The sequence below is a fragment of the Notamacropus eugenii genome, chromosome 5 (genome assembly GCF_028372415.1).
Source record: "Notamacropus eugenii isolate mMacEug1 chromosome 5, mMacEug1.pri_v2, whole genome shotgun sequence".
Classification (NCBI taxonomy): Eukaryota; Metazoa; Chordata; class Mammalia; order Diprotodontia; family Macropodidae; genus Notamacropus; species Notamacropus eugenii.
Genome location: NC_092876.1, coordinates 247,659,912 through 247,804,090, shown reverse-complemented (window position 1 = coordinate 247,804,090; position 144,179 = coordinate 247,659,912). Strand labels below are relative to the sequence as shown.

At 37.0% G+C, this 144,179-nt stretch overlaps 2 protein-coding genes across 4 annotated transcripts; both read right to left on the bottom strand.

Annotated features, from left to right (window-relative positions):
• Positions 1-53,590: 53,590 nt before the first annotated feature.
• NUP35 (nucleoporin 35) lies at positions 53,591-120,809 on the bottom strand. Of its 3 annotated transcripts, none has more exons than XM_072612582.1 (9): positions 95,427-95,561; positions 82,169-82,339; positions 80,689-80,816; positions 76,942-77,002; positions 60,933-61,074; positions 58,555-58,624; positions 57,162-57,290; positions 55,605-55,769; positions 53,591-54,788 (listed from the first exon to the last, which is right to left on the bottom strand). In XM_072612582.1, the coding sequence occupies exons 1-9, from the start codon at positions 95,464-95,466 to the stop codon at positions 54,711-54,713; spliced, it is 984 nt and encodes a 327-aa protein (XP_072468683.1). In that variant the 5' UTR covers positions 95,467-95,561; the 3' UTR covers positions 53,591-54,710. The 3 variants fall into 3 exon arrangements, with proteins under 3 accessions (XP_072468683.1, XP_072468685.1, XP_072468684.1); XM_072612584.1 differs by lacking the exon at positions 95,427-95,561 and adding an exon at positions 120,739-120,809 and having other exon boundaries at positions 54,128-54,788; XM_072612583.1 differs by lacking the exon at positions 95,427-95,561 and adding an exon at positions 86,017-86,159 and having other exon boundaries at positions 54,128-54,788.
• Positions 111,608-134,759, bottom strand: DUSP19 (dual specificity phosphatase 19). The gene is made up of 4 exons (XM_072612586.1): positions 134,149-134,759; positions 123,795-123,841; positions 120,739-120,891; positions 111,608-113,169 (listed from the first exon to the last, which is right to left on the bottom strand). The coding sequence occupies exons 1-4, from the start codon at positions 134,372-134,374 to the stop codon at positions 112,987-112,989; spliced, it is 609 nt and encodes a 202-aa protein (XP_072468687.1). The 5' UTR covers positions 134,375-134,759; the 3' UTR covers positions 111,608-112,986.
• Between the last annotated feature and the right edge of the window lie 9,420 nt (positions 134,760-144,179).

The window sequence follows — 144,179 nt, the reverse complement described above, 5'->3', positions numbered from 1 at the left end:
GAAGGAGGAGAAGAAGGAGGAGGAGAAGGAGGAGGAGGAGAAGAAGGAGGAGGAGAAGGAGAAGGAGGGGAAGGAAGAGGAGAAGAAGGAGAAGAAGGAGGAGGAGGAGGAGAAGGAAAAGAAGGAGGAAAAGAAGGAAAGAAGGAGGAGGAGAAGAAAGAGAAGAAGAAATTCAATCCAAGCATTAATAAAGCACTTACTACATTCCAAATATTGCGCTAAGTATTAGGTATACAATGTAAAAACAATGACAGACCCTGATATTTAGGAGCTTACAATCTAAAAGGGGAGTGATCACCAGAGAAAAGTTTCAGGGAGGGTGAGTGGAAAGCAGATTGACAAAAATGAAATAGTCTCCTTTCTCAACAAGTTTTTTGTTTTGCATTTGTTTTTAAAATTTTTGTCTTAATGAATAATACTGCCAATACTATTGAGCTTTGCATTTACTGAGTATGGAAAAAATACCACTTCTAAAGAAAAAGGGAGGACATCATTTAATCTAAACCACTGGCTCTGGGCAGAGCTGTACATAAGCCAACTCAAAATTACAATGTTTAGCATTTTTTTTTTATAACCTCCAGGGTAGATGCTATATGCTTTGGGAATTTCTGGGGGGAGGGAGGAAGGTAAAGGAGGATGCTCTATATAAATATATTAACAGCCTTATCATTTCTAGTTCCTCAATTTTCATTGTCAAGAAGTTTTCCCTTACCTAATATCTCTCTCTCTCTCTGTTTTAAAATCATTCTCCCTAATCCTATACTGAGTATAAACAAAGAACCCTCTCCCTCAAATTCCCACCCTCTCCCTATTGAGTCTTCTAAACTCTGGGTGTAACAATTCCAGTGTCTTCACGTTCTGCTAACTGAGGTAAATTTTCCTCATTTTCATTCTTCTAAGTACAAAATTGGTAGGTGTGGTTGCTAAAGAGCTAGCTCATTACTAGTGATTGCAAATTTCATCCTGATGCCTAGAGACTAAAAAAGGAGAGTAATTGCCAGACCCAGAGCCCTGAGCTTGCACTTCTGCTCAAATTCTACATTCAAGTTCTTTAGGGACCACCACAGGACCTCTGCTGCATGATAAATACCAAGCTTTAGAGAATGGGAGGAATCTGTGACAGTGGATGCCTCTCTAGCATGCCATAGAAAGTAGAATCATGAGCATCATAGTACAAAGCAAAGAAAGTTCTCAGATCGTGGTTACCAGATGAGAGACAAGTCAAATGACTGACAAACTCCTATCCATCCTACCAAGGCATCTACCCAGAGCTATTGTTCTCATTGATTCATCAAACAGGAACCCATTTTGAGTTGTGTAGAAAGATTATTCTAAAATTACAAGTCTGCTGTTTAAGGTGCTACTGATATAGATTTCATTTAATTCAAGAAGCACTTATCAAGTCCCTAATGTGTGCTAGTACTGCGCTAGATATTAGGGATACACAGACCCAAAAAAATGAAACTACACCTAAAGAATTTAAATTCTAGTGAGAAGAGGAGGGTGAATGAGGAAGGATGTGAAGAGAGAGGTACATACAGTTAAATATATACATACATACATAGACATACATGCATATACATAAAAACACACATAGAAAATACAAAGTCACTTCAGGGGCAGAAACAGTACCAACAACTATATGAATGTACTTTCTATTTCCTAAAAAATGGAATAATTCAACAACATCAGATATCAGGACTTTGGCTCCTTACTCTTCCTAACACTTGACTCAGGACTATATTATTCCATGACTTGGTTTATTTAGGAATAAGGAAATAATTCTCCATGTTGTTTCATTTACAATGGTGCCAGTTCTACAGGTACATTTATGGACAAAGAATCAATTCCCTTTTGTTATTTTAGATGAAAAGTAATATCTTTACCCCAAAGCAGTATTTTTTTCATTTGCTCTAGAGATCTTATCCTTTTCCTTTTGTTCTCTAGCCAAGAAAATTTCTATAGGAACATAAGCTAGCAGAAATAGAAAGCACAATCTCCCGGAGCGGAGAAAAAAACCCTTGCCCCCAACTATTTCTGAGTACCTCTGTTCCTCACTCCAAATCACCTCCAGCTTGATCCCTCACTATTTCTTAGCAGACCATTTCCCCTCCACTTACTTTGAAATACTGTATGCTCAAGGCATCAAAGACTGTGTCTGACTATGCTGATAAATTACTATATAGAGCTCAAAGTTCCTACAGCAGCCTATAAATACACTAGCATAGTCTTCTAAGGTACGCCAGAATTAAGTCAGTGGGTAGACAGTGTAGGGAACTTCTTTTAAAAAAAGAAACTTAAATGTATTTAAATAGAGCATTTTCCCATTATTTTAATCACCCATTATATCTTTACCTACTTCCTACCACCAAACTCAGGTATACATAACATGCACAACTTGACTTATTTATTAACAAATAGTAATAATAATGGTTCCTTGAAACCGGGGTGTTCCAGGCAATCTATAGTTAATATTGGGTTGTCCTTTATTCTCTAAGAGGACAAAAAGTGACATCACTGTTAGAATCAAGTTACAGTGCATTCCACTGTAGCTGATCAGACCAATACAGGCGTGGGATACTCTACCATAGCTTGGGCACATATAGTTCATGTGAACATTTGGGGTGGATTCTCTAAATTTGCACATCTTGTGTTTCTTTTGAGCTACTTCAATTCTGCTTTTCTCATACAGCACAGCACCTTCTTCATTGTGGACACACCATGCTGGGTGGTCCTGTACCAGTGTCTTCCATGTCAGTCAATTCCAAAGTTCTTAAGATAGACCTTGACAGTGCCTTTGTATTGCTTCTTCAAACCACCGTGTGAGTTCTTGCCCTGTGTGAATTCTCCATAAAATAAACTTTTTGGCAAGGATACTTTTAGTCATTGCTGGCAAGATTCCTGCCAGAGTCCTCCTTAATAGGCTGATCCTTCACCTAAAAGATGGTCATCTACATAAGAGCTAGTATGGCTTCAGAAAGGGCCAAGGAAAGGTTGATAAGGTGTTTGCTGCTGGACAACTCCAGAAGAAATGCCAAGAGCAGAACAAAGGTCTATATATGATGTCTGTAGATCTGACCAAAACCTTTGATACCATCAGTTGTGAGGGCTTATAGAAAATTATGTCAAAATTTGGTTGCCAGGATAAGTTCATAGGTATTGTACATCAATTTCACGATGGCATGTTTGCCTGGGTTCTGGATAGTGGACAATACTCTCATACCTTCCCAGTCACCAAAGGAGTGAAAAAGGGCTGTGTGCTTGCTCCCATGCTTTTTAGTATGGTGTTTTCAGCCATGTTGTGAAAAACTTTCAATGAGGACAAAGATGGCATCAAGGTCAGCTACTGCACTGAGGGTAAATTCTTCAACTTGAAAAGGCTACAAGTCAAGACTAAAATGGAGGGAGTGTTGGTGCATGATTTTTTGTTTGTAGATGATTGCATTCAATGCAGCCTCTGAAGCTGAGATCCAACAAAGTATGGATTGATGCTCTGCTGCTTGTACTAATTTTGGCCTAAAAATCAATACCAAGAAAACACAAGTTCTCCACCAGCCAGCACTGCATGATCCATATGTGGAACCAGCAGTTACAGTAAATGGAGTTTTGAATGCTGTGGATAAGTTCACTTACCTTGGCAGTGTACTTTCTAGGGATGTACACATTGATAATGAGGTTGACACACATTGCCAGAGCTAGCTAAGTGTTTGGGAGGCTTCAAAGGAAAGGATGGGAGAGAAAAGGCATTAGATTGACTACCAAACTGAAGATCTACAGAACCATTGTGTTGACCTCATTGTTGTATGTCTATGAAACATGGACAGTCTACCAGTGCCATGCTAGGAAACTGAATCACTTCCATTTGAACTGTCTTGGGAAGATTCTGAAGATCATTTGGCAGGATAAGGTACCAGGCACTGAGGTCCTTTCTCTAACTAAACTGCCAAGCATTCAAACTATGCTTTGGAGAGTGCAACTCCAATGGGTTGGTCATGTTGTTTGAAGTTAATATTTAAATTCTTGAGAATGCATTAGATGTAAGGTATTCTTACTGTGGCTTATATCATTTAGGCATCCAATAAATCCTTCCATGATAGGTGAGAGTTGTCATGAGTTGTGACAGAAAAATTTCTCACTCTGTGGACCAGTTGATGATAAACTCACAACACTCAGATTGACAGATATCCAGTCCATTGTTGAATGTTGAATTGTTGTAGTCTTTTCAGCTTGATGGGATTTTTTTAAGAGCTTAGGATCATAGGATTATAACATTAAAGCTAAGAAGGATCTTAGACCCCACTGAGTAGAACCTCCTCCATTCACAAATGGGGAAAAAGGCTCAGAAAGGCTACATGAGTTGCTCAGGGTCACACAAATAGCAAGTATCTGAGACAAGATACAAACTCCGGTCTTCATGTCTCCAAGCACACTACTAGAGTCACTGTATCTTGATGACAGAGTCTTTGAGAATCCAGAGTCATTCCCATGCCATGCTGAGGCTTAGATGTAGGATGTGGGTGAAGGATTTATATAAGTAAACACTTAATAAAGAGTTGATGAATGAAAAGTCTTATTTTCACTTGTAACCACTGTATCCTACATGTGCTGCTCAGAACACCTAACATGGAGGCCTTTGGTTTCTTTGTGTTACCCTCCCACATGGGTGAGATCAGACTCCTTTCAATGGATATGTAGCCAGAACATGTTGGGGCTTTAAAACTGCTGGACTAGAATAGTCCCAGCCTCTTCTCATACAATCTTTCTTACTGTGTCCAGAGACTAGAGATCAGTTTACCAACCATATGGGCTCCATAAACTGAACCAGTGAAATGGGGTTTCCTCTCCTTGCTCTCCCTTTTACCACTTAACTCAGAGAAAGGGATCTGGTGTTTCTATCTGTATTCTGTGTTATTTATGCTCAGTTTCAGATTCTGGTAGCAATCTCACCAGACTTGAGAGGTTGAAGCATGGTGCCTTGGAGCCAGGATGCCAGGATGTTGCAGGGAAGTCCTTAAAAGACAGAGTCTGAAACACAAGCCTGAAGGAGCATGGGGGTGATTGGAATTGGAATTTTGGACTGTGCTATAAAGAAACTGAGCTAAACTATGAACCTAATCCCTTTCCTTCACCCAAAAGATTAAGGTGATATGGGAAAAGAGTAAAGATATATCTTATATGTATTGCGGAGTATGCTTATATATTTGTCAATATACTTTTGAAGTAAACGTGCCTTCATAAAAGCTTATCTGACTGCTAAATGTTTAAATGGAAATGGGACACAAGGAACCCCCCCTCTACCCCCACCCAGAACTGAGGTAACACCAACAGTGGGGGCTGGAACCATTAGCAGAGAGCCTAGATACTCCCACTCTCTATTAAGACTACTGGAGAACCCTAGAGGAGGGGTGAAATGTAATATACCTGGCCTTCAGGCAGTGAGGGACAGGGTAGTCAACGTTACACAAGCAAAAGAGATATTTTCATTAAGAAACATATTGCCTACACAATCTATTATTTGAGAACACTATTAATGAAAAGTCTAGGCAATTTTGTCATTAAGCCTTGCCTTGAAATCATGTGTTATCATTTGGATACCACAACCTTATTATTTATTATATAAATATTCCAGGCAATCAATCAATAAGTATTGAAGTGCCTACTCTGTGACAAGCACTATGTTAGGTTCTGGGGGTATAAGTACAAAGAATCAAACAACTCAACTTGCAAATACTTTCACTCTAATTAGGGAGACAAGTAAATGTAAAAATGTGTACACGTAAATATAAAGTTAGTAAATATAATATATGCAAGGTAGTTTAAACACAAAGTAGGAAAGAGAGTTCTCGAAGTTGGCTGGATCAGGAAAGGTTTCATGTAGAAGATAGTAACTGAACTGCATTTTAAGGGGACTCATTAAAGCACATCCCTTTCCCCTGCTGGCCTTGTTCCTGACTTTGGTACTTAAAAACCACGTCTCTGCAGTTGTTTCATGCTGAAATTTAACTCAACTCCTAGGGCCTCCTTGCCTGGGAACAGTCAACTATCCCTGAAACCTACTCAATCAATGTAAATCTCACTCCCTTCTCCCTTCTTCGAGGGACCTCCATTTTTTGACTAGCCCAAGTCAGCCTTTATTACCTTCCTGGGCCTGTTCCAGACTTCCAGACTTCCAGACTTCAAAACCACGTCACTGGACAAGTACCTGCATCTCCCTTATCACCTGCGCTTTTTGACTCCCTTTTGTGTATTGTCTTCCAGCACTAAAATGTAAGAGCCTTGAGGACAGGGACTGTCTTTGATTTCAGTGTATTTGTATCCCCAGCTCTTTTCACAAAGACTGGTACCTAGTAAATCCTAAATAAATGCTTGTTTCTTTCCTTCCTTCCTTTTTCTTTCTTTCCTCCCTTTCTTCCTTCCTCCCTTCTTTCCTTTCTTCCTTTGCATTTCCTGCATAAAAGTCAATGTGTCTTGTTCTCTTTTTCATCCCTAGTCAGCTTCATTACAAGCTATAGCAAAGAGAAGTAAAATTGTATGAATAGCTTGAAATCTATTTTACAAGTGAAAAAATCCTTTTAAATTTCTAGTTAGATCTCCCCTACCCATGCTAAGGTCTGCCTGAGACAGAATGAAAGTAAATGCAATCCACAAGGGTTTTTTGAGTCCTTGGGTACAATAGAAAAATCCACATGCATTTTGAAATACCCTTAAGAAAGGTCAATGAGAAAAGCAGAATCAATTTCAAGAATTATCTGTGACTTCCATTTAGATGACTAAAAATACTTATTCCAATAAGTAAAATAATTTCTTCATTCCATTTATTGTTCCACTACATGGCAAACACCTGGGCCTTCAAAGGAGTAGCACAGACAACTCACTTGATGTGGAAAAAATAGGTGATTTTTTGGTTTCTCTTTGTGGCTTCACTAGAGACATCCAAGGCTGAGATCTGGGAGGCATAGAAAGGGCAACAACAGAGAAAGGTCACTAGGGTAGCCACTGATACCTATGAGATGATAGAATCATGGAATACCAGATGAGATGGGGAAGAACAAAAGATGTACAGGAAAGCTACCAGAACCTCAGGTGCACTGATCTTCAGGCCACAGTAAAAGGAGGAAAAGGATGCCTATGTAAGTTCTGAAAAACACCACCCCTTGGCCTTGGCACACCATTATGCCAAATTCTCAACATTCTTCCTAATTTCAATGGATGGGACTCCTGGGTAAGAGTACTGCAGGCATGCTGAAGGATAGGTGTTTATACTATAGAGAGAGTCAGGGTCTCCCTCAAGTAATTATGATTGCTTTCCTATCTCTGGCATCACAAGCAGGGAAGCAGTGAGGTCATAGGAGAGATACAAGTTTGTGACATGTTGTAGGCATAGAAGATTCTGGCAAAAGAAAAGGATGCCAGGAAGTACAAGGAGGCATGTTTCAGAGCCCATTGCAACAAAGAGTAAGGCCTCAAAATCAGAACTTTTTTCACACTAAAAGAATATTCAATATCTAGTTGCAAATAAAACAGTTGTTTACAGACACAAGTACATAGAGTTTATAACCAACAGATCACAACAAGTAGCATCCAAGACCTGGTAGGTAATAACATTAAAATTGTTTTCTTACTTCCCTGAAAATATAGAGAATGTAAAAAACTCTGTAACTGAACAGGGCTAAGTCTCAAATCTCATTCAGACCTAGAATTGGCTCCTATCAGCATGTTAAAGCATTAACAGTTTGAGCCTTATTTGTATTATTTTTACATAAAAGCCCTTTTTTATTTTTCCTTTCAAAAAAAAAATAGTAACCAGAACCATTTAAATACTTTAAGACGTCTTACTAGGTGCTGAAACCATGTACCAGTCCAAAAGGTAAAATTAAATGACTCATTTCATTTATAATCAAAACTGTGAACCCCTTTATTTTTATTACATTGTGAATTCCAGTGAAAAACCTCACAACAGTTATTGAATTTTTCCCCTTAGAGCATTTACATTCAAAGCTATTATACAGTTAGTGAACTGCTAACTTTTTTTTTTCAATATGCTTCAAAAATTCATTTTTAAATGCCCTGCAGAGAAGACCATACTAGCGATTACATAGTAGGGAAGGAACTAACCTAGCCTTTCTAAAGAGTGGCCTTTAAAGAAAGTTCAAGAACACTATGAAAAACACTGTAGGCTAAGACTCTTAAGGTAACATCCAGCAAAGAACAATATGTTTACTTAATAACTCAGAATAATTGTCCTATTTGAAAGGAAAGAATCTGCCTCCTTTTTTCCAAACTGAAAGAGCTGGGTTTGGCATCAGTGGACAAAGGTTCAAATCCTAATTCTTCCACTCACTCCCTATGTGACCGTAAGTAAGTAAATCACTTAACTATTTTGGGTCACAGAATCCTTATCTATGAAAAAAGGGGGTTGGAGGAGATAACCTCTAAGGTCCTTTCCAGCTCCAAATCTATGATGCTTTCTGAAACACTGTAAGATTTAATTCCATAAGTCTACAAAGCATCTTTATTTTAATTACTTCTATAAATTTGTCAGATCTTACGATCTGCTTACTTAGTCTCCACTCCCACTTAAAAAAAAATACATTAAAGGGAATTCTGAGCCACAGCATTTCAATCTGCACTGGATGCCCAACAAGTGAAAGAAAAAATAAACGATTTGTCTGATCACTGAAAAGTAAAAATTCCATGATGCCTTCTTAGAAATTAGTGTCTTGTGACTAATGTAGACATATGATTAATATGATAATACATATATAATCAAAATCTATTTGCTTGTTGTCTTGGGGAGGGGATGAGGGAGGGAGGGAGGGGAAAATCTTATAAAAGTAAATGTTGCAAACTAGCTTTACATGAAACTGAAAAAAATAGAAGACTATTAAGTGAGGGGAAATGAATTAGTGTCTTTACTAATAATACACTTTAATAATTCACTTTAAATTTACCATTCATTTTATTTAAAGTGATGGTCAGGAATAATGCCATTATAGAAGGAGAAATAGTACAGAATTAGCAGTCTAGATCTTACCTTATATACCTCACTCTAAAATATAATTTCCTTTAAATATCTGGCAACTTACATTTCTGATTCTATTCCTAAAAATGCATGCCTGATAAAGAAAGTTCTCTAATATATCTCTTGATATCTTAATCCATATGTAATCCATATGAAAGAAATGAAGCACTATTTTGTCTATTTAACTAGCCTACAATATAATTTATTTTTGTTTTTGCATAACCTAAATTTCTCCATTTTACCTTCTCAAAGAGCCAAAGAGAAGAAAATCAGTGTAGCAAAACTAAACACAAGGAAAAAGTCTGACATTATATGTAGTGCTCCATACTCATACTCCACTCCCTCCCCTGCACCTCCACTAAGAAGATAAGAAGTTGTATTTCTTCTTGAGATTCCAGCTTGGTCATTAACTATTATTTCACGGCAGTTTCAATTTTCATGTTGTTTTGGCTGTTGCTTTTTCCATTTAAATTTTTGTGGTCATTATGAAAATTGTTTTCCCATTCCTGATTATTTCACTTCGTATCAACTTATACATCTTCCTATCTTTCCCTGTATTGATTATATTCATTGCTTCTTACAGTGAAATAATATTCCATTACATTCATCTAGCACGATTTGTTTAAATATTCCCTAATCTATGGTCATCTATTTTATTTCCAGTTCTTTGCTACCATAAGAAGTGCTAATATAAATATTTTATAGTATTTGGGGCCTTTATTTTTATCTTTTATAAAACTGAGATATCTCTTGAATCAAAGTATATGGACATATTAGTCATTTTCTTAGCACAATTCCCAGTTGTTTTCTAGACTAGTTGCACCAATTTGCAGTTCCAGCAATAGTACATTAGTGGACCTCTCTATAGTCCCTCCAAATTTGACTATTTCCATTTTGTCATCTTTGACAGTTTGCTAAATATGAGGTAAAACCTTAGAATTGTTTTGAGTTTTTTTCTCTTATTATTATTTTAGAGTAATAAGTTAGATAAAAAATAAAATCTTAGAGACAGATAGTAGTTAATAGTTTATAATTTACAGTATAACTATAATAGATAATTTTGACTGCCTCTCATCTCCTACATTCAATTTGCTATCAAATCATACCACTTCCTCCTTTCAAACATGATGGAAAGATTATTCAATTTGGAGTCAAAGGAAACTAGACTTCCCCTTTACTATCTGTGTGATCTTTGGTAAGACATCATTGGTCTCTACTTTCTCATCTGTAAAATGAGAGAGTTGGCTGCTAAGATCCCTTCCAACTACATTGTGGTCCTATGACCATATTTGCCTTCTTAATCTCTATCCCAGCTACCATGATGTTATTTACGGTACTACACTGGCTCAAAGCTAGATTCCTACAATAGCTTTCAAGGTGGTCTCCATGACTACAGTACGTTCCACTCCAATCCACCCTTTATATTACAGCTACATCACTTCTTTAAATGTCATTTTTGTCACATTATTCTTCTGCTCAAGAATCTACAATGGCTGTCTATTACCTACAACATTAAGTTCAAAGTCTTCTCCCTTGTTTTCAAGAGACTCCAGAATCAGCCCAATTTACCTATGCAAATTTTCCTCCTACTTCTCCCAAAAACACAATGCTCTCTTTGAAACAAGTTTATCACATGCATGATATGGTTATTCCAACTTTCATAATTGTGTTCCTGCTATTGCCACTAATTTAAAATCTATCTTTTATCCATCGAAATCTTAGTTCAAGCCCCATCCCTTCCATTACGTCTTTTCCATTATTTTAAGCCTACTATGATCTCTCCCAATTCCTATGGAACTTACAGACAAGTCCACACAATTTAGCATTTGTTCCATGAATGTTTGCTCTGTTTCTCCAATTAGACTGCACTATGCTTGGAGGTTAGGGACCAGGTGTTATATTTTTTTGTATTTTCCACAGGACTATCCAGACTCCATGGTAGATGTTTCATTGACATTTATCAATTACCTTAGAACCAGTCCCTGGCATACAGTTTGAACTTAATAAAAGCTGTTAATTGATTGATTAGAACATAAGGAAGTGCAGATCACAAAAAATATATGATTATTCCAAATAGATAAACTTTATCTTCTGATTCAACTTTGGGAACAATTAAGTTCCATTTGATGGGTTATAGGGACAAATTCAGGAAATCTTCCTCATATGGGCTTTTCCTTTATGATGTACTTCAGTTAAAGCTTTATAAGTTTACCCAAACCTACTAAAACAACATACAGAAAATACCTCCTCTTCCTTTTGGAGAAGATAATCTGTGACAAGAACTTTATTGGGTATAATGATAAAGTGTAAAAAATAAAGTCAGATTTTTGGACCAAAATCTAAACAAGTTCTTTTCATTTATAAAAATCTTCAAGTACCCAAAGGATGAAGCTTGTTTCCTGTAAAAAATGAAGCTTGGTAAATAGGGTAGAGAGCTGTATATTCATGGATACTCAAAGATAAACCAGGTCTCCCCCTGCTTATTGAGAAACCTTCACTTATACCTGTCATCTCAATCTATTCTTCTATCTCTTCTCCCATTCACAGCCAAATTCTAGGATATGTTATCTACTCTCATTGTCTACATTTTTCCATCTCCCACTCACTTCTTGCAATATGGTCCCATCTTCACTAGTCAACTGAAACTGCTCTCACCAAGGTTAATAAAGATGTTTTCATTTTTAATCTGGAGGGATTTTTTTCTTAGTCCTTATTCACTTGACACTGATTTTCACCTTGTCCTCTTGGATAGTCTCTGTTTCCTTGGTTTTAATGACAGTGATCTCCTGAATCTTCCTCTCCCTATCTAAATGTTCTTTCTCAATATCTTTCACTGGATCATCATATCTCCCACCCTCCAAACCAGAACTAACCCCAAAAGTTAACCTGGCTCCCCTTCTTTCCTCTCTCTATAATCTCTCTACTCTTATGAATTCAGTTGTCATCTCTAAGCAAATGAGTTCCCAGTTTTCCAGCCCTCATCCCTCTCATGAACTCCAAACCTGCATCATTAAGCATCTGCCAGGTATTTCCATGTAAATGTCCTTTAAATATCTCAAATTCAACAAGACCTAATCAGAACATATCATCTTCCCCCTAAACTCAAACCTATCTTCTCACTACTTCGCCAAATGTTCCTCTTTCTGTTGAAGATATCACCACTTTTCCAGTCACCCAGATCCACAAACTCAGTCATCCATGACTTTTCTCTTTCCCTCTCCCAATTCTATCTCCATGACATTTTTCACATCTATCATCTTCTCTTTACTCACATGGCCATTACCTTCTCTCAAGCCCTCATTGCTTCTTGGCTGGGCTATTGCAAGAAAGGTGGAGAGAAGAAAGAAGCAAATACCTTTATCCAGGCTATCCCCTATACTCTCCCCTCCCCTTAACCTGTTAAATCTGCAAGCTTCCTCCAAAGGTCAGCTTGTGCATATCCTCTCTTTGATGCCTCTCTTAATGGTTGCCCACTGCTAGTGCACACTATCATCTATCTTCTTATATTGTTATCTAGATATATATTACACTCCCTGGTAGACTATAAGCTCCTAAAGGGAGGAGTTTATTTTTTTATTTATTTATTTTTATCTTCATGTCCCCTCTGTCTTGAAGAGTACCTTGCACATAATATGCACTTAATAAATATCTGTTGAATTCAATTAAGCCATGAATGTACAAGCACAACTGCAGTTCAGACTAAAAATCTAATAAGTACGGTTCAGAGGATGATTAGACCTCCCCATTTCTACTCATTTTTCTCTTCACCAAAATATTCATAATAATTCACAACACTTAAAGTTTTATAAGTCATTTTCCTCACAATACCTCTGAGAGGGAAGTAGTACAAATATTGGTATAGCCAATTTGCAGATGAGGGAATAAATCTCAAAGAGGCTAGATGATTTGGCCAGGGTCACAGATCTAGAAAGACTCAGGATATAAGATGTAGGTGTTGGCATAGTCATATACTAGAAGTTACTTCCATGGTTAAACAAAAAGACAGCATACCTTTGTCAATAAATGTTGACAAAGAAAAAAGACAATATGGACCTACATGTAGATGAAATAAAGTACTTTCATAAATAAATATTCATTTTTCTTATGTGCTTAGTGCCATTTCCCTCCTCTAGTAACAACTTCATCATATACATAGAAAGAGACAAAGTTATAGGAATATATCTATGTGACATGTACATATATCTATGACATGTAAATATAAGCATACATGCATACACATATTCTCTCCCAAGTAAAATGTAAGCTTCTTGAGGGCAGGGACAGTTTTTTGTCTTTGCATTCCATATCTAGATAGATAGATATACCTATATATACATACCCATATATATGTATATATAAATATAAATTTATTATATATATATATACATATATATATATATATATATCACAGTGCCTCAAGTCTAGCAGATCCTTAACATTTTAATTGAATTGAAATGAATAAAGGCAAAGATTTACAAACTATACCATCTTACTTTTCTCATGTTACTTACAAACTTAAGTAGGGAAATAAGTCCCAGGTCTAAGGAGAACAACCTTAAAGACACTCCCTCATATTCTGCATTCGTGAATGCATATATCTGTGGCTACATATAAGTTAGAAATATGATACGAACAAGAATACAGAAAGTGACAAAATTACAGAGAGGAAAGTTACTGAAGTAGATAGGAAAAAGAAAACCCTAACACAAAATACTCTCTTCATCTAAAGCAAATAATACATGCACTCTTCTTTACTGATACAAGACATCCTCCATGCTTGTGTAATGGGGATAAATAAGTAAATTCTCTTAATCTGAAGGACTTAGTAGCTCTGACCTCTAGATCTCACAAGGTTGCCTCCAAGTCTAGAAACATCCTTCTGTGAGAAAGGAATTTCATTGTTCTGCTTCCACAACAAATAGCAAAGAAACCAGTCCCCCTCCCTATGTGGGAGCTAACCCACCACTGCTTAATATCTGTTTAATAATCAGCTCTCCAGTGAGGGAGTTGGGACTACATACTTTAGCAATGGACTCTTACCCAAAGGAAGGGGGCTTCAGAAACCAGGGGTTAATAAAAGGACATTTAAAGCAAAAGCCACCAGGATCAAGGTGTACTTGCTTAATGAGCCTTATTAATATTTACTTACACACCCCACATAAAATTATCCCTCCATTTTCTGAACACGGATCTCATGATCTAGGAAGGGAAACATGCATGTAATGGAAGTGTCAGAAAGGTTGTAACCTTGAGGAATCTGGACCAATCCTGACTCTGAGGGGAGGTCTGACCACTCTGATACTAGAGGAGTTTTTACTTCTGTACTAGGTGAATGTTCTTTGAGAACAGCATCCATATCTCCAGATATGTTAAATAAATCACCTTCCTCCGCCCACTCTGTTTTTGAGTTCTTTTCATGAGAATGACATGTTTCTCACACATCTCAGGATTGTTGTTTGGTAACATACGCTCTGAGAAAGAAACAGGTGGAAGTAGCCAGGAATTTAAACTAGCCTAAGCAACAAATTTGCATGAAGCCATATTCAACAAGCCAGAAGTTGAGAAAGTGGAAGGCGGATCCAAGATAGTGGAGTAGAAAGACACACATACTCTAGTTCTTCCCCCACAGCCCATAAAATACCTGTAAGAATGACTCTAAACAAATGCTAGAGCAGCAGAAGCCACAAAACAACAGAGTGAAAGAGATTTCCAGCCCAAGTTGACAGGAAAGGCCTATTGCACAGGGCACAGAGCAGAGCGGAGCCCATGGAGACCAGCCCAGCCCTGGCCTCTCAACACCAGCAGGAACAGGACCAGAACAGGCCTCAGGGGCGGAATCCCCAGCAGCAACATTTGTTCTCAGATCCCTTTACCCACAAATGCCAAAGATACTTCAAAGGTCAGAGAAAAAGCTCTTTCATCTGGGTGAGAAGGGACTGTGGTCTGGCCCCACTGACAGCAGCCACTGCCATGGCAGCATCCATTTTTGGAGCCCTCTGCCGAAAGTCCCTGGGGAAATTGAGCAGCTCATCTGAATCTTAGCCCTGAGTGGTGGCCCCAGAGTGAGGAGGAGGAGTGCTAGCAGAGGGAATTCTACTGCTCCCAGATTTTGGACAGAAAAGTTTTTGGTTGCTCCTAGAGCAGTACACAGGCCAGGAGAGGAGCAAACTCCTCTCCCTTGATTGTGCCATTTTGGAGGAACTGAGAACTTACAGGTCCCCAGAGTATACCCTCCTCTTGACAAAGGACTCAATAGTCAAGTAACTGGCTGGGAAAATGCCCCCAAAAGGGAAAAAGAATAAGACAATAGAAGGTTACTTTCTTGGTGTGCAGGTATTTTCCTCCATCCTTCAGATAAGGAGGAGCAATGCATGCCATCAGAGGAAGACCTAGGGGTAAGGGCCTCTTCATCCAAAACCTCCAAAGTGGATGTGCAGTGGTCTCAGGCCATAGAAGAGCTCTAAAAGGATTTTGGAAGTCAAGTAAGAGAGATGGAAGAAAAATTGGGAAGAGAAATGAGAGTAATGCAAGAAAATCATGAAAAGAGAGTCAACAGCTTGCTAAAGGAGACCCAAAAAAATACTGAAGAAAATAACACCTTTAAAAATAGGCTAACTCAATTGGCAAAAGAGGTTCAAAAAGCCAATGAGGAGAAGAATGCTTTCAAAAGCAGAATTAGTCAAATGGAAAAGGAGGTCCAAAAGCTCACTGAAGAAAATAATTCTTTAAAAATTAGAATGGAACAGATGGAGGCTAATAACTTTATGAGAAACCAGAAGTTGAGAAAGGTGGAAATGGGGTATCCTTCCCTCATCTCAGGATAGGTCCCAGGAAATAATTCCATGCCACATGATCCAAAGAAATAAATAAAAGCAAGAACTAAACTTATATTTCTTTATAAAGTCTATTCGGTAAATAGGTAGCTCTTTGTGCTTCAGTGACCAATAAGGGGTTTGCTTCCCATTGAACTGAATTCAGTAAGTAAACATACTCAATAGGTCCCTACAAAGGGGAGCTAAAAGATAAAAGAATTCATACATTAAATTTCTTATGCCTTCTACCTAATTTTGTACATTGCCAACATAATTTCTTTTACATTTTAGGCATGTGTTAATTTACATGCTTGCAGTTCCCCTCAAGTCTGAGGGCTTTTAGAGGGAGAATACATGTGATTTTATTTGTGTAGGGAACCCCTGATGTGGAAACACCCTCCTCTGTCATTTCTAATCTTAGAAGGTTGCCTATATATACATAAATATATATAGGCAACCTTCTAAGATTACATTTTACTTGAGAGTAAATATATGTCCACTTAAGTGACAAGTTTGTTACTGGAGAAGGGAAGCAGCATTAAGCACATAAAAATTAATCAACTCCAAATATCTTATTTTTTGAAAGTGCTTTACTGCATCTACATATGTATATATGCTTGTATATAGAGTATATAGTAGGCAAATCCATAAGACTGTGAATTCTATGAATATTGCCCAAGTCAATGATTCACAATGTATAATTTTGCAAAAAATGAAAGAAAAACAATATTCCATTCAATGTGACCATAAATCCCATTTTAAATGCTGTCATTTAGATGACAAGCCTATATTTAATATTTCATAGGATGAAATCCTCCATTGCACACATAATAAAACTGACCCTTGGCACTGGTTTCATATTACTAAACTCAACCTGAAAGTGAACATACTCTTTCGTTCCTGAACACAATTCAATTATAAAGAAACAGAAAACATCGTATAAGATCAATAGCCTATTATACTGCTAGGATGCTGGGTAATTTCAACCCAGTTTAATCTATTGAAAACTATAGTGCTACAACCTCTATATGCTTCAGAATTCCTACATGAGAAGTGACATGTATTTAGTTTAATTTTATTGCAAGACAAAGGCTATATGTAAAACTGAGAAGAGTTCAAACGTGTAGCAGAAAATATAAAATCAACAGCTAACAACCTGATAGAACATAAAAAGAATTCTAAGAATATGTGTGTGGGTGTATTTTTTTTTAACTAGATCTGTGAATTCCACTACTGTAGGAAGCGCCGAGTGGAGAACTGCCTCTTCTAATACCTGTCAATGCCATTTGACACCTGTTCTGAAAATTATACCATTAGAAAGATAACTGAGCTGCTGAGAGGTTAAAGAACCTGCCTAAGATCACACAGCCACTAAACACATGTCAGAGATATGACTTGAATTCAGATGTTACTAAAGTTTTGCTGAAAAATGCAACTGGAACTTGAATAGTTAATTAAACTAATTGCCATGTCCTCATTTTAATGGATTTTTCAGGAATGAAAGTATGTAAATGCATGAAAGTTACAAACCATAATTTAACTAATAATAAGTATACATTTCAGATTTATTGTTGCTGTTGTCATTTTAAATTGGAAGGATATTTAGTTTCACCTTTTCATTTTACAGACAAGGAAACCAAAGCCCAGAAGGGTTCTTACCCAAAGTCACACATCAGGAGAACTAAAATTCAAATCTCCTAACTCCTGCTATAAGGCTTTTCCACTAGACCAGGACCAGTCTTCGTGATTTAACATCAACCAAGCATGACACTAGATAGTTTTAGAAACAATTTATATTTTGGGGGGTTGGCCTAGCAAGTCATTCAGAACACACACACACATACATGGATGAAGAACACATATTGCTGGGATTATATCATGTTGATGGATCACTAGACTTTTGAGTTGATCCAGCAAGTATATATGTCTTTGCCAAACATTGTAGATGAACAACAAGCTGGGACCAGAATTGAACAATTCTGCAGGACTTTGTATTCTCAAGGAGCTGCTTCACTCAAAAAATCTGTATTTTTAACATTAATGTTTTCTTCATGATGCTAAGATCCTTGAAAGTAGAGACTGTTTCATTTATTCTCTTTGTATCCCTGATGTCTCATAAATCATCTCATACTTAAAAGTAAGTGCTTAATAAGTACTTGTTGATTGATATGAGGGTACAAATTATGAAAAGCTGACATCTCAGAAGAATGAAAAATACAAGTAACCCAAAGGACAATGCCAAGAAAAGGAGTGGGTAAAAGTAGGCAGCAGTGTATTATTTAGGATGGCTGTTTAGCAAAAAGTGATGCAAAAGGCCTTATAGAAATCTATTAGAGTGGAAAATGGTCTGGTCATATAGTAAGAGCAAGACACAATAGCCAACCAAAATGCTGCAGTGGTACTCCAAAAATATGAAAAGACCTGGAAAAGACCTGGTGCATTAGAGAGTTCTTCAGTAGAGGATTTATGGGAGGATAAGGATAAGAGTCACGCAGAATACAGATTCTAAAATGGGTTGCAATTTGCATCAGTAGAAGGAGTAACCACATTGATGAGAGCCTGAATCCAATCAAGTATGAAAATATATAAAATATATCAATATGAAAATTATTTATATGAGACATAAAAATATTTAAAATATACTTAAAGTTTACAAAAGAAAAATAAATTAACCAAGGATAAGATGATATGAAATGATCAAGATTTCATGCATACTGATTGAGAGCTCATGCAACTAAGTCTGAACTCATGGACTGACATCCTTGAAAATAATAAATTTGGGAGTAAAATAGTGAGAAGGGAGTACTAAACTAAAAATATTTAAGTTATAGAAGAAAAACCCATAGTTTTATACAGGTACACTCACAACCAATACAACTGATTGGGTAGATAAATTCTATTCAACCTAGACAAATTGCCCTAGGTCCCACAACTAGTAACTATCTGAAGTACAGTTTGAATCTAAGTCTTTCTAATTCCAAGTCTAGCATTCTATCCTCTGTACCATATCTCCTCTCAATATAATTTCATTGGATTAAATATTAAATACAATGTTCTTCTACTTTGACTTTTCTACATAATAGTCACCCATCTAAGTGTCTCATAAGTACTTCATTTACTTGCCTTAAAAGACAGTAGGTTCTTCCTCATTGAAAGACTTTAAGGAATGGCTAGATGGCCTCATACGGCAGGGATGTTGAAAGGATTGTCTCTCCTACCCAGTGAGGTTACCTTCAAAATCAGAAATTCTGGGATCCTGTGAAAGTAAGCTATCTGGAGTAAGGTTGAAAGTATTCACTTATTTTTTAAAAATCATTTTCTAATGGATGTAGAATACCAATTTCTTCAAAATCTACTTTTCCCAAGAGGGTAGTTTTAAAAGGCTAACTGAAAAAAATTATTCTTTTCTATAATTGTTTTCCACATTTGTACTTTATTGTAATCCATATATTAATGTTGTACTTCATTACTATGGTGCTTTTGCAAAGGGCACAATTTCCAAAATCAAATCAATCAATAAATATGCTTTCCTTGTGTCTTAGCTATAAAAACCAAACCATTATAGCATGTGATTATGCTGAGATAATTACTTATGCATTCATTCTTAAAGGTCACTTCTTTCAATTGTAGACTTTTCTATCAAGCTTGCATTGACAATATTTTTCTCATCATTGCTTAACCAATAACAATTTGCTTTCCTCTTAGGAAAAGAACATCTCATTCATACACAGCACTCTGACAGCCAACACTGTTAGAACTTCACTGCTTATTAACAGGTATGTGAGACAACCTAAGGAAGAACCTTGGTCAAATCACACACTAAAGCCATTACATGAAAATGATTTGGTTTTGGTTGTTGTCCTTTGTTCCTGAAGGAGACCAAAATGACATCACTATCAGAGTTTGGGAGACATCTCACATTTCTTTTGAGGTACTTCAATTCTGCTTTGTTCATAGAACACAAGCACCTTCTCTGATGTGAGCATGCTGTGCTGGGCAGTCTTGGGCCAATGTCTCCCATGTTACACAATCACTTCCAAAGTTCTTAAGGGAAACCTTGACAGTGTCCTTATATAGTTTTTTCTTACCACCATGTGAGCACCTGCCCTGTGTGAGTTCTCCATAAAAGTCTTTTTGGCAAGCATACATACCTCTAGTGTGAGGGTGCCAATATCCAAAAAAAAAAAAACTTTACCAAAGAGGTAGAAACTTGGTTGAGAGTTAACATCTGTACCTAATGGATCAAAAATGTTTATTTACGGGGCGGAGCCAAGATGGCGGAGTAGAAAGACGCACATACACATAGCTCCAAACCCACAACCCACAGAACGGCTAGAGGGGAGTAACTCACAGCGAATTCTGCACCCAGAGGCCATGGAATATTGGAGCGAGGGAGATTTCTGTTCAAGAGAGACCTGCAAACCTCTCGCAGGGGGTCCTTCGCGCTGTGGACTGGGCGCCGGGACTGGGAGCAGAGGGCAGCCCTGCAGCGGCCGCAACACCGTGAGGAAAAGATCCGAGCGGGCTACGGGGACGGGATCTCCAGTGGCCACGTGGGTCCCTCCACCCACAGAGGGACCTGCAAACCTCTCGCAAAAGGTCCGTCGTGCTGCAGACGCGGAGCCTAGCCCAGACCTGCGGCGGCCATGGCTCCAAGAGGTACAGATCCGAGCAGGCTTCAGGGACAGGATATCCAGCGGCAGCACAAGCCCCCCCACCCACAGGTGACGAGGGTCAGTGAGAGAGTCTCTTTGGCGGGTCGAGAGGGGAGTGGGGTGCCCCCATGGCTCGGGTCCCTCCTGGGAGATAGAAGCTGAGAGGCGGCTGCAGACAGAGGCTCCCCAAGCGGGCGGGAGCCTGGATCCATTGTGGAAGGTCTGTGCATAAACCCCGCGAGGGAACGGTGCCTGAGAGGCAGCCCTGCCCCGACCTGACCATCTGAACTTAATTCTCACACTGAATAGCAGCCCTGCCCCCGCCAAAAGCCCTAAGGCGGGAAGCAGCATTTGAATCTCAGTCCCCAAACGCTGGCTGGGAGGATCAGGAGGTGAGGTGGGTGTGAGGAGAATATTCAGAGGTCAAGCCACTGGCTGGGGAGAATGCCAAGAAAAGGGAAAAGAAATAAAACTATTGAAGGGTACTTTCTCAGAGAAAAGACACTTCCTCCCTTCCTTTCTGATGAGGAAGAACAATGCTTACCATCAGGCAAAGACACAGAAATCAAGGATTCTGTGCCCCAGCCCACCCAATGGGCTCAGGCCATGGAAGAGCTCAAAAAGAATTTTGAAAATCAAGTTAGAGAGGTGGAGGAAAAACTGGGAAGAGAAATGAGAGGGATGAAAGAGAAGCATGAAAAGCAGATCAGCTCCCTGCTAAAGGAGAACCAAAAAAATGTTGAAGAAATTAACACCTTGAAAACTAGCCTAACTCAATTGGCAAAAGAGGTTCAAAAAGCCAATGAGGAGAAGAATGCTTTCAAAAGCAGAATTAGCCAAATGGAAAAGGAGATTCAAAAGCTTACTGAAGAAAATAGATCTTTCAAAACTGGAATGGTACAGATGGACGCTAAGGACTTTATGAGAAAGACAGATATCACAGAACACAGCGAGAAGATTCGAAAAATGGAAGATAATGTGAAATATCTTATTGGAAAAACAACTGACCTGGAAAATAGAATCAGGAGAGACAATGTAGAAATTCTGGGACTACCTGAAAACCATGATCAAAAGAAGAGCCTAGACATCATCTTCCATGAAATTATCAAGGAAAACTGCCCTGAGATTCTAGAACCAGAAGGCAAAATAAATATTCAAGCAATCCGCAGAACACCGCATGAAAAAGATCCAAAAAGAGAAACTCCTAGGAACATTGTGGCCAAATTCCAGAATTTCTAGGTGAAAGAGAAAATACTGCAAGCAGCTAGAAAGAAACAATTCAAGTATTGTGGAAATACAATCAGGATAACACAAGATCTAGCACCCTCTACATTAAGGGATCGAAGGGAATGGAATAGGATATTCCAGAAGTCAAAGGAACTAGGACTAAAACCAAGAATCACCTACCCAGCAAAACTGAGTATAATACTTCAGGAGAAAAAATGGTCTTTCAATGAAATAGAGGATTTTCAGATTTTCTTGATGAAAAGACCAGAGCTGGAAAGAAAATTTGACTTTCTAACACAAGAATGAAGAGAACCATGAAAAGGCGAACAGCAAAGAGAAGTCATAAGGGACTTACTAAAGTTGAACTGTTTACATTCCTACATGGAAAGACAATATTTGTAACTCTTGAAACATTTCAGTATCTGGGTACTGGGTGGGAGTACATACACACACATGCACACATGCACACATACATAGAGACAGAGTGCACAGAGGATGGGATCATATCTTTAAAAAAAAAATGAAATCAAGCAGTGAGAGAGAAATATTGGGAGGAGAAAGGGAGAAGTTGAATGGGGCAAACTATCTCTCATAAAAGAGGCAAGCAAAAGACTTATTAGTGGAGGGATAAAGAGGGGAGGCAAGAGAAAAACATGAGGTCTACTCTCATCACATTCCACGAAAGGAAAGAATAAAATGCACACTCATTTTGATAGGAAAACCTATCTCATAATACAGGACAGTGGGGGACAGGGGCACAAGCAGAGTTGGGGGGAGGATGGAGGGGAGGGCATGGGGAGGAGAATGCAATCCGAGGTCGACACTCATGGGGAGGGAAAGGATCATAAGAGAATAGAAGTAATGGGGGACAGGAGAGGATGGAGGGAAATATAGTTAGTCCCATACAACACAACTAGTATGGAAATCATTTGCAAAACTACACAGATTTGGCCTATATTGAATTGCTTGTCTTCCAAGGGGAAGGGGTGGAGAGGGAGGGAGCTAAAGAAGTTGGAACTCAAAGTGTTAGGATCAAATGTAATGTTCTTACCACTGGGTAATAAGAAATACAGGTTAAGGGGTTAAGAAAGCTATCTGGCCCTACAGAACAAAAGAGAAGACGGAGACAAGGGCAGGGAGGGAGGATAGAGGAGAGAGTAGATTGGTCACAGGGGCAACTAGAATGCTTGGGTTTGGGGGGGGAGGGGATAAAAGGGGAGAAAATTTGTAACCCAAAATTTTGTGACAATAAATGTTAAAAGTGAAATAAAAAAAAAATGTTTATTTACCTCATTGATTGTTTCTTTTCAATTCAAGGTTTAATAGACTGATTCATTAATCATGTAGAGTTGTTTATGAAGAAGTAGGCCAATTTATTTGAGTTTAATACTTATCATGAATTGAAAGATCATGGAATTTTCCAGGCTAAACGATATATTTGGTGGTTAGGTGGACCATTAGGTAGCAATATTAATCTCTTTTATAAAGGGATATCTGGGTTTAAATTATGAAGCAGGAGAAACAAAACTATGTTTAAGATTATATTCTCTATAACTAACAACAATTTACATTATTTATTATAGGGGTTTTTTTAGCTATATTTATTTTGAGGACCAAATTCTTTTAAAAATGTTTAGTAGGCATTTGGGAGAAAGTGTCCCCTGTTCACTAGACACTATTCAGCTATGGAAATAAAGGAAGCTAAAACATGGATTGTATTTTAGTATGGTGTGCCCTTTATTTCCAACCAGCTATACTTCTTGGACTAGACTCCACCATCATCATGCTTTCAGGAAACCTCTTCACCAGGAAACTCATCATCTTGCAAGATTACTTCATGTCTAATCAGTACTTTCAGTACTCTCTGACCCTCAGGTTGGAAGACCAGAGTATAGATCAGAAAATTTCTCCCAAAGCTTCTACTTAAAGAGGGCTTACAGAGCAACCAGCCCTTCATTTCCCACCAGTTAATACTCCTTGAACCCAACTCCAACATGCCCCTGCCAGGTACTTTCTCCCCCCATAACTTTTCAGCTTTCTTTCATGTATTGTCTTCTCCCATTAGATTGTAATCTCCTTGAATGGAGGAACTTTTTCTTATTTGTATTCCTAACACTTAGCCTGGTATCTGGCACATAGTAGGAGCTTAATTAACATTTAATAACTTTGATTAAAATAATTTAGTCAAAATTAGATACTTACCTATCATATGTAAGAGGCTATAAGGAATGTAGAAAAGAACTACTTTTTTCTTGCCCTCCAAATACTTATGTTTTCTAATTTACTGCTCAGTGAAGGCAGACTGGTTCAAATTAAAATCAATAAGTTTTAATGAGTTCCCACTAACCTCTAAGCACTGATAAGGATGCCAAAACAAAGTCTCCAAAAAAGTTTTGAGGACCTTGGTCTCAAGGATTGCCTGCAACCTTGTTAAGAAAACAAGACAAAAACACATGAAAAAAATAATTTTAAATGCATAACATAGAATTAAATGCCAAAGTGAATAGTATAAATAATAAATCCTATAAGAGATGAATATAGATTTGCATAAAGGACCAATGTAATAGAGGGAAGAATCAGAAAAGATGGAAGATTTGAGCTAAGATTTGGTCAGGCAGAAAAGAGGAATAGTAACCTCTAAGGGTGAGGAATAACATGAAGAAAAAAGCAGGGGCAGGAACAATTAGTATGACTGCTTTAGATGTCAAGTAAGGAGAAGGGTTCCTTTACATAGTAGGCATAATATTAAGAATAAAACTAGATTGTGGAGAGTTAAATTCTAGATTGAAGTATTTGGACTCTGACAATGGGGAATATCTAAAGGCTAAGTTAATATCCTGGGAGGGACATAAAAAGATCAGGTTTTAGAAAAATTGACCAAGCAATATTATCAAAAATAGACTGTGGGAGATCAGTGGAGAAAGGGGAAAGGTGATATTGAAGAAAAGGGGAGAAAGGCATAGTCAGAAACAGAAAACTACTTGGAAGGCCTGAAGCAATCAAGGCCTGGATGAAAATGATGGTCGCAGAAATAAAAAGATTACAGAGATGACAGACCAACAGACAAAGACACAGGCAGATGACAACTTCATATAAAGCTTTGGGGTGAGTATAAGGCAGTGCATACGATGAAGAAAGCCTAGGGTGGGGAAGATTTAAAAATGAAATGTTTCAATGCAGAGATAGCTTGAGGAAATAGCAATCAATTGCCATTTGTGCCAGCCCAAACAGGACTAATATATGTATGTGTGTGTATGTGTGTGTGTGTATGTATGTGTGAGTATATGTATATATATGTATGTATATACACATATATATACATATATGTGTGTATATATGGAAAAAGCTTATATTTTATGGAAGTGAGGGGTTAGGAAGAGAAGGAATCCCTCAGACTTAACTGGCTATTAGAAGTACATACTTGATAGACCTAAGGCATAGAGAAATGAAATGGAATGTTGTATACAGCAACAGACGACATGCCAGGGAATAATATGGAATTAGTCTGTCAAGACGTATTGGAGCCAATTTGTGAAAAGCTTTAAATTTGTTGGTAAAAATAGTTTATATTTTATCCTAGAGGCAACAAAGAGCCACTTACTTGAGCAAGGAAAAACAAGGTCAGAGCAGGGGAGGAAAATGCTAAAACCTCTACTTTAGGCAATTTGACAGCTATGCATAGGATGCTCTGGAATGAACACAAACTGAAGGCAGGGCAACCAATTGTCAGTAAGCACCCCAACATACACAGGGGGACCTGTCATCGCAGGTTCTCAGATCTGCATTCATAAAAGGAAAGTAATTTTCAGTGGGTTAACAATCACTTTAATCAAGTACATGTATCGATCCTTTAGTCAAGCACATTCATTCACCTAGTTCAGGGGAGTCAACATCAGGAACCTCAAAAAAAAAAAAAATACAGAGAAATTAAAAGTTAACAGACATGCTTCCAAAATGTCTGACCATTAACATACATACATTCATCTTTACCAGAGAGGGAACATCTTGGTTTCTCAAAGAGGGGGAGGATTTCCCAGAGGGCTTCTCTGGCCAAACAAACACTTGTAGTCAGTAAGCCCCAAAATAAAAACTCAGCCTTAGAGTATTTATACACTTTTAGAGCCAGAGGGTATAACCCTCTGACCCAATACCTCAATAGAAAAAACAAAAGGTACTTGGGACCCTCCCACATAACAATTCCCCTAATAAAGCTTCCCACAAAGGGCAGACCAGTCCATGGGAGGGAAAGATTTCCTTTAATCACATTATTCAATCAGAGGCATTTTTAGTAAAACAAATAACCACAAAAGATCCTAATTTGATTGCCATCACACCAATTAGGAAACATGTGACTCAGCTACACTAACTTCCCCTTCACGCAAAATGAAAGAGTGAAAAAAATCAGTTATTGATAACTGCCTTATTCCTTCATTTATTACTAAGCTATTTTTGTTTGAAGTTTGGTGGATTTCAAGAGGGCACATACCCAGAAATGGCTCCTAGCCTCCTCTGAACTGTACATTTTGGTGTAGAATGTGTATTGGCCACTTAGTATATTTATATCCGCATAAGTGTGTCTAGATGTGGCTAACAAGGAGGCATGAACAGATATTTCTGGAGTCTCTTCTCACCTCCTTCCAAGACTGACCTTGATTCTTGCTGTGGGCAGCTAGGTGGCCCAGTACATAGAGCACTGGACTTAGAATCAAGAAAACTCATGTTCATGAGTTCAAATCCAACTTCAGACATTTCCTAGCTGTGTGATCCTTGGCAAGTCACTTCACCCCATTTGCCTCAATTCCTCTACTATAAAATGAGCTGGAGAAGGAAATTGCAAACCATTCCAGTATCTTTACCAAGAAAACCCCAAAAGGGGTCACAAAGGATCAAACATGACTGAAAAATAACTGAACAACAACATGAGGGGAAAGGAGATTGAGGCCCCAAGGTTGGCCACTCTGTTCTCCTGGGGTAATGGTTACTGGCTGGTGTTAGATCCACTCTACCCAACCCCATCACCACCCTGCCAAAAGAAAAAAAAGTATATTGTTATACAGGAGAAATAACTTTTCCGTCCAAGTCACACAAATTCTGAGCACTATCCCTTAACAAAGGAGTACCTAAAGCCATAACTCCAAAGGCTCTTCCCATCAAATGCCAGTTATACAAAGACACAGTGAAAAACAGTAAATCCATTTATCCAAGCTAATAGAAGAGAGAAATCAGAGAAGTTATACAAATTAGCATATACCAGGTCATACAAAGAGTGAATGAGAGCTCCTAGTTGGAGCAAGATATCTCAGCTCAACCATAATAGAAAAGGAAAGTTCCCAATCTCACCCAAGAGGAAATTCCCAAAGTACCTAGTGCAGTAAATTGGGGATAGGGACATGATTGAGCTACAAGTTTTTCTAAATATCAGCTTTTTCCCAGTCATTCCCTCCCTCCAAGGATCTCTCCCTAAAGAGAATCTGAAACTATTTTAAGTCCTGTCTTCAAGCTAGAAACCAGAAGAAAAATCTCTGCTCTGTCAAGCTCTCACCAGCCAGGTCCCTCAAAAAGGCAAGGAGCAGCAAGTAATCATTCTCCACCAAAGGGGAGAGTATCATGCAAATGGCCTTTAGCCTTGGATTACATTCAAGATAGTTCCTTTTTTTAAAGTACTTCTATTTTATTTTTCATTTATGACCAAAGACAGCATGATATCATGAATAAAATACTGGATTTGAACTCAGGAAGATTTGGATTCACACCTTGACTGAAATTTACTAGCAATAAATGGACAAATTATAGGTACCTGAGGGTAAAACTAAGAAAAATATGTGGAAGATGTAGATAGGCTCAGTTTGACTTTTGATTTAAGGCAAAACTTACTAACAATTGTAGCAATACAATAGTGAAACTGTCTGGGAGGAGTTGATGGCTTACCCCACCCTGGAGATCTTCCCACAGTCAAGATGACTACCTTTCATCCGTATCATTGAGGAGATTTTTATTACAGTATGAGTTGGACAAGATAACTTCCTGGATGCCTTCCAACTTTTAGATCCCAGGACTCTGAAAGTTTGAAAAGCATGGAGTCTATGGCGTAATACACACACATACAGACACACAGAGACTCTACAACCTAGCTCTCTATGGAAATGCATCTAGTCTTAGAACACTAAGACAAGGTACATTATTTGATAACACTTCTGTTGCCTCAAGCTTGATCTCTCTGTAAAAGCTAATCTTGTCTGAGAAAACTCAGACCTCTCATCTAGGTTGTATTCCATGAGAAATAAAGGTAAACTGAGACACACAAAAAAAGGAAAGTTAAGAAAAGGAAAAAAGCAGGTTAAAGCTCCCCTGCCAGTCAGTAGTGGGATCAGCCTGGGAGCAGCCCTTGCAAGGCACTTTCATTTCATCCTCTCAAAATTCTTATGATACAGTATTATAATTGTAAGTATTATAATCCCTATTACATAGATGAAAAATAGAAAAAAATAGGAAAAAATAAACTAGAAAGATCAAATTACTTGTCCAAAGCCACAGATCTATGAAGAGAAGGAGAAAAGATTCAAATCTGTAAATCTATAGATTCCACAGCCAGTGCTCTTTCATTCATTCAAGCTGTGGTTGTGGTTTGTCCTTTGTTCTTGAAAAGATCCATGACATTAGAAAGGTGATGCTATAATTTGCAAGTGAATTGGATTTAAGTGAGGGAGGGCTGTGCAAAGTCATCAGCTTCACTTTCTCCTCTAGAGCCATCTGGGTCCAGTGGCCTGATATAGATGAGGATAGCTGGAGATGGCCCAGTATCTTCATTCATTAATTCATTCATTCACTCAAAAAACATTAATTAAATGCCTACTATTGTCAGGCACTGTGCTAAGCACTTTTCCTATATAGCATGCTGTCTTTACTAGTGACATGACCCTGCTGTAATTAGAAAGTAATTATAATCAAAACCATGCAATGTGTTGTACTAAAACAAAAAAATAGATTGATGCACTGGATCAGAAATAGTAGGAATGAAGTCTTAGGAATCTAAGTGCATTATATATGAAAAAAACAGAAGTGATACAATACTTAGGAAAGGTACCTTTATTAAATTAATATTGTGGGGGCAATTGTATATCTTGGATCTTAATTTCATACCTACTCTGAAATAAATTCTAGAAAGGTTAAAGAGTTAACGTATTTTTTAAAATCTGTTTTTAAAAAATTAATAAGGAATATTTGTCCCCAAATAATTACTGAATTGTTGAATCTCAGTTGCAAAGGGATAATGAATTCCCAACAACTGAAGAAAACTAAGCTATTATCCATGAAAAGATGGATATGTTTGAATATAAAAACAATTTTTTAAACAGAGAAAAGCAATAAAATAAAAGTCAGAGGTACAGTAACAGAATGGGGAAGAGAGGAAGAGATAAAAACCATAACTGAGAAAAGCTTACTATCCATAATGAAATAAAAAATAACTTTTAGAAAGACCTTTGAAGTGTCAGGGCAAAATTTGAACCCAGGACTTCCTAACTATAGGTCCAACATGTTATCTATACTGTCACAATGCCTTTTGAATTGATACAAAAAGGTCAATAGCCAAATTCTACGTCATAAATGGTCTAAATAGAGAAACACACAAGGAGAACAAGAGAAAATAGAGACAGTAAGTCATCAGGTAGAAAAATAGTCTCACTAACAATTCAAGAAATACCAATTAAGACTATTATAACATATACCTCAGACTGAATACACTTAATCAACCAGGGGAAAAAAAATACAAATGATAAAATACAATGTCTGTAGGGGAATGAAGAGGTTCCTTATACATTCCTAAGCGCCCTGTAAATTGGTTTCAATTGAAAAGTAATATAACAGGAACTATAAATTGTTACTATCCTTTGATATGATAATTCAACTTTGGAGAATTCCAAGGAAATAATACCCTCCCCCCAAAACAACACAATTTGCACAAAGCTCTTTTCATAGCAATACCATTAATGGGAGAAAAAAACAGAAACCTAAATTCCTAAAACAAAAGTATGACTAAGCAAACTGTGGCATATGAAATCCTATGCAATAATGTCTATGAAAAATTATGAATTTTTAAAAATACATTAATACATGAAAAGAGGCTTATGAAATGCTATCTGAAAAAAGAATACAAAATAAAACTGATGAAACTTAAGAAGAGAATTATTAGTGTTTTTAAATAAAAATTACTCATAATTTTTAAAAAATTAGACACATTTTCAAACATGGCTTCCTTGTCTCCTCAAGCACAATTGGGAAAATGAGATAACTTGGGGACAGTGCTCCTTTATACCAAAAAGATGCGACAGCACCATCTAGTGGCAACTTGAATGACAGCTACATGATCTGTGAAATCTACATGATATAACATAGATGCCTGTTTATAACATAACCGATATATAATAATCAATGGGAGTACCTCTTCCTCTGGCTATCTGAATATAATAGTTGGCTGAGATTTCAGAAAGAGAGATACAGTTCATTCCCACAAGTAATTTACCTAGTTTATGTTGTCTTTTGCCCTGTTTAGAACATGTTGTACTACATGTGAGGTCCAACTAAGAGCTGATCAGTTCCGTCAGGACTGCATACAGATTTCAATAGATTTTAAATTTGAGGCTCACACTTTTTTTTAGTCAGAAGTAAACAAAGATAGGCTTTACAAATGTAGTAATCAGCAGAAAGCAAACTCTGCATACTTTTGATTGTTTTTTGATTTTTTTAATGTTTTCTTTAAAACTTGGTAGTAACTGGAGAAGCAAGGAATAGTGTATTTATCAGATCTATAGAGAAGGGAAGAATTCTTTACTAAAGGAGAGATAGAATGCATTATGAAATGCAAAATGGATAACTTTGATTACATTAAACTGAGAAGTTTTTGCACAACCAAACCCAATGCAACCAAAATCCGGAGGGATGTAGTAAATTGGGAAAGAATTTTTACAGCTAAGCTCGGGGATAAAGGCCTCATTTCTAGAATATATAGAGAACTGATCCAAATGTATAATCATACAAGTCATTCCGCAATTGATAAATGGTCAAAGGATATGAACAGGCAATTTTCAGAGGAAGAAATTAAAGCTATCTATAATCATATGAAAAAATGCTCTAAATCACTATTGGTTAGAGAGATGCAAATCAAAACAACTCTGAGGTACCACATCACACCTATAAGATTGGCAAACATGACAGAACAAGAAAATGATAAATGCTGGAGAGGATGTGGGAAAGTTGGAACACTAATTCATTGTTGGTGGAGCTGCGAGCGCATCCAACCATTCTGGAGAGCAATTTGGAACTATGCCCAAAGGGCTACAAAAATGTGCATACCCTTTGACCCAGCAATATCGCTACTAGGACTATATCCCCAAGAGATCATAAAAATGGGAAAGGGTCCCACATGTACAAAAATATTTATAGCAGCACTCTATGTAGTTGCCAAAAACTGGAAGTCAAGGGGATGTCCATCAATTGGGGAATGGCTGAATAAATTATGGTATATGAATGTAATGGAGTACTATTGTGCCATAAGAAATGATGAACAAGAAGACTTCAGAGAGGCCTGGAAGGACTTATATGACCTGATGCTGAGTGAAAGGAGCAGAACCAGGAGAACTTTATGCACAGCAACAACCACAGTGTGTGAGAGTTTTTTCTGGTAGACTTAGATTTTTGTAATAACACAAGAACTTCTTACCAAAAAAAAAAAAAAAAATCCCAATGGAGGATCTCAAGGCAAAATGCCTGCCACACTCAGAGAGAGAAATATGGAAGTCACTCACATATTGTAGCAGATCATGTTTGTGTATGTGTATGTGTTTGTGTATCATGTTCTGATTTGTTATACGATTTCTTTCATTTATCTTAGTCTGACTACATAGCATGACTATAGTGAAAATATACTCAATAGGAAAGTATATGTAGAATCTATACAGAATTGTATGCAGTCGTGGGGAGGGAGGGGGGTAGTGGGGAGTAGGTGGGGAGGGATAAAATCGCAATTGTATGGCAGTGATTGTTAAACATTACAAAATAAAAAAAAAAACTTGGTAGTAATTATTAATGCAAAAACTAAACTTAGCAATTTGCATACAAATTAACCAGAGTTATTTTACTGTCATCATCACTACTTCTAAGACTCCTTCAAAAATCTTTATTCATTCCCTTATTTTTTTCTCCTGTCACAGAAATCTATAGTTAGAAATTACCTCAGCATTCCTCTCTACTTCAAAAGGAATCTGCTCTACAACATAGTCAACAAGTAATTATCCAGTCTGCACACAGTATATCTCCAAAGGGAACCCATTAGCTCTAAAGGAAGCCATTCCATTTTTTGGATAGCTCTTATTTTAAAGAATATTTTCTTTACTCTAAACTTGCCTCTCCACCGACTCTACTGTTTACTCCTAGTTCTGCCCTCTGGGGTCCAATAGAACAAGCTTCTAGCTGGTAATAGCTCTTCAAATACTTGAGAACAACTACCATGCCCTTCTACCCCCACGTAATAGAAAGTTCATGTGCCTTAAAGCCCACCTCCTTAAACCAATCATCACATGAGTATTGCCAATGCTTCTTCAAGGTTCTCCCCTACCACCACCATTCAATAACCAATCAAAATTCTGGAGGCTACCATCCATCAGCACCCAGGACATCCTCCTAATTTCTTCAATGAATTCAGTGTCTAGCTCCCCACCTCCTCCCCAACTGGCTCCACATACATAGTGACATGTAATTGCCAGTTCCTAAACTTAACCTTTTCCCAAAACTTGGCTCTTTCACCCCATCCCTCCACTCAAGCACAAAGATCGTAATACCCTTGAACATGCAATCAGCCATTAATGCACCACTTCCATATTCATGAATTTTGAAATTGACTTATCTAACCACAATCAATTCCACTTCTCCTCTACTTTCTAAAACCAAATCCTGTTCTACATCCACACCAAGATATCCAGTCCCTTGATTCCTGAGTTCTCATCTATATCATCACCCCTGCACTAGTTACATTCTCTTCTTTTGCCCAGTTTGATCCCTTAGTGAACCTCTCAGGAATCCCTTGTGTCCTTATCAAATCACCAATCTTGCCCTCATCAGGTTTCAGCCATTACCGTCATGCATGTACTGTTGAGCAAAAGTAGAGAAAAATCAGAAAATCAAGTTGGCTGGGTCCACTACAAATTTATGTTATGTAACCTCAACTGGACCCTCACTACCACAAGGTAATTTTTTTTGTTAATATTTATTTATTTTTAGTTTTTAACATTCACTTTTATAAGATTTTGAGTTCTAAATTTTCCCCCTTCTTTTCCCCCATCCCTTCTCATGATGGCAGGCATGCAATCTGATATAGGCTATACCTATATGATCATATTAAACAAATTTCCACATTAATAATGTTGTGAAAGAAGAATCAGAACAAAAGGGGAAAGCCACAAGAAAGAAAAAAACAAAAGAAAGCAAAAAAAGAAAGAAAATAGTCTGCTTTGATCTGTATTCAGACTCCATAGTTCTTTCTCTGGATGTGGATAGCATATTCCATCACAAGTCTTGGAATTGTCTTAGATCATTGCATTACTCAGAAGAGCTAAATGTAACAATGTCAGCCATCACACAATATTGCTGTTGCTGGGTACAATGTTCTCCTGGTTCTGCTCACTTTACTCCGCATCAGTTCATACAAGTCTTTCTAGATTTTTCTGAAATCCAGCTACTCATCATTTATTATAGAGCAATAGTATTCCATTACATTCATATACCACAACTTGTTCAGCCATTCCCCATTTGATGGGCATCCCCTCAATTTGCAGTTCTTTACCACCACAAAAAAGAGTTGCTAAAAATATTTTTGTACGAATGGGTCCGTTTCCTTTTTTTATGATCCCTTTGGTATACAGACCTAGTAGTGGTATTGGTGGATCAAAGGGTATGCAGTTTTATAGCCCTTTGGGCATAGTTCCAAATTGTTCTCCAGAATGGTTGGATCAGTTCACAACTCCATCAACAAAGCAGTAGTGCTCGAATTTCCCCACATCTTCTCCAACATTTATTAGTTTCCTGTTTTGTCAAGTTAGCCAATCAGATAGGTGTGCTAAGGTACCTCAGGGTTGTTTTAATTTGCATTTCAATGATCAATAGCGATTTAGAGCATTTTTTCATATGATTATGAATAGCTTTAATTGCTTCATCCAAAAACTACCTGTTCATGTGCTTTGACAATTTAACAATTGGAGAATGACTTGTATTCCTATATATTTGACTCACTTATCTATATATTTTAGAAATGTGTTCATCCTTCATTTTCTAAGATCATGACATCAGAGAAATGATGACATGACTTGCAGTTGACTTTGTTTTGAGTGAGGAAGGGCTGTGCAGGTCACCAGTCTCACTTCTCCTCCAGAGTCATCTGAATCCAGTGACCAGATATTCATCAGGATGACTGGAGAAGGCCTAGGATGCACTGGGAGACTGAATGGGTAATGCCCATTCAGTGAATAGCCCTCTTTAAGAAGTAAACAGGGAAAGAGTAACAGTTACTATTGATAATCATTCTGAAGCCAGGAGTGTCCCAAAAAGGGAGGGAGTGAGGAAGTGAGGGAGTGAGGGAAGGAAGGAAGGAAGGAAGGAAGGAAGGAAGGAAGGAAGGAAGGAAGGAAGGGAGGAAGGAAGGAAGGAAGGGAGGGAGGGAGGGAGGGAGGGAGGGAGGGAGGGAGGAAGGAAGGAAGGAAGGAAGGAAGGAAGGAAGGAAGGAAGGAAGGAAGGAAGGAAGGAAGGAAGGAAGGAAGGAAGGAAGGAAGGAAAAGGCCTTTATCAGAGACACTATGGTAATCATTTTAAAACTCACTATTGCACTCACTGAAGCAGCTCTTCCAAACCTTCTGATCCCTGCTCAAACCTCCTATGACTTCTCACCAGTCCGACACTCTCAGCTGAGAACTTAACCATACGTTTTACTGAAGAACAATAAGATCATTCCCTGAAAGTTCCCTTCTCTCTTTTCTCAACATCACCCAAATACATTCTGCCACTTTATGCTCCTTCACATCCACATTCTCTTCATTTCCTTGTAATTCCTAGGATTGCAGGTTCCTCTATCTCTCTACTTTGAGCATTTTCCCTGTCAATCCCTTATGCCTGAAAAATTCTCCCTCCATTTGTCTCATTTCCCTTGTTTCCTTCAGATTCCATCTACTACAAGCTTTTCCTGGTTTCCCTTAAGGCTAATGCCTTCCTTTGTTGAATAACTTTTCTATATCATGTGTATATAATTGTTTGCATGTCACCTGCCCCATTAGACCATGAGTTCATGGTGTCCATGTCTCTAGCCTTTCTTTTAATCCCCAGTGCCTAGCACAGTGTACTTACTGAGTAACTAGTTGTACCTTCTTTAAGTATTTTTCATAAAAATCTTTCCAGAATTCCTCTACTTGTCAGTATTAATTATATTATCCTATCAGATCACAGATACCCCTGAATATTCTAATTTTTAATAAGCTAGATAAGGGAGGGGGGGAGAAATGAGTGATTGGGACAATTCTTTTTGGTGCTTAGTGGTTATAGCTATGAACTCATCAGTCCCTCTGGCCATTTCTAAGTCTGCTTCCTTCCCTCACTCCCTCCCTCTGAGGAAATGGAGCTAATCTGAGGAGACTTCAAGTACCTAATTGTATCAAAGTGACTTTTAACTCTGAATCTTTGACTTTTCAGCAGTGCTCACATCAGAGGTTTCTTCACTGACTTCTCAGTTAGCTCTGATGCCAAAGTTTTGAACTTGCTGGACTTCCAGGTGCCTGATCACTGAGCTTTGTTATAGTCCTTTTAACTTTTCACACACCTCTAGAAAAATTTCTCAGTCATAGAAATGCCCAGCAAATTCAGGAATGAGGATCATAGCTCACATCTCTTTGCTGTGTGATGGTTTATTAAGTGTTTTTACAACTCTCTGAGGGAACTCCCCATGAGAAATTTCCTCTACCCATGCAGCCTGGTATCTTCTCTGCAATTTATAACCTTAAAGAGTTGCTTAGAGAATTTAAGGGTTATTATGATTTATCCAAGGTCACACAGCCAGTATAAGACAGAAATAGGAGTGACAGAAGTGAAGTCTGGTTGGGAGGCTATCTCTTTATTCACTACACCACCCAGCCTTTCAATGTCACATGGGTGCATGTCATAATGAGAATTAGTGAAAAGGAGGGATGCTTATTTCCTTTAGACAGTAAAATATTACCCATGTTCTAAATATACTGAAACTGGAATCATTTACTACACAAGGCATTTGTTGAGTCCCTCACTTGTTAATGATTCCAAAATTACTTGGTGTTCACTTATCTTGGTACACGTTGTGCTCCCTTAGGAAAATGTAAATTTCTTGAAAGCAGAGACTTTTGTATATTTCTTTGTATTCCCAATGACTAACACTATATACTGAACACAGATGTTTTTCTTTTTACTTGTATTTACATGTCCACTATGCCTGGCACACAGTAAGAACTTAATAAATACCTGTTGACTTGTTCTTGCCTAGGTGGTTAAAAAGTGCTTGCCGAATGGGAAGGTCACACTGGCACAGTATGGACTTGAATATGGATTTCTTACTCCAAGGCCAGTGATCTACTGAATGAAAAAAATTAGAGGACTGGACACATGAAGAAGGCTAAAAGATGAAAAGAGAGTACAATGTGAAGGAAGCCAAATGGAGTCTAGCCCATGAACAAAGGCTTTTCAGCAAGCTGGAAAGACTCATAGTAGGTCATTGCTGCTATTACCATTTACCCTGACCAAAGTCAGAGCTTACAAACCCTGTGAAAGAGTACTTGCTGACAAAAACAAACTATGTCCCCTGCTCCAACCCTCCCTTACATCTCACTGACTTGGGACTAATTGCTTTGAAAAGTTTTCTATTTCAGGATTTACTGCAATTTATTTGGTTACTTTCAAGAATTGTCTTTGTTCCTAGGGTAACAACACATCATGCAGAGCCCAAGGGGTTCATCTCCCATAAAGGGGCTCATATCCTATTAAGGGGACCAAACTGTGGCTTAGTGGAGATCAGGTTCATTCCAAAGGAGGGTGGTCTTTAAAGGAAGAGTTCTAGTTTTTTTTTTTTCTCATTATTTCTTGCTATAACTTATTCCCCAGCCCTGAAGCCTTGGGGAAAAAATGACTTAAAGTTTGGCTCATTTCTAGTGTCCAAAAAAAGGTTAGAAAGGCACTCACTGTACAGCGTAGATTAGATAGAGGACAGCTATTTATTTCCTACACACACACACTCAACGCTTAGAGTACAAATTGACAAAGGTTTAAAACATAAAACAATAATCCCCTATTTCCTATTATACTCTCCTGGAAGGTTAGTATTTAAAAATCAAAACATGAGACATTTTGTTAGACTGCTAGGAGTCTTTTCATGTTCACCTCCACTCTACACTGTCCAAACAACTCCCTCAAAGTCCATTATATCCTAGTAAACCAAGAAATGGCTTGATTTTATTTTTCTGTCAATGGTCGTCTCTGAGAAAGGTGCAATTGCACAAAGTTTCTACTGCTACAAATCAACTCCTGCTGAGAGAACCAGGAACTTACTACCTTTTGAATGAATGTAAGAATGAAACATTTATTAAGTGCTTACTATGTGCAAAGAGCTGTGCTAAGCACTGGGGATACAAATAGAAAAGACAGTTGCTACTATTAACAAGTTTACATTTTAATGGAGGAGACAACATATGGAAAGTTTCAGGTGCAAGTCAGATGAAAAGGTCCCCCGGTCCATAGGGCAGTGGCAAAGCAGATGTCAATGCTTCTTCTTCTTTAATGTTGTTTCCACTGATAAAATCTTACTAGTTTCTGATGTTGAACCATTTGACAATGCCAAGAACTTTCTTTTCTGGGCTTTTGGAAGCTGTTGCTGCAGCACCTGCTACAGCAGTTCCCAGGCTGCAGGTTTACGGAAGTTAGTGCCCAGAATGATGTCTGCAGACATTTATCTGGAAACTTTGCTGTTCCAAAGGTTCTTGGGTTCAGGGTCCTGGGCTGAGAGGAGGTGGTTGTTGAGATGGTAGTTTAACTGACCCAGTGCAATATCCTCAGGGTTTCCTTGCTACTTCAATTAGAATGACTTCCCTTCCCTGTGGGTGTTAGTTGGTTGGCAATCGGTGTGGATGGTGCCCCTTTCTTTATAAGAACTGCTTTCCCAGATGATGGCTGTGAAAGCTGGGCTGGAAGGAAAAACGGGTGATCCGGCAAGCAGGTGGGGGTCAGGGGGTGGGAGTGGGAGCTGCTGTTTCCAGATGTCCTAGAATCAGATGTCTGTGCAGTGCATAAGTGAATAGTTAGAAGAAAGGTCCAAGTCAATACTAAATGAGGTTAAAGATAAAAAACTAAAGAGTGTAATTACAGCAGTTCTTACAAGTTCTTTTCTTAAAAAAGGGGAAATGGAGAAATAAAAGGAATTATCACTATGTTAGAAACACGCTTGACACTAATAAGGTATCAAGCAAAATTTTATTGCAGCAAAGTTCAGAGGAATTGAACACTTTGGCCAAAGCAGGCCCCTACCCTCTTTTCAGGAGGAGGGAGCACTGACTACAGAAGCAAGATGAGGTATATACAATTGGTTCAAGACAGATCCTGCCACCAGGAGATGGATGGGTCCATTCTCCCTACGTAAGCCCCCTTAGTGCGATTCCTCTTCCCAAACATGCTTTAACATAGGACCCACAATCAGATAATGAAGGGATGATTTTATGCCAGGTGTGTCTGCTTATATGCATGAAGTTCATTAAGCAAGCACAGTGAAGAAACGCCTTCTCCAGGTAACTCTAGGTCATTTTTCTCAGCTAGCTCCAGCTAGCTGTAGATTTGGTTCCTTTATCAAAAACTCTGTAACTTTCCGAAGGCCGCTGTCTAGCTTTTGATTGGCTGAGTCCACCTGCGATCTGCTGGCCTTCTTATCACTTAACTTATTTTCAATGACTTCTTCAATTAACAATAACTTCCTGTGGAAACTTAACCTTTGCTGTCTCTCACGACTATTCCTCGAAAAGTGAAGCACATCTGCTAACATTTCTGGAATAATCTATTCTCAATGCCAATGAAAAATATCTACTCCTCACCTTTATCACATAAGTGCATAATTAACTCACTGAGTTAGTCTATCAGTATATATGTACATATATACATATACATATATGTAAGGGACTAGGTCAATGTGCAGATATATACATTTACAGATGCATACATACATGTATGTGTTCATGTATATATATATATATATATATATATATATGTATGTATGTATCTTGGGCACTGCAGATAAACAAACAATAAACTGGGCCAGAAATGAAAAAAGACAAAATTACACGGGCTTCAATAATTTCAAACCTTTTCATGACATAAAATCCTTATAATATGCAGTTCAAAATCATGAAATACCATAATCTCAGAAAATTCAGATGGAAAAAAAAGTGGACTAGAAACTCATGGCATATTATTACAGTGAAGAAGTAGCATAAAAGAGAGTTTCGGCTGCAGCTTCTGCTTCGGGTTTCTTTGTCTGCGTACAGGTGGATAGACATCAGTCTAAACCTCAGAAGTCTGAGAGACTAGAGATTCGGGGTTGTTCAGTTAGAGATGATGGGAATTTCCACACCAGAAAAGATAATCACTGATGAGCAAAAGCCCCTAGTCTGGCTTGTCAGAAAACATGGAGTCAGAGGAAACTGTTTTTCGGAGCTGAGGTAAAATGTTAAAGGTTTACTCAGTAGTCCTGCCAAATGACTTGTTTTGATGGTTTTAAGTAATACTTGCAAATGTACCTAACTCACAGTTCCTGTGAAATCCAAATGAAATAATATATGTAAAGCATTTTGGAAACTTTATAGCATCATGTCAGTTATCATTACTACTAACTACTCCTCTGTCTCCTCTGCATCTTCTCATGCTTCAAATGTAGGTATTTCCTCCAGAGTTCCCATTGTTCATTTACACTTTTTTTCCCCTCTATACTCTTGCCTTTGGCAATCGTAGCTTCTACTGCTATTACTGCACAGATCAATCCCAACTCACTTCTGGAAGCTCTACCAAGATCTGAACCCACACTTGGTTCATTGTGAAAAAAGAAAAACACTGTATTCGGAGTTAGGAGGCTGTAGCAACAAGCACCCTGACACATTCAGGATGGCCTGCTAGCACAGGTTCTTGGATCTAATTTTCTAAAAGTAAAGCAACTTTTGAGGAGTCAACAATCTTCTTTAATTATATATATATATCAACAGAAAAAATACAAGCAGAGAAATAAAGACCAACAGACAGGGCTTCTGTCTGACCATAAGCAGTATGTACATCACAGATCAACAGACAGATCCAGCTATCTGACTATTACATACTTACAGAGTAACCACAGAGAGAAGCACCACCATCTGAGTTTTCAAAGTTAGAGGGCTCCTTAATGGCTACCCAGAGTCTCATCTGGCACATGAACCTTCTTTCAAAGAGTAAGCCCTAGAGCAAACTTCATCTCAGAGTACATATACACTTTTCGGAGTCAGAGGGCATAACAACCCAATGCTTCATTAACAACGAACAAAAGGTATGGGTCTTCCTACAAAACAAGGATTTCCTAATCAAGCCTCCTTTAATGGCCTTCATCTGAGGCGTGTTAATGGACGAGGAAGATCTTTAACACCCATTATTACAGAGGCCTGGGTTTAAAACCTGGTGCTACTATTTCCTACAGTGTAACTAATCTTAGACAAGTAACCTAACCTTTACAAATCCATTTCTTCATTTCTAAAATGAGGACTAGAAAGTGTCAACAACCATAAGAAAACATGTTTCAAATCACTATTGAGAAGAGAAATGACAAATAACCCTGAGGTTTTACCACACACCCTACAAACTAGGAAGGATGGTAAAATTGGAAAATAACAATTCTGGAAGGGTTATGGAAAAATAAGCATACTAACATATTGTTGGTAGAGGCTCCAATAGTTCCAATAACTTATGAAAACAATTTGGAATTATTAAAGAAAAATGACTGAACTTCATACTTTTACCCATAGTTTTGACCAAAACTACGTGTAGGCCCCAAGAACGTCAAAGGCAGAAACAATAGTCTAACATATACTATTATTCGTAGCCATGTGTTTTATGGTAACAGAGATCTAGAAATAAGAAAAATGCCCTACCTAGAAAATGTGAAAAATAACGCATCATTACCGTGCATTAAGAAAAGATGAATTTGGAAAATTCAGAGAAACATAAGAATTATACAAACTGATGAAGAATGAAATAAGTACAACCAAAAGAATAAAATGCAATATGGCTACAATAACATGCATGTTAAGAACACTAAAAAGAAGTCAAACTGAGTAATTGTAATAACCCATTTTGTCCTGATTACCAGAAATACACCTTCCTCCTCTTGGCCTACAAGGGGACTAAATGGGTAGAAAGCTACACGTACAGTGAGACATGATTAAGACCTTATTTTCGCTTAATTATTTCTCTTATGAGGAACTTAGGTGGTAGAGTGACTACAGCATGGGGCCTGTAGTCAGGAAGATCCAAGTTCAAATCCAGCCTCAGACATTTTCACTGTATGATCCTGGGCAACTCATTTAAACTATTTGCCTCAGTTTTCTCATCTGTAATATGAGAATAATTATTACCTTTCAGGGTTGTTGTAAAGACCAAATGAAATAATAATTGCAAAGTGTTTGGAACACAGTGAGATATATAGAAATATAGATATATGTATATGTACATTAGCTATTATCATCTTTGTTACAAGAAATAGTTTATTCTCGAAAGTGTAGAGTATATTCAAAAATGACTATGATGTAAAAACAAAAAGCATCCAATAAAACATGACATTCAAACAAACTGGACTAGTTTTTGAAAGGTCCTTCCTAGCTCTACATCTATGATTCTATAATACTTCCCTAAATGAATGCCCCAGAGCCACATCAAACTCAACATGTTCAAATTTTAAGCTCATTAGCTTTCCCTAAAACCTGCTTCTCCTACCTTCCTTATGGTCACACATGAGCTTGACTCCTCCCTTTCAGATTTCAGGTGTTTGGTTATCAATGCAATAATTCTTCCTATGAAATAACTCTCAAATCCATCACTTAATACAGTAGTAAATCTCCTTGTACTAGACTGAATTATTATAGTAGCATTCTGTATTGATAATGCATTCTTGCTTATTGTTAATATAATTTTGCTTCTTAATGGGAAGATCTTCCCTGCAGATTAATGGACCTGGGAGGATTTGTAGGAAGGCCCACATCTTCTGTTAATGAGGCACTGGGGTTGGATGCCCTCTGCTCTGAAAAATGTGTAAGTACTCTGAGGTGAGGTTTTACTTTGAAGCTTACTTATTGGAATGTTTGGCTAGATGAGACTATGGGATGCCACTAAGCTGCCCCTTGCCCCCCAGCTTTGAAAACCCAGTTCTTAGTGCTTCTCTCTCTGGTAACTATGAATATAAGTAAGGGTCAGACAACTGGATCTCTCTGTTGATCTTTGATGTATGTATTGCTTATGTCAGGCAGCTGGAAGCACTGGCTGTTGATTTTGATTTCTCTGTATTTTCTCTGAAGTTCAGAGTGCTGACTTTTTCCCCTGAACTAAGTGAATAATATATATGTGCTTGATTAAAGTGATTGTTCACCCCTCAAGTTGTTTTCCTTTTAGAAAAGCGGATCTAAGAACCTGTGCTGCAGGCCCTCCTGTGTACATCAGAATCTTTGCTTTTACACATTCTTAGAGGTCACCCTGACTCCTCTGCCCCATGCAATGCTTCATATCATTGCCAGAATATCTTTCTTATACAAACGTGCTCATCATATCCCAACCCAATTTATTTTCCTGTGGCTCTCATTTTTCTATATAACAAAATTGGAACTGCTCTACTTAGTATTAAAAAACTGCCACTCATTTATTAAGCACCTACTATATACAAGTCAGTATGGTAGGAGTTGGGGAGACAGCAGCTGGTGTAGTAGATAGATCACTAGGTCTGGTGTCAGAAGACCTAAATTCAAATCCCACCTCAGTAACTGTGTGACTCTCAGCCTTCCCCAATATAAAGTGGGGATAATAACAGCACCTACCTCATATTGTTATTTTTGTAATAATAGTACTCACCTCATCAGGTGAGTTAGGATCAAGTATTTGTAATAAGCATTTAGCATAGTGCTTGCCAGGGTAGGCACTATATAAATGCTTCTTTCTTTCCTTTCTCTTCCTCTTCCTTGAGAATATAAACACAAAAAAAACTAGTTCTCAGCCTCAAAAAGCTTACGTTCTTTTGAGTGGGGAAGTGGGTGGAGATAATATATGCATAAAAATATAAAGTAATTTAACTAGTATTAGAGGTGAGGTATAATCCCTAGGCTTCCTGATTCCGTAACAGGGGTTTCACCCTATCTGCACTTTTAGGTTTGCAAATCCCTTTACATGTGTAAAATGTCTATGTACGTAGGTATATGTATGTATTGTTTGGTTGTTGTCTTTCCTCTTCCAAAAGGACCAAAATGATATCACCATTATAAACTGAAATTTCAGTGTGTCCAACTGTGGCTGATCAGACCAATACGAACTCGGAGTGTTCTACCACAGGTTGGACACAGGTAGTACGTACGAATATTTGGGGTGGATATCCCAAATCTGCACATCCTGCGTTTACTTTGTGTGCTCTCAATTCTGCTTTGCTCAAAAAGCACAGGACCCTTTCTTATGTGGGCACACCATGCTGAGTGGTCCTGTGCCAGTGTCTCCCATGTTGCACAGTCAAATCTAAAGTTCTTAAGAGAGGCTTTGAGAGTGTCTTTGTATTGCTTCTTCTGACCACCTGCCCCATGCAAGTTCTCCATAAAATATTTTTGGCAAGGATACATTTTGCATTTAAATAACGTGGCCAGCCCATCGGTGTTGCGCTCTCTGAGGCACACTTTGAATACTTGGCAGTTCAGCTCGAGCAAGGACTTCAGTGTCTGCTACTTTATCCTGCCAGGTGATTCTCAGAATCTTCCTAAGACAGTTCAAATGGAAGTGATTGTTTCCTGGCATGGCACTGGTAGACTGTTCATGTTTCACAAGCATACAACAATGAGGTCTTCGCAATGGCTCTGTAGATTTCAGTTTCGTAGTCATACCTCTTGTCTCCCAAACTTTTCTTCAGAGCCTCTCAAACTCTGAGCTAGCTCTGGCAATGCATGCATCAACCTCATTGTCAATGTGTACATCCCTGGAAAGTACATTACCAAAGTAAATAAACTTACCCACAGCATTCAAAACTTCTCCATTTGTTGTAACTGATAGTTCCACATATGGATGGTATGGTGGTGGCTGATGGAGCACCTGTGTTTTCCTGGTGTTAATTATTAGGCCAAAATTAGCACTGGCAGCAGAGAATTGATCCATACTTTGTTGCATTTCAGCTTCAGAGGCTGCATTGAGTGCACAATCATCTGCAAACAGAAAATCATGCAATACTCTCTCCACTTTGGTACTGGCTTGTAGTCTTTTCAAACTGAAGAATTTCCATCAGTATGGTAGTTTGACCTTAATGCCATGTTCATCCTCACTGAAAGCATTTGATAACATGGCTGAAAACACAATGCTAAAAAGCATGGGAACAAGCACACAGCCCTGATTCACTCCACTGGTGACTGGGAGGGCACAAGAGCATTGTCCATTACCCAGAACCCGGGCACACATGCCATCATGAAACTGATGTACAATATTGATGAACTTCTCTAGACAACCAAATTGGGACATAATTTTCCATAAGCTCTCGCAACTAACAGTGTCAAAGGCCTTGGTCATATCTACAAATGTTGTGTACAAACGTCTGTTCTGCTCCTGTCATTTCTCCTGGAGTTGCTGGGCAGCAAACACCATATCGACTGCTCCTCCACCCTTTCTGAAGCCACACTGGCTCTCAGGTATGTGACCATCTTCCAGGTGAAGGTTCAGCCTATTAAGGAGGACTCCAGCAAGAATTTTTCCAGCAATGACTAAGATAGAACCTTCCCCACCCCGGCCCTGTGATTGTTACAGGACAATCTATTCTCTTTACTTTTATAGAGATTGGCAATGGAGGCATCCTTGAACTCCTGGGGGATAACCTCCTCTTGCCATATAACCTGAAAAATTTCAGTCAGTTTTTGTATGAGCAATGATCCCTGTACCGTGCAAATCTCAGCTGGAACCAAATCAGCACCAGGTGCTCTGCAACATGAAAGGAGCCTAATGGCCCTCAAAACCTCTTCTTCAGTTGGAAATTCAGTTAAACAGGGATTGATTTCAACCTGAGGTAAATGGTCAGTGGCCTCAGCATTGATTGGATGGTCTGCTGAGAACACATGGAAGTGTTCAGCCCATCTCTCTAGGATCATATCCTTATCACTAATCAATGTGGCTCCATCAGGACTGAGTAGTTGTGATGTACCATAGGTTTTTGGTCCATAAATAACTTTCAGGTAATCATAAAAGTGCTTTGGATTGGATCCGCATAAAACTAAATTTCATTTGCTTTCTTACTGAGCCAGGAATCCTGCATCTCTCCAAGTTTTGCTTATACTTTGCTTTTGATGGAATTAAATGCTGCCCTCTTAGAAAGGGATGAACCATCCTGCTGGTAAATCCTGTGGAGTTCTCATTTTTTATTTAGCAGCCTCTGAATTTCCCCATCATTTTCATCAAACCAGTCTTGGTGTTGGTGAGTGTTCTGACCCAGAGAAGCAAATGCAGTGCTGTACACCAAATCTCTGAAAGCTGCCACTCCTTTCGCACAGGTTCATACAGCTAGTGTCAGAGGCAGAATTTGAAGTGGCCTCCAAAGCCAATAGATAAAATATGGTGTCACCTAGTGGCCTATATACTATCTGATGCTTGAAACAAATGCTTTTTATTCTGATTTCTACCTATTCTTTTCTATGGGCTATTACCCATTCATAAAATAGCCTTCTTTCCCTTTTCAACTGATGAATTCCTATCCATCACTTCCAAATCAACTACCTCACTCATGAAGGTTTCCCTACTACTGTGTTAATTATTAACACACTCCCTCTATCAAGTAATATATATTTGTTATCTCTATAGATGTCTTATTCCCTTACTAGGCAACTAAGTGGTACAACAGAGCTTGCACTGGGCCAAGAGTCAGGAGGACCTGAGTTCAAATCAGACCTTGTGATACTTACTAGCTGTATGACCCTGGACAAATCACTTAACTTCTATTTGTCTCAGTTTCCTCATCTGTAAAATAGGGATAACTTAGCAGTGTCTGGCACATAGTAAGTGTTAGATAAATGTTAGCCATTATTATTATTAGATAAAAATTTGCATTTTTATAACAAAATAGTCCTTGCTCTCAAGAGGTATACATCCCAATAAGAAAAGGTAACACATAGGAGTAATGGTGGGGGGAGGGGGAGAGAACTGATAATAGGATGGCCAGGGCAGAATATGAAACATAGCTGTGGTCATTAGATATTTGGGCCATGTGATACATTTACTATAAAGATCATGGTACCCAGGGAAGAGGTTGCAGAGCTCAAAGGGTTAAGTCAAGGACAGCATTTTATCTAAACTTTGCATTACACTCTCCTTAGCATAGTCCTGTGCATACAGTGGTGGTTTTTACTACTGAAAAAAAGCAACTTGATGAAATCTGAAATGACATGGAGCTGGAAGGAATAGCTGTATCATACTGAATCACATAATTAAAGCATTAAAAGAAAATCCCAACAGGCTGGAAGAATCTTAATAAGAAGGGACTTCAATGCAGGTAATGGAGTAGACTAAATGACCTCCTGAGTCCCTTCTAATTCTCAGGTGCTGTTAAGCACTAATTCAAAATCAATCAACAAGCATTTAAGGCCTACTACATGCCAAGTATGGTGCTAGAAACTGAGGCTACAAAGACAAAAATTAAAGTCTTCATTCTTAAGTACCTTACACTCTATTAGGAAAACAGTGTCCATAGACAATTATATGCAGAATAAACACAAAACAAGTACCAACTAATTTGAAGAGGGAAAACACTAGAAGCTGGAGATGGGAATTATGAAAGATTAAAGGTGGAACTTAAAGAAGTTAAAAGGATTCTATGAAATGGAGAGCAGCAATAATTAAAGGCGTTTTTTTAACAGGGTTTTAGAAATCTCCCTTCCACAACCAAAAGATTTACCTTTCAACTTTTAAAATTATTTGTAATTCTTAGAGATCGTGGGGGTAGGGGGGAGTTTCAGTGAGCAGAAACAGGGTTTGTCGAAGTAAACCCACAGCAAAAAATTTTCAAATTTCATCAATTTAGTTTTAGTAACTTCTCCGTTAATTGTTTCTTAAATGTTAAAAACAAGCAACTAATCCACAAGTATTATTAAATGCCTACATGCTAGAATCTGTGCTGAGTAAGGACGATAGAAAGGCAAAAGAAGTCCCTGCTCTGAAGGAGATCTTACGTAACTTAACTGTCATGCGTATATGTAACATTTTAAAAGTTTGAGATATAGTTTCTGGGTAGTCATTTTAATAATAATTAGGAGGGAAGCAGAAAACTGGGAATTGCTGCAACTAGTGTCTATGATAAAGGCCTCATTTCTAAAATACATAGAGAACTGAGTCAACTGTACAAGAATACAAGTACAATTCCCCAATTGATAAATGGTAAAAGGATACGAACAGGCAGTTTTCAGAGGAAAAAATTAAACCTACATATAGTCATACGAAAAAAATGCTCTAAATCACTATTGATTAGGGAGATGCAAATCAAAACAACTCTGAAGTACCACATCACACCTATCAGATTGGCTAACATGACAAAACAGGAAGATGATAAATGTTGGAGATGTGGGAGAGTTGAAACACTAATTCATTGTTGGTGAAGCAGTGAGTTGTGGTAGCCAAAAACTGGACACTGAGGGGATGCCCATCAATTAGGGAATGGCTGAACAAGTTGCAGTACATGAATGTAATGGAATACTATTGTGTTGTAAGAAATGATGATCAGGAAGACTTCAGAGAGGCCTGGAAGGACTTATATGAACTGATGCTGAGTGAAAGGTGCAGAATCAGGAGATCATTGTACAGAGTAACAACCACAGTGTGTGCAAGGAATTTTTCTAATAGACTTAGCCCATCACAGCAATGTAAGGACCTAAAACATTCCCAAAGGACTTGAGGCAAAATACCATCCATCTCTATGGAAAGAATTATGGAACTGGAACACAGAATGAAGCAGAATATTTTCTCTTGTGTTATGTTTTGCTTTGGGTTTTTCTCATGCTTTCTCCCATTCATTTTAATTCTTCCATGCAACATGACTAATGTGAAAATGTATTTAATAAGAATGTATGTGTAGAACCCATATAAGTTTACAAAACATCCCAGGGAAGGAGGGGGAGAAAGTCTAAGACTTATGGAAGTGACTGTAGAAAACTGAAAATAAATTAATAATTAAAAAAAAAAAATTTTTTAATAAAAGGGTCAATGACATTCTCAAATATCAAATACCCCTCATGGCAGTGAGCTCAGTTTTTATATCCTTGGAAAAATGAGTATTCCGAAGGTGGCAATCAACTCCGGCTAAAAAGTAATGAGAATGACATGAAAGGTGGACCTATACTAATGAGGGTCTAGGGGATGTAACTTTAATTATGTTGTTTACTTATAAATTACCCCCAGATTCTAAAAATCAAGAATCTCAACAAAGAATGGATATCCCCTACCCAAGCCTAAGAAAAAGACAAAGGACCAGGAGTTTCACTTTAAGATTAAATTCCTTGTAAAGTTGGGTGGGGTGGCAATTAGATTAAGCACTAGATTAAGAATGGTAACCCCGTCAATCCTGTCCCTTCAGAGGCTGAGCTTAGAAATAAGGACTTTCTAAAAAGGGAAAACTTTGGGTCTCCCCAAATCACTGGCTATTAATCATTTTTCTCATATAGTAGGACCCTGAATTAAGTTCTTACATTGACTCCCTTCATTTTCTTACTAAGGGGAACCACTTAATCACTTATTCCAATTTCACAATTTATAAAAGTGAAAGCTTTATTATTCACAAAATAAAAGTGTATAAATGGTATGAATATTTTTGAGAACCACAATAAATGCACCTTATAGCATTACTAGCTTTAGAAGAACAAGTAGATTGGCAGAACTTTTTGAATCAGACACTTCTGAAAAATCACCACAAGATGGAGATGAATCTACAGTTTGAGCAGAGAATTGTACTTTAGTAGTCATGCAAACATGTTTTTAACAATAGTTATCAACACTCTGTTTGAAAGTGTAGCAAGGATATTTATTTAAATACAGAGAAATTTTTAAGCAGTCAGTAGATAACTATAAATTAAATATTCGGGTTACTTAACCAAATGATTTAGAAAATGTTAGTCTACCAAGGTACATTTCATTAACTTGTTTCTTGAATCTTTGATCTGATAAAATCATGTGTCACTGCCCTTACAGTTCTTTCAAGGTTCCCTCAACTACCATTCTCAGTATAACTAGACATTCATTTACTTAATGAATTCTCCTAACATTAGCTTGTAGGAATTTGGATGAAAGACACACAAATGTATTTCTTTATATTAAGGGAACAGATCTAGCTTTGTCTCACTTAGGTAAGACAACTACTGATTCCAAAGAGACTAAAATTCATCTTTCCCTGTCGATGTCATATTACCATGGATAGAATCACAAATTAGAATCTTCCTTATTCTCTCACAGATTCTTTCTACTGCCTTTCCTATTAATCAACTTTTTTTGGGGAGGGGGGGGATGACAATTAGGGCTAAGTGACTTGCCCAGGGTCAAATTTGAATTCAGGTCCTTCTCACTCCACTGTGCCAGCTAGCTTTCCCGTCAATCAGCTTTCTAAAAGCCTACTATGTACATTGTTAAAGACCCCAGAAGATTCAAGTACAAAGAACAAAGATAGTTATTAACTACATACACAGGCCAATAAATAGGGAAGTATCTACATTTTTATCTCACAACTAAATGATTACATAGCTAACTAGTTCATCTCTGGTTTAAATAGCTTAAGTGGTCATAATCACTAGCTATCTCTTGGCTCAGGAAAATTCCCTAAAGGTATTGCTAACAATTATCCTCACAGGCCAGAGACTTCATCCTCAACTCTCTACCTCCACTAGATATCTTTTAAAATTATTTGTGTCTTTATAACCATCTACCTACTTCATATGGCTCAGGTATTGTTTCTCTGAGAACTAATTTTTTTCATCTGTAAACTGGCAATAATATTTTCCCTACTTACCCTCTGAGAATTGTCAGAAGGGAAACACTATATGAACTACAAAAATGACAGTGGGTCAGGAGTTACAAACTTAAGGTTAATGTGATCCAAAAAATTATATTTTTACATACGTTTTATACATTAAATCAATGATGTCCAAAATTTTTGAACACGTGAGTTTATCAATAAAGAATTTTTAAGAATATCTCCAATATATGTAAATTTGTTTTATAGATGTACTACTGTACTCATCCAACACACAGAAAATAGAAATTTTAAAAAATGAAAGTGTTTAAAATCTTTTCATTTATGAATAGTACAAAAAACCTCTTGCTCTAGTGAAAATTATCATTAATATCTCTTTATCATTAATAAAATAAAAAATTTCAAATACGGTTCATCTTTATTGCATCATTTTGAAGTATATGTTAAAATTTTATATAGATGCATTTTACTCTATCAAATTGACATTTTAAAAGACAACAGAGGAGTATTTTAAAAATACTTTTATTTGACTTATGAATAGCAGTTTTTTTGATCTAATGAAAATTAATATTTAAGGTTTCGTATCATTAATAAAAACTAAATATTGCTCATCTTCACTGAATCCTTTTGAAATATATATTGAAATATCATTTCAATTAATGATTTTTTAGTGAGAAAAGTTATTGAAAATGCTTCCCTTTTTTTGAAAATCACAGTTAAATGTTCTGTGACACATCAAATGAAAGGTCTAGTTCTAAGGTATTTATTTCACTTACTGGTGTTAATGGCTGCCACGACTTAATCATTCACAAAGATTCGTAATCAAAATAGAAGATGTTCATCATTGGATATACTTACTGGACAACGCTATTTTTCAATTCCAAATTCCCATTTCCCATGATGTTAATGAGTTGTACTTGCAAAATAAAAGGAAGAACTTGCATTTGTATACATATTTTTAACAAATGGGTTCAAAATTTATTGATACTTCATTTGTAACATTTTTAAACAGATCAGAAAATTCTATTTACAAATATTTAGGTGGTAGAGTTTTTAGAGGTGGCACATTTATATAATTTTGGCAAAAAGAGCTGAGTTTTTAAAAGTCTCACTAAACCATGAAGATTTTAGACCATCATTAGCAAACATTTCAAGGTACAATACATCTGTAGGGTGAGTCATAATTAATGATAATAAGCTTAAGTCCACTTTTCAAATAGTGATAATTTCAATTTTTGGTCTGATTTCATCAATTCTGATTAAATCATCATTTTTGCCTTATGACATAGTTAACAAAGAACTCATATTAGAAGTACAAGTGTCACTTCTGTCATTTTTTGGTTGCTTGTGCTTACATTATTATCTTCAATCTGAAAATTCTTTTCAGGATTATTTTTAATTCACTAGTCCTTTTGCTTCAGGTTAGTTAAAACTAGATGATGTAATCAGAAAATTCACTTAACTATGCACATATAAATTGCAATTATTGCAATACACTAAAGTGAGCAAATGATTATGGATGACACTCACTCACTATCCATCCCTTTATGTTGTAGAACTTCAACTTCTTCCACCAGAATCCCTCACTTAACATATGAGGGTACCAGTGTAAATTAGTAATAACTGCTGAAGCTGACCATCTTATTTTTATGGAAAAAATTTAAATAGAAGTTGTATTTACTTGCCACACCCAAATGGATCATCTTGTGCACTTTGGAAAATGTTACCCTGTATCAGTTAAGGAAGATTAAAACTTATTCAACTGAATTTACCAATAAATTCACAGAAAGAGAAAGGGAAGATAGACCACTTCCTAGCCATCTCAAAAGAATAAGAAACATAGAATCTCTCAATGCTCTAAAAAGATCACCTCCAGCAATCACCTCCCTCGTGTGAACTTTACTCCTCCTTCCATCTTTTTTTTCCAGTGCCAATTCACCTTCCTCCTGTATTACGTCTGGTACTGTTCTGTTGTAGGCCAAATGTGGAGACTATACTGCACTTGGCAGATTTTTTTTTTTTCCATTTTACATCTGTTCTCCTCCTTCCATTTTTACCCTTAGCTGCACTTGGGATGACTATGCTTAGTTGGAGCTCAAACTGAGCCTTCATGCTTGTTCATCCCTTCACTGCTTTCCATTATTTTATGGAACAATACTTTTCATGTTCTGCTACTACCCTTCAGAAAATCTTACAAAGTTTAAAATTATAATCTGATACTGCCCTAGGCTTCCATGTTAGCAAGATTTTCAAGTATTTTCAGGCCAACTTCGATTTTGAGGTCATTGTAGCAAATGATTGACTGATTACCCCTCTGTATAAAACTGTTATCATTTAATCATGTTATTATGTAATCACTGTCCTTTCTTCCATCTATTAGTCATATTTCAGCAAAAATAACTTGTCTAAATAAGCTAAGTAGGCATTGTTTATTGGCATACCATGTTTTTATGTTTATCCTTTCCTCTAGTTTATTAATCTTTATACTTGCTCCGAAAAGCCTTTACAATGTAAGATAACTATCATATCAGTTAAGAACTAATCATGTCTTGTTTGGTGTAAAAAACAAAAGTCAACTTCACTTTGTGATTCTATTTGATTTTTATCATGCAGGGAGCAATTCAGTAGCAGGAGCAGTCCAGTTTTAGTTCCCTGACCAGCTGATTCCTGATTGTCTAGAACTACCATGGTGTTATTCCTGATTGTCTAGAAATACCTTGGTGTTTGGACAACTGTAGGTAAACTTTAGAAAGGTACAATCATTGAGAAGCCAGTTACGGGGAAACAGTAAGAACAATATACAGAGTTTCCTGATTTTTTGTCAAATTAAGTAATCATGATGTAAGGATACCAGACAATAGCTTATAGGCTCCACAAATCTCAACTATAATATAATCCAATTGCTTATTCTTTAAACTTTTAAAATACTAGTCATTTTTTTTTGCAATCTTTAGGAATATATGAGATAGAATTATTGTGGCATGTATTTATACAGTCTAATTTATATAGTCTATATCATCAAACGATAGATGAAATTAGCATTTAAATAATGCAAAAGAAAAGCAAGAGATTTATATTACTTAATGTTTTCTATGCCAATCTCTTCCCAATGATTTTACCTTCTCACAGTTTACCTATATTTGTCAAACACAGATAGTTCTAGACAATCAGGAATGAGCTGGTCAAGGAACTAAAACGGGGAAGTTCTTAGTACTAAACTGTTCTCTGTATTGATCTGCACTGTTTTAGATAACTGAGACAACAGCTCTATGTGAACACTAAAGCTATAGTCAGAACCTCAATAAACAATACTTAATAAGATTAATTTTTCTTACAATGACACACAGCACTGTAATAGGGCATTAGCTTTAGACTCAGAAAGACATGTATTCAAAGCCAGTCAGGTATAAATCATATCCTTTTCTTTCAATTCCAAAGATTCTCCTGCTACCTATAAGTTTCAGAAAAACGAGGATTTTATATAACCCCATTCTGTTGAGATTTCACATGAGTTTTGTTATCTCTTTTTCTGTGTTCCCTTTAAGAGGAAGCAAAAAACAGAAGTTCACAAAAGATACAATACAAGCAATAATTTCAGTCAGTTAAAACAGTTCCATCAGTGTATTAAATTACCATAAAATCTTACACATAGACAGTTTCTGATTAAAGATCACAAGTTTAAAAAAAAAGATCCTAAGTAAATTTTCTATACAGGAAATTCTGATTCTGGATAAACACACTGAACCCACACATATTTTCTTGATTTGAACCCAAGTCCTTTGAGAGCAACAATCTGGAGCTCTTCCCATTATGCTATGCTATCTCCTCTAATACTTTTCTTTTAAGGAACAATTAATTGTGCCTTGAAAAAAAAAGGCATTATGGAAAGCAGCATAGCAAAGAGGAGAATCAGAAGATCTCATCAAAATTTGGCTCAGCCACTTACTTAGCCTGGGTGACTGCAGGCAAATCCCAAAGTCTTTGGGCCTCAGCTTCCTCCCCTGTAAAATGAAGGGCCAAAGATGGCCTAGCTGAACTTCAAGGTGCCTGGTTCTCATCTAAGTCTATGATTTATCACCTAACACTATTTTTGTACAATCAACACATACAGAAAAATATCCAACCTACATAATTTGTAAAGTTTATTATTGGAAACATGAATACAAGGTTAAAAAAGGACTGCTTCTTGTTTGAAACATAGTGAATGATAATTCATGACAGGGCATACTGAGGCAATGATAAAGTATTAAATAGTGTCCAAATTAAGAGGCCATAATTCAAACTGTTCAATTATAATCCAGGGATCCTGAGAGAAGTAAAACATGTCCTGGCAGAAGTACATAGTTTTCCTTCTTGATGAAGTCCATTGCCTTCAAAGAAAATGTTTAAAAAGCCTCACCACAAACTCAGTTATATAACTAACAGTAGACAATGCCTTTTTTGTGACTAAGCATGCACCTATCACACCAAGCATTGTAACTTTCTATTCACAAATGTATGAAGTTTCTTAAAACCATGTCACATCCATCATTTAAAGTGCAAGCTACAAATATGCAATATTCCTAAAGAAAAAAAGGCATTAAAAAGTCTGATGTAGAGTCCAAATCCTGTCAAAAGTGGTTATACAACTAACCAAAAGGAAACTGGCAGAGCATTCCTAGCTCCAATCAGGTTTTAGTGTAATACCTTCAAGGGGATTCTTTTCTAGAATACTACCAACCAAACATATATTCCATTGCTTTAGATACAAGACTTTCATCTTTTCTTGGAGTTTGTCTGTCAGAAACAACCTAAAAGACACACACAGAGAAAGAGAGAGAAAGACCCACTATTTTAGTAAGCAATTCTTCAGAACAATTGCATAGTAAATAATTAAACTAAAAATATTAAGTGATTTGTTTGCTCATTCATCAAGTATGTACTGAATGCCTATTATCTGGCAAGGCACCATGGTGAATACAAAGACAAATGAAACATCGTCCCCTAACTTTACAGAACTCAGTATCTGGGTCATCATATTTTAAAAGGACTAAAATCTGGATGAGTAAAACAGAGGTCCAATGGTTTTATATCTATTTATTACTTTTCCTACTCCACAAGTAAAAATTAATAAACTGAAACAATGAAATGTTTTCAGAATGAAAAAATCTTACAGATTTTAAAAAAGGTTAAAGGACAAGCCAACAATCAATCACTACCATTTTATTATCTTTGCTGCAGGTCTTTTATCTACTACTATAATAACAGAAATGGGGCTCAACAAACTAAAATAACAGCTAATTCCCTAAGGAAGGAAACAAAAATATAGAGGGTAAGGAAAGAAAGAAAGAGGGTCTTTTCATTAATCCAAATCTCATTTTTAAAAAATAACATTTAAGAACATCAAGTTGATTAAATCATCTCCAACAGAAAGGAGAAAGGCATGCCCAAACCATTAATTTAATTACCTTTTTGAAAACATACAGAAAAATATACATCTAGAGCTCTCAAAAAGGTTTTACTTCAATGATTTCAAATTATGAACTATCCCTTATAAATATAAGCTAAGAAAAAGCTGTATGTATGTACAGATTAAAAAATATCTTTTTATCCAATTCACAAAATACCTGATAGTCACTAGTAGAAGCTTTATAAGCTGTAGCAAGAGGTCTCATGGTAGAAATTCTAGGAGTACTTGAAGGCTGTACAGGTGTGCCTAAGGTTTTGATTGGCGGTGTGAAGGCTGATCCTGGAGAAGATATGGTGCTTCTATCACAGCTTTCCATAACGTTCTAGAGAAAAAAAATGCAAAGCTTGACTTAGGTCATAAAGCTGAAAGGGACTTGAAGGAATCATATAGTTCAAATTCTTCATTTTAAAGCTGAGAAACTGAGACCCTCAAATCATACAGGTAATAAGTAGCAAATCTGGGGTTAATCCTAATTCCCCTGATTTTTAATCCAATGCTCTTTCCACTTTATCCCTTCTTTGGTAGCAACATAAAGGCAAACATATCAATATAAAATTTTAGAGTAAGTTTTTTAATGAAATCATTAAGATGTCTAGAATGTCTTAACTGGTTCAAATAAACGTTTTGAACAACTTTTGCATTGAAGTAAGCTAAGGATGTGTGGTAAAGAGTCTGGGAATCAGGAAGCCTAGGTTCCACTAATATTCTGCCACTAATTAGCTAACCAACCATGGTAAAGATGTTTAATAGGTTTCCATTTCTACAATATAAAAATAAAGAGATTTCCTTTCCCTGACATTACAGATAATGATGTGGAAGGAATTTCAGAGGCCATCTAGTCCAATAACACTCTTACAGATGTAAAATTATCTGATCAGACTTGATGATCTCTAAAATCTTCTTAAATCTTAAATCTTCTAAAATCTTCTTAAATATATGAATCATTATATGAATTCAAAAAAACAAGGTCATGGCATTTGCTAGCAAAGTGAAGATACAATAATGCCCTACCTTCAATTAAAATAGGATTTCAAACAACCTTAACAAACTTATAATATAGTCATAAAACCAAAAATAAGCAACAGCAGGTGCTAAAAGGCAAACTTTGCCACAATAAAAATCCACAAACTTAGAACATTAGGAAAGATGTGGACTACGTAAAATACTTTTCTCCACATACCTGTGAGGTTTTCTAATACAGATCATAAGTAGCTTCAAATGCAGTGACAACAGAGCAAGTTAAAGAGAAGACGCTATGAAGACATTTAATGTAGAAACAAGTAGTCCTAAATACTCTTATTAGGGCCAATATGATTATAATATGGCACAGTACAATAATTAATGTTCCTAATTTAATGAATCATTAAAAAAACATTAAATTATGTTCCGTATCCTCTGTTCCAGGTAGATGTGTAATACACTTAGAAGCATTTCCATCAAAAGTAGTTAAATTTTTTTAAAAAAAGTTAGAGGTAAGTTTCATATGAATGTAGAACACCTAATTTCCCAACCTGCAAACATTACTAATAATATTACCATCATCTTAATTCAACTTCACTAAAATCCATTTTATAGTGAGAGACACAAGGGCATAAATGACTTACCAAAAGATAACAATGCCAGTTGGGGCAAAAGCAGCCACAGAAATTGAAAGAATCTTGACTCTCAATTCAATCCTATGGGCTAGGTTATATATCTGCTTTCAAAAACTTACTTTATCTATACAAGGCTTTACTCCAATCATGATGGACTCTCCAAAAATCCTTCCATCTTTGCTTAAGGCTTTCCGGGCCTGAAGTTTGGACTGATAACGAATATGCATCCAATTCCCTGTGTTAGACATCTGTACAGATTTAAATTACAGAAAACATGAGATGGAGTCAAATAAAGCACAGATGAGATTGCATATAGGTAAAATTCACCAATAAAAATAATAAATCAAAATCACTATAGTGCTTTATGGTTTTTAAAATACATCCCTCTCAAAGTTATGTGATAGGCAACATAAGTATTATCTCTATTTAAAAGTAGGGAAATGGAAACTTAAAGAAATTAAATGGTTTGCCCATGATCATACAGCTTCTTCTGACTCTTTGCCCAGTACAGTTTCCACTACACTATGTTGTCCCAACAAAATAACAAATACTTTTTAAAACGAATTATGGATAACAATAAAAATGTTTCTATTACAATTAGTAGTACTACACTGCTAACCTAAAAATAACAAGTCTATTTCATATAATATCACGCAAACAAATGCCTTTTCCTAAATTCTATTTATGTAACATTCTCTTCAAAGAAAGTACAAGTAAATATTTTAAGTAATGATAATTAAATCTAAGATTATGCTTAGAATAAGTATTTCCATAATTTTGGTAGATGGATCATTATCTACAAATCCTGTGAAAAAACAAAAAAATGTAGACTCAACTAGCTTTACACATTTAAGAATTCCTGTGAGGAAATACAGCGTAGGCCAGATCCATGCCTAATTCTCCTATGAGTCCCCTGTCCACCTGTCAATAAACCCACAACAATCATCAATGATAACTGCTGTGACTTCATTTATATAATGAACTACTGATGAGGATCCTCCTTCAATCAGCTGAAGATCTGCAGTTGTTGCGCCTGGAGTACTAGAAGAGTAAACGACTCGCCCAGGGTCACACAATTTTAATTTATCAGAGGGTCAGCTCTTTAACCCACTGTGCCACAACTCCTCTCAATGATAATATCCAAAGTTTATGTAGTGCTTTAAGGTTGGCAGAAAGCACTTCCCTCCAAACAACCTTGAGAACTACATACAGCAAGTTATTGATCACCCCCCACTTTACAGACTGTTCAAAGACAGAACATGTAAGAAACATGCCCAGAGTTACACAGTAAATAGTGCAGGCATCAGAATTCAAATTTAGTTCTACTATACTTTGCATTCTGTCAAAACTTTCAGAACTTAAGGAAAACCTTATAGCAAAAATAAAATCTTCAAAAACCCAGACAAAGAAATGGGGAAACATAAATGAAAACAGGTTTCTGATTTCTCCAATCCACAATTCATCTTTAAAATTATTTCCCCTCCTTTGAAATCTTTTTTAAGTAAAACTTACCACATGTTTTACTATGTTTCCATACTGTGCAAACTGAAGGAGTATATACGAAGCAGATGCTTGAGGAAACCTTAAAAGAAACAGAAACCACATTCAACACAGTATTAACAGTACAAATATCATCAATCAGTAAAGCATTTATTAAGTCATTACCATGTGCTGGACATGTACCATGTGATAGAAAAACAAAAGTAGAAGTCTCTACTTTCAACTGAAAAAAAAAATCAAAGAGCTCTAAAAGCTAAAACCATCAATCTAAGGAAGTTCACTTTTCAACTCACAACAATTTGGTAAGAAGGGACAGCAACACAAAGATCTACCTCCAATCCTTAAAGTAGAACCCCTCTAGCTGCCATCAATTCTAGCATTTCATTCTCTATCAAACACGCCAGTCTTTTTTTTCTACCCCTATCTTAAGTAATTCCAAATTTACTCACCCTACAATGAGAAATTTATAGTGATAATTAATTATGGTGCTCAGATCTACTAATTCTTTAAAGTATTGTACAAACTGTAGTACTATAAGTCCAAGTATTTTTCAGAAGGATTCAATCTAAGATTTTCACAGTACCATGTAAAGTCATGCCTCACTTAGCTAGATAAATGACTGTGAATTATCTCAATTATATATTAAGTGAATAGCCACAGATCATAAAGTTAACAAAAAAAGTCTCCCAATAATCAAAATATCAAGAAGTTTATGAATTAAAATACATGCATTTTGCTCATAGTAGAGTCCCTCAGGTCTTCACTCTAATTCTACTTATTCTTATTTTAGATACAATTCTAACAGGCTTCATTGTTATTAGGCCCAGTCCACAGCATATTAAAAGTAACCAGCAAGAGGAAGGGAGTGAGAGAAAAGAGAAGAATACATCTGCCAGAGATATTCAGTTAGTCAATAAACACATATTAAGCATTGACTGTGTATTAAGTGCTGGATAAATGATAGATAGTATGAGATATTCACATTAATTATAGGATAATAGAATTACAGGACTACAAGCTGAAAGAAACTTAATTATCATATAGTTCCACACCTTCATTTGAAAAAAATAAGAGTTTGGGACCCAGAGACATCTGCCCAGCTATTAAGTAGCAGAAGTGTAATTCAAATTCAGGTCCCTTGGGTCCAGGACTAACAATGCTCTTTCCATTTTGCCATTACAGCAGAAAAAAGTAACAATTTGACAGAGGAGACATGAAAAAACTATAAAAATCAAAAATGAACTAAAAGATCACAGTGTTCTGGGATCAACTAAGTATCCACCCCAAGATCCTTAAGAATAACTTTACTGCAGTATAAGAACAGTATATGGATAACCCCATGTTAGCCTAAAAGAGTTAAATGACGTTAAGTACAATTTACTGAACCAGGAAAATACATAAAATAACTGAGAAATCATTCCATAAAAATGGTTAACACAAAATGTTTTGGCAATTAAAAGTGCTGTTATCTAGAAAATGTCATCATGTGGAACATTTATTCCAAAATGAATACATAAGATATTCCTGCAATATGAAATGAGGCAAAAAAAATGACAAATCAAAAATGGGGAGGCTAAAGACAGAAAAATGTTTTCAAGAAATGCTTCAAGCAATCTACCCGATTCACAGTGACATAACCATGTTATTAAAGTTGCCTCTACTGAAGAACAAAAGACTTTTGTCTAGAAATTGAAATTCAGGTATCAATGTATTAACATTTCATGATTAAAAGAATATAAAGATTCAAATATGAAGAATCTAGTTTTAATTATTACAAATACAGACTTGAATGAGAAAAATTCTTGGTCTTTGAAAAAAATAAGAGAATTAAATAATGCTAGTTTTATGTTATTATTCTAATATTTACCCACTTCCTAAATTCATATAGCAAGCCTCAGTATTATTCTGGCAATTGTTTTCAAAAGACAACCAATCTCTTATCTGTCCAACTACTAAATTTTTACTGATATGAAATGACTAGATAAATGTGCATGCTAGATGCTACGTTATATATATTTACCTAATTGTCATAATTTTTATGCCAATTTTTTTGCTTCAAAATTATGTATTACATAATTAGTGAATTATGTAATTAGTGGAAAGCGGGCAAAATGGCTCTGGAGTTAAGACTCAAAACATAGATGAAGGGATAGTAAATCAGACATGGTATGAAACCAAACAGTAGCCATGTAATTCTAATCCAAACTTCAGATAAATGAAGGGGGTTGAGGGAATACCTATTTTCCCATACTAAAAAAAGGTTACACGATTTACTAATAAATTACATTAATTGTTGAACAGTATTACTACAACAAAATAAGAAGTAGTTTAGTTCTTTGCCAAGAATAAAAAAGCTTAAGGCAGAAACTCAAATGATGAAAATTACTTACCCAAATACAGTTACCCAAGTGTCATCAAGGTGATCTTCTGAAGTCAGAGAATCTCCCTGAGTATAAAAGGGATCCAGCTGAGCAGGAGACAGAGTAGTCTTTCGTGGCTGACCAATATTAGCTGGACTGAACACGCCTGAACCTATTAATAAAAGATAAGTAAATTTCCAATGTGATCAATTCATTTTATTTGAAATCTATGTTTTAAATGAAAAATAGCATATAAAATTATTCAAAATTTATTAAAAGACAGAACTTTGACCAAAAACAAGATATCTATGAATTTAATAGTTCAAAATTTGAAACTTATGGAGAACAAATGGTTAAAAATAATTTTCAATGTTATTTCACAGTATTTTCATTTTTGCTAAATATGCATTACATTCTCCATGAAGCCCTTCCTGACCGTCTTCATTTTTACTATCTCTACAACTTTAAAAAAGTCAGAGGTACTAAGACAACACAACTAGACCCAGGCAGCAGTGACAACTTGTCTGAGAATCCTAAAGCTTCTCAGCCATCATTGTACCATTCTAGTTCTGGGTCAAGGTTCTACTCCCTGCATGCACTCAAAAGGAGGGAAAAACAATGGACAGGAGCAATAAATTAATCCGATAGTTCTCTCATCCTTTTGTTTTTTTTTCCTTGAAAACTGGAAAGTCTACCTAGCTCCCAAATGTGGGGGCCTAGTATTAAACTTCAAACAAATTTGTTGCATTCTGATGCACTGCCATGCACATCATTCAACAAACATTTATTTATTAAAAGCATACTCCTCTGCAAGTCACCAGAAGATATAAAGATAAGTAAAACATAATACCTACTCTAAACAAAGTGACAATACAGAAAGGATAAAACATACAAATGAAAAAGCATAATACAGCAAGTGCATAAGGAGAATACAAATGAAGAAGAGATATGTAAGAAAAATACAATGAAGTAGAAATGACTTCTAGGCAGGATCAAAGAATTCAGAGGGAGAAAATACTTCAAAGGTCAGACCTACTCTCTCATTTAACAAAAGAGGAAACAGAGGCCCAGAAGCTTTAATTGACTTGCCCAAGGTCATACAAGTAGTAAGTAGCAGTGCTAGAATTTGAATCTAATCCCTCTGACTCCAAATTCAGCACTGCTTCTTTAACACCTGGGAAGATGTGATGATAGAATCAGCATCTGAGTTTGGTTTTGAGGGTTCAGTAGAAGGTCAACAGGCAAAAAAATCATTTAAGCAAAGGTACAGGATTGTAAAAGGATTTTCACAAGGATTGTGAAAACTTCAATTTGACTAAAAAAATAATATGAGGGAAAGGGGTAGAAAGAAAGGATACAAAGTTTGACTGGAATCAATATAGGGCTTTGAATGTGCAGGCTAAGGAATAGAGACGATGTTCAATAGACAATGTAACCTGAACACTATTCCGGTGGGGAGGAAAAGAAAACTTGGGGGAAGCAAGAGCTATTTATGCTGGATGTTAAGGATTTGATGAGCTCCCGCAGGGAAAATGGATTAAACATGTTCTGCTTGACCAAAAAAGGAAAGAAAACAGAAGTAACAGGTGGCAGCTGAAAAAGAATTAAAATTAGGCTTAAAGTAAGACAAAACTTCCTGACAATTAGAGCTCTCCAAATGTGAAATGTACTATTTTGGGCAGCAGTGAGTTCCCTCCCCCTAACCCACAGACTTGAGGTATAAAAGCAAACATACCCCTTTTGTCAGGTATGTTGTAGATAGTTTCTTGTGCAGGTACAGGATGGAATAGATGGCCTCTCAGATTCTTTCCAACTTGGAGAGTCTGGGATCAAGACCTGCACATTAGAAAGTGTTGCTTCTGTCTATGATACACAGCAAAGAGTCATGGAAGGAGAAAGGATATGGAAAGTTTTATTAGAAGACAACTGCAATAGCCCAGATGAGAAGTCATCAGTATCAGAATTAGAAAACGGGACAGATGTGAGCCACTGAGAAGGCAGAATGAATAGAACTTGGCAACTAACTGGGTAAAAGGAACAATGAAGATGGAAAAGTCACAGATGATTACAATGTTGAAAACAGGGGTAACTAAAAGGTGATGGGGTGCCTGGGTGCATGTGCTTGGGCCCCAATTCTAAAATGACATTTCTCCCTAGCCTCAAAACACTATCCCAGGCAGTTTCTCCTCAGCCCAAGGACACAGCCTGCCCAAGCAGAAACTGCTATCTTCCTTCCTGCTACAGCAGCCAACTGCACCTACAGAACTTAATAGTCTGTGCACTGGGTCATAACGACACTTACTACTCACCGACCAATCATATGTATCCTAGACTTAGACATACATATGCTCCCTTACATTTATCTTGTCTAACAAGACATTGATGAAAGCAGCCTGGTATTGCTGAGTCAGCCCCGACCACGAGTTAACTTACTGACATTTCAGGCCTAAAACCACCCCTTCAGGTAGCTCCTCCTTGAGCTATTTCCTGATGAATTTTGGGTAAAATACCTGCACAGTAGATACCAAAAGTGCATGTTCTTTTAAGAACTAACCACTCCTTAACCACTCCCTAATCCCACCCCAAAATACCTAGCTAGCATTATTTGGCACATGCTTCACTATAGAATATCCTATATAAACTTTCCCTGTACCCCCTCTAAGGTTGCAGGTTCTCTAAGAACTCATGCCAGTTGAAAAGTGTAGTAAATCTTTACCTTGACCTCAACAAAACTTGAGTTCATGAATTCCTTCCAGCCGGCCTGCCTCTAGTACCTTGGTTTTTGTCGGGGTCTCACCACCGCCCCCCTTCCAGCCCTCATCAGTAGTACTACTAACAAAGCTAATAAAGTCAGAAAATATAGTAGAGTTAGGAAAAAGAAATGATTTCAGTTTCTAGGTTTCTGAAGTTTGAGGTACTCTTAAAAATTAAAGGAAAAAAACCACATATAGTGACAAATGAGATAGTCCAAAAAATCTCTCTGGTTTTATGTATGAGCCTAGCCTTTTCTGCAACAAGCTGGCTCTGCTCTAAATCAGCACTTCTGAAACTGTGGGTCATGACCCCATATGGGGTCATGAAAATTTGGCAACAATAAAAGATTCTGAATGCCCAACAACCAAAAATTAATTCAAAATGAAATGCTCAATGAATCTGAGGTGTTTCTGGCTGTTTCTGGCAGAGCTTGCTCATGTTGCATTGTGCAACTTCACTGCAGCCTTGGTTCTGAAGACAATGCATGTGCACTTTGCACTGTGCATGCACTCAGGTCAGGCAACGCCAAAGAAGGCTATTCAATATCAGAAAGGGGTCCTGGTCAGGTGCAAAAAATTTAAGAAGCACTGCTCTAAAAATAAATCCCTTCCTCCTCCCTACTCCTCCTCCCTTTTCTGGTATCTCCTATACTTGGAATTTCTCATACAACCTCATTAAATAGGACTTCCCAGACTATCACAGAGGTAGAAAATCCTTCCTATTAGAGAATGAGCCTTCTGCATAAAACCCCTGGATCTTGTCCTCATACCTGAGGAAAGAACCCAGGATTATTCACTCCAAACAATGACTGATAAGAACCTAGGTGTCAAATCCAAATGACATCTCTTAGAAAAATCATTGTTCTACTTCCTCCTCCAGCTATAGCCCAAGACTACTTCAACTAAGGCCCAGATGTCATTCTGCTAGCTGAATCACAAATGCAGATGAACTCTTCTGGAAAGTGAATTATATTCTTGTCCCTCCGGTGACCTGTGATCTGGATGTCTTTGTTCCTCTCCTCCATTCACAAAGTACCTCAAAAATAAAGCTACAAATCTTCCCTTTTGTGTGTGTTAAAACATACCAACTGGTCAATTCCTCTTATGCCTCCTCTGTGGAAACTACTAAGTTCCAAAAAAACCTAGCTTCAATGGACTGAGAAACAAGTTAACCTATGCTTGAAACTCAAAACTGAGACTCAAACAAACCTATTCTGAATCCTCAAGCAAGTTAAAATGCAAAAAAAATTAGATCTAGAGTCAAAAGACTAGCTCTGCCACTTATTACCTGTGTGACACTGGACAAATTAGTTAATTTATCTGAGCCTCAGTTTTTTCATCTGTAAAATAAGGGAACTGGACTATGGCACCTCTATGGTAGGCACCAGCTCTAAATCTATGAACCTACAAGTCTAATAAATCAAAAGCTCTATCAGAAAACTTAAGTGAATACTAAAGATTTTGCCTCTAAGTCATAGCAAAAAATCTGACTGGAATGTGCAGCTATTTCAGCTCTTCTTGCAACAACAGTACCTAACAAGATGAAACATCCATCTAAGCTAATGCCAAATATTAATATGATTAAATGTTCCATTAACTACAATGTCTCATTAACCAGGATCTCCCATTCCCCGAGACATAGAAACGGCCTCCCCTAAAACTGACATCTTAACCTGTCCCTCAAGACCACTGTTCAGTGAAACCTTGCCAGATAAACCTTGCTGAGAGAGAGCTCTTGTATTGATCTCATAAAACTCTATTCCTCTTACTTACTAATTTTTATCATATCTATGAATAAACAAATCCTTCCTCAGACATTTAATGTATGACCCTGGGCAAGTAAGTTAACCTCCATTTACCTCAGTTTTATCATCTGTAAAATAGGAATAATAACAGTACCTATACCTCCCAAGGTTGTTGTAAAGATCAATCAATTAATATTTATTAAGCACCTACTATAGTAAGCACTGTGCTAAGCGCTGGATCAAATGAACTTATATTTGCAATGTACTTTGTAAATTTTAAAACATTCTAGCTATTATTATGTATTACCACCCCAATTTAATTTTAAGTGCCTAGACAACAGGGACCGAACCTTTTCTATCTCTCTCTCAGTCAGTACCCAGTATATAATATGCAATTAATAAATGTCTGTTGAATAAATGAATTCCCTTACAAGTCAGATGCTTTTCCTGTAATATAGCTGCTCCAAGTCTTTCTACAAAAATTTATTAACAAATATACAAGCACCCGGAATACAAAAAAATGCTGAGTGCTAATGTTATAAATATATCAAAATAGTTCCCACCTGAATTGCCACAAATGATTTCAATAGCCATAAAATAAGTTGTTCAAAAACAAGTTTTGATAATAATACTTTTGGAAAGGGTTATTCAAGTCAATTGATTTTATGAAATGGCCTGGGTACTGGATATTATTAACTACAATTCTTAACTTAAAGGAGAAACAGGATAGCACAGTGGACTGGAGTCGGGAAGAGCTGGTTCTGACAATAGCAATGTGACCATGGGTAAGTCATTTGAAAGTTAAGATGAGTTAAAAACTAGAGGGGGAGGGAGTTTCTAAGCCCATCAACTATCATCTGCAAACTCTACAAATCAGTGAAATTAACTTCACTTCCTCACAAAATTCCAAAATTGACTATTACAGAGATGGGATAGTGAACATTTAGCAAAAATCATAAAAAGCTAGCATGTTGTTGTTTGCCCTTCATTCCTGAAGAGGACCATGTGGACCATAAGGTGACACCATAACATGCAAGTAAATTGATTTTGAGTGAGGGGAGGAATGTACGAAGAAAGTCACCAGCCTCACTTTCTCCTCCAGAGCCATCTGGGTCCAGTGGTAAAATACAGAGCAGGACGACTGGGGATGGCCCCCCCAAAAAAAGCATGGCTTCATTAAGAAAAGGATATCTGATGGGTACAGAAACATGGCCTAATGTGGTGATTTGTTTTGCTTAATTGTACTGTTTTGTTACAAAGGGCAGTCTGTTTGGTGGCCAGAGGATGGAAATGGAAGTTACTAGAAAGTTAAGATTATTGAAAAAAAATTTCACTAACATCAACAACAATAACAACCTTGATTCCTTTTTTTAAAAGTTGTTACTAAAGTGGTAGATCAAGGGAATGTTATAGATATCATTTATCTCGGTGTTAGCAAAGCTGGCCATAAACTATCTCATGCTCTTTTAATAGAAGCAGGGAGATATGAAGCTGGCTGAATCGCAGGACTCAGAGTGGTCATTAGCAGCTCAATGTCAGCTCCCCTGGCGTTGCCCCAGTTGTAAGGGTAGAATCAATCACTCCTTACTCCCAGAACACCAGGCTCTCTACAGCAGGCATGGAGACCCAAAAGATGACATGTCACATGCCTTCCTTCAACCACATATCTCTCATCCTTGGGATACTCTACTAAGACTAACTCCAGCAAAGTTAGCAAACTCCTACTCTCTTATTCCCAAATTATGGAATAGCAAACAAATACCTCTCCAACCCCTGTTGCCTGCTCTTTCCTCCACATCCATCTCAACCCTTCTCCCCTTACGTCCCACTCATATGTGCTCACACCTTGGCGCTGTGATCTCTGGAACTATTGCTTCATAATTAATAAATTTCCTTTGTTTTAGTCCTTTTCCTCTCATTCTCTTTCTCTCCTATTTTTGCCTCTTACTAAAACCTGCCTCTTTCCTAATGACATTGTACTCGAGCTTCCTTTTCCTGTACAGGCTAAACTTTCTCTCCTACCCCCCAAGACACACTGGTCCTAAAGAGGGAGTCCTCATAATCTGATCCAAATTAACACTTACAGTATTCCTCTACTAACATCACTCAGAAGCAACTTGCCCTCCTTTGAAGCTTACTATATCCAGATGTATCTAGATACTGGTGGATGTTATCTACTGATCTCCCAGGACACATTCCTTTCCTTTCTCAGTTAAGCTCAGAATCTGGCTATCTTTCTACCCCCAACTCCTGTATTCATACTAGGAGACATCAATGTTCCTTAAATTCCCTAAAGTACTCAATCTCCCAATCTGTCAGTCTGTTCAATTCCCATATACTGTTAAAGGATGTTAAGGGGTCCTCTGAACTTGTCTTTTTGAGTTGCCACATTTTCCAGAAACACTGGACTTAGCGCATGCAGGAGGCCCTGAATGTGTCAAGGATGAAGCTTCCCCCACCCCAGTTGCCATGACTTGTGTTTTCATCCCAAACTGGATTCCTTGTCTGTCCTTGAGAATCAAGACAGATGTCAATCTGTCTGCACTAGATTAAGAAACTGTTTGTGGAGCTGGGATCCTTGCAGATAAGCAGACCATCATATCTTCATGATCTAGGGGAAAAAATCTAGGGGAAAAAATGCCATCACCTTGCTCCTCCCCATCAGGAGGAGTTTTATCTTTTTCCCACCATTATTGTACCTAACCCCTCCTATACCATACTCCTTTAGGAAGATTTATGTTTTCTCCTCCTCCCTTTGTTGTACTGTCATAAACATACAAACTCCTATATGGACTGTGAACCCTTTGGATTCCACATGTATGTTCATTTCTGTTATAATAAATCTAGTTTTGACATAAGTTTTGTGAAGTTGTGATTGCCTGTTGACAATAGACAAGTTCTCACTTTACATATTCACATTACATACATTTGACTTTATGTAAGGAATTTTGAAAGAAAACTGCATTCCAAAAAAAAATCCTATGTTAACCTTATTGTACAGAACCATGCTCTCTCTCCACTCCTGACCCTCAGTTAGACTCTCCCCTTCCCTCCCAAACTCAACTTCTTAATGAAGTGGTTTAACTCTCCACTACTCTATTCCTGAATCCCTTAAGCCTTGTGAAACCTCAACTCTCCAGATTACTTCTAACACCATCCTAGCTTCTCCAGATGAATGAAGGTCCCATGGGTCTAATTATCATCTCTTTGCTGATAACCCCCAGAATTACAGATCTAGACTCAGTCTTTCTCCCTTTTGGAGATCCTAGAGACATACTAAATTCAACATGCTCAAAACTGTGAACGCATTTCCCCACCAAACCCCACTCTCTTCCCAAACTTCCCTACTTCTAACAAAAGTACAACCATTCTTCCAATTTCCCAAGTTTAAAACTGTGGCATTATCATCAACTTCCCAGTCTTCTTCACCCCATATATCCAATCAATTGACAATTTTGGCATTTCTGCCTCCACCATTCCTCTTACATCTAATCTTTTCTCTTTACTCAAACAGCTATTCACTTTAATTTAAGTCATCATCACTCACCTAAATCATTACAATGGTTTTCTTGCTTCAAATTTCTCCCTACTCCACCCCAACTTACAAATAGTTAACAAAGTAATTTTCCTTAAATACACATTTAATCAGGTTACTCTTCCATCCAATAAACCCCAGCAGTTTCCTATAACTTTTAGGATGAAATATAAATTTCTCTGTTTTTTAAAACCCTGGCTCCAAATTTTTCAGCACCACTACACATCATTTCCCCTACTCTGCCCACCCACACCAACACCCTCTGATCTGATATTTTTCTCTGTTTCTCATACATGGCATTCCATTCCCCCTCTCTAACTATATCTCCCATCTCTATGCCTTTCAATCAGCTTTCTCCCATGCCAGGAATGTACCTTTATGCCTTCAACTCCACCTCACAGAATTCCTCTGTTCCTTCAAAGGTACCCAAAAGACCACTTTCTAGCCTTTACTGATCCCTACAGCTGCTACTGCCTTCCCTCTCCAATTACACTGAATTTAACTTTATATTTATTCACTTCATATTAATATATGAACTTGTGTCACCTGTAAACTCCCTGGGATCAGAAACTGCTTCATTCTTTATATTTATATTCCTAGAACCTAGCCCAATGCCTGGTGGAGAATCAATACATGATAAATATTTGTTGACTGCTCACCCCAAAGAAACTTGGGGAACAACAGTGGCCTTCAGGTATTTGAAAGGCTGCCATGTGGAAGCATGAATGAGCTTTGTTTTACTGTGCCTATGTACTGGGCCTATGAGGGCAAAAGTAGGAACAATAGGTTAAAGAGTTGCAAAGGAGAAAATTTAATAAATTGGTGTTGGGAAATAACAAAAAACTTAGAGCTACCCCAAAATAGAATGAACTGCCTTGAAATATAGTGTGTTCCTCCTCAAAGGAGATCTTCAAGCAAAGTTTAAATGACAACATATTGGGTACATTAAAATGAGGATTTTTTTTTTTCAGGCAAGGGCTGGAACAAGATGACTGCTAAAGTCTCTTCAAACTCCCAAATTCTGTTATTCTCCAATCTAAAATCACAGGTCTTTAATTTAGTGACATTCATTTAAAACAATATCATGATGATATTGAGTAGGAAAAAATTTAGAGAATAACAAATATACATAAACAAAAATTCCTACAACAGTCATGTCTCTAATTTATAGAAAACAGGAAAGGCATTTTACTCTAAAGTCTAAAGTCAATTAAAATATCCAAGTACTATGTTAATACTAAAAACAGCAATATTTAAATGTACTATACTTCATAATGACCCTTAAGAAGGCTCAAAGTTAGAGGGCTATTATGACTTTAAAAAAATAAATCAAAATCAAAGTTCAAATGAACAAGCAGTCTTATTATTGCCCTGTCAACAATTCTGAAAAATATAATTACTTATACATAATCTAAAACCATTTACATAACTTTAACATAATTGCTTTTTAAAAAAATGTTTAATTGCTTCACTGATTCCACATCCTTTCAATCAGACTTTCTGGTATACACATGCTATGCTTTATAAAAGCTGAAAATTAAGCATACCTATTTACAAACCACATTAAATTGGACAGTAATGTGTCTCTCTTGATAAATCATAACTTAAACACCCTTTACAAGATCAAACTAAAGTAGAAGGCAAAGGACCAATTCATGAAAATAAGATTTTTTTAAAAATTCATTTGAAACAGCAGATTAAATTATTTTAAAATTAGAACTACTGACCTAAAAGTTAGTCAGGCAGTCAATAAACACTTATTAAGCACCTCCTGTGCCAGGAATTATTCTATGTACTGCAGATACAAAAAAGGTGAAAGACAATGCCTGCCCTCAGGGAGCCCACAATCTAATGGGCTTAAGAAAACAAATAGGTACAAACAAGCTAGAAGTAAGCTAAATAGGAAATCATTAAAGAAGAGAAGGCACTAGAATTTAGAGGGGTTAGGAAAGGCTTCCTATAGAAGATGAGATTTTAGTCTAGATAGGACTAAGAGGAAGCCAAGGAAGTTGGTAGACAAAGATGAGGAGGGAAAGCTTCCTAGGCATGAAGCAACCAGAGAAAATATCCTGAGCTAAGAAATGGGAGTATGAAAAAACTGGCTAGTATAATTAATCAATTTATGAAACCACATAAAGAAAAGTCAACACCCTCTGCATAATAATAGAGCAAGGGAAAAAAGTAATCAAAATGGACTAAGCTGCCCTAAGAAATCAGCTAACTTCTAAACCTTAAGTTAGATACAACAAAATCCTGTAAGATACATCTTTTATAAGTAATCACTACAAGTACTCCCTTAACTTGAGACTTTTTTTACATAACAACAGTGTCAGTAAAGCCAAGATTTAGCTTCCACATAGTTCCCTGAAAAGTAAAAGGTTTCCCTAATCCCTGTATCACTTTCTTGTCCAGAGTTAGGGGACGTTCACCAAAACTGGCAAGAGAAGGGTTGACATTGTGTTCCCAGTACAGCATCATTCACTTACCATTTTTGCCCTAGAAACAATGGTAGTTCCTGGTTTAGTTCCCAAACCACAAAGCATACTGCATTTGTAATGAAACTGTGGAAAAAGCACAGGACGTAGAGAGAATCAGAGGAAATGGATTCTCTACCATTTATTACCTGTGTGAATTTGGAATGGTCATTTGACCTTTTAGAGTTTCAGTTTCCTCATGAGGGAATTAAACTAGATTACCTCTGAGGTTCCTTTCAGCTCTAAGTTTAACATCCTATTACTATGTATTTGTACTATGGTTAAAAAGTCTTCTGTACTCTGGGCTGCAATGTAAGCACCACCTGTAATACTATGGGCATGTGTTCCAAATTCCGAGTAAATGAGCTGAAGACTGCCAGGTTTAAAGTGAATGACAACTGTCATAGAACTTCTTTACAAATGGCTAGCACCAGTTTCCTTATTATTAATAACATACTTCTACAGCGCTCTAAGCTTTCAAAGAGCTTTCCTAATAAAAGACTTGGGAAGTAGGTAGTGACACTATGTATTTTCCCCATTTTATAGAAGTGAAAAAACCATGGCTCAATGAAGTGAAATGATTTGTCAAAGGTCAGGAAGGTACTAAGTGTCCAAGTCAAATCTCAAGCTCAGATCAGACTTCGAATTCAATGCTCTTTTCATTGAATAATATACCACAAAGTCTTTTCCCAACTACAGTAAAAATCTATTCAGAGTGAAGCAATGGTACCCACTCACCCCACTATTATTTGATAATAGTTTTAGAAATGCTAGCAATGGTAGTAAGGCGAGAAAAGAATTAAAGAAATAAAGACAGGTAAAGAGAAGATAACACTATCCTTGTTTGCTAATGATATGATGGTTACTTGGAAAACACTAGGGAATCAGCAAAGATATTGAGACAATTAATTACTTCAGCAAAGTTGTAGGCTACAAAATCATAAAAAAACCAACAGCATTTCTAAAGAATAACAAAAAACAAGAAGCAATAGTACAAAGGGAAATTCCATTGCACATAACTACAAAATGCATAAGATATCTATGGAATGACCTCCCAAAACACACAAAAGACTTGTATGGTTTAAATTATATCACGTTCCTTAAAGGGATAAAAGAACAACTTAAACAGTTGAAGGAATAGTCATTGCGCACTGCTAGGTCATGCCAATATAATAAAAATGACAATACTACCAAAATTCATCTATCCTTTTACTGCTCTATTAAACAAATCTACTAATCACGGGGATACTTTACTAACCTGATAAATAAAATTCATTTGGAAAAACAAAAGATCTAGAATATAGAGGGAAATGATGAAAGAAAGATGAAAGGGAAACAGCACTTTCAGATGTCAAGTGATATTATAAAGCAGTAGTCATCAAAACCATCCGATACTGGTTAAAGAATAGAAAGATAGGTCAATGGAACAAATTATACAAGGGAGATTCACAAACAATATAAACAGTCCAAGTCATACATGAAAAAAATACACACACACTATAACACATCAAACAAATGGCCATTCAGCCTCTGCTTGAAAACCTTTAACGATGGCGAAACCCATCATTTCAACTCATGTCACTTTGAGCCAGTTCTTATCTGTTAGGAATTTTTTCCTTAAACCAAGCCTAAATTTATGCATCTTCTTCCCATTGTTCCTGGTTCTTCCTTCTGGGACAGAAGAGAATTAGTCTACTCCCCTTCTCCATGGCAAACATTCAAATACTTGGTGACAGTTATTATGTCCTCTCAGTCTTTCCTCCCCCCTCAAAAATATACCAGTCCCTTCAAGTGACAAGGATTTAAGGTCCTTCACCACTTCAACTTAAGAGCATCTTTCTTAAACTATGATGCCCAGAACTGAACACAATACTCTAGATGTGGTCTGACTAGGGCACAGTACCTATCACAGATTTTTTCTAGAAGTTATGCTGTTCTTAAAGCAGGCCAAGAAGATAACATCTTTTTTTAACTGCTCCATCATACTGCTAAATTATATTAAGCGTGGAGTTCATTAAAACCCCTAGATTTTTTCCAGACATAATCCGGGCTCCAGAAGATCTCTAAAGAAACATCTCTCCATGAGGGGTGGTAGACTACAGTAGAATGGTAGAATGATAAAATGAGGCACATGCTATCAGATGTGGTCAACGTATCAGAGTCTGTATTCTGTTTTGCTTAGCTATGCTTTTTTACAGCAAGGGTTCTCTTAAGGATGATAAGCATACTGTTTCTCAAAGCACCAATAAAACTTTTTTAAATCAAATAAGCAGAAAAAAAAACAATAGTGATGAGAATCTAGGTGGGTTACTGCACTAGTGCTGAAGGGTAGCAGCAGCTACTACAGCAGGAATAGCAGAGATTAAAAGTAAACAAACTAACATCTAAGAAAAGTGCCTGTGAGGAGACAGAAGAGTTCTGCAGGCTGGAAGGCAAATAACCTTCTTATCCCAAGTAAACCCTCCAGTTATTTGTGCTAAAGGGTTAAATCTCTAAGTTATTCCAAAGGTTTCCTTATCCAGAAAGTAGCATTCCTCAGAAATAATAATCAATTCTACTGTAGCTGAAATAAGATTACCATTAATTTTCAATTTCAGTTATAATATATAATCACTACTGCACCAAAATGGTCTGCATAAAATATCAATGAATACTACTGGAAGGTGACATCCAATTTTCTACTTTCCACACCTTCTAACTAAAACTAATAAATTACATAGGCATCTTTCATTTACTTGTGCTAATTTAGGGAGGGATGAAAATTTGGTTCCTCTGAATCTATCACCAATCTCATCCACGCCTCAAGATTTCAGTTCAAGATTCCATCCCCTCCAAACTTCTTTCAGTTAACCATATAACACATTCTCTCCCAGTCCAATACATATATAACTTTTCCTCCTTTTAAACCACAGTCTCATTCACCTGTCTGTATGTCTTTCCACATTTTTTTGGTCAAGTCTTGTGATTAAAGTCATAGCTGGTGCAGCAGTGGCTCCAAGTGGCTGATTAGGCTCTGTATATTTTCTTTATCACAGCTCTTATATTCTCAGAGATGGGTAACTCTGCTAAGGGATCCTCCACAAGCTAGCGTTCTGGAAAAAATCTCTTAGCATTAGCTTACTTTGCTGACTTTTGATTTTGGACTTCCCACTTGCCTTGAACTCCATTAAAAGAAAAAAAACTCCAAGTCACATCTAATTGGAAATACACCACTGAGTTGCTTTTTAATGTAATATACTTTCAGAGTGACATCTGAGTTACCTTCTAATAAGGTTCTGAGCCCATTTCAAAATTCAAACCCTTAACAGGGTCATCAGATCGTAGATGTAAAGCTGAAAAAGACCTTACAGATCAATGGATCTAACCTCTTCTATTATACATGAGGAAAGTGAGATACAGAAAAGTTAAGTGACTTAAAAGACAAGGTCATATGGCTAGTAAGTACCTAAGGTAGAATATGAATCCAGGTCTTCCTGAGTCCCAGTCTAGCATTCAAGGACCTATATCACATTTTCTTTTGCTCTGAATCTGTTCTCATAAGCTTCAACCTACATTATCTGTACCCCCAAGCCACAGGCAAACTCAGCAGGTGATACCAATGATGGGGTGCTTGTGTTTGGACTCCAAGACCCCAATTTTAAGATCACATTTCTCCCTAACTTCAAAAAACTATCCCTGACACCTTTGTCCCCAGTCCAAGGACACTACGCCTAGCAATTACTCATGAGTAGGACCCAGTAAGAAAAACGACCTTTCCCTGTCAAAAGACCAAGCTGACCTCTGAAGAAATTCTCTCATTAAAACAGGACTATTTTGTAACCACAGAATTATCATGTACTGATTCCCAAGATTACCATATAATCCAGAGGTCAAGCTATAGACCTCAACTCTCAAAGCAATCTTACTACAGACATAACAGACCAAAAATACACCCCTAAGATACTCCTGCCCCTGGTTTCCAGTAGTGAATGAAGCCAGTGACTAAGGTTGTATGTTATCACCTAATTAGTATACCCACCAGATAATCCACTACTTTTCCTATATAAGCTTTAGCATCATTCCTGTTAAGATGCAAGTTCTTTAAGGAGCTCAGCCTGCCCTGTTAGCGTAACAATAAACCTCTACCAACTTAACTTAAAAAATGCTTGAGTCCCTGAATCCATTCCAGATGATCCTTTCCTTTACTTCAATCCTTGAGGGGTCCACGAACCCCTTAAACCACATCACCACCAACAATGCTGCTCCTATTACCCAGTCTTTATTCTTCTCTATTGAATTTACCCGCCCAATGTAGAGTGAGACATTTCAGTTTTATCCTATCCTAGATCTGAAGATGGTCTCACCCTGATGCCAATCCAAGCCTCCCAAGCTCTTCTAAGTGTCTGGTCCAGTCTGCTCTATCTAGTCAGTCAAAACCTGAGTCTAAGACCTCTAATTCTTGCCATATCCCTATATATATGGCCCCAACAACTGACATTAGCCACATAACTCTTCTGTACCCCATAGGAGACGGGTGCACACTTACCCAGGTAGAATCTGACCAAACCTCAACCTAGCTACCTCCTAAATTGATAGGATTTAAAACTTAAAGGAACATTAAAGTGATCTAAAGATAATCAATTCCAACCCCATAATTTTATAAAGAAACTAAGGTTCAGCAAAGTGACATGACCAAGGCTATATAGGAAGTAAAAGAGCCAGAATTCAAATCAAGAATCTTTCAACTCCAGACCCAGGTCTCTTTCCAATACATTATGGTATTCTCCATTCCCTTAACATTCCCTGATATCTTTACTACTCAGTCTCTTTGAGGTTAGAGACCTTTTGTTGAACCAGAGACTTTTTCCAAATTCTTATCTAGTCCCTATCAATCTATTTCAAAAATATAAAGATTAGTTGTTGTAAGATCTCCCTAAAGTTTAAAAAAAAGCAGATTCAGATTTTAATACACAACCAAAGATATCATTATCTTGCTAAAATCCTGAAATTTCATGGATTTATAAAAATTTAGAGCTAGAATGGAAATTAAAAATCAGCCAGTCCAACTTCTTCATTTTCTAGATGAAGAAACTGAGGCTTAGAGAAGAAAAGGTGACTTGCCCAAAATAACAAAGTTTCAAAATAACAGAGTCAGGACAGGAATCTATCTCTCCTAACTCTTAATGCAATGTTCTTTCTATTATACCAGTGCTTCTCCTTAAAGCTAGGAAGTTTTTCCCAAGAAAAAAAGAAATGTATGTGTTATATATGGATTAATTCTAGGTAATCAAAAGCCACTATACACCTATGCTTATAACAGGTAAAAAAGAATTTCAATTTCAAAAAGAAAAAAAAAAAATTCAAGTCAAAAAATTACTGATTTATCATACATACAAACATGGGACAAGGGAAATTACCTTAAAAGGCCCATATCCTTTTGCACCAAGCTTAAAAAAAGGAACACTGATTTGTAAGATATGATCAAAATTTGGAATGTAAGAGAAAGTCTGGTAAGAAGTAGAATTAACTTTTCATAGTAAGGAAGATATTTACCTGTTCCTGGGGAAGCTGGCAGAACTCCAACCAAGGGACTCTGCATCACTGAAATGTTGGGCTGCATTAAAAGACAAAAAATAAGATAAGAATAAGATACATTTCAAAATCTAAAACAAGTTCTGAATACTTCACTTCAGAAAGGTAGTACTTATTATTACAAGCTAACAAGTGTTTATTATTACAAGATTAACACAGAATATCCACACCTAATATATTATGAGTTTTTTCCTCCAGGAGAGAATCAGGAAGCAAAGTAAATGACAAGCATCAAACATTATAAACGTTAAATTGACTGTGCTGAAAGGAAAAGCCTGGTTACAGATGTGAAAGTCTTTTCAGTCATTGTTCTGTCTAAAGTCTAACCATCAGCAAATTAGAGCAAAGGTCAAACACTAGCATCAAATTAAATAAGACAACATTATAAACAACCACAATAGTTTTAACCTGACCTTTTCAAATAAGAAGTAGATATTGAAAAATAGGAAATGGAAAATACCAACCTTAATTATCACTATGTCCTATGAAAGTTTAACAAATGTAAAACAGTGAGCATGGTAATGAAGCCACAAGAGCCCAGAAATTGTCTTAGCCAGCACTTTGTCCTGATAAGCAAAAGAATAGTAGAGAAGTGGAGTAACATGGGCTTAGATGACAAATTCATTTGTAAAACATGCCAGAGGAAGATGGTGGAAGGCTAAAAGCATTATAACCTTTTAAGACAATTAAAAATAAGCATTGCCCCAGAAAGCTTGGCCCATCTGTGCCACATCATTCCAAGGGTATTCAGATATCAAACGGCAGGAGGAGAACAAATAAAAGAGAAATTCAACCAATTTTTCAGTATTTGAATAACTACTCTCATCAATGAAGATAGTGGAAAACCAGCACATTCAATTCTCAGTACCTAAGTCCTTGAAGCATGAATAAGGCAAACTGGCACAAGGACTGGCAAATAGGAAATTGGCCAAGGAAATATATGCTGAAGATTACACAAATTTGAAAATATTCTGAGTTCTCTCAAAGGGTGAAAAGAATGAAAAAAATTAAGGCACAGTACCAAAAATGGCAATTAAGATATCAATAACTGCTAGCCCATATGCCTATTTTTTATCTTTACAAAATCTTTATCAAAATGATTTCCTCTTAGGAGACTAATTTCTGAAGTGCTCATAAAATAATAAATTCATAAAAAAAATGGCTCTGTGGCACATCTAAATAATGAATCAGTCCCAGATGGATATATTCTGGAAGAATAGTAATGATTCCTTCATTCATTTATTCATCCACTCAATAAGCAAAAAAATGAACGTCCCTACCCTCAGAACACTAACACTGTGCTGGAGGGAAACAAATACACAGACAAATGAATACAAAATAATTGTCCAAGTATCCTGAATTCAAATATCAGCACCCTATCCACTACTCAATAAGAGATTGAAAGATTCATAGAAACAAACACAAGAAAGTAGTTGTAAAACTTTTCTGAAGATCTTTCCTTCCCTTGAAAGAGCCAGTTCCCACCTAGCTGACTAAGTTCCAAGTACTACAATCCTTAGTTAATACAAAGATATGATGAATTGATAATACTAAACTAAATCCAGTAAAGAAACTAGGCCCAGAAAAATTCTGCAAAGTCAATGTGTAATTCACAAACCAAAATTTGGCAGAACACAATTTCCACGAAAGCAGTTCAACTCAGTAAATTAGGCTACTAGTCCTGGAAGAAGATACCTGAATGCTTCATGCTTTCTCTTGTATAGATATCCAGCTTGTCTATGTAGAAGTTAAACAAATGTTTGCAAGGTCAAAATGAAGAGACAGGCTCAAAGAACAATCAGACAGACATACAGACAGACAGATAAAGATACACATAAAAATGGGAAAGTAAGAAGTAACAATGAGATGTGTTCTACACATTTTTAAAATAAATATTAATGAACCGTATAAAACATTATCCACAACAACTGAAGAATATATTGTTTCCAAATTATTTCATAGATTTTCACACCATAGTTTGGTACCCTCATACATTTTTTTCTTATTATTGATTTTTTTGTATGTTCATGCATAAGTAATACAAGATTTGTGCTCATAACAGATCAAACATCTTGAATCATAGGTATCCTTGCATCCTAAACTGTTACCATCATGATCAGAATGATTTAGTACATGGATCCTATGAGGTCTCCTGCTGGGGAAGACTTGGGCAAAGGAATAAGCTTAACTCCAGGCCCATAGTTTCAAATGTCCCTTACAAGGAAAAATACTAGGAATTAGATGTACAATAGCCTCTCCTTGGCTCCTTTGAATTTCTGTATAAAAAGAAAACCTTCAGTTGAGGTTTCATCCATTAAAGTAGTTAATAGGTCTCTATTTGGGAACAGAAGTCTAGGTTTCTTGATCTAAAAGATCCCAGTGAAATCTTTATAGCATGCCCCCAGAAACTGTACTGCCCATTTCTGTATCTGAATAATATCTTTGGATTTTCCTTTAGGCATTAGAGACTACTAGAACATATCTAAAGTAGGCCCAGTAGAAGCACAGAATCTAAAAATTGGAAGTGATCTCAGAGATCATCTACTCCTCTAAGACCCATTCCCCATTAGATAACTGGCCAAAGGATATGAACATGTAATATTTAAGAAAGAAATATGAGCTATCAAACAACCAAATGACAAGATGTTTCATATCACTAATAATTGGAGAAATGCAATTAAATTCATTCCAAGATTCCCTCTCACACCCAGAATGTAGAAGGATACACACACTAATTCACCATTAATGGAGATGTATGTTAGTTCAGCCATTCTAGAAACCAATTTGGAAGGAATTCACTAAACTAAATTAAAATTTCACTAAGCTATGCAAAGTCTTTTTGCCTAACAATACTACTACATCTAAGAGATTATAGAAAGAGGAAAAGGACTCATACATACAAAGTTATTCATGATGGTTCACAAGCGTGGTGGCAAGTGTGAGAAAAGGGGATAAATAGGAGAGATGTTGTGAAGACACAATCAACAAGACTTGACAACTGATTGGACATGGCAGGGGGTGAAAAGGTTAAGAGAAAATGAGGACAACATCTAAGTTGTTAGCCTGAGTGACTAGGCCTGCAATTGTAATAGGGAAGTTGGAAAAAAGGAAGGTTTCATAGAAGAAAGAGAATGAGTTCAGTTTTGGAAACCTTGAGTTTAAAATGTCTACAGGGACATCCAATTCTAGATAAACCAAGAGGCAGCTGGAGATGCAAGATATGAAGTCAAGTGAGAGCTTAGAGCTAGACAAGTAGATCTGAGAATCTTCTTTATAGAAATGATAATTAAATCCATGGAAGTAAATGCAAGCACCTTGAGAGGATCACTGTACTCCCTTTTTATTTTCTTTAGGACCTGAACACAATGTTTTCCATACAGAAGGTAAGGAAGTATGATTGTTAAATTAGTAATAATTTAAGTGGTATAGCATACAACAGCATCCTGTTTCTATACTGGGTAGATTATCATTAGAAAAAAAAAAGAAAATTCACCTGTATTTATTAAGTACCTAATGGATCTAGCACTGCTCCACTTAAGCAAAATTAAAAAAAGTTATTTTAAAAGCTTTCCAATTCTCATATACAAATACATATGCCTTTCAAATAACTCTTGATTGTATTAAGAATTTTTAGCTATATATTCATGTTTCAGAACCATCACAATCAATCCTTAACAGGATTAATGACCCAATGTTAATACTACTCACTTGTCTTCTTGAAGATAAGGGTGTTGATCCAAGTCCTGGGCTGGAAATATCATCATAGATACTTCTAACTGGTGGAGCACCACTTTTATCTTTATGAGATGGTACAACTGGTTGAGGTGGAGATCCACCTACAAAAAATTCAAGAAAGGGAAGATATAACAGGTCAAGTACACATATTCCTTCTACATCACAATTTTCCCCATTGCAAGAAATTACTGTAAATGGAAATTTGGGGGGAGTTTTGAGTAGTATTTTTACTTAACATTGACCTACATATGGCCTATGACCAAATATTTAACCCAAATTCTACAATAAGGTACTATAAATATCCCATAAAAGAAAAAGAGAAAATTCAGACTTCATCTCTCATACAAGGGGAGGGACAAAAAGTTTTATGCAGATTTTTCAGAAGGGAGGTACTCTACATCCCTAATCCTGATGATGTGGAAGGGATAACTGCAAAAAAAACCTTAGATTTTTTTTTTTTTATGTCCACTAGTAGAAAGTACAAATGTATATCTCCACAAATTAAAACTGCACCAGGTCTATAAAGGAAATTTATCAGCTCACAAATGTAAAACGACAGAAGTTATTTTCTTTAAAGGATTTGCTTACATCATGCTACATTCAAATGTAAAGTGCTATACCTAAAGCTGTGAACTCTTCATAAACGTTTTCCCCGTAAGTTTGTATAATAGTTCATTTCACCAACACTCTACATGTGAGAAGATTAACTCCCTGGTTAGAAATAGAATACACATCAGCAGATGTTCCAATTATGCTTATTTTGGCTTGATATTTCCATTCTCAGATATGAAACCAAGACAATTAAATTGACAGTCAATTGATGTTAAATATATGCACAATTTTAATGAGTGGTTTGTTCAATTACAGTAGTTTCTGTTTGTCATAATTCAGCATTCAACTTTATCTGCACAACTAGTAAATTTTGAAATTTGCAATTAAAACTACAGTGTTTTTTTTTAAAGTAATAAGTATTTAAAATGGGGAAAAGAGAAACACAACCATAATATATTTGTAACGAAGCAATGTAGCACAATGCAATGTGGCATAACACCTCAAAGCCAGGCAGACCAGGGTTCAAATTCCACCTCTGAGACATCCATACTGATTTTTTAACCTTGGGCAAGTCACTCTAACCTGTCAACAAGTACTGAGTTAAGGGCAGTTACTCACTTAGCACACCCTTTCCAGTACCTTCTAAACAAGATATGGTGGAGAAAATGCTGGTTTAGAAATCAGACTGTCAAAACTGCAATCAACTTTGCTTTGTACTAGCTGTGCAAATTCAAGTAAACCATTACACCTCTATGGGTTTTTGCAGCTTCTTCAGTTGAACTGGGAGTTAGATTAGACAAGGTCTTTAATATTATTAAAATGTTCCTTACAAATATAATTTTTTAAAAATGTCATGAGCACATCATATTTATTCTTAAAATTGTCTTAAATAATTACCAACCTGCAACTAAAGGAGATCTCATTTCCATAACCCCCACAGAAGGGCCACTGAAAGATCGAGGTTGGGGAGTCACTGGAGCTGGCAAATCTCCCATTAAAAAGCCAGGTAAGAACTGTGCATTCACTCCTGACTTTGGAGAAGTAGGTGAACCCAGCATCATTGGTTCAGCTCCTAAATTGTTACATAAAAACAAAATTAACAAAATATATCTAATCATCCCCACAAAATGATCTAATGAATTTTTTGAGAATTTAACTAAAGTTTTGAATAAATGTTTATTTTTTAAATTACATAAAAGATTATCTTAGTAAACTCTGTTCATAAAATATGTGCAACAGAACTACAGATAACTATAAAGTCTGTGACATACCCAGAATTTAAGGAAACAAAAGTTCCCTTACTAAATAGAAGTAGTATTTAAATATCTAATAGAACTAGGTCTAAGTATATATAAAAGTATATAAAAATTACTTTGTTTCTGCTGTGAGGGACAGCATTCCACACATTACAACAGTCCTAATAGGAATGATATAAAAATTGATATTTATATACAAACTGCTAGCAAATGACAATTCTCCTAAATAAATTCTACCATTTCCCCCATATACATAAAACACCAGTTTACATGTGCAGTGATTATATATATAATTTTCCTCAACATTAGGTCATGACAAGATAAACACAAAACATTAAAAATAACTGTCAATTCTTTGCCAATATTCTAATAGTGCACATGCTCAATTGCAACCACATTCTTCCTTAAAAGAGTATAATTCTGGCAAACCTAAAGAAAAGGTCAAAAAGTTTTAAAATAATGAAATCAATTTTTGTAACATTCTAGACTAATAAAAGACAATCTGCCCTTTCTTCCCCCACCCCCACCCCCCTGCTCATTCACTACTGGTACTTTAAATGCTTGTTGAATGAACAAGGTTAAGTTAAAAGAGTTAAGTGACATCTCACCATTGGCCAAAATATTGTACTTTAGAGAGAAGATTTTTCTAATTAAAGAATCACACCAGCAATATATACTAAGAAGAGTAGTGGTGGATATTTGAAGAGAGAACTAATTTTTGCACCAATGAAAATAAGGTTTTGGATTGTCAGTCCCAAAAATGTTAAGGACTATGTAAATATGTATGAATTATTGTTTAAAAGGTGCCATGTATACATGACATTATTTCCACCTGTATATTAAACATATATATAGACATATGTACACTGATACACATACAGATATTTGGCATGACTTTCAAGAATTAGAGAGACAAGTTCATATTAAAACTGTATTCTTGTCCTAGATTCCTACTCCAATTCATCATGGCATGGAGATAATACTAATACACATGCACATACACACACAATACACACACACACACACACACACACAATACACACATAAGCACATGTGCATGCACATCTATATACCTAACAAGTTCTCAAAAGCAATTTATATAGATAGATGGAAAGATATAGTATATATGTATATACATACATATATGTATGTATCTATGTACAAGGTACTGTGCTAATCTCTGGGGACACAAATGCAAGCAAGCAAGATAGTTCCTGCCTTCAAAGAGTTTACATTCTAATTGAGAAAAACCATGATGTATAATTTGCCTTCTCAATGGGTGAGAGAGGGGCTGGAGGGAGGGAGAGAATTTGGAACTTATAAAAAATTGTTAAACAAATGTTAGAATATATATAAAGGATTAGAAAAATGAATTCATGATATCTGATAAACTGGGGAAAATAAAGGAAGACCACACTTAAAGGGGAACAGGAGGAGAACTGGCAAGAGAAGGGGTTATGCATTAAGCAACATGGTTGGAACTGGTGAACAGAAAGTGAGATGGAGGCCTAATTACTGGGAAGACAAGGCTAAAGTTCACTTTAGCAGCTTCTACCATGTTGAAAAGATTTCATGAATGTGCCAAGAACACATAATGGCTGCTTTCTAAGGAATAGCCTAGCTAAGGGATAGAGAGGCTTACCCCTAGAAAGCTAATCGACTTTGTGATAAATTCTTTATCAAGTATACATTCATGAAAGAAAAAAGAAAAATATGGCCCTCAGTTCTATGTGGCACCCTTCTGTTTCTATAATCACAGCAGCAGCTGGGGCAAAGGACACTAAGAATCACAGTTTTTGGACAGTCTATAAACTCTAATTTAATATCATTCAACTGGTTCACTATCTTCTTTTCCACTTCAACTATTCCATTTACACTAAATTTTTAAGAGGAATGTTGAAGTTCCCACAAACACCCTTACCTCCTAATTCCTCAAACATCCTAACCTCCCAGTTCCTAAATCTCCTCAAAACTCAACTACTCTTCCACTCCACCTCAGCCACAAACAAGGATGGTCACACCCTGGATCTTTACCATTACCTACACATGTTTAACTTCCTTGATCAAAAACTCCTGTAACTATCTGGCCATAACTTCCTATCAATTATGTCTCTCCTTCCCCATTTCTCCCTCCCTCCCACCCTCATCCCCATCCTATTCTTCACTCTCATCACTTCAATCCCTCCAAGCCTCAGGTTCTTACCTATGCTTGGATTTCACTTTCCTCCTTTTCCCAATGCTGACTCTATAACCAACAAGTTCAACATCACATTACTTTCGAACCCCTTTACCCTTGTTCTATCTCCTACTCTCAAGCCCCTATCCTCAATTACTCCCCACCATCCTCACATTCATAAAACATCAAGAAGCAATGAGGGGAAAACACAATTTAAAGAAAACTTCACTAAAAGACACAACTAAGCAAATTCATCTCAAAAGTGTTTAAGGACTAAGTTAAAAAGACAACAGACAAAAAGATGGAAAAAAATACAAAAAAAAAAATTGCAATAAATTATTTCCACCATCCCTGATTAAGACACTCCATTTCCCAGTTCAACTTTTTTTCTGGCTTTCCCCCATGCCTAAAATGCTTCGTTTCCACCTCCCAACTTCCCTGGCTTCCTCCAAGTTCCCGTTAAAATCCCACAATGCACAGGAAGCCTTTTCCAATCCCTCTTAATTTTAATGTCTTTACTCTGTTGATTATATTTCCCATTTATCCTGTACTGGTTTAGTTGTGCATACTTTTTTTGGATGGTGTCTCCCCCATTAGATTGGGAGTTCCTTGAGGGGAGAGAAACTACTGTCTTTTGTCATTTTTTGTAGCCCAAGACTTAGCCCAGTGATTGATTCTCCATCAAGTATAGTCAAGCAACCACCACATATGAACTCTAAATGGCATTAAAAAAAACAAAGAGAGAAAAAGCAGTTGGACTATAGCAAGTATATACAAGGAGGTCTACGCTACAGGTGACAATTTTGAGGATGCTGAGGATAAGATTTTCAAAGAATCTAAAGAAGGACAAGAAAACACAAATGTGTAGGTTAAAAAACAAAAATAAAAACTCAGATCATATTACTAAAAAGGAAAATGAGTGAGAGATCAAGAATTACTAAGTCACATGCCAATTTTATCTATTTCTATAAAATTTTAATAAACACAATCTATACTATATAAGGATTTCCATGACATCCTTGATAACATTATTAGGACAAATTAGATAAGCTTTTGAAAATAATACTCCACAGCAGACAGCATCTTCAACTTCACCCACTTGACCAAGAGTCAAACAAACCAAGATTCAAAGAATACAAAAATCCAACTGCTATCACTTGTTGACTATAAAAATTAATCTGATTTGGTAGTACAAAATGCCACATTAGCAGTTCTCCAATATACAAGATTTTCCTGAGATAATTTTGCTTAATGACTTAATTAGTGATTTTAAATGAAGCATAAAAGAGAATATGTATGCTTAACAAAGATATTCACCAGTCACAGAAGAGTGCCACATCGCAGCCGCTGTGAAATGCTTGTTAAACTGAATTGGAAAGCATCTTGATGTAGTAAAAGTGCACTGGCTTAGTAGTCAAAAGGAACATGCTGCACTGGCATCTTTGTGATGTAAAAGAACTAAAGGAAGGTGCTCAGCTCATTGGGTGGACTCTCTGTGGAGAACTTAGGGGAGGATATCAACAAGAGAAATGAGGGATGGGCAAGTATGTATGGACTACGTATGAACTGCACCATAGAGAGAAAACCCAAACTGATGAAATCACTGATGCATTTGAATGTTAGTTAACTCAAATACTACACTTTTACTTGCTGTGAGTTTGATTGGGGAAGAAGCAGATCCAACCTGTAATTATCATAAATCTAGAGAACTCCCTAGTGTAGAAGGTCCTTCCACTAAAGTAACTCATCTCTAATATATAGTCTTAAATAAGATATGTGACTTGCCCGTGGTCACATAGCTATAAGCAAAATAGTACCAGTACCAATACCAGTCAGTCAGAAAGAAGTTTTCCTGGCTCCAAGGCCAGTACTCTATCAAACTACTCAACGCTGCTTCTTCAATCATAAACTGTCTATGAAATTTTCAGAAAGAAAATCATTACATACTCTCAACTTTCACCAAAAACAATCCAAATAGTGAACAACCTGCAAATATTAAGACACTGATGACTAAAAGAACAAATAGCTATCTTCCTCTCATCTCCCCAAAACAACTCTTATTTTAATATAAGGAACTCATTTTTCAGTGAATAATTTCATTTTCTGAAGTTTAATTTTATGATTTATAATTTAACATAGTACAACTAATACTGACTTATATGTAATGAGGATCTAAATTCTGGCAACTTCAGAGTTTTGCAAATTACTACACATCTACTCTGAGAGTCTCAAGTATCCCCTCAGAGTCCATGTAGTTTGGGGGAGCTCTTAACCTGGGTGCACAAAAAGATTTCAGGAGGTACGTGAACTTAGGAAAAGAATTAAATCTTTCATTTCACTAAACTCCAAATGAAATTTAGCATTTCCTTCCATTATATTTTTTTTAAACACTAATTCTAAGAAGAGGCCCACAAACTTCCCCAAAGTACCAAAGGGGTCCAAGATAGCAAAAAAGGTTAACAACCCCTAATCAATCCAGACCTGAAAAGAATTTTCTGCTACAATAGCCTGGCACAAGGCATCATCTACTTTCCATATAGACTTCTGGGGGGGCAGAGTCAAGATAGCAGAGTAGAAGGACGGACCTGCTCTAGCTCTACTCCCATAGCCCATAAAATACCTGTAGAAAATTACTCTAAATAAATTCTAGAGCAGCAGAAGCCACAAAACAACAGAGTAAAAGACATTTCCAGCCCAAGACAGCCTAGGATGCCAACTGGAAAGAAAGGTCTATCACGCTGGGTTCAGAGCAGAGCACAATGCAGCCTTGGTCAGCCTCACTGCACAGCAGAAACAGGATTGGAGCAGGCTTCAGGGCACGAAATCACGGGCAGAATCTTTGGTTCCCAGATTTCTCAACCCACAAATGCCAAACACAGCTTCAAAAGTTAGTGAGAAAGCTCTTTCACCTGGGTGAGAAGAGAGCCGGATTCTGCTCTAGCTCTGGCCCCAGGGGGTGGCAGCATCTATTTTAGGAGCCCTCAACCTAAAGACCCTGGGGGAACTGAGCGGATGACCTGGATCTCAGCCCTGAGTAGAGGTCCTGGTATGAGAAGGAACACTGGCTGATGGAGCTGGTGGAGGCTCTGGAGAGGGAATCCTACTCATAGATCCTGGGCAAAAAAGCTTGTGCTTGCTCCCAGACCAGAGCACAGGCCAGGAGAGGAGTAAACTCCTCTCCCTTGATTGTGCCACCTTGGAGGAACTGAGAACTTACAGGTCCCTAGAATATAGCCTCCACTTGACAAAGGACTCAAAAGTCAAGTAACTGGCTGGGAAAATGTCCAAAAAAAGGGAAAAAAAATAAGACTACAGATGGTTACTTTCTTGGCAAAAAGATATCTTCTTCCATCCCTTCATATGATGAAGAACAAAGCATACCATCAGACCAATACATCAAAGTCAAGGCTTTTGCACCCAAAACCTCCAAAAACAAAACAAAACAAAACATATGCAATGGTCTCAGGCCATGGAAAAGCTCAAAAAGGATTTTGAAAATCAAGTAAGAGAGGTGGAGGAAAGGCTGGGAAAAATGAGAGCGATGCAAGAAAATTATGAAAAGCGAGTCAACAACTTGCTAAAGAAGACCCCCAAAAAATACTGAAGAAAATAAGACCTTTAAAAATAGAATAACCCAAATGGCAAAAGAGGTCCAAAAAGCCAATTAGGAGAAGAATGCTTTAAAAAGCAGAATTAGTCAAATGGAAAAGGAGATTCAAAAGCTTACTGAAGAAAATAGTTCTTTAAAAATTAGAATGGAACAGAAGGAAGCTAATGACTTTATGAGAAACCAAGAAATTACAAAACAAAACCAAAAGAATGAAAAAATAGAAAACAATGTGAAATATCTCACTGGAAAAACAACTGACCTGGAAAATAGATCCAAGAGAGGCAATTTAAAAATTAAGGGACTACCTGAAAGCCATGATCAAAAAAAGAGCCTATGTATCATCTTTCATGAAATTTTCAAGGAAAACTGCCCTGATATTCTAAAACCAGAAGAGTAAAATAAATATTGAGAGAATCCACTAATCACCTCCTAAAAGAGACCTCAAAAGATAAACTTCTAGGAGTATTACAGCCAAATTCCAGAGTTCCCAGATCAAGGAGAAAATGATGCAAGCAGCCAGAAAGAAACAATTTGAGTATTGTGGAAATACAATCAGGATAACACAAGATCTAACAGTTTCTACATTAAGGGATCAAAGGGCTTGGAATATGATGTTCCAGAATTCAAAGGAACTAGGATTAAAACCAAGAATCACATACCCAGCAAAACTGAGTATAACACTTCAAGGGAAAAAATGGGCATTCAATGAAATAGAGGACTTTCAAGCATTCTTAATGAAAAGACCAGAACTGAATAGAAAATCTGACTTTCAAATACAAGAATCAAGAGAAGCATGAAAAGGTAAACAAGAAAGACAAATCATAAGGGAAGTTGAACTGTTTACATTCCTACATGGAAAGATAATATTTGTAACTCTTGAAACTTTTCTCAGTATTTGGATAGTTGGAGGGACTATATACATATATATATAGACAGAGGGCACAGGGTGAATTGAATAGGAAGGGATGATATCTAAAAAAGTAAAACTAAGGGATAAGAAAGGAATATATTGGGGGGAGAAAGGGAGAAATTAAATGGGGCAAATTATCTCTCATAAAAGAGGCAAGAAAAAGCTTTTTCAATGGAGGGGGAAAAGGGGGAGGTGAGAGGGAAAAAGTAAAGCTTATTTTCATCATATTTGGCTTAAGGAGGGAATAACATGCACACTCAATTTGGCATAAAAATCTATCTTACACTACAGGAAAGTAGGGGAGAAGGGGATAAGTGGGGTGTGGGGGCAATGATAGAAGGGAGGGCAAATGGGAGGAAAGAGTAATTAGAAATAAACACTTTTGGTGAGGAATGTGATCAAAAGAGAGAATAGAATAAATGGAGGGCAGGACAGGATGGAGGAAAAGATAGTTAGTCTTTCACAATATGACTATTATGGAAGTCTTCTCCATAACTACACATGTATAGCCTGTACCGAATTGCTTGCCTTCTCAGTGGGAATGGGTGGAGAGGGAGGAAGGCAGAAAAGTTGGAACTTTTAAAAGTTTTAGGAATGAATGCTGAGAATTGTTTTTGCATGCAACTGAGAAATAAGAAATACAGGTAATGAGGTACAGAAATCTATCTTGCCCTACAAGAAAAGAGAGAAGATGGGAATAAGGGAAGGGAGGGGTATGACAGATGGGAGGACAGACTGGGAGAAAGGGTAATCTGAATGCACAGTGTCTTGGGGTGCAGGAGGGGAGAGATGGGGAGAAAATTTGGAACTTGAAATCCTGTGGAAATGAATGTTGAAAACTAAAAATAAATAAATAAATTTAAAATTAAAAAAAAAAAAAGACTTTCAATGAAGGAGTACTCACTACTATTCCAATTCCATGTAAAGGCTGTTCCCCTCATAGAATCTAAGCTTCCTGAAGGCAAGTCCTATCACTGTGGTCTTTGCATCCCAAGCACCCAGCATATAAGAGGATCACGGGTCTAGACCTTTAAGGGACTTTAAAGAACAGGCTTTGAATGAATACATTATGAATAAGTGACTGAACTCATGGCCCTTCATCATACTGGTTGTCCACTGCATACTCTCCAGTTCATCAATGTCTCTCTTAAAATGGTGATGCCCAAAACTGAACATAATCCTCAAGTGACCAGGGCACACAGGCCAGGACAAAGGGTAATCTTGTACCAGAGTTCTGTGTTTTGGACACCCACTGGGACTTGGTCCTTCACTTCCCAGGAAAAGATGTCAGCAGAGTGCCAGATGGATCTTGTTATGGTACAAACTCTCATCACATGAAGCTTTTGCTATTGCAATAGCCTTTTTGATTGGCCTCTATGACTTAACCTCTCCTTCCACTTCCACACATTCTCCACTTGGTTGCCAAAGTTATTTTCCTAAGGTACCGCTAACAACACCCAACCCTCGATAAAATCCAGTGCTTCCATATTATCTCCAAAATCATATAAAATTGTTTGGCATTTAAAGTCCCTCATAACCTTGCCCGTCCTATCTTTTCCAGATTTCTTAATCTCTATCCCCCTCTACACAAACACAAACTACAAACAAGCAACACTGGCCTTCCTTCTTATTGTCCCTAACACAAGACACTTCGTTTCCTGACTGACCTCGTGCGTGGTAAGCTCTCATTCTTCACCTCTATCTCCTGGCTTCCTTTAAGACTCTCCAAATCTCACTTTCTACAGGAAGCCTTTCCCAGGTCTCTTCCTCCACTACCACATTCCATTCTGAAGAGTGCCTTCCTTCTGAGACTACTTTCCATCCACTCTGTTTAAGTTGATAACTGACTTGAACTCATACCTTAAGGATTAATAAGCTTCCACCATGTCATATACACTCCCATATCATCATCATATCATCCCTGTCATATACCCATCCCAACGATTCAGAATCCTGGGCTATCATTATTCAAACTAAGCCACAGCTAATGCCTACTCCCTAAACCCCTCAAACCACCTCTATACTCAAAAACTACCCACTGTCCTCTATAGAATACCTACTGCAGAGATAAAAAATTTGATTTCTTCTTAAATTTTTTTTCTTTTCCCACATCTTCTATCTTTTGGCTCCACAGAGGCCTAGATCCCTCCTGACAACGCAGGTTTCCTGGCTGGCTGTATTTTCATTCATTCTCCAAACCACTGGTCAAAGTGAAAGAACTAGAATACTCCTTGATCCCCACTGCCAGTGCCTCTTTCTCTTCCATCGTCATTTAGTAACCTCTTCTCCGAGATTCACTCAACCTGTATCTACCATTCAGTCAAAACTGTTACCTATTATTGATCTACCACCCTCCTGGTACTATCCTTTTTTCTTCAATGAGTTCTGTGTCTGTGTCATAGTTTTTCTCTCCTCCCTAACTTCTGCCCTCATATTGGAGGACTTCAATGTACAAAGTGACAGTCCCTTAGACATCCTTACCTCCCAGTTCCTCAACATTTCCCAGGATCTATTCCTATACCTCTCTATCCCACCCCAGCTACAAACAGAGATGGTCATACATTTGACCTTGCCATCTGCCACAAGTGCACTTCCATGTTCCTAAACTTTGAAATTCTCTTATCTATCACAATCTGTTATCATTTCACCTCTCCCACTGCAGCCCCAAATATGTTGCTGAATAAAGCCCTTAAAAAAAATCCCACAAAACCAAGAGGAATCCATTACAAAACTATTTTATATCATCTCAACCAGGCCTTCCCTGTGGCAAGGCAATCTGTTCATACCTCTTTAATTGACTCACTGGGCAGCTAGGTGGTACAGTTTATACAGCGCAGGGGCTGGAGTCAAGAAGACTAATTTTTCTCGGTTTAAATCTGGCCTCAGACACTTACTAGCTATGTGACCCTAAATAAGTCACTTAACTCTGTTGCTTCAGTTTCTGTAAAATGAGCTGGAGAAAGAAACAGCAAAGGACTCCAGTATCTTTGCCAAGAAAACCCCACAAGCAGTCAGGAAAAGTCAGACATGACTGAAACAATTAAACAACACAAACTGACTCACTATCCCACTCAACACGGAGGCTCTTCCAAACCTTTTCATCCTGAAAACTTCCCATGACTCCTTCTCCTCTATCCTCTGATCAGAGGACATGGCCTCATATTTCAATGAAAAAACTGAGGCCATTCATCAAGAGATCCAAGAGCCTCTTTTTTCCTACCTTCCTCTTCAACTCACTTCAGTCAGATGTCTGCCTTCTACTACTATGACTTTCACCCATCTCATAAAATGAAGTGGCCATTCTTGCCAGTGCAAACTCTTCTACATGTACAAGTGATCATATTCAATTCCATCTTCTTCATACATCACTCTCCCTTTCACAGCCATTCTCTCACTTATCTCCAAACACTTCTTGCCTGCAGACTTCAATACAGGCTTACAAATACATTCATGTTTCCTCCACCTTAAAAAAAATTCTCACTTGATCCATCCATCAATGCTAGCTATCATGCCATCTCTCTCTTCCCTTTTGTAGCTAAACTCCTTAAAAAGACCATAAACCTACAACTGTTGCCTATTCCTCTCACTCTCTTCTCAATTCTCTAGTCTGACTTCCAACTTCACCATTCAACAATTACCAATGATTTCTTAACTGCCAAGTCTAATGGCTGCCTTTCACTCTTCCTCCTTCTGACCCATCCACAGCCTTTGACACTAGAGATCAACTCCTCCTTAATACTTTCTTCTCTCTAGGTTTTTGTGACACCACTGTTCCATGGACTCAAATACAATCTCTATGCAGATGATACTAATTTATTTATGTAGCCTTATCCCTATCTCTGGAACCTCCAACTGTGCTGTGGACATCTAGAACTCAATATGTCCAAAACTGAAATCTTTTCCCATCAATCTTCCCCTCTTCCAAACTTGCTAAATCCATCCAATCCCTCAGGGTCACAATCTAGCTGTCATCCTTGAATATATTCCCTCTTTCTTGATGTAATCCTAATAAAGCTGCCCCCAGCCCCAATATTCTAACTTTCTTACGGGCCTCACTGAACAGCAGGTCTACTGCCCCTACCCAGTCACTCAACACACACTCAATATCCTGACTTCTTCATATGTGTCTCACTGCTCATTAAAACAGGTGTGTCCATCAACTCATATTTCTCAAAGGAACAGCAGGTGTGTCCATGTGATGGGATCCTAGTCACTGCCTCCAGCTAACCACTGCCCCCAGACCCACTCATCATATTTCCCACAGAAACAGCAGGTGTGTCCATGCACTTAACCACAACCACACCCATCTAATCTCAAGACAGGACCACAATACTCAGCCAATCAGAAAGCAGCACCACCAGGATGCCCAAGCAGCATGTGGACCCAAAACAAAAGAAAGGACTTTCTCTAAGTAGGCACCTGCACAGTAATAGTAAAGAACTGATCTAGAGTGAACTTGTAGAGGGGATTATTATCACATCATTATCATATATATATATGTATATATACATATATATATACATATATATATGTATATATATATATGTATATATATACCCCTCCAATGGGTTTTTCTGTATGCATTGTGGGTAATCCCATGGGAAGTTCCACTGTGGCTAGGGCCCATCCCCTATTACCTAATCCCTTAATAAACTCCTCCTGCCTTTTTAATATTCATAATATCTGTTAGGCAACTGCATCTTTACCCTGTAAAAATCCATCTTGCTTTCTTCTGAAGCTGCCGATTCCTCTTGGAACTTAGTCGCTTCTTGAGAGATGTCAATCTCAATAAATGCCTATACTTGGATTACAGGTGGTCTGATTCTGAATTCTTTGAGATGGTTCCACCACAAGACATCATGAAACCACAAACAGTTTTGGTGTCCTTGGGTGGGCAGAGTTTAAACTTCAACATTTCTGACACTGCCACCACTCTGGTACTGCCTCTTATCACCTCATGACTATATCACTGAGGCTAGTCCCTTTATCTTATCTCTCATCACCCCAGACCATCCTCCACTCCTCGGTGAAAGTGATATTTCTAAAGCACAGACCTGACCACATTACCTCCTTACTCTATAAACTCATGTGGTTCCCTATCCTGTCCAAGATCAAATATAGAATCCTGTTTGGTGTTAACCTTTCCAGTCTTCCTGCATTTTACTCTCCCCGCCCCCTCCACACAGTCTAAGGTCCAGTGACACTGGCCTCCTTGCTGTTCTTTGCAGAAGACACTCCATCTCTGACTCCAAGCATTTTCACTGGCTCTCCCCCATGCCTGGAATGCCCTCCATGCCTGGAATGCCCTCCCTCCGCATCTCTAACTCCTAGATTTACCTGGCTTCCTTCCAGTTTCAGTTATAATCCCATCTTCTATACAGGAAACTTTCCTGATGTCCCTTCACTCTAGTGCCTCCCCTTGGTTGATTATTTCTAGCACATCCTGCACAGAGCATGTTTGTACATAATTTGAAGTTGTGTCTCTCGTTAGACTGTGATTCCTTGAGAGCAGGAACGGTTTTGCCATTCTCGGTAATACTCCACCCCCACCTCCCACCACTGGGGCTTAGCTCAGTGCCTGGTATGCAGTAGGTGACTAATAAATGTTTGGTGACACTATCTATCTTGTTTGCACAGTAGCTGGTCTTGCAGCGTCTTTCTCAGGAGAACGTGAGCTCCTCGAAGGTAGGAACCACGTTTTTGCCTTTCTTTCTATAACTGGCCCGGAGGAAGAAGCGGGCTTATCCCCGGCCTCGGGAAAGTTAAGCCTCTCCCAAAGAGCACCCTTCCTCCCTAACCTCCTCGGGGCACACCTCCACCACACCTGTGGGAGGACTTTAACACCAACTCCAGGACTCCGCCCACGCTCCGCCTCAGCCAATCGCCTCCTCGCTCCCGATTCGAGCACAGGGGTGAGAGCTCGGCCCGCTCACCCCTTCTCTGGGACAATGGGGAGGGACCGCGCCGAACTGCGAGGGCGGCGGAGGCCCTGCAGCGACCTGCCCCGGACGCACGGCGGGCCACCCGCTGCCACGGCCTTGGGGCCGCGGGGGCGAAGGTGAGGGGCTGCCGCGACCGGGCTTGGGGTCCGCCTCGGAGAGGAGCGCACGCTCAGCGCCAGCGGTCACGGGAAGCCCATACGCACTCTCCTGCCCCGCTCGCCGATGGGCTCGTCCGGCCGAAACGGACGCTCCATTTGCCACTCACCCGTCGGAGGCGGCTGGGGCTCCACGGCGAAGGTGGCCATGATGGCAGCAAGAGGCTCTCACACCGGCTTTTCCTGATTTTCAAAAATGGCGGAAACGCTCCCGCGGGACAGGGCGCGTGGTCTGACGGGACTGCGTCACTTCCGGATCCGGGGGCGGGAGAGCGAGCCGAGGCAGGGCGGGGCATCTGGTGTGTCCCGCAGAGCAGAGGTAGCGGCCTCTTGTCCCGCCCCGTACCCGGGGCGCTGGCTTGTTGAATGGGCCCCGCGCGGAGGGGCCGGAGCAGCTTCGGCTGGGACCCCTGCTGAATGCCGCGCGGCACTCGGCCCTTTGTCTGCGGACGCCATTACCCGGATGGACAAAGTCCATCACCATCTTTCGGTTTGGTTTTTAAATATTATTTTCAATTCAAAGCATTTCTTCCACACCTCCCCTCCTACTCCCTGTCCCCACTTGGTTATAATTTCCAACGGGGTCATTTTTCTTTTTTTCTTTTTTTGTCTCAAAGTCAAGGCAAGTGGACCAGCGTTCATTAAGGGCTTCCTATGCCTGCGCCTATTTCTAGGGACACGAAGAAACACAAAAGACAGGTCCTGTTTTTCTAGCAGTTTGAAGTGTAAGTGGAGGAGACTCTATGAAAACAAATGTGTAGAGACGGGGCACCCCGGATAAATTTGGGGTCGGTTCAGAGGAAATGAACCAGGGAAGGCCCGAGTGTTCCAGGTGGGAGGGGACTGTGCCAGGGAGGATCGGCTCCAGCTGTATCAAGGAAGCCAGTGACCCTGTCCTGGTTCTCTCTAGACCTCCTATGTAAAATGAGGGGGTTGAGCTAGATTACTGTTGATGTGCCTTCCAGCTGGGAGGGGTCACCGTTACAATCTTGTAGTTCCTAGGGGCATAGGTTATTTTACAAATTGAGATACTGTGGCCTAGAAATTTTAAGTGGCTTGTCCAAGATCACAAGTAGTAAGTGACCGAGCTAGCGTACAAGTTCAGGTTTTCTGACTCTAAATCCAGTACTCTTTCTACTACCCTGGATCACTTCATGCCTGAACTACTACTCTCCTTGCCTCCAGTTTCCTGATCCTTCTCCCTACATTCTAATTTATTCTACATGCCATTTCATACTAATTTACCCCAAACGGGTCCTTATACACATTACTTACCTTTCGAAAAACCTTCAGTGACTTTGGCAATAAGATAAGTTCTAAAATCCTTAACTTGGTATTCAGGGCCATCTATATTCTGGCTCCTATCCTCACAATCCAAACCTGATGTACTTCTCTGCCACACAAACTACATTCCCAACTAAGTAGTCTAGGGTGTGGAACGTTATTCCCAGAGCAAACCATGCACTTTTCATAATGCACCATTCCTTCTACTTGAAATGTTCAAGATTGCTCTCTTTTTCCCCACTGCAACTATCTACACTGTGGAAGTTACTGGGATTTTCTACAGTTAGTGACCATTTCACTGTATGGTAAAATTGTCTGCAGAAGGAGGGCAGCAAAACATCAAAGGAAAGAACAGCTTGGTTGATTCACCTTAGTTTATTTTTCTTTTATTCAAACGAATGTTTACATTTTCCTTCTGGAAATAAAATCATACCATAACCCTCCTCCAATTTCTGAGGCATCGTTTTGATATCCAATTTTCTTTTCAAATTGCTTAGAGAAATATATAATCAGGCAAATTTTACCCCAAATGTTGGAGTACTTAATCATTTTACTTATCTCACAACAAGAAGAGTAGTGCAATTTATGAAGGACAGTTCCTTCCCATTTGCTAATGTTTTGTCACTATTTAAAATTTATAAATTTATGTTAGCCACACTTTAAAAATCTGTGATTTCATGAATGTGGGTTCTCAGCACTGACAGATTACAACCTTTTCACGCCTTAGGAAATAGTCCTCATGGGTTGCTTTGGTTGGAAAAGTTTATCACTTGTTAACTATCCTTCTGGGGACGAAACTCTCTGACCATTAGTTAGACTGATCCTTAGAAGACAGACATAAGGAGTTAGCAAGCCTTTTTTCAAATCTTGTCTACCATGGTAATATCCATGGCAATTTGTGATTCACCAGTGTAGCCTTCAAGAACCCAGGGAAATCTCCGTACCACAATGAGTCATCAGAATGATGAAAGACTTTATATTATTATATGGCTAATGCCTCTTTTCTTCCTAAAAATATAACACTGTTCTAAGTTAAAGCTACATTATTTTTTCAAAACTTTGACTTATATAGAACCTTGCTGTGGCTTCTAAACAATTATTTTTCAGTATTCTTGTGTGTATACATATATATTCTTTACAAAAATAATTTTAAGAGAGTGACATATGCTTAGGAGTGACTAACATTTGAACCAATGATGGCAACTCTCTTGAATAGTTTATTTTCTCAGTACATTGATTTCTTCACCTAATCCTTCCCACTAACGTGTGACACTTCAAAAATTCAACTTGGATTTCAGCATTTGTTTTGCAAAGTGGCTACCATGATCTTATCTCTCGACTAAATTTAATGATACCTCCAATTTGAAATGAGCTCAGTTAAATTTGCCTTAATGTAACCAGGATAACTTCTATTATATAATAAACTGAATATGAGCAACAAAAAAAGAGAGGCTGGATGACTTACTTGTTTATCTTTTAGATAAGATTCTTTTCAGGCATGGGTTAGACAAGGTTACTAGGTTCCCTTCCAATTCTGAAATTCCACAATTCTATCAGAATCAACAAGCATTTATTAAGTGACAGGCACTGTGCTGAGCACTAAGAACACAAAGAAAAAGCAAGAACTGTTCATATCCTCAAGGACCTTCTATTCAGTAGTTAAGGATGGTCCTGAGGTTCTAAATCTGGGCAAGCAGAATAACCTCTACAGGAATAGGAAAGTTCTATAGAGAGATGGGGTTGGGGAGAATAAGGGGAATGATGAGTTCTATTTTTTTTACATGTTGAATTTGATATTCCTACAAAACAGCCAGTTCAAATTGCTAAACAGTTAGCAATACAAGACTATAGCTCAAGAGATAGACTAGAGCTACATATAGGGTTCTGGGAGTCATCTGCATGAAGATAATAATCGAACCCAATGGAGCTGATGTGATTAGAGAATCTTGAGAGAAACAAAAAAAGGGCATAGGACAGACTTTTGGAGATTACCCTTTATTAGTGGGCATGACATAGATGAAGACCTAATACAAACATTTGAGAAGAAGCAATTAGAGACTAATAGGAGAACCAAGAATTACTGTCACAGAGGATACATTGTCAAAGATGAGGTGATCAACATTGCTGAATATTGTAGAGAGGTTAAAAGGATGAAAATTGAGAAAAGATCATTAGATCTGCCTATTAAAAGATCATTAGTAACTTTAGAGGATGCAGTTTTAGTTTAATGATGAGGGTGGAAACCAGACTGCAGAGTTTAAGAAGAGATTGAGAGGAGAAGAAGTGAAGGAATCAAGTGTGGATGGCTTTTTGCAGTTTAGCTGAGGAGTCATTATAGGATGATAGCTAGGCAGCATGGTAGAATCTAGTGAGGATTGTTTTTTCAATATATAATTTATTTTTCAGTTCTTAGTATCTACAAGAATTTGAATTCAAAATTTTTTCCCAATGTCTCATCTCCCCCCACCCCAAGACAGCATGCACCCCATCCACCCCTTCCTTCAGTCTGTCCTCCCTTCTATTACCCACCCTTTTCCATTCCCCTTCCCCTCTAGTTTCCTGTAGGGCAAAATAGATTCCTGTACTCCATTGCTTGTATAGCTTAATTTCCAGTTGCATGCTAAAACAATTTTTAACATTCATTCTTAAAGCTTTGAGTTCCATATTCTCTCTCTCTCTCCCCACCCACCCTCATTGAGAAAATAAGCAATTCACTATAGGTCATACATGTGTAGCAATGCAAAGCACTTCCATAATAGTTATGTTGAAAAAGGCTAACCACATTTCCCTCTGTCCTATCCTACCCTTAATTTATTCCATTGTCTCTTTTGACCTGTCCTCTCACCGTAGTGTTTGCTTCTGATTATCCCTTTCCCCAATCTGCTGTCCCTTCTATTATCTTCCCTCTCCTATCCCTTTCCTCCTTGCCTTCCTGCAGGGTAAAATAGATTTCCATATTGAATTGAGTGTGTGCTATTTCCTCCTCAAGCTAAACATACACATACACCCATGTATATATACATACCTACACATATACAATATACACATACATATATACCCATACCCACCTACATATATATATATATATATATATATATATATATATTCCCTCTAACTATCCTAATACTGAAAAAGGTCTGATGAGTTGCAAATAACATCTTTCCATGTAGGAATGTAAACACTTCAACTTGAATGAGTTCCTTAAGGCTTCTCTTTCCTGTTTACCTTTTCATGTTTCTCTTGATTCTTGTATTTGAAAGTCAAATTGTCCATTCAGCTCTGGTCTTTTCAACAAGAATGCTTGGAAGTCCTCTCTTTCATTGAAATTCCATTTTTTCCCCTGAAGTATTATACTCAGTTTTCCAGGGTAGGTGATTCTTCGTTTTAATCCTATCTCCTTTGACCTCTGGAATATCATATTCCAAGCCCTTTGATCCCTTAGTGTAGAAGCTGCTAAATTCTGTATTATTCTGATTGTATTTCCACAATACTTGAATTATTTCTTTCTGGCTGCTTGCAATATTTTCTCCTTGACCTGGGAACTCTGGAATTTGGCTACAATATTCCTAGGAGTTTTCCTTTTGGGATCTCTTTCAGGAGGTGATCTTTGAATTCTTTCCATTTCTATTTTGTCCTCTGGTTCTAGAATATCAGGGCAGTTTTCCTTGATTATTTCTTGGAAGATAATGTCTAGGCTCTTTTTTTGATTATGGTTTTCAGGTAGACCAATAATTTTTAAATTATCTCTCCTGGATCTATTTTCCAGGTCAGTTGTTTTTCCAATGAGATATTTCACATTGTCTTCCATTTTTTCATTCTTTTGGTTTTGTTTTATAATTTCTTGGTTTCTCATAAAGTCATTAGCTTCTATCTGTTCTATTCTAATTTCTAAAGAACTATTTTCTTCAGTGAGCATTTGAACCTCCTTTTCCATTTTGCTAATTCTATTTTTTAAAGCATTCTCTCCTCATTGGCTTTTTGGACCTCTTTTGCCATTTGGGTTATTTTATTTTTAAAGGTGTTATTTTCTTCAGCATTTTTTTTTTTGGATCTTCTGTAGCAAGCTGTTGATTCACTTTTAATGATTTTCTTCCATTGCTCTCATTTCTCTTCCCAATTCTTCCTCCACCTCTCTTCTTTGATTTTCAGAATCCTTTTTGAGCTCTTCCATGACCTGAGAACATTGCATATTTTTTTTTTGGAGGTTTGCAGAAGCCTTGACTTTGATGTCTTGGTTTGATGGTATGCTTTGTTCTTCCTCATATGAAAGGATGGAAGAAAATACTTTTTCACCAAGAAAGTAACTTCTATAGTCTTATTTTTTTTTTCCTTTTTGGGGCATTTTCCCAGCCAGTTACTTGACTTTTGAGTCCTTTGTCAAGTGGAGGGTATACTCTAGGTACCTATAAGTTCTTAGTTCCACTAAGATGGCAGGATCAAGGGAGAGGAGTTTACTCCTCTCTTGGCCTGTGCTCTTGTCTGTGAGCAACCACAAGCACTCTTTTCTGCCCAGGATCTGCAAGTAGGGTTCCCTCTCCACAGCCACCATCAGCTCCACCATACCAGCCAGCGCTCCTCACCCCAGGACTGCCACTCAGGGCTGAGATCCAGATCAGCCGCTCAATTCCTGAAGGGTCTTTACACAGAGGGTTCCAAAAATGGACACTGTTGTAGTAGCTGCTCCCACACTGGGGCAGAACCCACACCCCACTCTCACCCAGGTGAAAGAGCTTTCTTACCTTTGAAGCTATCTTTGCCATTTGTGAGTTAAGAAATTGGGGAACCAAAGCTGCTACCTGTGATTCTGTGTCCTGAAGCCTGCACCAGTTCTGTCTGTGCCATGTGGCCAAGGCTGGGCTGCGCTCCACTCTGAACCTGGTGAGACCTTTCCTGTCAGCCTTCCCCAGGCTGTTTTGGACTGGAAATTTCTCTCACTCTGTTGATTTCTGGCTTATGCTCTTCTAGAATTTGTTTAGAGTCATTTTTACAAGTATTTTATGGGCTATGGGGGGAGAGCTAGAGCAGGTCCATCCTTCTACTCCACCATCTTGGGTCTGCCCTCTCTAGTGAGGATTTTTTAAGGAAAGGGGAGACATGGGTTTTGTAGGTTGGGAAGGATCTGGTAGATAATGAATACGAGAGAGGAAAAGAGGGTAGGGATGATAGTAGGGACAATCTTCGGGAGAAGACCTATGCAAGGACTCACTGAAAGATGATAAACACAATGTCAGACAGTAAAGATGTGCCCAGCATTATGCTAAGTACAGATACATGATGAAAGTCCAGAGAAGTATAGAGAAGGGTGGAAAATTTAGATGGCTGCCCTGGGTACTTACCTCCTTTTCAATGGCTTATCTGGAAAGGGCTCTCTCTAATGTGTCATAGATGTTTCAGGAATAGCAGTAAACTAGCCCTACAAGTGACCATTTTTTAAAAATGGTGTTCTTTTTGTGTGTCAAAATCTTGAGGTAAAGACAAAGAATCAAAAATGACAACAAAGTTCTCCTAATAATAGGTATAGTAGTAACCAAAGAATAATCTTCAGATGCACACAATTCAATTCAAATAATTTATTGAGGGGGTGCAGAGCCAAGACAGTGCAGTAGAAAAACGCACATACTCTAGCTCTTACCCCACAGCCCATAAAATACCTGTAAAGAATAACTCAACAAATTCTGGAGCAGCAGAAGCCATAGAACAATGGAGTGGAGGAGATTTCTAGCCCAGAGTGGCCTGAAAGACCAATGGGAAAGGTCTGTCCCAGTGGACCTGGAGCAGAGCCCAGCCCCCGCCTTGGCCACAAGGCACTGAAAGGAGTAGATCGGAGCAGGCTTCAGGGACAGAATCTCCAGCAGTGCTGATCAATCAACCCACATGCACCAAAGGTCAGTGAGAGGGGCTTTTCAGTTGGCCGAAAAGGGAGCAGGGTATCCCCATAACTCCAGCCTCCTCAGGTGGCAGCAGTGGAGGCAGCAGCAGACAAGGGCTCCCAAAGCAGGCAGTAGTCCCCATCCATTGTTGAAGGTCTCCTCATAAACCCCCTGAGGGAACTGATCCCTGTGTGGTGGCTCTGCCCCCTCCTGAGCCGCTGATCTTAATCTCACACTGAATAGCAGCCCTGCCCCCACCTAAAGCCCCTGAGGCTCTGGAGCAGCTCATCTGAATCTCAGCCCCCAGCGGAACTGGAGGCAAGGTGGTTGTGGAGAGGAAACTCAGAAGTCAAGTAAGTGGCTGGGAAAATGCCCAAAAAAGGGAAAAAAAATAAGACCATAGAAGGTTACTTTCTTGGGAACAGGTATCTCCCCCCATACTTTTGGATGAGGGAGAACAAGGCATATTGTCAGAGGAAGTCAAGGCCTCTGCCTCCAGGGCCTCCAAAGGGAACTTAAACTAGGCTCAGGCAATAGAAGACCCTTAAAAACAAGCAGCTTACTAAAGGAGAACCAAAAAAATGCTGAGGAAAATAACAGCTTTAAAAAGAGGCTGACTCAATTGGAAAAACAGATCCAAAAAGCCAATGAGGAGAAGGAGGTTTTAAAAAAGCAGAATTAGCCAAATGGAGGAGAAGATTCAAAAGCTCACTGAACAAAATAATTCATTGAAAGAGAGAATTGAGTCCAGGGAAATGAATGACTATGAGTTAAACCAAGCAGTTAGTAAACAAAACCAAAAACTTGAAAAAACAGAAGATAATGTGAAACATCTCATTGGAAAAACAACTGACTTGGAAAATAGATCCAGGAGAAACAATTTAAAAATTATGGGACTACCTGAAAGCCATGATCAAAAAAAGAGCCTAGATGTTATCTTCCATTAAATTATCAAGGAAAACTGCTTTGATGTTCTAGAATTAGAGGGCAAAATAAATATTGAAAGAATCCACCGATCACCTCCTGAAAGAGACTTGAACAGAGAAATTCCTAGGAATATTGTGGCCAAATTTCAGAGTTCCCAGATCAAGGAGAAAATACTGCAAGGAGATAGAAAGAAACCATTTGAGTACTGTGGAAATACAATCAGGATAACACAGGATCTGGCAGCTTCAACATTAAGGGATCAAAGGGCTTGGAATGGGATATTTCAGAGGTCAAAGGAACTGGGATTGAAACCAAGAATCACCTACCCAGCAAATCTGAGTATAATACTTCAAGGGAATAAATGGTCATTCAATGATATAGAGGATTTTCAATCATTCATATTGAGAAAAAGATCAGATCTGTATAGAAAAATTTGACTTCCCAAGACAAGAATCAAGAGAAGCATGAAAAGGTAAACAGGAAAGAAAAATCATAAAAGACTCTCTAAAGCTAAACTGTTTACATTACTACATGGAAAGAAAATATTTATAACTCTTGAATCTTTTCACAGTATTTGGGTAGATGGAGAGATTGTACATACACACACACACATACACATACACATATATAGATAGAGAGTACAGGGTGCATTGAATCAGAAGAGATGATATCCACACAAGAATAAAATAAAATAAAATAAAAACTAAGAGGTGAAGGAGGAAAATACCAGGAAGAGAAAGGGAGAAATGGAAGGCTATAACTCATAAAAGAGATAAGAAAAATCTTGTTCAATGGAGGAGGAAAGGGAGAAGGGGAGAGGAGAAAAATGAAGCTACTGTCTCCACATGTGGCTGAAGGAGGGAATAACTTGCTCACTAAATTTGATATGAAAATTTATATCACACCACAGGAAAGTAGGAGAGGAGGCAACAAGTGGGGTGAGGGGAATGTTAGAAGGGAGGGCAAATGGGAGAAGGGAGTCGCTAGAAATAAACACTTTCAAGAAGGGACAAGGTCAATTGTGGGGGAAAAAAATAAGGGGGGATAGAGTAGGACAGAAGGCAATATATTTAGTATTACACAACATGATTATTATGGAAGTCTTTTGCAAAACAACACATATTTAGTCTGTATTGAATTGCTTACCTTCTCAGTGGGGCTAGGGAGGGAGAGGGGGAGGGAGAGAAGTTGAAATTCAAAGTATGAGAAACAAATGTTGAGAATTTTTATTTCATAAAATTGGGAAATAAGAACTACAGGGAATGGGGTATAGAAAGTTACCTTGCCCTACAAGAAAAGAGAGAAGATGGGGATAAGGGAAGGGTGGGGTATGATAGAAGGGAGGGTACATTGAGGGAAGGAGTAATCAGAATGCAAGGTATTAGAAAGTGGGGGGAGGGGAGTAATGGGAAGAAAAATTGGACATGTTACAAAGTGAGGTAAAAGTAATTAGTATTAAAACAACTGACTGAATTAATTACTGAGAATAAATCAATGGCATCTTTAGTCTGGGGAAAACAATTTTAGTCTAAATTTCCTAGAGGAAGGTAACCTCGGGTAAAATTTGGCATTGATGGAAAAGTTAAGGTTTTAATGGTAAATTTGATTTTATGATTGCTATTTAATCAGGAATTAGAACATGTATAGAAAGGCATGTAAGCCTCAAAAGATGTTCCTTAGCCAAAGTGAAATTATAATCATATTTGAAACCTGGTTATTGGAACTTGCCACTTTTAGATGCTATGGGACTATTAAGTTACTGTTCTTCTGAGTCTAACTCCAGATATGGATAGCAAGAAAGGTGGTCTGAGCCTGCAATTCATGATGCCAGTAAGCCAGTGAGATGCTGGTATGAACTGCATAAGGTGATCTCATGGGAAGGGTGGGAGAGCAGCTGTTCAGCCTGGGCTGAGGTAGGATTCTCCTGACTCAATTTCCCCACTGACACCTAGCAGACTTTAAGCCTGACTGAATGCAAGTGGACAATCTAATCCTGCCTGGAACTGACATGAAGTTGGGGAGATATTGTATCCCTGCAATGTCCCTACTCTTGGTGGCAATTTCCTATAGTCAAAAGGTTTGTAAGCTTAACACCAGATCTATTAAATTATAGATTATTGGTAGGGGAACATCTGAGGTTAAGTCTAAAATTAAGCTATTAGGCATAGGACTTTAGACCAACAACAATAAGTTAGGGTCCTTTAATTCTTAGTAATACTGTGGAGACAATTAGGTCAAGAGCTTGTGAAGTTAGCAACATCAATATTTGTATTTCAGTTGGTTAATGTTTAAAAAAAATTCTTTTGTGGTCCATATTGTAAATGCTTTAAAAAGAAGTATCACCTGACCAAAAGTTTGAATTATTTTATCTGTTATAAACTGTGTTAGAAATGAAAAATAAAATTTAAAAAAAAAGAAAAATTATTGGTGAAAAAAATAATTTATTGAGCACCTATTGTGTACCTGGTACAGAGTAAGAACTTTATAAATGTTTGTTGCCTTCCCAAGGAACTATCCACCACTCTGTCATATCCCCCATATCTTCTGGCTAACAAACACTGGTTATTAGGATGGCCAAAAGGCCTTAGGGGAAACAAAAATAACTCTTCCTTAAGAAACAAAGTCCGATGAGGATCCAAGGAAGAGCATAAATGACAAGCTTGGCTGTGTCAGAATTGGAGTTTCGCAGGAATATGGCAGGAATATTGGGGTTAGACCAAAGTTAGGAAGATCTACACCAACTTTTACTAAGCATCTCCTATGCCACACACAGTGATAGGCACTGGGGAATATAAATACAAACAAGACAATCCCTGCCCTCAAGTACCTTATAATCTTATATACCTTGTATTGATAATCAAGTACCTTGTATTCTTATATTCTACTACCTAGAAATCAAGAAGTACGTTATGGGAAGTGGCAGTGAAATTACTAAATGCCTGACACGAGCTTCTTCCCCTGAACACCAGTCTTTTATAAAGGTGATGGACATCTCTAGCCTTCATCCTGTTTTGACATTATCAGCATGGACTCTAGCCAATAGAAGCTCTGTACTCTTGACTCAGCAGCACTCTGGGCTCAGAGTCATGCCAATAGTTTCTTGAAAGTAATTTTGAGCAAAATATATTTAAGAACAGTTCTAAGGATATGGTTCTTATTATCTAACAAAGACAAGCTTATAACTCTTAAGAGTCTATTTTGGCACCAACCACTTCAAAATTTGGAGAAAATGTTATTTTAAATTTAAACTGCCACCAATCTTTGCCATGGAGTTCCTACTTTCTTAGAATAAGCACTGGGAGCACTTGTTGACATTGTCCCTTCTCTTTTATTTTTGAAAACTCACTAAGAAACAGTCCAAGATAATTTGCATAGTGAACCTAGCTCCCTTGGAAGAAGATAGAAGCTAGAAAGATGGAAATAAAGGAGAAATTCCATTCCAAACCCCAAAAGGGGGGAGTACATCATCCTGGTTGGGGGAGTAAACAGCAATGGATTATGAACTGACCAAAACTTGAAAAATAGAGATCCATCTGAGCAGAACAAGGAAGAGGTGTACCCACAGCAAGGTCTAGAGAAAATAAGGCTGAAGGATCAAAACATAGCAGAAGGTTTAAATAGTCTAGTCACTCTGTGCCCTAAAATCAGAGATGACCTATAACATTGTCACTTGTGGCTCCAATAATAATTATTCTACTGACTAAATGTTAATCCATTAGCTGAAAGAGATTGCATTTTATCTGTGAAATAACTTTAGCAGTAGTCTTTGGTCAAAAGTATTAAAGTTCCGATTCATTTCTGTTATAAATAAAAATAATAAACAGACATTATCATTATTGGTTGGTTGTAAAAAAAAAAATGCTCCAGAACAGAATTTAAAAATTTCCTCCACCATATAACTTTTCCTGGTTAGAGCCATTCATTTAGCTTCTCCCTTCAGCCTGGCTTAATCCTACCATAATGGATTTCACTCATAAAATCCATTCCTATTTGGCTAGATGTTATTATAACTTATCATCCTCAACTCCCTCAATTATGGGTTTGTGTTCCAGCTACTTCCCACCAACTTCTATGTATCTGAAGGTTTTTGGTTATCATCTACAATTATATTAACTATTGTAGTTACCTAAAAACTTTTTATAAATTATTATTACTACAGCCACTTAGCCCCAAGTTTTAATTATTTGTCTTTGAAACTGCTAAGACTTCATCACAGTGATGTCATGTATAATGTGATGTAAGGTGTAATGTGGGTAAGTTGAGAGATACTTACCAAATGGTTGGTTGAGGGGTGATGTTTGTTTTGGTCAAAACTGCTTTTAAAGACACTCTATTAAAATAAAGAGAGGCTGTTTACTCCATGGCAGTGGAAGGAAATTAATATCTCTGACAAATTTCTATTCCTGGAAGTACAGGTAACATGATATAGTAGAAAAGGGGCCAGACTTGGAGTCAGAGGATATTGATTTGAATCACAGCACTGGAATTTACTACCCCTCTGATCTTGGGCAAATCTCTTAGCCTTTCTGGGCCTCAGTTTCTTCATCTGTAAAATGAAGAGACTGGCCCTTAGAAGTCATATGACTCTGTGATCTTATATCAGTATGTAAACAGGCATATGGATTGATAATGTCTTCTCAGTTATCATTTTGGGAATTAAAAAAAGTGTTTGTGATATTTCTTTTATGAATATTCTCCTTTTTCTTTTTTTGCTATTTTAGATTGTTTCTTGAGTCCCTTTGAAGTTGTATTTCCCCAGCACGTTTATTTATTGTTTGATGAAATACAGCTCTTCTCAGGTTCATCTTCCTAAATGCCAGTTGCCATTTCTTTCCATGCTAATGTGGTAGAAACTAAATATAATGGCTTTACTACTGCCATGAATAAGAGTTAGTTCACAAGAGGAATATTTTCCAGCCTCCCGATTTGAGTTCCATCTTCCATTTTCATAATTTTCCTCAGAACAATCTGCGCTAGATTACTTTCCTGTCAAACTTTTTACAGATTCATTTTTCCCCCAACTGCTTTTATTGTCTCATGAGGCAATATACTGCTTATAATTTTTCTCCTCCATAATGTTTTACAGATGAACTTGTCCTTAAACTACTGTTGCCTTTGACTCCTCTGCCATTCTCTTTGGCAAAGACGCTGAGTGCCTTTGTTGAGCTGGTTTCTGGGCTCTTGTGACCACTTGCTTGGATACTATTATTATTACTGTTGTTGCTGTTATTATTATTTGTAATAACTGAACTTTTCTAAGAAATGGTAATACTGTCTTTACTTTTGTTCATTTTCCACTTTTTGGAGCCAAGTCTCATTTAAACAGGGTTGATTCTTCATGAAGAAGTTATGGAAGGATGTGGATAAGTACACCAAATAAGAAAGAACAGATAGTTTTTGGTCTACACTGCTAAATGGAATATTCTTATGGATAAGACTAAAAGCATAAAACTACCTATTTTTTTCTTTCAAATAGATCTCATTTTAGGAGATAAATTCATACAGATAGGGTATTCCCTTTGGATCCCTTAGTATGGTGTGCCTTAAGGGTTAATATATCTGAAGGTTACCATATAACTCCAACATTGAGTTTTGTTCTGTTGTTTTTGTGGTAAGAAAACATCAGTTATGTTCCCCCATTGCTCCTCACTAATACAAACACAAACTTCCTTGGAATGACTTAAGTCACAAAGTCTATCTAAAACCTCAAAGGTAACTGATAATTAAGATCATTCAGTTTTGTGATCAACAGATTTTTTTTTCCTTAGCTTGAGTACAAGAAGCATTTTAATTATTTCAAAACAAAAATTCACAAAGAAACCAAAAGGGTGACACAGGAAAAAATGTAAAATTTATTCTTTTAAAATCACGTATTTTTGCACCTAAAAAAAGTACTTTGGTACAGGATAATTACTAATACACGTACAAAATAAATGTCTTTGACTTTCTAAATCACATGAGTCCAACTTTAACCATTCAAAAAACAAAGCAAACACAAACAAGTTTCTCTCTGTAACTGCATCTACACGAACAGTAGCATAATAGTGCAATAAAAACCTCAGAAATTGTAATTCTAAAACCTTCCATCTGCACTGACTTAAAGCTACAAAGAATGGCTAAATTGTAAATAAAACAGTTGTTGAGCCCTTCCAAAAGTTTGGTTTTTGTTCTGTTTTGTTTGTTTGTTTGTTTTACATTGACATTAAATATTCAGGCTCAGTCATGTACCCGTATGTATATTTATAACTCATTAGTCCTGGTAACTCATTCTAAGTATGAGGAATGCATTGTGTCACACTCAAAAATCTTTCAATATTAGGAACATTTTGAGCTCCTCACACATTTGAAATGCTTGACTCACTGATACTTGTCTTGCCAAGTTTTGGTTGTTTTCCATTGAAATGATTCAGTCAAAAAGAAAGTAGGTTGCCCAGTTCCTGAAGAATACTTTCTAAATGCTATACTTATACATTTTAATGGGAAAAGAAAGGGGGAAAAGGACATATCAATAAGGATTTCAAATATTATATTTTTCTTTCTCTCAATGTTGTTGTCAAAGTGGTTTAATCATCATGGTCAACATTTTGCCTCAAATCTACTGACATAAGGGGAAAGGGAAAGGAGTGAGATTTTCAAGTTCATATAGACTTCCAAAATTATCCATATCATTGGATAAATTTTAAGTATTATGTAAATAAAATAGTTGCCTAAGTAAAACAAAAAGTAACTTGAAAATTAAAAAGGGGAATTTTATTATCTAAATCAATACATTGCCTGTCTCTTCAAATGAGTGAAGAACCCCATATTTTATTTCTTTTCTACTTATAATTTTGAGCAAATATGAACTTAATTTTTTTTCTCTTAGTCTAGATATAAATAATTAAGCATGACAGGGAAAAAAATTGTTGAAGTTTTATTTTCAGGGACACAGCCAAAATCACAACTGCACAGATGGGCCTATATATGGGACTTTTTTTCTCTACCAAAACAGTGACATTTGATATCTACATATATTTTTTTATCCATAATGTTAGATAGTGGGATCATAATAAATTTTCCTTTCAAAACATCTTTATGCCACCAAGATAAGGTCTACAGATTAATTGCTCTGCATGAAATCACCCACAAATATATATCTGACATATCACTGCCTCACCAACAAATAGTTTTTTAAAAGATTTAATCTCTGAGGTTCCATTCTTAGAGGCATCAAACTATAGTTTGTAGGTTAAATAAGTCTGGGGGTCAAAGCAAGATCTGTATTAGAAAGAAGGTGTGGTAAGTTCATCTTATGTTTCACAAAACCAGAATGACACAGACCAGAACTCCAAATGTAAATTCCATGCCCAATTATATATTCTGATACATAATGTGCATTATGTCCCAATTCTTAATAAACTAAAACCTACTAGCACCGTGAATAAAGAAAATATGTTCACATCAATGCAGTCATTAGCAGGAAGAAGGGTCATCTAGAATATCTGCGAATTTTTGGCAATAATGACATGAGAAAATACCACAGAGAAGTCCTGACATTCAATAGGATATTTGCATTGGTCATTTTCAAACTGTTCACTTTGGTTGGTTAGTCTAATACTGCTTTTCAGAATTAGTATGTGGTGAAAGAAAGGTTTTGGCTCTGGAGACTTTTCTAGCAGTTATTTCTCTCAAAGCACACAACCCACATATACATTTTTCAACCTTTTACTCATGGGAGTAGCATAGAAACATACCTTCTCAAGTGTACAGATATGTTCAGGGTACACTTTTCATTTTATTTGCGTGGAACACTCTTGTTAAAAATGTACTATGTTAGTAAAAAAATAAAAATAAATTCCCTTGTGGCTTATATTAATTTCCTCAATTATTAAATACTAATGAAAAACTTTTAATATAAATTTCACAAACAGGATTAGGGATATATATTTTATGTCATTATCAATAAGTAATATTTTGTTTTCAAAAATAGTTTTAAAGAGCTGAAAAAAAATATCCAGGTGGTTTTATAATATTGAGAAATCACTCCTTCCCAAATAAAGAAACAAAAACAAAGGCAATGAAATAATTTATTCAAGGCCTATAGTCAGAGATAAGATTGAAAATGTGTCCAGGCTCCAGGAAAACTAGGTCCAAATTATTTATTAAATTTAAATTTTTTCTTTTCTTAAAGCGAATAAACAACCCCTCAGTAATTTAAAGTAAAAAAATTGTGCAGTTAAATCTTTTTAGTTTTTTATTCAAATTATTGTTCAAATGTGTATCTGATCAACCATTTTTATTAAAGCCAGGAGACACAGTGCAGAGATCTACACAAAGGAGAATTTAAACCAAATGCACAAAAGAAAAGATATTGCTGTGTTTCTTTATTCTATTGAGACTCCAATGGCAGGGAAGGCAAGGAAGAAAAGAAAAAAAAGTAGATTTTTTTGATTTAAAGTCTAGATTGGAAGGAGTTAAAGACAATAAGATTAGACCTCAGTGGGAAAAGAGGGGAAAACAGAAAAGCAAAAGAAAGGGGAGAGGATGAGTCCCTATCTTTACTATGGTTAGAAACATTATGTTGAAGATGTGAGAGTAAAAAGTCTAAAAGTCAAAATAAACCTGAGTATTCCAGACACATGATTCTGTGTACAACAGAAGTGGACAATATCAAGTGAAATTGATTATAGGCATTTTTGTTTTATTATCTATGTAAGCTTTAAGTTTACTCATGACAAACAGACCTTTCAGTATAAAGAATATTTTTCAGAAATCTAAGTCTTCCAAAAACTTCATCAAATAGGACCCAACAAACGTATAAAAGGAATCCAGAAAGAGAAGAAATGTCTGTTGGCAGTAAAACATATAAATCAGAACATATTGTAAGTGGCTACAAATGGAGCTGGGGGCAAAAGTTACCAAACAGGCAAAGGACAACACAACAACACCCCTACATATTTAAAGGCAATGAATTCTGATGAAAGAATATTCAAGTGCAGTGTATATTACAATTATAAACCTTTTGGTTGTAAATACGCCCTGGGTGGGGGCAGAGTTTGACCTATTTATTTTTATTGGGAAAAAATGCAGACAAAGAATCTCTCTAAGATGATAACTATTTTTCTAAATATATGTACAAGTCAAGTAGTATTTCAGCATATTCTCTTCATGGGAACAGCTGCTGAAATAGAAAAAAACTGAAAGTATTCAATAATTGATTCATTCTTCTTTCAATGTTGAAATATAGACTTCAAGTCTATTTTTACTATTTTCCTCCAAAGAAATTAACACAATCAGTAATACCAATGTTATTTGGTTTTATGCAATTCAAAAAAAGCATTTCATCACACATTTTAAATGCTGAAGAATAAGCAACATTATTTTTTTTAAAATCATTTAGGTTGAAGCTCAAGATAATTAGGCCACCTCAACTTCAACTTTGAGGGCAGCAAAAGGAAAGGATTTGGCTTCTGCCATTCTATCCTAAAAACTTGGTTTTAAAAGAAGTTATAGTTTCATATCATGTGTTAAAATGCCATCTCACAAACTGTTAGCTTCATCTGTTTCCTCAATTTTTTTATGCCCAATAATTTATTCCCATAATTTTTTTTCACTGTTGATATGCTCGAAGTTGTTCCATGAAGCCAGAATTTGGGCATATAGCAGGTCTTGCATTTTTCACCAAAGAAAAGGCACTGGTGAATGTGATTTCTTCAGTACTCATCAGGAAGCCAATTATAATTGCAGCAGCCCTGGAGACGCCTGCATTACAATGAACAAGAACCACCCCATCCTACAAGAAAAAAAATCCACCTTCATTTGACAAACATTATCAAATTCAGTACACATACCATTCAGAATTGTCATAAAACACAGTATATATAAGATCTCTTCTTGGATTAGCTACCATATACAATGTTTAGGAAACATTCCTCTCTAGAGGGACATATAAGTGTTCCCCAAATCAGTTTGGAAGCCTAAAATTGCAAATGCATCCTTTTTTTTGTACCTTAGTGATACCAGTAAAACTAGTAATAGTATCTTGTTTATAAGTAGCAAAAAGAATATATCAGGAACATAATAAGACAACAAAAGTCCACTAAACAAAAGGTTGAACTCTGAAGCAAACTAGGTACAGTAAGTGTTGGGGACTACTTAGAGAAAAGTCAGTTTTGATCTAACAGCTAAAGAACAGGTGTTTTTCCTACTCTATTGCATCCACTTTCACCTACATTCCTAACTACTATACATTGCACTCTGAGCACTATTAAGTAACTTTAAAATTATGACCAAGAAGCAAACAAACAAACTCTCAGTAATTTAAAGTAGAAAAACTGTGCAGCTAAACCTTTTTAGTTTTTTATTCAAATTATTGTTCAAATGTGTATCTGATCAACCATTTTTATTAAAGCCAGGAGACACAGTGCAGAGATCTACACAAAGGAGAATTTAAACCAGAAGTATAAAAGAAAAGATGTTTCTGTGTTTCTTTATTCTATTGAGACTCCAATGGCAGGGAAGGCAAGGAAGAAAAGAGGAAAAAAACTAGATTTTTTTATTTAAAGTCTAGATTGAAAGGAGTTAAAGACATTAATTCTCAGTGGGAAACGAGGGGGGAAAACAGAAAAGCAATAGAAAGGGGAGAGGATGAGTCCTATCTTTACTATGGTTAGGAACACTATGTTGAAGATGTGAGAGTAAAAAAGTCTGAAAGTAAAAAGAAAGCAGAGTATTCCAGACACATGATTAATGTAGGGCTCCTTTTCTCTTCTTATGTTACTCTATTTCATTTTGACTGTGTAGTTCTTCCTATGAAATGATGGGTCAAATAGAAATATTTTAAAATGCTAGTATGTAAAAAACAATTCTATTTAACACCAAAAAAAAAAATCTGTTTCTGCTTTTATTTTCCTTACAATTGCTAATATCGATAAAATGGCAGATTCTAACAAATCAAATTAAAAGATGTGCATCATACTATTTTGAAACAAGTATTCACCTTTTAACTTTAGTGAAATTGTGAGGTTACATTTTTTTAATTTAATGTCCTGCCTGCCCTTTTCTTCTTTCTTCTAATCTATTAATCTTCTATTTGGTACATACTTGAACTCAATGTCACAATCCTCTTTATAAACTACAAAGTATTTATAAAATCAGGAAAGTAACTGAAAATCAACTAAGCGTATGAATTAAGTAGAATAGTGACATTAAGAGCTTGCAACAATATGAAATGGAAACTGTAATTGGACACTGAAATAAGGTCAATAAGTGAAAAACGTTTCAGGTAACTAGCAAAGGATACTTTACAAGTGAAAAGAGACACAGTATCAAAACAAATGCTGATGGGGGCTTATGCTATCAATAATGAAAGTGATAGATCTGATGGTACAGCCTTGATACAGGTTGGCCAGCCTTGTGCTTTTTAAAACTTAATGATCTAAATGAAATGTGGTACTCTGTAGTGACAGAATAGACAATGTTCCTGTCACTACATTTTCTGATGTGAAATTAACATTGCCTGTTAGGATAGATTTACTAGGATGACAATAGTGAGAAAGCTGAACTATCAGCAAATTATGAGCAGGACAGTATGAAGTAATGTGTAATATTTCTTTTGAACCCAAATAGGAAAAAAAAGGAATACACTTGCAACTAAAGAATTTTTAAATACTTTGTCATAACCTGGGTTTTGAAAGGTGTAGGGAATTCTGGGGAAGGAAACTCCCAAGATCACTGCAGATTAGCAACTCTTCCACAACTTCCTATTAGGCACAGAGAGATTAAGTATTTAGCTAAGGCCATAAAAACCAATTTAAATGTGTCACATGTAGTATCTGAACCCAGATCTTTAGGACTCTAAGGCCAGTATTCTATCCAAAAGGCATGCTATCTCTATTTTAATAGTTTATTTTTCTACGGATTTCAGTTTACTTGCATCTTACTTTTTCATTCTTCCTTACAGAGTTCCCCATTCTTAGAAGCATTTTCAATGAGAAATATTGGCTCTATATTTAAGACTACAGAATAATCATTATCTTCTATATAGTATTTTTCTTGCAATAAGATTAAAGCACAATATCAGTTACTAAGAGAAAATATTTCACTCCATATTCCAGGTATCACACAGTGAACATATGGTCTTATTATCCTCATTCTCCAGTGTATTCTCTTTTCAAAGGTCATAATGAATCTAGAATTCAATTAGATGATAAGTTCCTCCAGTGTAGGGACAGTTTGTATATTGTATTATTTTAATTCCCCAAAAACACTTAGTACAGGATTGTATAAAACTTTAGTGTTTCACTAAATATTTACTCATTTCCCCCAAAGCTCAACTTCAATGCTATCCCCTACATGAAGTTTTTCCTTGATTTTGCTACCTGCTAATGCCTCCCCCTATAACTACCTTGTGTTTATTTTGCATATACTTATCTACATTCATGTCATCTTTCCCTATAGAAGGTAAGGTTCTTGAGGACAGATGTTGTTTCATTTTCATCTTTTATCCCTAGTACCTAGCACAGAGTAATTGTTTAATTTAATAAATGCTTTTTTGATGATTGATGGATTAGAATTCTTAATTTTACATTAGAGACTTGTAAAATTGAATATGATGTTTTTCCACACTGTTTTGTTTTTGAGGCACTGAAAATTAATGTGCTGATGGTATGTTTTTCAATTGATGGAGGCAAGCATTAGTAAAGGCAATCCAAAATGGTGGTAGAATCAACTTTTGATCATACCAACATCTGAGTCTGGGAGGTATAAATATTAAATGCCAAGGGAGATATAGGAATCTGAGGTAATCTGGGAGATTCTGAATAGTAGGACAGTAAATTCAACACACTTTCTATAATACCCTATGATGTTTCTCTTAACTATACTCTTAAATTTTCTGATCTTATGTCCTGAGTCAATAATAAATAGGTGGAAAGGGCAAATGCAACTTGCTCAATCAATTTTTTTTTTTTTTTTTTGCAGACAAGTAAAATTTTTGGTTTCTTAAAAGAACACCAAAGTATTTCTGATAAAATTCTCATTTCTCAAATATATAGAGAACTGAGTTAAATTTACAAAAATACAAGTCATTCCTCAATTGACAAATGGTCAAAGAATATGAATAGGCAGTTTTCAGACAAAGAAATCAAAGCTATTTATAGTCATATTAAAAATGCTCTAAATCAATGTTGGAGGGGATATGGGAAAACTGGGACACTAATACACTCTTGGTGGAGTTGTAAACTGATCCAACCATTCTGGAGAGCAATTTGGAACAATGCTCAAAGGGCTATAAAACTGCGTATACTCTTTGATCCAATAATACTACTGCTTGGTCCATATCCTAAAGACATCAAAAACAAGGGGAAGAAAGGACCTATTTATACAAAAATAATTATAGCTGCTCTTTTTGTGGTGGCTAAGAATTGGAAACCAAGAGGATGCTCATCAATTGGGGAATGACTAAACAAGCTGTGGTATAAATATGTGGTATATGTGATGGGATAGTATTGTGCTATAAGAAATGACAAGCAAGGATAACTTCAGAAACACCTGAAAAGACTTACATGAACTGATGCAAAGTGAAGTGAGCAGAGCCAGGAGAACGTTGTACATGGTAAGAGAAATATTGTATGATGATGAACTGTGAACAACTTAGCTAATCTCAGCAATACAGTGATCTATAACAATCCCAAAGGACTCATGATGAAGCATACTATCTTCCTCCAGAGAAAGAATTAATACCTTCTGAATACAAACTAAATAAAGCATGCTATTATTCACTTTCTTTCATTTTTTTTTTTGAGTCTTCTGGTACAAAATGATTAATACGAAAATGTTTCATATGATTCCACACATATAAACTATACTGGCTTGCTTACCATCTCAGGCAGGAGGGAGAGAAAGGAAGGAGAGAGGGAAGGACAGAATTTGGAACTCAAAACTTTTTTTTTTAATGTTAAAAATAATGTTTTAACATGTGAGGAATAAAATAATATTTTTTTAAAAACACCAAATAAGTGTCTGGAGGCTGGATGATTATCACCTCTGTGGTTTATTTTCATCTTTGATTCCTCAAACCTTCATGTTGAAGTTGGCTAAATACCCTAATAGGCTGGGCAAGTTTAAAGGTAGAAAAAGAATACTCAAAGAGCTTTGTAAGACTACTGTAAAGAAACAAGTTTGGGAGAAATGGAGAAAGTTCAAGGAGATAATAATCACTAAGAATTATCATAATGCAAGATTGGAAAGGTTGCTTTAAAGGAAGGTATCAGTGATTGGAAATCAAGAATTAACCATTTGCTCTACAACTACATAGGTACTGACTTTGGCTAAATGACTTCCTCTCTGGTCCTCAGTTTCCTCATCTGCATAATTAGCAAATTAGATTAGATAACCTTTGTAGTCTGTTCTAGCTATTAGACTTTATGACTCCATGACAATATTCTATAGGTAAAAACTTGAACAGAGGATAAGATCTACACCAGGGAATAATAATTATCAAATTTAAAAATTCTAGTGTTAGAAACTTGTGTTTAAATAAATCCGCCAGACAGATTAGGAAATATCTACATTGCAGCACCAAACCAAAACATATATTTCCTAGCACAAATGAATGATCTCAAATAGAAACAGAACTTGTTGCTTAAAAAGAAGAAATTTAACCTTAATGAACTAGAAAAGCCACCATAATTCACAATTTAATGTCTTCTGCCCTATTTTAGACTTTACTCTGTGTTCAACCTTTAGCTTTGATATCCATTTTTTGTTAATATTGATAAGAATGTGTTTCTTCATTCCTCCCCCCTTAATATCTGTGTAAGAGTGCCAAATCATAAAGCTATGTACATAAAGGATTAAATCCTCCTTCATCATTGAGTGGAGCCAGTAGTTGTACTGCTGTCATAGAATCAAAGAAGAGGCTGTGATAAGCGTTTTACCAGCAAATCCTCTTCTATGCAATGCACTGACTGTGACAATGACTGCAGTAACTGAGGGGCACTTCACATACATGTTGCCCTGAGCCAGATTTTTATCAATGTAAATATGGATGACTCTTCCATGTTTGTTACAGTCTTCAATTACATCATCTTTAATTTGTGTATCCCAGGCCAGTTCATCTTCCATTTGAGGGTTAAACATATTGGAAAGCTTGGAAACACTGTGTTTTAAGAGGTTGCATAGAAGCAGCTACAGCTAAAGTTGTAATCTCACTTTGTTGTGAAAGTTTGGTTTGCAAATCTGCTACAGCTCCAAATGTTAAAGATCTACTCAGCTTTTTTTTTTTTTTTTTTTTTTTTTTAGTACTTCTATACCTATACCAGGGGTGGGGAACCTATGGTCTTGAGGCCACATGTGGCCTTCAAGGTCCTTGGGTACAGCTTTTTGACTAAGTCCAAGTTTTACAGAATAAATCCTTTTATTAAGGGGATTTGTTCTGTGAAATCTGGATTCAGTCACAGAGCCACACTTGAGGACCTAGAAGGCCACATGTGGCCACAAGGCCACAGGTTCCTCACTCCTGTGACATATTTGAGTGGCTCCTAAAATCGATGATAGCTCCATCCTTGATTCTTTATTCCAAGGAATCAAACTAGGGAAGTGGTTAGACATGGAAGTGAAAGACAGATTTCTTCCATTAGGCTGAATGTTAGAATGGCATACATAGGCATCAAAGCTAGGATGCCCTGGTCTCAAGATCTGCCTCTGAAATATACTATGTGACTTTGGGCAAGTCATTTGATATCTTTGTGCCTCCAGTAACTTTGTAGGACTCTAAACTGTAGAGAAGATGCTACTAATCTGTAACGACAGGCGGAGTTTCCTCACCTTATAATTCCTTATGTCAATCGAATCACAGGCCTAGTTCCTCTACCAGGAGTGGCAATCTGTGGCCTTCTAGGTCCTTGGGTGCGGCCTTTTGATTGAGTCCAAGTTTTACAGAACAAATCCTTTTATTAAAGGGATTTGTTCTATGAAGTTTGGATTTAATCAGATGGCTGCATTTGAGGACCTAGAAGGCCACCTCAAGGCCACAGGCTCCCCAACCCTGCCAGGTCTATCCCTTGCCTTAATGTTACAATCCTAGAGCTGTAATAAAATGTTTGAATGGCATAGTTCTATTGTCTTCAGCTCTGAACTATAAAGTTTTCTTCATTGATTCCTTTCAACTGATTACCTTTGAGTGAAGGAGATATGGAAAACCATATTCAGAAGATTTTGTAGATTTTTTTTATTCCCAGTGCTAAGCACAGTGCCTGGCACATAGCAGACATTTAATAAATGTTTATTGATTGATTGATATCTGAGAAAATCTAGTGCAATGACTGGTGGACAAGATTATATAATGAAGTCTAAATCCCAATCCTACCAATTACTGCACACTCCGGGAGTCACTTTGGTTCTCTACAAATGACTTTTTCACCAACCACAAACTACACCTACCACTCTGCCCTTTGCTTACCTAATATGGATTTTGTTAGAAGAGTATGCTCACAAAAATGATGCCATATCAGAAACTGTTATGGACAATAAACTACCTTGTTCCCTGTCAGAAACTTGACTTGGATCCAATACAGTATTAGTATCCAGTTAGTAAGCAGAAGATTGAAGTATTTATATTAATATTCTCAGCGGTTTTCTTATTGTCAAAAGGCAGCTTCAATTCACACGCTCTTCAGTACAAATCCCAACAAACCCCACATTACAGCAGTCTATTACACACAACATTTAGTCCCTAGAGTGTCCTGAATTGTTAGGTTAAAAAGCAAAGATTCTCTTTTCTTTCCTGAAATGGTGAAGTAGTCATACTGATAAATACGCTGTCAGGTCTAAATCAGACTCTGTAACGGTTAGCTTGTTTTTGTTATTTAGTCGTCTAGTTGTCATAAACTTTCAAAGAGAACACACAGAGACTTTTACCTCCTGAAGTTTCTCAGAAGAGGACAGGAAATGGAAGAGAATCAAACTGAATCTAAAAAATAAATATTCTATTGTGGAGAAAAATGCAATGGGAAGAATAAGAAAAAGAATCATTAGGAATGTGGATGAATTAAATATGTTGGGAGAAATCTTATAAGTGGTTCATTTAAGATAGGTACTATTACATTTCTGACTTTGATGAACCATGCACCAAAATAATAATAATAACTAACATTTATATAGCGCTTTAAAATCTGCAAGCACTTTATATATATAATGTCTTATTTTATCCTCACAGAAACCCTGATCAGTTGGTGCTATTATTATCATCCCTATTTTACAAAGTTAGACAACTAGTAAACACCTGAGGCAGGATTTAAATTCAAATCTTCCTGACTTTAGGTCCAACACTCTATCTACTGTACCACCTAGCTGTCCTTACCTTCAATCTGGCTTCTTCAATGAACTCAAAGCATTCTGGAAAATAAGATATGATATTGGTTTCAGGTAGATCCAGGATAGAAATGTTCTTATATGTAAAGTCATTGAGGAAAGCATTTTCAACTCCACAGGCAACATTGAGAATGTGAGTAACCTAAAAGAAAACACAAAGATAAATTTTAGAACTTGTGGACTTCAGTAATACAGAGTAAGCCTATGTAAAGGAGTTTCTTAATTTCTACAATGAGATTAAAAAATAAGTAGGTTTTAAATCATCCTTAAATGGGCAAAACAAAATGTGTCAAAAAATTTAACTACAACAAAAAACAATTAGGAAATAATTTAGATAACTCTATTAATAAATACTATAAAAACATAAAGGGGTATATATTCTATTTACCCAAAGAAATAAAATTTGGGGAAATGTAGAATAAAAGAAAATTTGTCTTTACCCTACTCATACTTTCTTCTTATATCTATACTTAACCATATATTCACAAAGGAATTGGCTCTTCCTAAGTTTTCAATTATTGCCCATTTTTCACGTATTTGGTACTTTAAATCTACCCTGGTTTCCCAAGAATATTTTTAAAGAGCATCTAAGAGCCTGCCTAAGAAAAAGTCAATGCATTGTTTATTAATGACAGACTACAAGTGAAGAGGGAAAGAGATCACTTTGGAACTTTGGGAATGATAAACACCAATAAGAGACAATGTACTCCACTGATACAGAACAGTTAGACTTATTCCCAATATTTTCCCAAGCAATCATATAAAAAACCTTTTGAGGTCTCAAAGATTAACTGGACCAGGAAAGTGAGTCACAATCTCAAGGAAATAAGGGTTGAGAGGAATAATCGTTAAACAGCTGTTAGCTACATTATTGTCATTTGGTAGTTGGTTACCATCTATGTTATCTAGTCTCTATGACAAACATTTTTTAATTAGAGGATAGGAGAAGATCATTGTGATATAAACTCTCTTAAAAGCAAATTCTCCCTGTAAACAATGATGAACTGTAGATGTGATGATTTGTACATGGATTTATAAATTTCAATCACCTCTGAGTTTTGCTCCTCCTCAAAGGATTATTTACAGAGATAAATCTTTCTAGAACTTGTGCATTCATTTCTCTCAGAAATCACTGACTAGCTCTCTCCTAGAGCTGTTTAGGGGAACTGAGCAAAAATTACTACAAAGTCAGTATGTTCCAGTAGTCAGTCCTTACTAAAGAATATACCTTTATCACTTATCAGTTCCTTTCTTGGTTTGGTTCTTTTGAAATAAACGACAAGGGGAAAAGTTGTCACTCAATTTAGGTCTTCTTCAAATATGCCTACTGAAAGTACTTTTAAGAAAGAATTGGCACCTAGACATTTACTACTCTCCAACCACCTTGTAGAAGGTGGAAAGAAAGAAAATGCCAAAATCTTTCTTTCTAATCTTCTCCTTAGGAAAGATTATGCAAATAAGATCAAAGTGGGAAAAAGTAGAAAAGAGGGAGTAAAAAGATTTGGGGATAAAGCTTGAAAAGCCTTCTCTTTTCCCCTACTCCCTCTGCTTGTCCATTGTCGATTCATCTTTTAAGATTCAACTCAAGTCCCTTCATCTAAGAGGCCTTCCCTGAATATTCTAAAGCACAGTGATTTTGCTTTCTCTTTTCTTCCACTGAATTTCAAGTCAGTCACACAATTTAACTATTAAATGTATGCCATCTTAAACTGTTCTCTTACTGTTCTATGTATATTAGGCTTGTAGCCCCTAAAAGACTTAAGGTATCCAAGCACCTATCCTTAGTAAATGGTGTCAGGCGTAATATTGCACACCTGATAAATCACTGATTTAGAAGTGGAATGGGCTTAGAAATTACCTGGTCTATCATATCATTTTACATATAAAGAAATATGACCAGAGGAGTGACATGACTTTCCCAAGGTCACACGGGTATCAGAAACAGAATTTGAATACTGATCCCTTGACCTCAAGCTTACTCATACTTGATTAATTAATAAATGGAACATTAAGGAGAGATATCCTACTCCCCAAAATATAAATTCAAGGAAATGGCCTGTCATGTAGAAATTCCTGAAAATGATTTTCCAAAGGGCAAAAACTGTACTAGAATGGCACTGTTTTATGTCAGAAATACCAGATTTGAATTCCGTCTCTTCCACTCATGAGATGTGTGACCCTGGGCTAATCACTCAACTTATTTATTTCCCAGTTTCCTCATCTGGAAAATGAGGACACCACCAACAGCCCAGTTTACCTTACACAGTTAATATGAAGACCAAATAGGATAATGTAATGGAAAACATTTTGAAAACCTGTTCAGCATTATACAAATAAAAGTCATTGTTTTATATACAAGGCTACTGGCTTTGAAATGGGACATGTAGAAAAAATCACCCTAGTCCACTTCCTATGTCATCCTTCAATTTCTCTGGAAGCTTCCTATCCAGTTCTTCAGACCCTAGCCCTACTTCCTTTGCTTCCAATGAACTACTGGTGAAACTGGACATAGAAGTTAACAGCATCTTTTTAAAGAGGTACTCAGTCTGTTTCAGTGGGCTGGAATTAAATTAGCATCCCCAGATTTTAAAACTGAAACCTAAAAATATGCTAATTTATAGTCTTATTTGTCACTCTTTAGTGAAAACCATGTATTTTCTTACAACTTTGCATCATCTGTAAACATAATGATGGAGGCAATACCTATAAAAATTCAAACAAACCTCTTTTCCAATAAGTAACAAATTAAACCTGCTTAAACAAATATTTTGAATTCACTTTAAAAGTCTAAAAATGACCAGGTTCATTAATTTAATAGTTGTTCCTTCTTATTAAATGATTCAAGTTCTAACAAAAATCTCAAACTACCAATAAGCACACAGCTCAATATATTTAGATTAGGCATGCAAATTTTAGCCACATTTAAATAATGGGAAAATTTTATTTACGAAATTCTAGAATTTTACCAAATGCTCAATAATGTAGTTTTTCTTTAAATGAATGTGAAACACTAATGAAAATGCTAAATTTTAGGCATTTTTTTACCTTGTGTTTTTTCAATGTGTCTAAATCATGAGCAGCATCTTGTGATCCTGTAAAAAAATAAACAAATCACATTTATATAGTACACGCTTATGAATATTCTCTTCACAGAACTGTCAGGTATGCTATATATATATATATATACATATACATATATGTATATATATATGCATGCATGATTATTCCATATTACAGTTGAGGAAATTGAGATTCAGAGTAGTTACATGACTTGCCTAAAGTTGCAAAACTAGTATGTATTCATATCAGTTGGTCTATAATTGCCCTCATTCTCTGTGCTTCAAGGCATTAAAAATATGACTAAATAATGTTTGCTGTAGTCCTACTAGGTCTTTTCTTGTTTTTTAAAGATAGCAAAACTATAGGCAAGGATGTCAAAAAGTAGGGTGAATGTGGATTCACCTCAATGAATAAAAATACTTTGGGCAAACAAGATTTTTTAAAAAACCTTCTGGATTCCCATAGGGCACCTGACCTAGGCTGGCACATAGTAAGAGCTTAATAATTTTTCCATTATTTCCTTCAATCATTCATTTACCTTTTTAAAATTTTAGACTTAAATACTAAAACTTAAATACACAATAAGAAAAAAATTATAAACTTAAGTAATAAAACAAATACAAAATAAGAAAATATGTCATGTACACAGCAGAACATAAGAATCAAAATATATAAAAATAAATTTCCATTTCAAGAAAGCCCACGTAATAAATACTAAGCATTGTGTTGAGAGCCATCCATCTTTCCTTTGCTTTTTTGTAAGTTTTCTTCTTCTGCTGTGCATTTTTACTTTGTTCTTTTTCCCTTTCTCCCTCCCATGCTACAATTAAGCACAGATGCATTTATATATAAAGATGTTTACACACACACACACACACACACACACACACACACACACACATACACATAAACATATACTTTCCCTAACAAATTCCCTACCCCTGATCTTTGTTTTTATGTTTGTGCATATCTCTTATTTCCTATCCTTCCCGGCTCCTCCACTTTATACCTGCTACCTTGCCCTATTATTAACCTACCCCCACTCCAAGGATCCCTTCCTTATCCTCCCACTCCCATAAACCTAAACACCCTTCTATACCCCGCCTACCCTTATCCTCTTCTTCCTCCCTATTCACTTAGCATTTTATTTCTTTCTAAATTTAGAAGACTCTTATACTCTTCTAGATAAGGGCTTCTTAAACTTTTTCCACTCACGACCCTTTTTTGAGGTTCAGCAGCATTTGCTGGGTTATATGGATTAAGGGTATGCGCAGTGCAAAGTGTGTATGCTTCCTGTTCAAAACCAAGACTGCAGTGGAGTTGTACAATGAAACGCAAGCAAACGCTGCCAGAAACACCTCGGATTCATTACACATTTGATTTTGAATTAATTTTTAGTCACTGCACATTCAGAAACCTTTTACTGTTGTCAAAAAAAACAAGGTCATGACCCCACAGTTTAAGAAGCACTGTCTAGATATATATGTATAGTTTCCTCTTGAACCCATTCCTGTTGAAAGTAGGTTTCCAGAACTAACAGTCCTCTTCCCCCATCTAATTCCTCTGAAAGAACTCTTGCTCTTTCTTTTGCACCTTATTTATTTAATTATTCTTCTTAGCTGTTCCTAAATGGTTTTACTTTTTAAAGTCATATCATACGCAGGTCTACTCCAATCTTTCTTAAGACCTATCCAACTAGTAATAATAATCTTAGACATATGTTTTACATTTTACATACATAAAAGGTAAACAGTCCGTCCTTGAGTCCCCTGTAATTAGTCTTTGGTTTGTATGTATCCTATATTTCTCTTGGCTTTTATATGTCAAATCTTCTATTAAGATTTTTTTTTTTAACACAGTCCTGAAAATCTGACAATTCATTAAATATCCATTTTTTTCATTCAGGATTATACTTAGCTATACTGAGTATAATATTTTCAGCCAGAACCCCAGTTCTTTTGCTCTGTGATACAGTGTTCTAAGACCTGCAGATTTTTAACGTCACCATTGCTAAGTCTTATGTGATTCATTCATTCACTTTTGGCCTCCTGAAATGTGGCTTGATTCCATTTTTCCAATCTTGTCTTTTCACTGCTTTCTTTCATGTTTACTTAGAACACTCCTTCCAAACTGTACTCCCCACATACTATCTTCCTTACTTTCACATACCTGCTTCTCCCTATGTGAAATATTCCTTCAGCTTAGTCTCCTACTGTGGAACTCTACCAATTCTTCAAAGCTAGGATCAGATACTACTTTCCCAATTAAACTTTTTCCTCATGCCCTTGACAGATGAGACTTCTGCCACCTGTGAATTCTTTTAACCCTCTCTAAATACTTGTAGTCTATTTGGCATTATGACTATTTAATGTTAATGTTGCAATTCTGCTATTAGACTGTAAATTCCTTGTAGGTAGAACTGAGTTTTATTCATTTTTTTTCATTCCCTCTTAATCCAGATTGCAAGAGTGGGGAACCTGTGGTGGCCTCAAGGTCACATGTAGCCCTCTAGGTCCTCAAGGGCGGCCCTTTGAACCCAAACTTCACAGAACAAATCTTTCTTCTTTGTGATTCTGTCAAAGGGCTGCCCTTGAGGACCTAGAGGGCCACATGTGGCCTCGAGGCCACAGGTTCCCCACCCCAGTCCAGAGGCTTGCACATTAGATACTCAAAAGCTATCTGTTGAATTAATAAATTAGTTGTAGCATCAGACATAGTGAATCAATGCTGGCAGATCTGTCAGCCACCCCTTGGGCTAACCCCAGGCCTGTATTGTGTATTCTGAAAGGCCCTTTTCTGGCCTAGTTCAACTACAAGATTTTAGCTAATTCCAAGGAGCCTCTGAGAGAGTTTGGCATTTCAGACTGTCATCATGAACCTGAAACCCAGAGAGACTCTCTAACTACCCCTACACACGCATACTTTGAGGTGTTTTCTCAGGAACTTGACAAATTGCCTCCAATTAATTATTTAGCCAGTCCGAACAGCCAACTTCAGACAATCTGGATTTGTTACAACAGCCAAGGGCAGAAGAAACTTATAAGCTTTATTTTTGGAGATTTCTAAATCTTATGCTCTCCTGAAATGGAGTCCCTTTTACAGCAACAGTATTTTTATTCTTATCTGATTTTACACACAAACACTTTGATTCAGCCGCAAATAGCTTATCCTTGGTTTCAACGGAAAAACAAGTATTCTTTAGGTCCCTACATCCACTGCCAGCACCCAACTTCTTATTTCCTTTTACACTTGAGAAAACAGGACGCTGTCTATAATGTAACTTTACATTATAGACAAAATCCAGGTTCCTTGCACAAAAAAGAAGAGACAAAGAATGCCTTTCCAGAAGATACAAGAGGTTGTAAATGTGGCCCTGATAACAGCAAGTGAGCAGGCTGCTGACTTTTCCTCCAACTCCACTCCCCGACTTGCATCGTCCTCAATACCATGTACAAAAGACCTGTCTGAAAACTGGGTTCAAAGTAACTAAGTGAAACTTGGTGATTTTATAGGGTCCTATCAAAATGTATTTCTACTGGTTTAAAAATATTTAACTTTTCCATTCCTTAGCCACTACATTGGAAATGCTTTATTTCCTTATAAAGAAAAATACAGAAACATCACTTTGGTCAAATTACAAATAAAAACTTAACTTTTGTAAATATGTGCCAAAGGAAAGGCAAGAAATCATGTTAGCTTTGGTTACTCTATTTTGAAAGTGGCCTCTGGGACGTATTTTGACTTTAATTCTTCTATGCTTAAGAAATAAATGAACCTTAGTTCTGATATTCTGCCTTTTATAATCATGAAAGGACCAAAATAACTTGAATATAAAAATACAGTATTGAGCTCAAATTTGTTCTTCCCTGAATCCCTAGAAATAGGCCCCAGTGTCTATTCTATTTTAAGGAGTTATTTTTTAAGCAATGTTGCACTCTAAATGGAAAATTCCTTCTGAATGGGAAAAAAACACCTAAACCATTATAAAATACTAAATTACAACTAACTATTCAATAAAGAAGTAAACAGTCACAATGACTTGACAGGCATTATAATGCTTATCCATCAAATAAAATTACTATCACCAAAATAATTCATAAAAAATAAAGCTACTTTTGGCTTCCAAGAATAAATTAGAATTAAGGAAGTTAATGTTGATATATCTGCATAGAAATAATTTCAGTTCCTCTGGAAATCTCAAATGTTTCATTTGGTTGACATCTGCACCTAACGGGGCTTTTTTTGCATCAACCAAATATATTTTCAAAAGTAAAATTTTTGGAGAGCATGATATCATTCATTTCTAAATTACCTAGAAATTGTGTATACTATTTAATTCCATATCTGTGGGGCAAAAAAATCTGATACAAAATAATTGTAATAATTTTAATCATGTGATTATAATTCATAAGAAAAATATGGCATAAAAGATATGTGAAGGGCAGATAAGACCAGAAAAGGAAATGATTTAGTCATAAAGCAAGGTCCATGAGTACAGCACCTGAGCCATCTACCTGTTAATTAGGAAATGTCCAGGTGCTCTTTACTGATGACAGACAAGAAATTTTGAGGGATGAAAAGTTGTGAAGGGGTGTGGGAAGTGATAGTACCAATTGAGACCCCACATCTCAAAATAAAAATCATCAGTAATAGAGGCTATATCTGACTTATTAGAGAAACAAATCAATATTATAGATTCTGAATTTTAACATACGCCACTTGATATAGGTACAAGAAAGAAGCTGAACACTGCAAGAAGCAAAGTCAAGGCAATGAGATATCAGGATGAGATTCCTTTGGAAGTAAATGAATCATTCCATACCTAAGGCCCTTCAAGGAGCAAGTCCTGGGAGTCTAACAGAGAACACTGTCCAGTATAGATGATGCACTCTGTAAGAAGCCAATTTGACCAACCTGACTATTCAAATCAGTCCAGCAGAGATGCTATACTCTATGAAAAACTAGTCCAACCTATCTGTGGAAGGACTAACCAGGTGTAAAGAATCAATGGCCTTCAGGCCACATGTGGTCCTCTAGGTCCTTAAGTGCAGCCCTTTGAATCCAAACTTCCCACTGATGCCCTGCCCTGCAGGAGACTTCATGAGGACTCTGGGGAAAGGTCAATGAGACATCACAGTTCTGTAGTTATAGCCTGTCTACACGTGTTCCCTATAAGTATGCCTCACTACCACTGTACTTTAAGTGTGTACCCATTCTCCTCTCATATATTCTGTAAATATTTATAGGAGAGGATGCCACAGGTTTTGGGGGAAATATTTGTGGCTACCATTCTTGCTATGCCATTTGACTCTTTCCTAAGAACAAATTCAGTCTACTGCTTTATTGTTAATGGGAAGAATACCAGGGGCAACTCTGGAGCTACAGTATTAGTAGTATTCATCTACAGGACTACTTCTAGAAGCTGATGAAGCAGTTGTTTCTCTGGGTACCTAAACTGCCAGTAAGAAGTGTAAATTGGGGGGAGTGAGCCGAGAATAAATGCTATATAGGACTCCAGACCCATCATCTGGGAAAAGTGAACTGAAAAGGAGTTCTCAAACAGAAGTATAATCAGTTGGAACCATCTACAGGGTGGTTATCACAAATGATAATAGTAAGGTCAAATCCTGCATGCGTATTCGTCCTTTGTTGCCAAAGAAGACCATGCCATCAGAGAAATAATGACATGACTTGCACTTGACTTTGTTTTGAGTGAGGGAGGGCTGTGTTGGTCACCAGCCTCACTTCTCCTCCAGAGCCATCTGAATCCAGTGACCAGATATTCATCAGGATGACTGGAGATGACCCAAGATGAGGCAATTGGGGTTAAGTGACTTGCCCAAGGTCACACAGCTAGTGAGTGTCAAGTGTCTGAGGTAAGATTTGAACTCAGGTCCTCCTGACTCCTGCACTGGTGCTCTATCCACTGCACCACCTAGCTGCCCAGTAAGGTCAAATAAGGTCATAAAAGAAAACAAAGAAAAGGAATTTATGTTGTCAAATGGAGATATACTTTTGGGGAAAAAAAGTATACACTTTTCCAGTTGCTAAAATGTAGACATAAATTACTAGTGGTCTCCAAATATGTTCTACAAATCAGAAATGAAGAAAAGTAGTGAACTACTAACATTTCCTTGTTTCATGGGAGCTTCTTGACCTCTGTGATCTCCTCCTACATATCCTTTCCTTTCTGTAGCACTGTTCTCTCTGGGTTCTTTTTCCTCCTCTTACTCTTCTTTGCTATATCGTTATCCATGGCCTTCCCCTTCTGAGTGGGTATATCTCTGAGTTCTCTCCTGGGCCCTTTTCTCTTCTCTAGGGTGATCTCATCAGCTCTCACTGGTTTAACTATCATCTTTATGCAGACGATTCCCAGATTTAAATATCCAACCCTAATCTTTCTTCTGAGCTTTAGTCTCACATCACCAATACATGTGATACATCTCCAACAGCATGCCCCATAGATATCTTAAATACAGTATATCTAAAATAGAACTCATTATCTTTTCCCCCAAACCTTTCCCTCTTCATAATTTTCCTCTTTCTGTTGAAGACACCACTTCCAGGTCTGAAACTTCAGAGTCATCTTTGACTGTTCACTCCCCATGATCCCCCAAACCCACTCAGTTGCCAAGTATGGGTTCTATCTCTACTATATTTCAAATCTGTCCCCTTCTCTTCACTCACATGGCCACCACTCTAGTTCAGGGTCTCTCATCTGCACTGTTATAATACCTTCTTAATTGGTGTCCTTTCCTTTGAGCCCTTTTTCACATAGTAGAAATCCTTTTTCTACATGCCAGTGATATTCCCAAGGTATAAGTCTAACCTACTCAGTTAAAAACTTTTAGTGATTCTCAATTGACTGTAGTACAAAATGCAAACTACTATACTCCATTTTTCATTCACAATCTGCTTCCAGTCTCCCTTTCCAGGCTAACTGTACATTCATCTCATTTCTAATTCTACATGCTAGGCAAAGTGACCTACTTCCTGAATCTTCAAGGCTCATCTCAAGGATAGACAGAATTTCAAGGACAGACCTCTAGGGATAGACCACCTAAGGTCTATACTGATTCTCCCAGTATCTAGCATCCTCTCCCTACCTTAGCCAGAAATTACTTTGTATATATTGCTTTGACTTATCTGGATTCATGCTATTTACCCCTAAGAGTATGTAAGCTCTTTCAGGGAAGAAATATTTCATTATTTTTTTTTTATTTCTAGCATGTGGCACATTTTTTGGACCAAACTTGTGATTTTATTGCTGTAGGAGGGCCCTAATGAGGGAAACTACCACTATTAACACAGATAATCAATTCTCCTATAATATATAGTCCCAGAGCTGTCTGGGTCATTGGGAGGTTAAACAATTTGCCCGGTCATATAGCCAGTATGGGTAAGAGGTGAGACTTGAATCTAGATCCTCCCCATTCACACCACTTTGCTTCTTGCTTCTCACATAATAAGTACTTAATGAATCACTAACTTACTGAGCAAATCACTTACCCTCTATCTCAGTATTCTCATCTGTTAAATGAAAGGGTTGGTTTAAGTAGCTTCCAAGTTCCCTCCTACTTGTAAATCTATGATTCTAAGATTACACTATTAATTTATTTGTTCAAGGGACTAAATATAAATTTTTTAAAAAATACAGCGGCATGTTTAGGCATCAAGTAGATACTTAATCATGTTTGTATAGATAACTTGAAAAAAAGGTATAAATTACCTTTTTATGGCTTTCCAACTCCCTTATTTCTCATTGAAACAAAGCAAACCAGAAGCCAAAATTGTTAAACAGTATGTAATTCTGGAAGGGAGGACAAGTGAAGGTTGGAAGTGGAGAAATAAAATTAGAAATAATCCCATGCTAAAAATAAGGAAAGAAGTGATCAGGAAGCAGGTTGTGCATTATTCATGAAGCAGGTCTTCTGGGATAAAAGGGACAAGCTAAAATACGTCATGTGTCCCACTGGAAAGGAATGGCAGAAAGTAGTTTAGAGATCATAGAAACATAGAATCATAGATTTGGAATGGGGAGGATCTCAGAAGCCAACTAGTCCAATACTATCATTTTACAGATGAGGAAACTGAAGCTCAATGAGGTTAAATGACTTGTCCAAGTAATATTAGAGGTGGGAAATCAAAGACAAATGAAAGCAGGGCCTGAAAAAGACAACGACTTTGATGAGATGAAAGGGAACATATAAAGTCTTGTCTTAAGGCTCTAGAATATCCTCATCTGAGCAAAACTGCTTTCATATATCCATCTAGAACAAGTCTAGACAGTCAAAAACAATCCAAAGATTAAGCTGCTTTCTTCTTGTACCTTTGTAGAAAAGAATAATTTATTAGCTTATGATTTTGTGCCTTCTTACCATTTTATAAAATAATTCTACAAAGATGTTTATTAATGTAGGTTCTCCAATAGTATTGCAACACTTTGGAAGCTTCTTGTGTTATTTTCACTAAATAGGTAATCAAACAGATAGTGAATAGACATCCTTGGGAAATGTGAACTAAAAAAGTTATATCCTTTTCCAGTCATAGTAAGAGAATCTGGTGAACTTCCCAAACTAGGTTCATGGGAAATAAGAACCTTGCAAGGTTTTCAGCCAATTCTTCTTCACGAAGTAATTTTTACTCATGGGGCTACAAATATCAACCATTATGTTTTCAAATATTAATAAAGGAAAGGGCTTTGTTTGGCAAAGTGCCCAAGTGATAGTAAAACCCAACTGAAAATACCACCTTATAGCTGTAGAGAACTTTACACCTTTCAAAATATTTTTAAATTGTTCTCCCTTTTACTCTCATAACAGCCCTGTGAAATAGATGAAAGGGAAAATATTATCAATTCCATTCTATACCTAAAGATACTGAGGCCCAGAAGAGGAAAAGACTCCAAAGGCTACAAACAAGTTAGTTCCAGAGCAAAGCAGGGCTTTCAAATTCCTATCCTAGTATGCTTGTCTCTACAGATTCTCTATAACTGTGATCACATCATTCGATAAACTCAAATTTCAATTTCCCAATTTCTATTTTTAAAAAGGGAAACAATCAAGATTATTTTCAGTGGTATTGACTGCTATGAGTAATACATCATTTAAAAATATAAAACAAAAAACGCGTATTGTTAGAAACAGTTATAGAAGTAGCTATGGGTCAATTTAGTCACATAGGCAATTATTAAAAAAAAAATCCTAGTGGTATGACTCTTTCCCTACTTACCTTTTATGTCATGGTTCAATGAAAGCAAAGACAAGGAATGACCTAGCACAGGAGACAGTAAAGGGGAACAGGTGCAATACTACATAACAGAACCCATTTCTTGAACCCTACTGAAATAGCCACTGCAATTATATGTAGTCAGAATTGAATGCCCTTAGCATCAGATGAGCAGAAAGGCTAGTTACCTAAGTGTATAGTGGTGAATTTCTCTTAAAACTTTCTCCCACATTTACATAAACATTTTCCACCTTTCATAAATATTACCATTGAATGTAATGTTATACAGAAAGAACTTACCTCTCTCTTAATCATTAACACATAAGAGATCAGGCACTGATCAGGCATTAGGTCAGTCGATTCTTTTGATTATTTATGGTTCAAATAGGGCAAAAGCAACATAACCCTGTTATTCCTATGCAAGAAGTGAAATACTATATCATGACCTTATAGGATAATAGATTTAAAGCCGGAAGTGATCTTGGAAGTCACTGAGTCCAACCTTCTTATTTTATAGTAGAATAAACTGAGTTTACCAGAAAGGGTAAGTGATTTGCCCAAGGTTACAAAGATAGTAAGTAGCAGAGACAGCATTTAAACTCCAGGTCTTCTGACTCCAAATCCATTGCTTTATCCACTGTTCCTCTTACTGTTGTTATCCCATAACAACTTTTCCTAAACCAGCACATCTATTTAATTTGATAAACTTTCAAAAAGAAACTTGTAGTGGTTCCTGCACAATTTGAGGAGCCCCTCCAATTAACTTGAGCAAGGGGTTCATCCAGTCCTCTGCTTACAAATGAACCAGCTGGCACATTTTCCCTATTCATTATCAATTTACATCCATCCTGATAAATTAAGAAAACAGGATGACTATTTATATTACAGCTATCAGTGTGTATATTAGGGCATGTGCTTCTGATGAATAAGTATACAGTGTGTGAAGACTGACTTTTACCAGAAAATCTGTTCATCTACAGTGAATTCGAAAGCCCAAATGCAGACATTTCAACTTTCCAATTGTGTAACTGATTCCAACTGAACTAAGAATTTTTTTTAAATGAATAAGCAAAATGATGACCCTGAGGGAGGAGCCAAAACATATACTCACCCAGCAACAACCAAGGCTTAACCACACCAACTTGCAGGTCCAGGCGCAGGTCCTGCACATAACCACAGCCACCCCCACTGCCAGGCTCCGCTTCTTCCACCACGTGAACTCGGGCATCTTTCCACGTTTCTATGAGTTTTTTCCCAGTTAACGTGGTCACCCGGGTGCATTGCTTTCTGAGATTAGTCCGCGAGAATGCTCTAATTTCCTGGTTGAGGGAGTGCATTACATGAACAGGCGCTGGTCACAAACAAAAGCAACTCTAAAAGGACCAGGTGAGGCGGCTTTCTTCCTTTAGCGCGCAGGTAACAAGCACAGCGCTAGTTTCTCACCTCCGGGTTCCAGCAGCAGCCACCTGGCCGGCCGACCACCCCAGCAAGCTTCATTTTTCTGTTGCCGGGATGTAACCCAGCTTTCGATTGGTCATTGAAAAGCACTGGCTGATTGGGTGCGGTTTCTGTTTCCTGTAAGAGAGCTCGGAATCTGCCTGTCTCATCTCTCCTTGCAGCTTGAAAAGGCTGTTTATTCAATTCACTGCTTCTCTGCACGCTTTATCCAAGCTTACTAATATGAGCAAGAAGGATGTAAAATATTAGACCTAGTCCAAAAAAAAAAAATACTGTAACAACCGCCCACATTTTTTTTTCTTTTAAAGTTCAGGTGATTTTCTATTAATGCTACATTGTTTATCACTGGCCATAAAGGATAGAAGGAGGGGTCCTGTTTATACCTGATCCCAAACAGTAATGCAGAAATGGATGGAGTGCTGGGCTTGAAGTCAGGAAGACCGGTTCAAACCCCACCCCTTCACTAGCCGTGTCATCATAGGCAAGTTACAGTCTCTCTGAGCCTAGCTTATAAAAGGAGATGGTAACATCTGTGGCACCTATCTCACAAGGTTTTTGTAAGGATCAAGTGAAAAAAGCATTTTGCAAATTTGAAAAGATTATATAAATACTAATCGCTACTAAGTAACATACAAACTTGACCCATGTTTCATTGTTGCAAAGATAAAATAATACCCAAACTACTTCACAAACCGTAAAGTATTACAGAAGTGTTTGCTACTGTTGTTATTTTTCTGAACTGAGGAAAGCTCCCTTTTCTCTTCCCAGTGAAGGTCTCCCTCATTTTCTCCTCCTTTATTCCAATCTCCAGTCTTTTCACCTACTACATCCAAGTGGAAATACCTTTTAATCAGCTGAAAATATTATAGGAGAGAAAATACTAGAGAAGCCAGTTAGGAGGCTATTGCCAAAATTATTAGATAAGATAATAAATGCCTGCACTAGGATTGAAATAATAGGAAAAGAGAATAAGAAAGAGATAAAAGACAAGGAAGAAACAACGGCCTAGTGAAAAACAGGACATATAGAGAGAAAACAATAAATGTAACTTATAGGTTTCTAGCCCCAGAAACTGAGTGAATAGTGCTACCACTGACAGAAATGTATTTGGGTATCTGGTTAAGGATAGGAGATTAGTTCAGTTCTGTTCATGATCATTTTTAATGTAGGACATCCAAGTAGAAATGCTCTATAATCAGCTGAAAACACTATACTGAAGTTGTACTGTGAAGATGAGGTGAGAGGTCACCTGTACATTTGAAAATCATATACATGCACATACACATGTACACACACATACACACACAGATGGTTGAATTCATCATGGTTTTGGAAAGATGAGAGCAGTGTATCCAGGAATAAAAAAGATCCTCCCCCCCAAAAAAGGGCCAAAGATCAAAATATTTCTAGAAATCTTAAGTTGAGAAATTATAAACTCTAGAACAATACATGTTTTAGGATGTGCCAAAACAGTATACACCTATATTTTATGAATTTATGAATAATTATCTTGGGAAGAATATGATGGCATATAAGATACCTCCACTAAAGTCTAACTCTAATGCCTCACTAAAGTATGGAGGTAACCCTGGATTCTAAAAGGCTATGACAGTGGAACAGTAACTCTGGTCAGTCCTGTCAATTCAGAAAGGCTTTTAGTCAGAATATGATGATGGATTGTATGTCTGTCCTATAAAGACTGACCTAGCTAATTTCAAAAACATTCAATACCAGATTGACTGCTGAGACACAGAGGGGTTACAAGATGTGCATTAATGGAAGGAGTACAGTACACACATTTATGAAATCACAGGTCTTTGAAAGGATTGAAATATGATAGGATAGTGCTTATGTGGACTCTGACTGGCCTCTCATAGATTATCAGAATCCTATTATGCTGAGAATGACAATAAGGCATGAAATTTATGAAAGTTTATTACACTGAAGAAGTATGTAATGGAGGGAAACAAGTGAATGGAACTGATCAATTTGTAATAAGTTTCTGTACAATTTAATGTGGTGGTAAGACTATGTCACTAGAAGGCAATATGGCATTCTGTGAACAGTTCTATGCCCATAGTTGTGGATGTGAGGAAACCTGGGATCCAGTACTGGCTATGGTAGTGAGTAGTGACCAGTGACCTGGAATAAATTGCTTACTCTCTCCAGGTCTGATTTTTTTGCTTGTAAAATAAGGAGATTGGACTAAATGATGGATAAGACTATTTGTGGTAGGGAGTAAGCTCCTCAAAGGAAGGACTATTTTGTTTTTGTGAACTGAGTGCCAAACATAGTGTCTTTTATTTAGAAAGTAGTTAATAAATGCTCCTTAAATTGAATTGAAGTTTAGCTCTAACATACCATGATACATCAGTTTGGAAATAACATATACTTTTAAAAGATATAATGATTTCCCTTACTAATAGCAGGCTCATGTATAAAGCTTTGTTTTTCCAGCTGTATCTTGATGTCTGTTTATTGATCTAGAATGTTAAAAATAGCTGTAATGGTAAAAATCAACAAGAGTGCACATTGATTTGTTTAGCTGATTTATACTTATATTGCTTCACTTCAATACTTCAGTGGATGGATGGTCTCATCAAGGTTGTGTGTACTACTGCCAACAGCATATCCATGTTTCTCGTCCTGTGATGCTCTCATACACATCCTGCTATAAATCCTCCACAGTGAGTCCATCCATTCTATAAGCATTCTTCCAGCTCTTTTAACATTAAATGGATACCAGTGCAACAGCCAGGCTGTACATCTGTTATCTTTTGCTCTCAATGTGAATGGCCCACTTCTGTTTTTCAGCAAGCATCTCCCAAATCACTGATATCTTTTATGTCACTTCTAGTACTGAAGTTGCTGTTAGAAATAGCTACAGCCTATTTCCTCCCACTGTCATCTTTTCATTTCTTTTTCGGTTACCAGTAATTCTGATTCTTTGGAGACAGTAATGTTTTTTATTTATAGCCATGTAATATCATTAGAATAATATGTTATCAGAAACAATGTGTAAATTCCTCCCTAAAATTTATATTTATCATTCTCAGCAATACAATGATCCAAAACAAAGGACTCACACAAAAAAAATATCATATACCTGCAGAGAAAGAACTGGTGATGTCTAAAGGTAGGTCAAAGCATACTATTTTTCATTTTCATTATCTTTTTCATGTTTTTCTTTGATCTGTGTTTTCCTTCACATGACGAATATGGAGCTATGCTTTGCATGATTGCCCATGTAAAACAGATTAAATTGCTTACTATCTCAGGGAGGGGGAAGAGAAGGAGAGAATTTGGAACTCAAAAAAATTTTAATGAATATTTAAAATTTGTTTTATATGCAATTAGGAAAAATAAAAATTATTTTTTAAATAAATAAAATAAAATTCTAAGTTTTCTGACTAGAAAAATGTAAAACACATACCGATACATACACACAAATTCAGGTACGTAATTGTCTATATGTCTAAATGCAGAAGCATTATGGAAAAACTGTTGTATTTTGTTTTGTTTTACCATAGAGCCCAAACAAAAGTAGAAGTTGATAACTACCTTATGTGTTACTAAACACTGCTAAGTAATTTGCAACCTATTGCACTGGTTGCATTCGGGAGCTAGTTATCATGGTCATTTACACTATAATACTGCATTTGAAACATCACATTGAACCAGACTGTAATTCTTTTAGGTTCAAAGAAATGTTGTTACTCACAAACTATAAAGATGAAGGGGGAAAAAAGCCTTCCTGGCTATATAGTGTTGGAATTTCTTAAATTTGGTGTTTATCAAAAGGGAAGTGGGAACTTCCAGCAAACTTGCTGGTCTGTGTGGTTTCCTGAAAGGGACAGTTTTGGAAATTTCTGAGTTTTAAAGTGGTATTTTTCATGCAACTTTTTTTAGCAAGCAAGTAAATTTGTCCAACATTGATAGCAATACGAATAAATACTTGAAAATTTGTCATTGTTTTTATTCTTGTATTTTCTGTCTGTTTTCTTGTTTTTACATTTGTTCCATATAAAAATATATGCTACTTCCTGAGCCATGGCATGGTATAATGGATAGAGCAACAGCCTTGTACTCAGCATGACTTGGGATCAAGACCTGCCTCTGACTCATACTTGCCGCGTGACCTTGGGCAACTCTCTTGACTGTTTGGTGCCCTCAAGCAAATCTCTAAGATTATAAATTGGAGAATAGTTGACTATTTTATCTGCACTGGTAAAAGGAGTTCCCTTATCAACCAAAAAAATCAAAGCACTTTAGGAGAAAAAAGTAATATTTATTAGCACTTTTCATTTGATGATTTGTATCCATAGACTGTCAACTTGATTCAGAAAACAATTTTTTTTGACATTTAAAAATTATTTAAGTTAATGAATTATGAAAACCTGAATTTTCTAGTGATTTTATGATAGTGTACACCACCAGGAGTCAGCACTACATGGAAAATGTCATCATCATTATTATTATTTTAATAAAAGCAAGGAATACCATAACATATATGTGTGTGCAAATGTGCATGTATAGACACATACATGGTTAGTTCTTATTAGCATGCTACATGACTCACAAGCTGTAGATTCATATGGTATGTGCTCATTCCCATGGTAACCATTTCTAAGATAAATACATTCTGAGCAATGATCCCAAAATAGTAAATTACCCTTTTCATAGATTTCTCTTTTACCAAAAAAGAGCAATTAAAAATCTTGACCTGCTCTCTGATCAGCAAAATCAAAGTAATAAACAAACCCAAGTCTGCATAGAAAATGTGGTTATATGTTTATATAGTCAATTCCAGGTAATCTGGAGGTTTATTATTCATTTTGTAGATTATTCATGCTCCTGCCTCATCTGGTTCTTCACATTGTTTCCATTTAAATACCCCAGTCCTCTGTTTCTTGATCTATAAAATGAGGGAGTTGGACAAGACTATGTTTAAGGTTTCTTCCAGATCTAACATGCTAGAATTATGCCATGGTTCTAGGATTTCAATGTTCACCAACGTAAAAGGAAAAATAAAAACAAATAAAACTTTAGCCATGCAATGTTTCCACTTCTGAGGCGAGAAAAGCAAGAATTTCAAAACTATTGAGCACATATACGATTGTGATGGAATACTACTGTGTTACGAGAAATGGTGTGCAAGATGGGTTCAGAAAAACCTGGGAAGACTTGTGTGAACTGACGCAAAGTGAAGTGAGCAAGAGCATATTGAACAGTGAGCAAGAACTAAGAGAATATTATACACAGTAACAGCAATATTGCCACAATTGTCAACTGCAAAGAATTTAGCTATTCTGACCAAGACAATGATCAAGGCAATTCCAAAGAACCTACAATGACAAATACCATTCATTTCCACAGAGAAAACTGATAAACTCTGAATGTAGACTGAAGCATACTTTAAAAAAAAAAACTTTTTAATTTTTGTTTTATTTTATTTATGTTTTCTTTTGCAACATGGCTAATAAGGAAATATGTTTTGCATACCTCATGTGTATAATCAAAGTCAAATTACTTCCCTTCTCAAGTAGGGGGAGGGGCAAGAGGGAGGAATAGAATTTGGAACTCAAAATTCTTAAAAATGATTATTTTTAAAAATTACATGTAATTGGAAAACACATAATAAAGTAAAAGATGCATTTTAAAAACTATTGACCATATTGCGTGGATGAACTATACAATGTGACATAAAGAGAGAAAAGGAACCCAAAGACACCTAGATTCCAATCCTGCCTCAGACACTTAGCTGGGTGACCCTGGCCAAATCATTTAACTTCTATGAGTTTTGGTTTGCTTATCTGTAAAATGGGACTAATAATTGCACCTCTCTCAGGATTTTGACTTGAAGGCTCAAATGAAGTAATATATGTAGCATGCTTTGGAAATCTTAAATATTAACTACTGTTATTATCTAGAAATTCCAATTTTCTATAAATTACTGTTTAAAGCTGGTTGTGAGGTATTTTTATTTTTGTTTTTTTTGGGTTGTTTTTATTTTTTTTTGGAGATAGCATTATCTTGCATAGCAAACTGATATCCCTGTAGTAGAAGACCCCCTTCTGTTCAGGGTTATTACTCCTTAGTTTGATTGTCTAATACTTGTTGGTGTTACAGACAAACTGACATTTAAGGTTAGAGGAATGTACCTACCAGACTCCTCTAGTTTGCTGAGATTTAGACCTCAATTTCTCCCTCCTAGCAAAACAAAATTACTTTTCCTCAAAATAAGCAGTGCCAAATGAGAATCCCAAACACCCCCAGAGGGAATGGTCAAGGCTATGACTGAGCCTCCCCTTTATCGTGTTGGCTTCTAAGGAGTGAGGTAGCTCCATGAAAATGTGGGCAGCCTTTTTATGTCCCTACATAGCCATCCAAAATTTGAGAATGGTAACATTTCCTAAACCTCTGTGCAACACAGACTCTACGCAAAATTATGAAGTATGCAAAGTTTGTTTTTTGGGTATACCCTCCCCCCGCCATACACACAGACACACACACACCACATACTTTTGCCCCAGCAGATAACACTGACTTTTTATTAACTCTTGAAGTCCTTTTTCCATTTTTGAATGCTGTGTCTGTCATGATCTTCCATTTCACATCAGAAAATTCTGCTCTGTGACATACAGGTATTATTTTGTGATAGATCAAGTCACATAGCAAAGGTAAAACGCATCCATTGAACTACAGTAACACATAGAAAGTGGGCAATTTTCAATCCTTCCCTGAATTCAAAAGTTTTCACATCTTTCCTAATTCTGGTTTTGCTGAATATTCGCATTACTTCTCTCTCTCCAGACTCAAGTACATACTCCATATATCACCCTGGTCTTGTTATCCTTATCTGAAGATTCCTATATAATCCCTTTCTTACCATCTCTTGCTCCCTGGCCCAGTATGAAAGTGTTGTCACTGCTATCCATTTTCTCCTCCCAAAATGAAATTGTTATATGCCATTTTCCATATTTTATCCTTTTAAGAAAAGGGTGTGTGTGTGTGTGTGTGTGTGTGTGTGTGTGTGTGTGTGTGTGTGTGTGTGTGTGTACCTTCTAAGGAATCAATTGAATAGAGTACAGGACATAAAGTTAGGAAGACCTGAGTTCAGATTGAACCTTAATCACTTACTTACTAGCAGTATGTTTGTAAAGTACTTGATATGTAGTATACAATGCTTGATACATAGTAGGCACTATATAAATGCCAGCTATTCTTATTATTTTCACTGTACCACATTGTCTCCTGAAGATTTATGCAATAGATCTCCAAACACTTGCTGATACCACGAGCCCATCCATGTTACTATATAGGATTATCTTTATGTGTGTTGGGGAGGTGTATGTGTGGGAGAGAAATAGTTGACAGCCTGAGACTGGGAAAATATGGAAAGATGCTACTTCTGCCCTGAGGTAGGGAAGATTTTTTAACCTCTTCCCCTAATCATCCAATTTTGCTTGTTAGCCAAATGAATCTGCAATTCTTAGAATTTCAGGTGATATGAGAGGGGACCCACCTCTCAAGTCATACTAAGACAGTGTAGATAGAATTTATGACCTGAATGGAAAAAGCCTGGGTTCAAATCCTGCTTCTGGCACTAATTGTATGACCATATGGATATGGTATCTACCTCATTGTGAGGCTCAAATAAGATAATGTATGCAAAGAACTATATAAATAAAAGCCATTATTATAAATTAAGGAAAAATGAGAACCAGAGAAGTTTTTGAACTTGACCAAGGTCAAACAGGTATTAAAAGGCACACAGGTTGATGAACTGCCTATTTGAAGCACTAAGGCAACTCTGTCTGACTTTTTCAACAAAGGAAGGCAACTTCCACTGCAGAGGAGAAAGGCTACCCCACTAATGCCAAGTGAGACCCAGAACCCCATCGTTTGTCTTATCCAGCTTCCAACACCAGGGTCTAGACACATCTGTTGGAAACATCTGGATATTGGCTGACCCTTGATGCTACAAATTTTATGTCCCCTGTTGGAAAAATCTGAATATCCTAGGGTTATAGATGAAATATATTGGGGCATATCAAAGCATCCAGTTTTCTCCTTGTCTTTTAAGCTGGAAAAAAGAATGCATAATCTAATATTATAGACACATACTTTTCCCAAAAGTAACCAACTTATGGCCCAGCACCCCAAGGGTTAGGCCTATAAGGATTAGGCTCAGTCTTAAAGATAGACCCCCAAATATTATCCGTTTGGCTTATTTTCTCCCACTCAAATTTGAGCATGACATATCTCAACATATAGCTCCAATATAGCTCATATTAAGGTCTCCACTTACATAGATGAAAGGATACCCATCTCCCATCCAGTTGATGGAAGTACTTGGGTGCATGTGCTTGGACCTCAATTCTAAAATCACATTTCTCCCTAGCCCTAAAACACTATCCCAGGTAGTTTCTCCAGCCCAAGGACACAGCCTACCCCAGCAGGAACCATTATTTCCCTTCCTGATACAGTAGCCAGATGCACCTATAGAACTTATTAGTCTGAACCAGCTGTATACTAGCTGAACAGCCTGTGTACTGGGTCATAACAACATTTACTACTCACTGACCAATCATATGTATCCTCAACTTAGACATACGTATATTCCCTTACATTTATCTTGTCTAACAAGATATTGATGAGAGCAACCTGGTATTCCTTAGTCAGCCCTGACCATTCATTGACTTAGTGACATTTCAGGTCTAAAACCACACCTCCAGGTAGCCCCACTTTGGGCTATTTCCTGATGAACTCTGGATAAAATACCTGCACAGTAGATACCAAAAGTGCATGTTCTTTTAAGAACTAATCACTCCTTAACTACTCCCTGTTCCCTCCCTAAATCACCTAGTTAGCATATTTGGCATATGTTGTACTACAGAATATCCTATATAAACTTTTTCTGTACCCCCTCTAAGGTTGCAGGTTCCCTAAGAACTCTTGCCCACTGAAAAGTGTAATAAATCTTTACCTTGACCTCAACAATGCTTGAGTCCATGAATTCTTTCCCAGATGGCCCACACAGGGAACTCCAGTCTTGGAGTTCCTGTACCTATATCTCTCTAGACTTCATCACAATCACTCAGGGTCACAATGCATACATTCATGATACCTTTATTTTGCATCATTAAAAATACAGGAAAAAAAAGATGAATAGTATCCCATAGAAAGTTGATCTAATTCTTTGGATCTTTACCCTCTCTGGTAAACCCCACCTTTCCCACAGAACTCTCTATAATACTTCCCTTCTCCTTACTCCAGACACATAGCATCACCTTATGGCTTAAATTCCCCTCAGAAGAGAATAAACTTGGTATTCTTAAAGAAAGTCCCCTAATATTACCATGGTTCTCACTCATACTGAAGGGATGTACACAAGTCTACCTTACAGTTGTAAACAAGAGCAGAGACACCTAGATCTTACAGATCAACACCCAGATCAACTTCATGAGCCTATAATCAATAATCTTTGATGTTTCATTGAAGATAGGTCTTTGTCTGTAATGTCTATATCATTCACAACTTCTTTGAAAAGATTAGGGGATATTTTCTGAGTTATATGCTTTCAGGGCAGCGAGGTGGTATAATGGATAGAGTTTCTGTCCTGGACTCAAGAAGTCAAATTCTACCTCAGACTAGTACTAACTAGCTGTGTTAGGCAAGTCA

Excerpts from the sequence above, each read along its gene's own strand:
- DUSP19 (XM_072612586.1), bottom strand. The coding sequence starts at position 134,374 with ATGCACTCCCTCAACCAGGAAATTAGAGCATTCTCGCGGACTAATCTC. Across the intron at positions 123,842-134,148 it reads TAAGCCTTGGTTGTTGCTGG|GATCACAAGATGCTGCTCAT; the intron begins GTGAGTATATGT and ends ATTTTTTTACAG. Across the intron at positions 120,892-123,794 it reads ACACATTGAAAAAACACAAG|GTTACTCACATTCTCAATGT; the intron begins GTAAAAAAATGC and ends GTTTTCTTTTAG.
- NUP35 (XM_072612582.1), bottom strand. The coding sequence starts at position 95,466 with ATGGCCACCTTCGCCGTGGAGCCCCAGCCGCCTCCGACGG. Across the intron at positions 58,625-60,932 it reads ACTTGGGTAACTGTATTTGG|GTTTCCTCAAGCATCTGCTT; the intron begins GTAAGTAATTTT and ends GTTTCTTTTAAG. Across the intron at positions 55,770-57,161 it reads TAAAGCCTTGTATAGATAAA|AACGTTATGGAAAGCTGTGA; the intron begins GTAAGTTTTTGA and ends TTTTTTCTCTAG.